General features: G+C 43.3%; 1 protein-coding gene and 1 non-coding gene across 2 annotated transcripts; both read left to right on the top strand.

Moving 5' to 3' along the window:
* The first annotated feature begins 16,100 nt into the window (after window positions 1–16,100).
* trnaa-agc (transfer RNA alanine (anticodon AGC)) lies at window positions 16,101–16,180 on the top strand. Its single transcript has one exon. It is a non-coding gene; the product is annotated as a tRNA-Ala (tRNA).
* A 36,729-nt stretch (window positions 16,181–52,909) lies between these two features.
* Window positions 52,910–116,688, top strand: LOC129863652 (pro-neuregulin-1, membrane-bound isoform-like). Its single transcript, XM_055935778.1, has 8 exons — window positions 52,910–54,525; window positions 81,324–81,462; window positions 85,691–85,749; window positions 93,741–93,843; window positions 94,080–94,206; window positions 99,217–99,314; window positions 111,165–111,353; window positions 112,625–116,688. The coding sequence occupies exons 1-8, from the start codon at window positions 53,799–53,801 to the stop codon at window positions 113,328–113,330; spliced, it is 2,148 nt and encodes a 715-aa protein (XP_055791753.1). The 5' UTR covers window positions 52,910–53,798; the 3' UTR covers window positions 113,331–116,688.
* Window positions 116,689–138,629: the final 21,941 nt, after the last annotated feature.

Here is a 138,629-nt window from a genome sequence, read left to right on the forward strand (position 1 = left end):
TCATTTTATTGTGGCATAAACACAACCAGTCGTGATGTTTTCATCTGATTGTCAAACAATCAAAGGGCTCCTTTACTAGGCTATCTGTATACGTTCATTCACTCACAACATATTCCCAGCCTCCAAACAGTGGTGAATGGAAAGAGACATCTGTTTAAAGAAAACACCAATAAAATGTAAGGACATTTGATGATTGTCATTAGGCAAGAATTTATGCGTCCACTGCTATCTGCGCTCGTTTCGGTGTCGGCCACTCATTTCTGCCATGGCAAAATATCCGTGTTTTTCTTGAACCGCATCTTGTTTTCAAGTGATAAGTCATTTTTAATGATAAAAAGTGGTCTAATTGTCAAGAAAACTGTAGGCTTTGTTTTAATTATTGTGATAGGCTCATGTTTTACAGGTACACTATTTATTTAGCTGGGTCGTACCGGACCACGTTACTTTCACCCCTGGAGGAGACGCACCCTTTATTCCCCCCCGAATGCCTCCCTCACTCGAATCTCCTGCCAACGCCTTCTCGGGTTTTCAGCCAGGGGCAAAAGTCAGCATGTCAGCATGTCAGCCCTCCCTCGGGTCTCACCAACACACTTTTTTTTGTTTCCTGTTTTGCATTAATACGTGTCACATATCAGTTTGCAAGCAATGCAAAAAAAAAAGTATATTCGAGTTAATAAAGCCGCATACAAACATGGTCTCTTTTTAGCTTTCTTGAGTTCGGCAGCTCGAAAAATGCAGGTATTGCAGTGCTTTCTGTGGTGGTGCGGCAGCCTGCGCAAAATACAGATTGTAAGGGTTGGTAATGTTCTCTAATTGCGCCACGATTGGCTCAGTGTTCTGTCACTCATGTGGACACTACGTCACTGCCAAATATACAGGGAGACCTTGACAATTCAAGCCCCTTGGGTGCCGACAGATTTACATTCGAATTACCCATCCAAGAAGGCTCAAGGTCATTGGCCACAGATAGAATGACGTCAAAACACGTTATATCTACCATAGCTTTGATTGGACTTATCATGTCAACATCATACTCAGCTAGCAAGCAGACAAAATCTCAGCTAGCAAGCAGTCATCTTCATGAATGAAGTCAACAATCTACTGGCAAATCCTTTTCAATCCTTGTCATATGAAGAGCACTTAAATATAAAACGTATCGGTGCTCATCGGCCATCAACATAATACAAGTTAGAAATCGCAAATTCAACAATAAGTGTTTTGTAAGGAATCAGTGGCTACTGCACGCGTTGCAAAGCAAATCACTAGCCTTCTAGTCAGTGGAGAGGGTGTGGTTTAAGGGTCTATTTTCCAAGCTTAAAAGGATAAACATTCACATGCAACACCATGGACCAGAAAAGGTTGAATACCATGCTGTCAATCCAGTTGAATGGTAATCCAACACGGAATTCCAAGTCGGGAATTCAGGCCTCTTTCTAGAGCTCCGACCTGAAAAATCCCTGACGTCATGACTTTATTTTTCAGAGTTCCCAGTTGTCTTGAAAGCACCATAAATCCAGAGAATACCAGACTTTGATGACAGAATTCACCCACAAGAACGACCGCCGCGCCACTTTCCTGTTCAGGTGAGCACAGCACACCAAAGTGAGTCCAAAAATCTATTGTATGCTGCTGCATAAATGATGTAATATGCCAGGGAGATATGTATACTGTAGCTAAGAAAGTAATACTAAGTGTATGTTGTGAACTAAGCTATTAGTAGCCCATGTGCCTCACCCTAATAATTTGGTCCCTTTCCTCCCTCATTAATTTGCCTACTGTTCTGACTTGGTGGTGCACATATAGCCTGTTTTAGAGAAATGTCATCATCAAAAGTTTTAAGAGCTTTTATTGTCTGCTTATACAGTGCATTCGAAAAGTATTCAGACCCCTTGACTTTTTCCACCTTTTGTTTCTTTACAACCTTATTCTAAAATGGATGACATTTCCCCTCATCAAGCATCACACAATACCCCATAATGACAAAGCAAAAAAACTGGTTTAAAAATTGTTGCAAATGTATCACAAAAATGACTCTAGGCTTCAAGCTCTGTTGGGGAATGATGAACCTCTGAAAGCTTGCATGAAATGGCATGATGACCGTGGCCTCATTTTTGAGGATGTGTCACGAATCCCGCTTCCTGAGTCTGTTTTTGCCTGTGTTCTGTCCTGGAGTGTTTTTTCCGGTGTCCTGGAACGCACCCTGTCTGGTTGCTGGGCGACGTAGTTGGTTGGGAGATCTCTGATTTACCGCACCTGTTTCCAATCCGCTATCTGCACACCTGGTCCTGATCATCATCCCTCCACTTCATAAGCACTGACCTGACATCCATTCCCTGCCGGATCGTTAGCCATGAACAGTATGTTTTGCCAGTGTATCAGCCTCCAGTTTGATAGAGTTTGTTTTGTTGTTTTGTACGTTTTGCTTGCCTTGAACTCACCTCTGTTTTTTCTGTCTACAGTCATTCACCCGGAACACTCATCTCATCCCTACCTGGTCGTCGGTGACTTCAGTTACTTCATTGGAACTGCCTATTCAATCCCATCAACTCACCTCCGCTGCCCGCTTCGTCACTTGGATTTTTCTATCTTTCTATCACTACATACACTCCTTGTCCTGGTCTGCTTCTGGGTTCAACTTTAGAAAACCCTGACAGAACGATCCGGCCAGGAATGAACCCAGCGGACCTGGAATCCGTTCGCCATGCCATTACCCATCAGGGGCATATATTGGGACAACACAGCACGGCGCTACAGGAGATAACGATTTCAGTCCGGAACTTCTCTGCTAGCTTGACGAGTATCCAGGATCAGCTCAGTTTGCCGACGGATCCTCCACCACCTGTTTCACCCCTCTCACCTGCCGCTTCTGGAGCGGTTTCCTTCCGTGAGCCCAATGTACCGACGCCTGATAAGTACGAAGGGGATTTGGGAAGATGCCGTTAATTTCTTATGCAGTGTGGTTTAGTGTTTGATCTGCAGCCCCACTCTTATGCCACAGACAAGGCTAGGATAGCTTTTGTTATTGAACTGCTACGTGGTAGAGCTTTGGAATGGGCTTCAGCTGTTTGGGAACAACAGGACACCTGCATGGCGTCATACCAGGAGTTCACGGCAGAGATGAGAAAGCTTTTTGACCATCCAGTCCGAGGTAAGGACGCAGCTAAGCGTTTGTTCTCTCTTCGCCAAGGAGCTCGTTACGTGGCAGATTTTGTGATTGAGTTCAGGACATTGGCTGTGGAGAGTGGGTGGAATGAGGAGGCACTACAAGCGACTTTTTACCATGGGTTGTCGGAGCAACTCAAGACTGAGTTGATCTCCTATCCGGAGCCTTGTGACCTGGAGAGTTTGGTCGCGTTAGCGATTAGGGTGGATAACAGAGTTTGAGAGAGGAGGGAGAAGCAGTGGGTCCCGTCAAATCAATCAGCTACTCGGTTACCATTCGGGTCAGGAGTCCTGCCGCCAGATCCTGAACCTATGCAAGTGGGGCGGCACAGGTTAACTAAGGATGAGCGCCAACGTAGACATGAGACCAACAGCCGCCTCTACTGTGGTAGCTCGGAACACTACATCTCCGTTTGTCCTCAGCGCCCGTTAAACTGCTCGGCTCGTTAAGTTTGGGAGGTTTGTTAGCGAGCCAGTTTCAACCTCTCAAGAGCCCTGTCAGACCTCATTTTCCTGCTACCCTCATAAATAAGGATCAGAGTTTAGCGATTAACGCTTTCATCGATTCAGGTGCCGATGACAGCTTCATTGATGCCGACTTAGTGGAACAGCTGGTGCTTTCCAAGGAGCAATTACCGGAAGCCATTGAAGCAACCACTCTGAACGGCAGTAGTCTGGCACGGATCACTATGAGGACTGAACCGGTTAAGATGTTGTTGTCAGGGATTCATTCAGAGGTTATTTCTTTTTTCATTTTGCCTTCCCCCCCCATGTTCCTCTGGTTCTTGGATACCCCTGGCTAAGAGAGCACAATCCCTCGTTCGATTGGGTGACTGGAAAGGTAACTAGTTGGAGCATTGAGTGCCATGCTAACTGCCTCAGGACTGCCTGTTCTCCGGCTGTCCCCAGTCGGGTCAGTGAGTCTGCTCCTCCTGATTTGTCCCTGGTTCCTGAAACATATCACGAGTTGGGTGAGGTGTTCAGTAAGCAGAAGGCTCAGTCACTTCCTCCCCACCGACCTTATGATTGTACGATTAATCTGTTCCCTGGAGCTGCCTTTCCCAAGGTACGGTTATACAGTATCTCTCGACCTGAGCGGGAAGCCCTGGAGACCTACATAAAGGAGTCTCTTGCTGCAGGTCTCATTCGTCCCTTGTCATCACCCCTGGGAGCTGGAATTTTTTTTTGTGAGTAAGAAGGATGGCTCTCTTCGACCGTGTATTGATTATCGGGGGTTGAATGATATTACGGTCAAGAACAAGTACCCCCTGCCCTTGATGAGCTCCGCTTTCGACTTTACAGGGTGCTACTGTGTTTACGAAGCTTGATCTACGCAATGCGTATCATCTGGTTCGGATCAAAGAGGGGGACGAGTGGTTGACTTGTTTCAATACACCTATGGGACATTTCGAGTACCAGGGGATGCCGTTTGGACTTTCCAACGCTCCAGCAGTGTTCCAAAGTTTGGTGAATGATGTGCTGAGGGATATGATCGGTCTGTTTGTGTTCGTTTACCTGGATGACATCCTTATTTTCTCCAAGGAGCTTTCCAGCCACATCCAGCATGTTAAGCAGGTCCTGCAGCGGTTATTGGAGAACCGCCTGTTCGTGAAGGCTGAAAAGTGTGATTTTCACGCCCACACTACGTCCTTCCTCGGGTACATCATCTCCAGGGGAGAGATCAAGATGGACCAAGAGAAGGTTCGGGATTGGGCCCAGCCCGGTACGAGATTGCAGCTCCAGAGATTCCTGGGGTTTGCGAACTTCTATCGGAGGTTTATCCGTGATTACAGCCGGGTGGCCGCCCCTTTAACTGCTGTGACGTCTTGCACCAGAACTTTCTGTTGGACTCCTGAGGCAGACCGAGCATGTCTGAACTTGAAGAGCCGATTCACCAACGCCCCGATTCTCTCTCAACCTGACACTTCCCGTCAGTTTGTTGTTGAGGTGGACGCGTCTGATGTGGGGGTGGGCGCCATCCTGTCCCAGCGCAGCTCCACTGACGGTAAACTCCATCCTTGCGCCTTCTACTCTTGTCGTCTTTCACCAGCTGAGAGAAAATACGATGTGGGTAACCGGGAGCTTCTCGCTGTGAAGCTTGCCTTGGAGTGGCGTCACTGGTTGGAGGGAGCGGAGCAACCGTTTGTGGTCTGGACTGACCACAAGAATCTGGCTTACGTGCAATCGGCTAAACGTCTCAACTCCCGTCAGGCCAGGTGGGCTTTGTTTTTTGGACGTTTCAATTTTTCCCTGACGTTCCGACCTGGGTCGAAGAACGGCAAGGCGGACGCCTTGTCCAGGATGTTCTCCAAGACGGAGGAGAGTGGGGCCAAGACTGAGACGATTCTTCCCCAGAACATTGTCGTGGGAGCCGTTACATGGAGGATTGAGGAGGATGTGATGGCGGCCCTTCGGACGCAGCCCGGCCCCGGTAACGGTCCACCCGGTCGGTTGTTCGTGCCTGAGTCGGTCCGTTCTGATGTCCTTCAGTGGTCCCACGCCAGCAAGATAGCTTGTCACCCTGGCGTTGCCCGGACTATGGCGCTACTGTGCAGACGTTTTTGGTGGCCTGCCATGGGAGAAGATACCCGGAGGTTTGTTGCCGCTTGTCCTGTTTGTGCGCAGAATAAGAGTACCAATCGTCCCAGCTCTGGGCTTCTTCACCCCCTACCTATTCCCCGGCGACCTTGGTCGCATCTGGCTCTGGACTTTGTCACGGGGTTGCCCTCTTCTGGTGGGAACACGGTCATTCTGACCATTGTGGACAGATTCAGCAAGTTCGCTCACTTTGTCCCCATTTTCAAGCTTCCATCTGCCACTGAGACGTCCGAGATCCTTGTTAGGGAGGTTTTCAGGGTCCACGGATTGCCCAGTGACATTGTTTCTGACCGTGGTCCTCAGTTTACCTCTGCTGTTTGGAGATCCTTCTGTTTGGCCATTGGAGCTACAGTCAGTCTCACATCGGGTTTTCACCCACAATCTAATGGTGAGGCGGACAGAGCCAACCAGAAGATGGAGTCCACGCTGCGCTGTCTTTTCTCCTCTGATCCCACCTCTTGGTCCTCTCAGTTACCCTGGGTCGAGTACGCCCATAATACTCTCCCTTCATCTGCCACTGGGATGTCTCCCTTCCAGTGCCTGTATGGTTACCAACCTCCCTTGTTTCCTTCTCAGGAGAGGGATCTCTCGGTTCCCTCTGTCCAGGCCCACATTCGTCGTTGCCACCGGATCTGGCATCGGGCCAGGAAGGCCCTCAGAGTTTCTGACCGGTATCAGATCCAGGCGAATCGTCGCCGTATTCCTGCCCCCGCTTATACCGTTGGAGATAAGGTTTGGTTGGCTACACAGGATCTTCCTCTACGGACTGAGTCGAGGAAACTGTCACAGAAGTTCATTGGTACGTTTGTGGTGGAGAGAATCATTAATCCTGTTGTGGTTCGACTCAAGTTGCCTGCAACACTTAGAGTACATCTCACCTTTCATGTTTCCTGCCTCAAGCCGGTTGTCCTCAGTCCTCTGTTGCCCCCTCCTCCTCGTCCTCCTCGGATGATTGGAGGTGGTCCTGTCTACACGGTGCGCCGCATCATGGACTCCAGACGGCGGGATAGAGGGTTCCAGTATCTCGTGGATTGGGAAGGATATGGTCCAGAGGAGAGGAGTTGGATTCCTCGGCGTCAGATCCTTGAGCCTGACCTGCTTCGTGACTTCTACTGCCTCCACCCTGGCGCTCCGGGTAGTACGCCCGGTGGCGTTCGTCGGAGGGGGGGTACTGTCACGAATCCTGCTTCCTGAGTCTGTTTTTGCCTGTGTTCTGTCCTGGAGTGTTTTTTCCGGTGTCCTGGAACGCACCCTGTCTGGTTGCTGGGCGACGTAGTTGGTTGGGAGATCTCTGATTTACCGCACCTGTTTCCAATCCGCTATCTGCACACCTGGTCCTGATCATCACCCCTTCACTTCATAAGCACTGACCTGACATCCATTCCCTGCCTGATCGTTAGCCATGAACAGTATGTTGTGCCAGTGTATCAGCCTCCAGTTTGATAGAGTTTGTTTTGTACGTTTTGCTTGCCTTGAACTCACCTCTGTTTTTTTCTGTCTACAGTCATTCACCCGGAACACTCATCTCATCCCTACCTGGTCGTCGGTGACTTCAGTTACTTCATTGGAACTGCCTATTCAATCCCATCAATCTCACCTCCGCTGCCTGCTCCGTCACTTGGATTTTTCCATCACTACATTCAAACTTGTAAATAAATACTCACCTTCGTCTTACTCTCCTTGTCCTGGTCTGCTTCTGGGTTCAACTTTAGAAAACCCTGACAGGATGAGAAATGGGGAAAGCTCTTTTTAGATGCTCAGCGTCTTTCATTTAACAAAGGCACAAGTTGATGCAATTCAATATTTTACATAGGGTCTACTTTACACCAGAGAGACTGTACAAGATCATTTCTAAATATTCCAAATTTTGCCCAAGGTGTAAAATGGGAGTGGGCACACTTAAGCATTTGTTTTTGTCTTGCCCTGAACTAAGCAATTATTGGAAAGACATTATTCAGAGTTTTTCACAGGTCACTAATATGACGGTACCACTAGATCCTTCTTGGAGATGTTTCTGTTCTACCAGTTAATATTTGTAGCAAAACCAGATTAATTAAATTGGAAGTCATTGTAGACAATAAATGCACAGCTACTATATGGAAGAGTGGCACTCCACCAAGCAAGCAGATGTGGCTAAAAGAACTTCCTATATTCCACCTGAAGGAATAACATACAATTTACGTAATAAACCCTTTGAATTTACTGATGTCTGGGGGGACTTTCAGCAGTTTCTAGAGACGTCACCTTAGCTGCCTCATTACTACTTTCTCCATTAATGTATTATTATTTGTTTTTGTGTTGAATCATTTATTTTCTTGCATGGAATGTGAAGGTCATTCTGTTTATTTTTTGTTGTAATTCAGAGAAGCTAATACCGGTAGAGGGAAGGGGGGGGTGTTCCTGTGTTGGGGAGGGAAGGGTTTTGCACGATGTGCCCCCATGTAGCACGGTATAGGTGTAGGGAGAAGGAATAACGGGGCATTATCTGTGTCATATTTTGATGATTGTTAAATTGTAAAAAAAAAAAAAAAGGGAATAAATATTGTACATTTTATAAAAATTACAAATAAAAAAACAAATACCTTTTTAACATGAGTATTCAGACCATTTGCTATAAGACTCGAAATTGAGCTCAGGTGCATGCTGTTCCATTGATCATCCTTGAGATGTTTCTACAACATGCTGTGGGGATGTATTTCAGCAGCAGGAATGAGGGAGAGATGAACGGAGCAAAGTACAGAGAGTTCCTGCTCCAGAGCGCTCGGGGACCACAGACAGGGCCGAAGGTTCACCTTCCAACAGGACAACGAACCTAAGCACACAACTAAGACAATGCAGGAGTGACTTCGGGACAAGTCTCTGAATGTCCTGGAGTGGCCTAGCCAGAGCCTGGATTTGAACCCGATCGAACATCTCTGGAGAGACCTGAAAATAGCTATGCAGTGAAGCTCCCCTTCAAACCTTACGTAGCTTGAGAGGATCTGGAGAGAAGAATGTGAGAAACTCCCAAAATATAGGTGTGCCAAGCTTGTAGCGTCATACACAAGAAGACTTGAGGCTGTAATCTCAGCCAAAGGTGTGTTAACAAAGTACTGAGTCAATGGTATGAATACTTATGTAAATGTGATTTCAGTTTTGAAAAATAAACCTGTTTTTGCTTTGTCATTATGGGCTAGTCTGTGTAGGTTGATGAGGGGGAAAAAACAATTTAATCAAATTTAGAGTAAGGCTGTAACGTAACAAAATGTGGAAGGAGTCAATACTGAATACTTTTCAGAATTAACTGTGTCATTTGACAAAGTGGATTGTCACATTTGACATTGGTGGTTATTACAGTTGTTACGTTCCCCAGTTTCTGTGTTCTGTTTTGTATTTTAGTGTGTGTGTTTCAAGAGATGGCTTCCTGAAGTACTCCCCAACCAGCTGATTGGTCGACCCCAGGCTAATTGATGATTGGAGCTGACCCCGCCCCCTCGTCAAGAAGCAGCTGACTCTAATCACCATTGCCACCTGAAGATAAAAGCCAGTGTTCTGCTCAGGAAGAGGAGGAGTAGAGATTTAGAGAGAGGAGGAGTAGAGATTTAGAGAGAGGAGGAGTAGAGATTTAGAGAGAGGAGGAGTAGAGATTTAGAGAGAGGAGGAGTAGAGATTTAGAGAGAGGAGAAGTAGAGATTTGGAGATCAGAGATTTTGGAGAAAAGATTAGAGAGAGAGAGATTGAATATTTTGGAGAATTAGATTGTGATATAGTGTTGGTTGTGTATCAGAAAGTGTTGTTATGTACCGTGTTAGTTGTTGTTGGTAGAAGCTTTGCTATGTCCTGTGTTTGTGAGAGTTTGTGAAATTGTTAATAATTATTCTGTTTCATTTGTTCCCAGGGGGGAAGGGGAAGGCACTTTGGGAGTGCTTAAGCAAGAGGCCCGCGGGCATACATATACCCGTAGTATATCTACTGTCTAGGCACACTAGGTAAGACCTGGGCGGACCACCCCCTGTATTTTGGTTAGGGCACCAGGGGGTGCTAAGTTAGGTAAGTAAGTGGGTAGGCAGGTTAGATAGGAGAGGGGGAGCTTTGATATTTACTTTCTTTGCTTTGGTTCCGTCTAGCCCCTTTTCCCCATATTACCGTGTAAGGAAATAAATCCTAGTAAACGGTAAATTCTGCTTTTGTGTCATCCTTACTCGCACCTACAGTCCATACCTCTTGCACTTCAGAGAGTTGAGTTGTAGCAGGGAGTTGCGTTCCCTCTTCTCAGAGGAGTGCATAACTATCCACCCCCCCAAAGTCAATACTTTGTAGAGTCACCTTTTGCAGAAATTACAGCTGAAAGTCTTTTAGGGTATGTCTCTATAAGCTTGGCACATCTAGCTACTGGGATTTTTGCCCATTCTTCAAGACAAAACTGCTCCGGCTCCTTCAAGTTGGATGGGTTCCGCTGGTGTACAGCAATCTTTAAGTCATACCACAGATACTCAATTGGATTGAGGTCTGGGCTTTGACTAGGCCATTCCAAAACATTTAAATGTTTCCCCTTAAACCACTCAAGTGTTGCTTTATCAGTATACTTAGGGTCATTGTTCTGCTGGAAGGTGAACCTCCATCCCAGTCTCAAATCTCCAGAAGACTGAAACAGGTTTCCCACAAGAATTTCCCTGTATTTAGTGCCATCCATCATTCCTTCAATTCTGACCAGTTTCCCAGTCCCTGACGATGAAAAACATTTACACAGCATGATGGTGTTGGTAGGATGGTGTTCTCGGGGTGATGGGAGGTGTTGGGTTTGCGCCAGACATAGCATTTTCCTTGATGGCCAAAAAGCTAAATTTTTGTCTCGTCTGACCAGAGTACCTTCTTCCATATGCTTGGCGAGTCTCCCACATGCCTTTTGGTGAACACCAAACGTGTTTGCTTATTGTTTTCTTTAAGCAATGGATTTTTTTCTGGACACTCTTCCGTAAAGCCCAGCTCTGTGAAGTGTGTGGCTTAAAGTGGTCCTATGTACAGATACTTCAATCTCCACTGTGGAGCTTTGCAGCTCCTTCAGGGTTAGCTTTGGTCTCCTAGTTGACTCTCTGATTAATGCCCTCCTTGCCTGGTCTGTAAGTTTTGGTGAGCGGCCCTCTCTTGGCAGGTTTGTTGTGGTGCCATATTCTTTCCATTTTTACTGGGTGACTTTTACTTCAGTCATTTTCTATTAAGGTATCATTACATCTGGACACTTTTTGTTTACCTGGAATTTTTCCTTATTGTTGTAACGGCCATTGTTGCATGAAGACATGGACCAAAGCGCAGCGTGGTAAGTGTTCATGATTTATTCATAAAACTGAACACTGAATAACAAAAACAACAAAGAGAACGAACGAAACCGAAACAGTTCTGTCTGGTGCAGACACAAAACGGAAAACACCTACCCACAAAACACAGGTGGGAAAAGGCTACCTGAGTATGGTTCTCAATCAGAGACAACGATAGACAGCTGCCTCTGATTGAGAACCACACCCAGCCAAACACACACAGAAATAGAAAACATAGAACACAAAACATAGAATGCCCACCCCAACTCACGCCCTGACCAAACCAAAATAGAGACATAAAAAAGGATCTCTAAAGGTCAGGGCGTGACAATTGTAGGCTACTACCACTTTTAGTCTTAATCTTTACTACACTACTCACTGTTTAGCACATGACCTCACATGTGAATCCTTAAAGAGATGGGTGGGGCTGGTTTAAGACTGTGTGAACAATGCTGAATGGATGTAGACAAAGTAGAGCCCTCCAAATCAAATCAAATTTATTTATATAGCCCTTCTTACATCAGCTGATATCTCAAAGTGCTATACAGAAACCCAACCTCAAACAGCAAGCAATGCAGGTGTAGAAGCACGGTGGCTAGGAAAAACTCCCTAGAAAGGCCAAAACCTAGGAAGAAACCTAGAGAGGAACCAGGCTATGATGGGTGGCCAGACCTCTTCTGGCTGTGCCGGGTGGAGATTATAACAGAACATGGCCAAGATGTTCAAATGTTCATAATGTTCCCTCCTAGGGACGGCATGGAAGAGCACCAGTAAGCCAGCCCCTGTAATAGGGTTAGAGGCAGAGAATCCCAGTGGAGAGAGGGGAACCGGCCAGGCAGAGACAGCAAGGGCGGTTCGTTGCTCCAGAGCCTTTCCGTTCACCTTCACACTCCTGGGCCATACTACACTCAATCATATGACCCACTGAAGGGATGAGTCTTCAGTAAAGACTTAAAGGTTGAGACCGAGTCTGCGTCTCTTACATGGGTAGACAGACCATTCCATAAAAATGGAGCTCTATAGGAGAAAGCCCTACCTCCAGCTGTTTGCTTAGAAATACTAGAGACAAATAGGAGCGTGCGTCTTACTGCGTCTTGTGACTGTAGTGTACGTGTAGGTATGTACGGCAGGACCAAATCGGAAAGATAGGTAGGAGCAAGCCCATGTAATGCTTTGTACGTTAGCAGTAAAACCTTGAAATCAGCCCTTGCCTTAACAGGAAGCCAGTGTAGGGAGGTTAGCACTGGAGTAATATGATCAAGTTTTTTGGTTCTAGTCAGGATTCTAGCAGCCGTATTTAGCACTAACTGAAGTTTATTTAGTCCTTTATCCGGGCAGCCGGAAAGTAGAGCATTGCAGTAGTCTAACCTAGACGTAACAAAAACATGGATACATTTTTCTGCATCATTCTTGGACAGAAAGTTTCAGATTTTTGCAATGTTACGTAGATGAAAAGAAGCTGTCCTTGAAACAGTCTTGATATGTTCGACAAAAGAGAGATCAGGGTCCAGAGTAACGACGAGGTCCTTCACAGTTTTATTTGAGACGACTGTACAACCATCAAGATTAATTGTCAGATTCAACAGAAGATCTCTTTGTTTCTTGGGACCTAGAACAAGCATCTATGTTTTGTCCGAGTTTAAAAGTAGAAAGTTTGCAGCCATACACTTCCTTATGTCTGAAACACAGGCTTCCAGCGAGGGCAATTTTGGGGCTTCACCATGTTTCATTGAAATGTACAGCTGTGTGTCATCCGCATAGCAGTGAAAGTTAACATTATGTTTTCGAATGACATCCCCAAGAGATAAAATATATAGTGAAAACAATAGTGGTCCTAAAACGGAACCTTGAGGAACACCAGCATTTACAGTTGATTTGTCAGAGGACAAACCCTTCACAGAGACAAACTGATATCTTTCCGACAGATAAGATCTAAACCAGGCCAGAACTTGTCCGTGTAGACCAATTTGGGTTTCCAATCTCTCCAAAAGAATGTGGTGATCGATGGTATCAAAAGCAGCCCTATGGTCTAGGAGCACGAGGACAGATGCAGAGCCTCGGTCTGACGCATTTACCACCTTCACAAGTGCAGTCTCAGTGCAATGATGGGGTCTAAAACCAGACTGAAGCATTTCGTATACATTGTTTGTCTTCAGGAAGGCAGTGAGTTGCTGCGCAACAGCTTTTTCAACATTTTTTGAGAGGAATGGAAGATTCGATATAGGCAATGTTTTTTTATATTTTCTGGGTCAAGGTTTGGCTTTTTCAAGAGAGGCTTTATTACTGCCACTTTTAGTGAGTTTGGTACACATCCGGTGGATAGAGAGCCATTTATTATGTTCAACATAGGAGGGCCAAGCACAGGAAGCAGCTCTTTCAGTAGTTTAGTTGGAATAGGGTCCAGTATGCATCTTGAAGGTTTAGAGGCCATGATTATTTCCGTCATTGTGTCAAGAGATATAGTACTAAAACACTTGAGTGTCTCTCTTGATCCTAGGTCCTGGCAGAGTTGTGCAGACTCAGGACAACTGAGCTTTGGAGGAATACGCAGATTTAAGTAGGTACCAGTAGATACCGAAACAGTCAAAGGCCCCTTTTTCAAAAGTGAGTTTACAAGTGTATCAACTTTCACAGCAGAATATCTTTCCCATTGTTCCTAAAAAATGCAGTGTATGATATATAATTTTGTAGCTCTGAGTCTCTACTTTTTACCAATATAAAAAAACGAATTTCAAATTGTGCTACATAAGACCTGAATCCAGGTGGTGAGTCACATTTTGTACAACAGCTGATGAAGCTAACACTGCAAAAGTGTGATTTAAAAAAAAAATCAATGTTATTTCATGATAGTTGCTGGTGGAAATTACAAACTAGCATTAGAATGTACCAGAGGTCACCAAAACAGAGCTTGTTCAACAAAAATGTCTTCACCAGGAAGCATGGCTGGCTACTTTTCCTATTTGGCTGTCTACTCCATGTGTTGTGGAAGAAAACTGGGTAAAAGTATTAGCCTACTGGCCCTTCTCCCTATTAAAGTCATCATAACTCACAGAGCTGTTCCCACAAGTAGCACCACTAAGAGGATTAGGCTGAAACGAGAAGCACTCAAATATGCAATTACAAAGCAACAGTATTGTTTTGTCTGAGGTCATATTTTCTTTAAGTAACGTGCTGTATGCCAAGTATCTCTTTAGACTTCCGTCTATTCTCACAGGTGTAACGTTATGAGAATGTTGTGAAGATGAAAAGTCCTCTGTCATTTTTAAGCTGTTAGGTTACCTGTGAGAATAGAGCTTTTCTCTTGAGGTTTTCAACGACTGGGAATGTTGAGAAGTTACTGTCAACACCTACACAGGAAAGGAGCTCATGTTTGTCTTGTAAGAGGGCTTGAATTACTTTTCATCCATTACTTTAAAACCTCTGTGGGATCGGTGTCGCTATACTAGAATGATGTTGTAAGTAACAGCAAACCTTCCAGGACATAGACATGTCTTATATGGGCAGAAAGCTTAAATTATTGTTAATCTAACTGCACTGTTCAATTTAGAGTAGCTTTTACAGTGAAAAAAACATGCTATTTTTTGAGGAGAGTGCACAACAACAAAAATACTTTTATCACGGCAACTGGTTTGATACATTCGCCTCTGAAGGTAAATAATGTACTTACATTCAGTAATCTTTCTCTGTTTGTCATCCTGAGGGTCCCAGATATAAAATGTAGCATAGTTTTGTTTGATAAAATCCATTTTTATATTCAAAGGTAGGAACTGGGTTCTACAGTTTGACCCCACTGCTGTCTCTAGCTCCACACCCACACTGCCTGGCCATCTAGATGTGTGGAAGTTAGCGTATATGCTATTGATCCATCATGTATGACATTCCTGGGAGTGTGTAAACTTACATTTTGTATTACCATATCATTTTTGCATGTTCTTTATAGTTATGTACTTGAAAATGTATCAATTGACCAATTCGGCACATTGGGCAGACTTGATGCAAAATACTGTGCAGTATTGCAATGCTTCACTGGATTAATATGAAACTTTGGACACACACTAAACTGCAATATTATATTATGTCCTTTCTCTTGCATTTCAAAGATGCTAAAAAAATATATGTTTTTTATTTGTATTATCTTTTACCAGATCTAATGTGTTATATTCTCCTACTTTCATTTCACATTTCCACAAACTTCAAAGTGGTTCCTTTCAATTGGTATCAAGAATGTGCATATCCTTGCTTCAGGTCCTGAGCTACAGGCAGTTAGATTTGGGTAAGTCATTTTAGGCTAAATAAAAAAAAGATTGATGAATTCCAGCTAATATCTTATCAGTTTCAATAATTTATTTTAAAGGAAAGGTTGTGGTTTGGGATGGCCATCTGATGAAAGAGATAGTAAAAGTATAGCTGCTCCGACAAAGGAAGTTTTTCCACAGCAAACAAAAGGGAGGCCATGAATGAAAACACACACATTCACACGTGTGTGCGCACGAACACACACTGATTTAGGTGGGAAACCCTTCGCTGATAGCCTTGAGCTTTGCCCCATTAACTACTGGCAAGCTAAGTTTCTTGAATAGTAAAGTACATTAGCATCCTCAACTATATACAAGCAACTTTTTTATTAAGGCCTCGCCCCTTGACTTCTTAAAATTGGTTTAAAGAGATTGGTTAGTAAAACGTTTCTCGGGTTTTTACTGTGGATTAAGAGTTCCTGCAGGAGCTGGTTAGCTATTTGTATAAGTGATTTTTCTACATCACTTACAATGAATCGCCTCAGAGACAATCCACTCTATCCATAGAGATTTAACCACAGGAGGTATCACTGAGCGTTTGTTCAGCAATGAGCAGAACCCAAAAATGTTTTACATTAACAATGCTTTCAACTTGCTCTGAGTGTCTAATTATCACTGTAGTGTGCATTAGACGTCGTTGAGGTGTGCAGAGTTACTTCAAGACTAAAGAATTGCTTGCCTAACAATATCAAATACTTTACACCTGCTCAAATATTGACATAGTCTCAGTGCAAACTAGTGGGCCCCGTGTGGCCCACCCCGTGTGGCTCAGTTGGTAGAGCATGGCGCTAGCAACGCCAGGGTTGTGGGTTCGATTCCCACGGGGGGCCAGTACAAAAAAAGTATGAATGTATGTACTTGTAAGTCGCTTTGGATAAGAGCGTCTGCTAAATGACGTAAATGTAATGTAAATGTAGTGTTGTAGGTTTGAACCAATACCTCTTCATTCATGCTCGATAGGAATATGAGCCTGACAGAGTTCATCGTTTGTGTATGTATTACATGATGGTGCACATAATGTAGTTAATGGTGTAAATGTGTGAATACCAACAAATCGTCGATTTAAAAATATGTATCCATAAAAAAAACGTATGTGATTTGGGTTACTTTCAAAACTTGGTTCACAGATTCACTCTGGCATCGAGCAATGGTATGGCATTTATTTTTTTAAAGATTTGGATGATGTGATGTCAAAGCTGTGGCATTGCTTTCAGGGATGATATTCTGGTTTCTTCGAACAAGGAAAGACCAACCTATACATGCACACACAACATTGACTGACAATGGGTTCCCAAGAGTAAACATTTTCTGTGAGAAAGAAAAACCACTAACTGCCAGTCTGTGGGTGGCGAGGCGTCTTTCCTTGCATTAGCCTAATTCCTTATTAACTACTCTCATCAACAGTTGCATTGACAAACCATGACACAGGTTTTTCACTGTATTTCACCTTTATTTAACCAGGAAAGACCCTTGAGGTTAGAAATCTCTTTTTCGAGGAGGTCAGCAGGAAGTAGTCAGCGTGGACATACAACACAATGTAATACAATGCGTTAAAAACAATCACAATAGTCAACAAAATGTTCCTCTGTCAGAGCTTTAAACTCAGCAAGCGATACCCTCTCCTCCAGTTTTAAAGTATTTTACAGCTCGTTCCAAGACCACGGAGCATTATAGGAGAATTATGTTTTTCCCATTTCAGTCCTGGCCTTAGAAACCGTGAAAGATAGTAGCAGCTGAGGCCGGAGACTATAAGTTTGTGATGACCTTATTAGTGAGGAGCACAGATAAGTAGGCAATAGTCCAAGCACGGCTTTGTACACAAAGAGATAGTAGTGTTTCAACCTTCTTGTAGGTGATGGGTGAGTGGTCTTGCGTTCGTTATAAATCTAAGCGCCCCGTGATACAGTGTCCAGCATCTAAAGGGTGCTGGCTGAGGCTTTCATGTAAACAATATCACCATAATCTAGCACAGATAGAAATGTATTGAACAAGGTCTTCCCTGACTGACATAAAGAAACACAATTTATTCCTGAAATAAAAACTCAACTTCAATTTCAGCTTTTTGCATAACATTTTAACGTGCTCATCTATCCACATACCAATACACTTATAAGAGGGCACATTTTAAATGTGTTGAACATTTACAGTTAAACTGTTCAAGTGACTCCATTTGTCTGCTTTGAGATTGGAAAAAAAACATTAACTGTGTCCTGCTGGCATTCAGCACAAGTTTCAGGTTGGTAAAGTTGTTTCTGAATGTTGTCAAATGTTTGTAAGTTCTGAAAAGCATCGTCAGTGTTAGAGGCACAGGAATAAACTACTGTGTCATCAGCATACAAATGTTGATTTGTAGATTTTACATGACTACCAATATACAGTTGAAGTCGGAAGTTTACGTACACCTTAGCCAAATACATTTAAACTCAGCTTTTCACAATTCCTGACATTTAATCCTAGTAAACATTCCCTGTCTTAGGTCAGTTAGGATCACCACTTTATTTAAGACTGTGAAATGCCAGAATAATAGTAGAAAGAATGATTTATTTCAGCTTTTATTTCTTTCATCACATTCCCAGTGGGTAAGAAGTTTACATACACTCAATTAGTATTTGGTAGCATTGCCTTTAAATTGTTTAACTTGGGTCAAATGTTTCGGGTAGCCTTCCACAAGCTTCCCACAATAAGTTGCCCTTTTGCTACAACTTTGGAAGTATGCTTGGGGTTGTTGTCCATTTGGAAGACCCATTTGCGACCAAGCTTTAACTTGCTGGACGTAGTGACGTCACACCAACAAAAACATGTTTTTCTTCTCGCAAAAACCTAAAGTGTCAAATAAAATGAAGTTCCTGAAGTGTTTCCATTACCCATTTAGGCAAAATGCGCATCAGTCCTAATAAATTGGTGACGGTCCGTGTCACAGTGAAACTTGCACTCCTGTAGATCTGAAATGCAGTAATTGGATGGTGAAACATGCCAGTCAACCAGAAAAGCAAGGTGAAGCAATTCACGTATTCTTGAAAGTCAGGACAATCCTTATCCTGCAAAGAAACATTTTCTTCTAGTTCAAAAAATCTATTTAGCAAGCAGTAGGCATTTAGATTTTAAGGAGCTTTAATAGTGACGTGTTGACAAAACTATTTGTCAATCGTCATTTATTTGAAAACACTTTCCATCATTATTTGTCGCAATAAAGAAAGTTTGAGAAAAGACAAATCCACCCCTGACGAACGGATAAAAATGTTGTTGATCATGTTGACAATGTATCTTATATTGTCAGTTTTCATTACACGTGGCAATGATCTTTTGTTGTTGCGGCATTGCTTTTGTCGAAAAAACCCGGGTCAATGAAAACCTACCTAGTGACAACTCAAATCGCTTTGAAAAAAAAAGAGCCTTCTAATTACCCTTCTTCTTACCTAATGAAACCCTGTAGCCGACATAACAAAACAATGTTTACATTCAATATTGTTTAGACAATCAAATAATATAATTGAAACTTAAATTAAACTATTTCTAGAATCGAATGCAAAAATAGCCTTCATTTATTTAGTAGGCTTTGAAACTTTATATGGCCTGATATAAATTAACAAAAGCCTGAAATAATGTAATATTTAACTGACAATTAACTGAATTATCGTAAATAAATATGCAACCTGTTTGCACTTTAGCAGGCTGTGTATCCATCTACCGGGTTGTTGTCCTCTTTGTCCACAATGACTCCAAAATCCTTCCAAACAGGGTATTTTACTCGCGCAGCACCTGTTTCTATGTTGGTGTATTTCACCATCATTACCTTTCTTTCTCCTGTTACTTGACCCATTTTCGCGTGAGCTAGCAGTCAGGGATACTAATTGACAGTTCTCTACTCCACTCTCGCTGCGTGGCTGGTAGCCTAGTGCCATAGGCCTAGGTTATGTCTGTCTCACCACTCACGTAGCCTAATGGTATTCAGAACACAATTCAATAGCTCCTGGGTTTGTCAAACAAAATGGTGGCATTTGGATATGGAATAAACAAGTCTGTCTGTTAATACTGAATGCTCACACTGGCAAATAATACCATTGTTCCACAGTATCAACAAATTAAACCAAGCAATGGTTTCAAATTTCAACTGATTTCATATCATGTGAGTTATTTTAAAAGAGCACATAATAGAATTGGCTTGCTCCGATCCCTCTATGTCCTGTTTGTAGATGGAAGGCTCTGGTCATGCTCATTGAAAAATGTTTAATTCCCTTTGTGTCTGTCTCCTACAGAGGGAAAGTCTCCAAGCTCCACTTCAGGAAAGCCACCATTACACACACTCCTACACATGCGAAGCCTTCAATAACTTGGGAAAAAACCAGCACCATCGGTAACATGACGGTCCTCCATGATAAGACCATTCATGTACAATGTTTTAACCTTAAACATGTCATGACAACTAACTGAAGAGGTAGTATGTGAGAATGGATGTGTTGTGTTCATGGGGGCTTTGTAACTGAATTAGTGGCATTGAGGTCTCCCTCATCAGAACCAGAGTGGAAATGATGTGTGTGAGGGTTAGGGTTAATGACCTCTAAGTGGCTTCGTCCACTCCTCATAGAGCCACTTATTAAAAGGCAATGACTTCGAGGCTATGGTTGCTCTGAGGGAAAGAGCTCTTCACCTTGTGTTTTTTTCAATCAATAGTGGACAGCTGTTTTACAGTTTCTAGCCTGACTTTGCTGCTTAGTGGTAATAGACACCACTTTCCATGGCACATCCCTTACCAATCCAAGATTAAAGGGCCTTTATTGTAAGCTGTTAACGGCTTCATTACCACAGGTACGTCTGTTTGATTTTACGACAAGTTTTACAAGTTGTGGTGTCCAGATAACTATCGCAGCATTTTATACAATTTTAAGTCATCGCAAGCTGTGGATGCAGGTATAAACGCTGACTGTGCAAACAATGTCACTTTCCAAAAGCACGCACAGTCATATTTTTTGTTCTGCCCCGGAGCACTTATTCATTATGCGCTCTGCCTTCTCTCGCTCCGCCAGTTTGGCGGTCTCGCCAAAAAACTGTGATGTTGATCAACTTCTGGCTGATAGAGAACAACCCTGGGGCCTTTAATATTGCAGACGGGTAATGCTCGGGCCCACGCTGGCTCCAAGTCTACATCCTCTCCTCTTTACTTCCGGCAATTTTGCAACATTGCAACAGTGATCAGTATGCGGGCCAGTTTAAAGCTGCCACTGAATCACTTTGTTCAATTAGCCAGTAGTACTTCTCTGAACAGCTGCCAAGGGAGAGAACAAAGCAATTTCATCCACCTCTTGTCTGAGGCATAAGCACAGCAAGGACAAGCGGCAGGAGCTCCGGGAAGCAGCCGATGCTAAACACGGCTAGGCTAGCCCTGCTCAATGTGGACAGCTAGATGCCTGAATCAGCATTCAGCACTCATTGTGTCTTTCTTTATTATGTTGCTGGCAGTGGCATATGATATGATATTACCCTGGACTGCAGTATCTTGTCATGTCAGGTTTTGGAGGGACGTCTCATTCTCTACTCACATTGGGCCTACTGACACAAACAGGTTTGACTGGGAGGCTAAGGGCTGGCAACACATGAGCACATCAGTGAGAACATACTGTGTCACATACTGTATCATCAGCTATTACAGGTATTCCCAAACTGGGGTACTAGGGGTACGCGCAATGCCGTCGGGGGTAAGCCAAATAAAATTTTGATTCTCACCTGAGAAGCCTCGTTTCACTGCCAAAAATAAAATTACATCTAGTGTTCAACGAAATAACAACACAATGTCAAATACATGTAGCCTTGTCAAATAATGAATATTAACTGTTACTCTACCGGTCCTTATGGAGCAAAACGTAGCTGCTGCTCATTCCGTTTGCTCGAAAATTAATGGTTAAAAACAAGTAAGGCCCGCATCCATAGAGACACGTACCAGCTCTACTGGTAGTACTGCTACTACCAGCAGTACTACACCTGCACCTGTCGACGACACAAGTTGTTCTGCTTCCACGAACACATCCAATGCTAGCATCAGTAATTCTACATTTGTTGTTAGCCCAGCTAGCATGGACAATGACAGTTGTGAATCTGATGCAGCCGAAGAGCTACTGCCCCCTTACCTGGGAAAGCAATGAACAACAGACAGGGACGTTGGACCATCGATGAAGCGCACATATGATGAGAACTACATTGATTTGGAGTTCACTTATATTTGCAGTAGTGCCTTTCCTCAGCCACAGTGTGTTATATGTGCTAAAGTACTATCTCACAACTCGATGAAACCTTCACTCTTGCTCAGACATTTAGAAACAAAACATGCCAAATTGAAAAATAAGCCACAGGAGTTTTTTGAGTGAGAATTAAGATGACTTTCGAGTAGTAAGACATGTATTAAAGCAACATATACCATTAATAAGAAAGGGCTAGAAGCGTCTTATATGGTGAGCTACTGAGCGGCTAGGACAGGCAAGCCCCCTGCTATTGTGGAGGACTTAATTCTATCTGCTGCCGCGGATATGACTGGGACAATGCTTAAATATGACTGGAACAATGCAAAAAACTATACAGACAACGTCTTTATCAAACAACGCTGTTTCACGACGCATCAGTGACATGGCAGGAAATGTTTTGAAACAATTACTGCTTCGCATACAAGCCAGTGAATTCTATGCATTACAGCTGGATGAGTCAACAGACGTGGCGGGCCTGGCACAGCTCCTGGTATATGTCTGTTACGTTTATGGTGGGTCAATTAAGGAAGACATCCTCTTCTGCAAACCACTGGAAACCAGGACAACAGGAGAGGATATTTCTAAAGTACTCGACAGCTTTGTGACATCTAATGTACTTTGGTGGTCAAGATGTGTTGGTATCTGTACTGATGGCGCAAAAGCCATGACAGGGAGACATAGTGGAGTGGTAATGCACGTGCAAGCAGTTGCTCCCTACGCCATTTGGGTACACTGCAGCATCCACCGAAAGGCTCTTGCTGCCAAGGGAATGCTTGAGAGACTGAAAGACGTTTTGGACACTACAATGAAAATGCTTAACTTTGTTAAAGCAAGGCCCCTTCCCTGAACTCCTGTGTATTTTCTGCACTATGCAATGAAATGGGCAGTGACCGTGTAACGCTCTTTAAAAAATACAGAAGTGTGCTGGTCATCAAGGGGCAAAGTATTGACCCGTTTTTAAAATTGAGAGACGAGCTTAAAGTTGTCTTTACTTACCAAAATGTTCACTTGTCTGACCGCTTGCATGATGACGAGTTATCTCACACGACTGGCCTATCTGGGTGATGTTTTTTCTCACCTGAATGATCTGAATCTAGGATTACAGGGACTCTCTGCAACTATATTCAATGTGGAGGACAAAATTCAGGCTAAGATTAAGAAGTTGGAGCTCTTCTCTGTCTGCATTAACAAGGACAACACAGGTCTTCCATCATTGTATTATTTTTTGTGTGCAAATGAACTCAAGCTTACGGGCAATGTCAAATGTGATATAGCCAAATGTGATATAGCGAAGCACCTGAGTGAGTTGGGTGCGCAATTACGCAGGTACATTCCCGAAACGGTTGACACAAACAACTGGATTCGTTATCCCTTTCATGCCCTGCCTCCAGTCCACTTTCCAATATCAGAACAAGAGAGCCTCTTTTGAAATTGCAACAAGCGGTTCTGTGAAAATTGAATTTAATCAGAAGCCACTGCTAGATTTCTGGATTTGGCTGCGCTCAGAGTATCCTGCCTTGGCAAATTGAGCTGTTAAGACACTGATGCCCTTTACAACCACTTACCTATGTGAGAGTGAATTCTCGGCCCTCACTAGCATGAAAACTAAATACAGGCATAGACTGTGTGTTGAAAATGATTTAAGACTGAGACTCTCCAATACAACCCAACATTGCAGAGTTATGTGCATCCTTTCAAGCACACCCTGCTCATTAACCTGTGGTGAGTTATTCACAATTTTTGATGAAAAAAATAAGGCTTTATATGTAAGATGGCTAAATAAAGAGCAAAATTATTGATTATTATTATATTATTATTTGTGCCCTGGTCCTAAAAGAGCTCTTTGTCACTTCCTACGAGCTGGGTTGTGACAAACTCCCACTCATTCTTATGTTGATAAAATGTATCGTATAGTGTGTGTGTGTGTCAGGCTTACAATGATGGCAAAAAACAACATTTGAGAGTGCGCTGACCCTGGTGCTAGAGGGGGTATGAGGCTGGAGGTTGAATGTTTGAAGGGGTACGAGACTATAAAAAGTTTTGGGAACCACTGACTGAGCTGTTACATGCTTCCTCTCTGGTGGCCATTTTTCCCTTGTTGTATATACCCAAGCTCTTTACTGTGCCACAGTACTCTTTCAGTCGACTCGGTTTGACATCGCACTATGGGACATGCCCCCTCGTGTCCTATTCACTGAAACCCTTCAATCACGCCTAACAGGCCAATCAGAGCTTTGTGGGCGTGAGCCTCGCGTATAGCACCTGCAATGCTCTGGTTTCCTCATTCAACTCCTCTTCACAAATCTAGTATTTGCTTATGAAACTGTTTTAACAGGTTTCTTTAGAAAACTTAGCTCTCAATTAAGTTGTTCCATTCGGTGTGGGTTACCACTGCACCATGGGGCGTTGGGTTGCTTCTTTTCTATCGACAGAAATTCTGATAACTTATGCTTCGCTTTACCAAGCGAAGTTACCTCAGTTAGCTCCCCACCATTGAGTTAACTAGCTGAACTGCAGAGTGCCTTAATTAGCTAGCTAGTTGGCTAACAGCGCCACACACAGTTCTGGCTAGCAACCAATGGGCTAACCTCCACTCGGTTTTCTTGGCTAAACTCGAGCGGTGCTGTTTATTCAAGTGTGTTACCCCACCATGAAGCACCATTCTTTATATTCCCCTGTAAAAGATAAACCTAACTGTGCTTTTTACCTCAAGCTGCTTTGTTTACGCACTGCTTGGTTTACGAGTCATCACTTGGTTTACGAGTCATCACTTGGTTTACGAGTCATCACTTGGTATTAACACTCGCTAGTTCAATTCGTGATCTCTAGCTTTCCTTCGGTCACCACCGTTTAGTTAGCTAGCTGAACTGCAGAGTGTCTTAGCTAGCTAGTTGGCTAACAGCGTCACACATGTTTTTTTAGCTAGCAACCGTTGTGCTAAAAGATAAAGCTAGCTTTGCGTTTTTTCCTAGAGTGGCTTGGTTTACAAAGCGAGTTGTCACTTCGTATTAACATACGCTTGGCTAGCTATCATCACTCTTGTGATAATAGCCTGCTAATTAGCTAGCATCCCTGTTAGCTCTACTTTCAATACCCTGAACATATTTAGCACTTATTTCCCACTCCCCTGGTAAATAAAGCTTCCTGTTGCGGATTACCTTGTTTCAAACTATCATCGAACATAAACAAAGTACATGGCAAGTACTGTCCATGCCTCATTTTCTTTTATTGTATTTTTGTTTCTAACATTTTGGGGGGCCCATCAATTAAACTTGTTTTTTACAGCTTTTTCTTTTGTTGATGCATGTACATTCTACACACATTTTACATACATGGCTTTTTCTCATTTTACATAGCAATGATATTTTGATATACATGACATTTCGTTCTTGCTTGAGGTAGATTTAGTTTACAACAAAGTCCCAGGCTTTCCCGCTGCTTGAGCCCCTGGCAAAATTATTTGCAGGGGGTGGACCTTACAGACAAATCCGGGAATTGAGGACGATGGCATGTCTCTTGCCGTATCAGGCAACGCCTTCTCTGACCAAGAGGTGGATTACACCCCTGAGGAGTTGCTCTGCTCTGTTCTACTCAACTTGTGTTGACCAGCCAAACTGCGGAGGTAGGGTAGTAGTCAATGACTGATCTCCCCTTCTTTGAGGTGATCAGACGCGCTGCCACCAAACTTGAGGTGGGGTATTCTACGCCTACTCCGCCTACCAAGAACAGTAGGATGGATGGAATTACCCCTCAGGATAATTCCACAAACGTCCTACAACGTATACAAGCCTTCCCAGACTGTGTTGTTTAAAAAAAAAAACATTCACCTTTATTTAACTAGGTAAGCTAGTTGAGAACAAGTTCTCATTTACAACTGCGACCTGGCCAAGATATAGCAAAGCAGTGCGACACAAACAACAACACAGAGTTACACATGGAATAAACAAGCGTACAGTTAATAACACAATAGAAAAAAAAGAAAGTGGCGTTAGGAGGTAAGGCAATAAATAGGCCATAGTAGTAATTACAATTTAGCAAATTAACACTGGAGTGATAGATGAGCAGATGGTGATGTGCAAGTAGAAATACTGGTGTGGAAAAGAGTAGAAAAGTAAATAAAAACAATATGGGGATGAGGTAGGTAGATTGGGTGGGCTATTTACAGATTGGGTGGGCTATTTACACCTGCAGCGATCGGTCAGCTGCTCAGATAGCTGATGTTTAAAGTTATTGAGGGAAATATAAGTCTCCAGCTTCAGTGATTTTTGCAATTCATTCCAGTCATTGGCAGCAGAGAACTGGAAGGAAAGGTGTTGGCTTTGGGTATGACCATTGAGATATACCTGCTGGAGCGCGTACTATGGATGGGTTGCTGTTATCGTGACCAGTGAGCTGAGATAAGGCGGAGCTTTACCTAGCACAGACTTATAGATAACCTGGAGCTAGTGGGTATGGCGACAAATATGTAGCGAGGGCCAGCCGACTAGAGCATACAGGTCGCAGTGGTGGGTGGTATAAGTGGCTTTGGTGACAAAACGGATGGCACTGTGATAGACTGCATCCAGTTTGCTGAGTAGAGTATTGGAAGCTATTTTGTAGATGACATCGCTGAAGTCGAGGATCGATAGGATGGTCAGTTTTATGAGAGTATGTTTGGCAGCATGAGTGAAGGATGCTTTGTTGCGAAATTGGAAGCCCGTTCTAAATTTAATTTTGGATTGGAGATGCTTAATGTGAGTCTGGAAGGAGCTTACAGTCTAGCCAGACAACTAGGTATTTGTAGTTGTCCACATATTCTAAGTCAGAACCGTCCAGAGTGGTGATGCTGGACGGGCGGGCATGTGCAGGCAGCGACCGGTTGAAGAGCATGCATTTAGTTTTACTTGCATTTAAGAGCAGTTGGAGGCCGAGGAAGGAGAGTTGTATGGCATTGAAGCTCGTCTGGAGGTTAGTTAATTAACACAGTGTCCAAAGAAGGGCCAGAAGTATACAGAATGGTGTCGTCTGCGTAGAGCTGGATCAGAGACTCACCAGCAGCAAGAGCGACATCATTGATATATACAGAGAAGAGAGTTGGCCCGAGAGTTGAACCCTGTGGCACCACCATAGAGACTGCCAGAGGTCCGGACAACAGGCCATCCGATTTGACACACTGAACTCTGTCAGAGAAGTAGTTGGTGAACCAGGCGAGGCAGTCATTTGAGATACCAAGGCTGTTGAGTCTGCCGATAAGAATGTGGTGATTGGCAGAGTCGAAAGCCTTGGCCAAGTCGATGAATACGGCTGCACAGTAATGTCTCTTATCATTGGCAGTTATGATATTGTTTAGGACCTTGAGCGTGGCTGAGATGCACCCATGACCAGCTCTGAAACCAGATTGCATAGCGGAGAAGGTACGGTGGGATTCGAAATGGTCAGTGATCTGTTTGTTAACGTGGCTTTTGAAGACCTTAGAAAGGCAGAGTAGGATAGATATAGGTCTGTAGCAGTTTGGGTCTAGAGAGTCACCCCCTTTGAAGAAGGGGATGATCGCGGCAGCTTTCCAATCTTTGGGAATCTCAGACGATACAAAAGAGAGGTTGAACAGGCTAGTAATAGGGGTTGCAACAATTTCGGAAGATAATTTTAGAAAGAGAGGATCCAGATTGTCTAGCCAGGCTGATTTGTGGGGGTCCAGATTTTGTAGCTCTTTCAGAACATCAGCTATCTGGATTTGGGTGAAGGAGAAATGGGGGAGGCTTGGGTGAGTTTCTGTGGGGGGTGCAGGGCAGTTGACCGGGGTTGATAGGCAATAGTAATATAGACAGGTTACCTTGGCGTTCTTGGGCAGGGGGACTATGTTGGTTTGCTTTAACCAAGTTCGTATAATAGACCGGGTCAGGGATATGTTGAAAATGTCAGTGAAGATATTTGTCAGCTGGTCAGCGCATGCTTTGAGCATGCGCCTGGCCCTGCAGTCTTGTGAATTTGAACCTGTTTATAGGTCTTACTCATATCGGCTACGGAGAGCAAGATTACACAGTCGTCTTGAACAGCTGGTGCTCTCATACATGGTTCAGTGGTTCTTGCCTCGACGTGAGCATAGAAAGCATTTAGCTTCTCTGGTAGGCTTGTGTTGCATGTCAACTCATGGCTGGGTTTCCCTGTGTAATCTGTGATAGTTTGCAAGCCCTGCCACATCTGTCGAGTGTCAGAGCCGGCATAGTAGAATTCGATCTTAGTCCTGTATTGATGCTTTGCCTGTTTTGATGGCTTGTCAGAGCAGTATTTCTTATAAGAGTCCGGCTAGTGTCCCGCACCTTGAAAGCAGCAACTCTAGCTTTTTGCTAAGTGAGGATGATGTCTGTAATCTATGGCTTCTGGTTGGGATATGTACTGTACTTACGTACGTATGGTCACTGTGGGGATGACGTCATCGTTGCACTTATTAATTAAGCAGATGATTGATGTGATAAACTCTTCAATGTTATCGGATAAATTGAGGAACATATTCCAGTCTGTGCTAGTGAAACAGTCCTGTAGTTAGCATCCACTTCACGGGAACAATTCCATATTGAGCGCATCACTGTACTTTCTATTTGAAGCAGGAGTATAGAGTTTTGGTATGATTTGCGAAAGGGGAGGGCCTTATATGCAATTTGTGTGTGGAGTAAAGGTTACCTAGAGTTTTGAGGCCATAGTTGCAAAGGTGACATGCGGGTAAAAATGAGGTAAAACAGATTTCAGATTTGCTGCATAAAAATCACCAGCCACAAGAAACGCCGCTTCTGGAATGTGCATTTTCTTGTTTGCCTATGACCCTATACAGCTTGCTGAGTGCAGTTTTAGTGCCAGCATCGGTGTGTGGTCATAAATAGACAGCTCTCTTGGTAAATAGAATAGTCTGCAGTTTATCATGAGGTATTCTAACACAGGCGAGCAAAAACTCTGGACTTTAACATTAGAGATTGCACACCAGCTGTTGTTAACAAAGAATCAAACCCCTCCTCCTTTCCTCTTACCCAAGTCTGCCATCCGGTCTTGGCAATGATTAGAAAAACCAGCGAGATGTACTCAGTGTACAAAACATTAGGAACACCTTGCTAATATTGAGTTGCACCCCATTTTCATCTCAGTACAGCCTCAATTCGTCAGGGCATGGACTCTGCAAGGTGTCAAACGTGTTCCACCGGGATGCTAGCCAATGTTGTTGACTCCAATGCTTCCCACAGTTGTGTCAAGTTGGCTGGATGTTCTTTGGGTGGTGGACCATTCTTGATACACACGGGAAACAGCTTAGCGTGAAAAACTCAGCAGTGTTGCAGTTCTTGACACACTCAAACCGGTGCTCCTGGTACCTACTACCATACCCCATTCAAAGGCACTTAAATATTTTGTGTTGTCCATTCACCCTCTGAATGGCACACATTCACAATCCATGTCTGTTGTCTCAAGGCTTAAAAATCCTTCTTTAACGTTTCTCCTATTGTTCATCTCCACTGATTTTAAGTGGATTTAACAGGTGACATCAGTAAAGGATCATAGCTTTCACCTGGTCAGTATATGTCATGGAAATGCTTTGCTGCTTATGTTTTGTACACTCAGTGTATATCCATGTCTTCGTTCAGTTCCGGCACCACGCACTAGGCCTAATGTGCGTGTCCCCAGCCCGGTAACACCAGTTCTGGCACCACGCACCATGCCTACAGTGCGCCTCAGCCGGCCGAAGTCTGCCGTCTGCACAGCCCTGCCTGAACTGCCCGTCTGCCAAGCGCCATCTGAGCCACTAGTCTGCCAAACGCCATCTGAGCCATCAGTCTACCCAGCGCCATCTGAGCCATCAGTCTGCTCAGCGCCATCTGAGCCATCCGTCTACCCAGCGCCATCTGAGCCATCCGTCTACCCAGCGCCATCTGAGCCATCCGTCTGCCCCGAGCCATTAGAGCCGCCCGTCTGTCCCGAGCCGTCAGAGCCGTTCGTCAGTCAGGAGCCGCTAGAGCCATTCGTCAGTCAGGATCTGCCAGAGCCGCCAACCAGACAGGATCTGCCAGAGCCGCCAACCAGACAGGATCTGCCAGAGCCGCCAACCAGACAGGATCTGCCAGAGCCGCCAACCAGACAGGATCTGCCAGAGCCGCCAACCAGACAGGATCTGCCAGAGCCGCCAACCAGACAGGATCTGCCAGAGCCGCCAACCAGACAGGATCTGCCAGAGCCGCCAACCAGACAGGATCTGCCAGAGCCGCCAACCAGACAGGATCAGCCAGAGCCGCCAACCAGACAGGATCAGCCAGAGCCGCCAACCAGACAGGAGCTGCCAGAGCCGCCAACCAGACAGGATCTGCCAGAGCCGCCAACCAGCCATGAGCAGCCAGATCCGTCAGCCAGCCATGAGCAGCCAGATCCGTCAGCCAGCCATGAGCAGCCAGATCCGTCAGCCAGCCATGAGCAGCCAGATCCGTCAGCCAGCCATGAGCCATCCAGCCAGGATCCGCCAGAGCCGTCATCCAGCCAGGATCCGCCAGAGTCGTCATCCAGCCAGGATCCGCCAGAGCCAGCCAGCCAGGATCCGCCAGAGCCAGCCAGCCAGGATCCGCCATCCAGCCAGGATCCGTCCCTCAGTCCGGAGCTGCCGTCCCTCAGTCCGGAGCTGCCCCTTATCCCGGTGCTGCCCCTTATCCCGGTGCTGCCCCTTATCCCGGTGCTGCCCCTTATCCCGGTGCTGCCCCTTATCCCGGTGCTGCCCCTTAGTCCGGTGCTGCCCCTTAGTCCGGCGCTGCCCCTTAGTCCGGCACTGCCCCTTAGTCCGGCGCTTCCCCTTAGTCCGGCGCTGCCCCTTAGTCCGGCGCTGCCCCTTAGTCCGGCGCTGCCCCTTAGTCCGGCGCTGCCCCTTAGTCCGGCGCTACCCCTTAGTCCGGCGCTGCCCCTTAGTCCGGTGCTGCCCCTTAATCCAGTGGGGTTAATGTGGAGGGTGGCTATTTGGAGGAGGCTACGAAAGCGGTTAGTGACTATGGTGGGGTGGGGACCACGACCAGTGCCAGAGCCGCCACCGTGGACAGACGCCCACCCAGACCCTCTCTAGACTTTATGCTGGTGCGCCCGGAGTTCGCACCTTAAGGGGGGGGTTATGTCACACCCTGGCCTTAGTTATCTTTGTTTTCATTATTATTTTAGTTAGGTCAGGGTGTGACATGGGGAAGTTTGTGTGTTTTTGTATTGTCTAGGGTGTTTGTAGGTTTAATGGGGTTATGTCTTGTCTATGTGTTTGTATGTCGATGGCTGCCTAGATTGGTTCTCAATTAGAGACAGCTGTGGTTTATTGTCTTTAATTGGGAGCCATATTTAAGGCAGCCATGGGCATCATGTGTTTGTGGGTAATTGTCTATGTTGTACGTTTGTTGCTTGTCTGTGCACTAACGTTTATAGCTTCACGGTCGTCAGTTTGTTATTTTTGTTAGTTTGTGTATAGTTGTTCGTTTCTTGTTTTGTTTTCTCTCTTCTAATAAAAGAAGATGTATTTTGCACATGCTGCGCCTTGGTCCAATCTCTCACAAGAAGAAGATCGTGACAAGTATGGTCAGGGCGTGAGTTGGGTGGGTTGTCTATGTGTTATTTTCTATGTTGGGATTTTGTGTTCGGCCTGGTATGATTCTCAATCAGAGGCAGCTGTCTATCGTTGTCCCTGATTGAGAATCATACTTAGGCAGCCTGGGTTTCACGTGTGTTTTGTGGGTGTTTGTCTACCGTGTTAGTGTTTTCACCATACGGTACTGTTTCGGTTTTCTGCACTTCGTTTATTGTTTTGTATTTCAGTGTTCAGTTTCGGTTTAAATAAATCATCATGAGCCCGAACCACTCTGCATATTGGTCCGATCCTTCTCGCCTTTCCTCGTCCGATGAGGAGGATGAAATAGACAATCGTTACAGAAACACCCACCAACAAAGGACCAAGCGGAGTGGAAAAGGGCAGCAACAGCAGCAGCAGCAGCGGAGAAAAAAACAGGACTCATGGACGTGGGAGGAGATTCTGGACGGCAAGGGACCCTGGGCTCAGCCAGGGGAATATCGCCGTCCTAAAGCCGAGTTGGAGGCAGCGAAGACAGAGAGGCGCTGGTATGAGGAGGCAGCGCGGCGACGCGGTTGGGAGCCCGAGAGTCAGACCCAAAAATTTCTTGGGGGCGGGAACACGCGGAGTGTGGCAAAGCCGGGTAGGATACCTGAGCCAACTCCCCGTGCTTACCGTGGAGTGAGAGGGCGTCGTACTGGTCAGACACCATGTTATGCGGTGGAGCGCACGGTGTCCCCAGTACGTGTGCTTAGCCCAGTGCGGGCTTTTCCACCTCGCCGCACTGGTAGGGCTAGGTTGGGCATCGAGCCGGGTGTCATGAAGCCGGCCCAACGCATCTGGTCTCCAGTGCGTCTCCTCGGGCCGGCGTACATGGCACCAGCCTTACAAATGGTGTCCCCGGTTCGCCAGCATAGCCCAGTGCGGGCTATTCCACCTCGCCGCACTGGCAGGGCTACGGGGACCATTCAACCAGGTAAGGTTGGGCAGGCTCGGTGCTCAAGAGCTCGTGTACTCCTTCACGGTCCGGTATATCCGGTGCCACCTCCACGTACCAGTCCTCCGGTGGCAGCCCCCCACACCAGGCTGTCTCTCCGTCTCCTCCCTACAGGTGTACCTGCCTGCCCAGCGCTGTCTGAGCTGCCTGCCTGCCCAGCGCTGTCTGAGCTGCCTGCCTGCCCAGCGCTGTCTGAGCTGCCTGCCTGCCCAGCGCTGTCTGAGCTGCCTGCCTGCCCAGCGCTGTCTGAGCTGTCTGCCTGCCCAGCGCTGTCTGAGCTGCCTGCCTGCCCAGAGCCAGTAGAGCCGTCCGCCTGTCCCGAGCCAGTAGAGCCATCCGTCAGTCAGGAGCCGCTAGAGCCGCCCGTCTGTCCCGAGCCGTCAGAGCTGCCCGTCTGTCCCGAGCCGTCAGAGCTGCCCGTCTGTCCCGAGCTGCTAGAGCCGTCCACCAGACAGGAGCAGCCAGAGCCGTCCGCCAGAACAGGAGCAGCCAGAGCCGTCCGCCAGACAGGAGCAGCCAGAGCCGTCCGCCAGCCATGACCAGCCAGAGCCGTCAGCCAGCCATGACCAGCCAAAGCCGTCAGCCAGCCATGACCAGCCAGAGCCGTCAGCCAGCCATGACCAGCCAGAACCGTCAGCCAGCCATGACCAGCCAGAGCCGTCAGCCAGCCATGACCAGCCAGAGCCGTCAGCCAGCCATGACCAGCCAGAGCCGTCAGCCAGCCAGGAGCTGCCAGAGCCGTCAGCCAGCCAGGAGCTGCCAGAGCCGTCAGCCAGCCAGGAGCTGCCAGCCAGCCAGCCAGGAGCTGCCAGCCAGCCAGCCAGGAGCTGCCAGAGCCAGCCAGCCAGGATCCGCCAGAGCCTGCAGTCAGCCAGGATCCGCCAGATGCTGCGATGCTAAAATCGCTCTTCACTCTGGAGCTGCCGGAGGCGTCCTTCACTCCAGCGCTGCCGGAGTCTCCCGCCTGTCCGGCGCTGCCGGAATTCCCCATGCGGTTGGGACCCATGGCTAGGGTCCCCAGGCCAAGGTCGGCGGCAAGGATTGCCGCTCATAAAAGGCCACGGGGGCGATTAAGGAGGCGGACAAAAACATTGTTTAAGTGGGGTCCACGTCCCGCGCCGCCACCGCGGACAGATGCCCACCCAGACCCTCCCCTAGAGTTTTAGGTGGTGCGCCCAGAGTTCACACCTTAAGGGGGGGGGTTCTGTCACGTTCCTGACCTGTTTTCCCTTGTTTTGTATTTATTTAGTATGGTCAGGGCGTGAGTTGGGTGGGTTGTCTATGTGTGATTTTCTATGTTGGGATTTTGTGTTCGGCCTGGTATGATTCTCAATCAGAGGCAGCTGTCTATCGTTGTCCCTGATTGAGAATCATACTTAGGCAGCCGGGGTTTCACGTGTGTTTTGTGGGTGTTTGTCTACCGTGTTAGTGTTTTCACCACACGGTACTGTTTCGGTTTTCTGCACTTCGTTTATTGTTTTGTATTTCAGTGTTCAGTTTCGGTTTTAATAAAAAATCATGAGCCCGAACCACTCTGCATATTGGTCCGATCCTTCTCGCCTCTACTCGTCCGATGAGAAGGACGAAATAGACAATCGTTACAGAATGAGAAAGAAGATGTACAGGCAGGAAGAGTAAACTGTTCTAAATTAGCAAGCCAAAGGGAATGATCCATCACGTTGCATCAGGAAACTCTAAGTACAGTACATGTTTTTTTTGCATAGACTATTTCATAAACTAACTCCTCTATTATTCTAAGCTCACCTTCACTGTATTGTTACCTGGTGATCTACATACTGTGCAGTGTGTGTGTGTGTGTGTAGTAATCACAGACGGTTACCATTGTTACAAGGGTACAATAATGCCAAGAACAAATGTCAGCTGATGTCGTAAGGAACCAAATAATGCAGTCAACTAGATACTCCATGGATTGGATCAGCTAGAGCTGTCATCTCCTTTCAATGAATAAACATCGTCATATGTTCTCCTCTATTACTTCATAATGAATATGCAGGCCTTGATTCAACACTCCATTGATTTGTGGTACTTATGTCTGAGTAGTTTCCCTTCAAGGTTTTCCATTTAAGTAGCCCTTTTCTTGCAACTTGAAACCACAGGCCATCATTAGCCCGTCCATGCAGACCCTCCTCTGCATTCGCCGGGGCTTTTCATTTGTTTACCCTGAAAGGAAGTCATTTCTCAGTATTTCCTGGGACATAATGACCTGCATTAGCCAATTGTAGCTGGGAATTGACGAGGTTTGATTATAGATGTCGGCATAGCATTGGAAAGTCACACAGTATGCATAATGCATGTTGGTCATTTCCTCAAATCGTTTAGACATTGTAATCAAATCTGTCATGTTCACCAAAACATTTCATGAGATTAGGTTGTGTCATTCGAGAATTATCTGTATTCTAAGGTACAGCTTTCAAAGTTCTTGACATTTTCCATATTGACTGACCTTCATGTCTTAAAGTAATGATATGAATGACTTTTCTCTTTGCTTATTTGAGCTGTTCTTTCAATAACATGAACTTGGTCATTTACCAAAAAGGGCTATCTTCTGTATAGCAACCCTACCTTGTCACAACACAACTGACTGGCTCAAACGCATTAAGAAGGAAAGAAATTCCACAGTTTAACTTTTAAGAAGGCACGCATGTTATTTGAAATGCATTCCATACCTCATGAAGCTGGTTGAGAGAATGACAAGAGAGTGTGCAAAGCTGTCATCAAGGCAAAGGGTGGCTACTTTGAATAATCTAAAACACTATTTTGTTTACTACATGATTCCATATGTGTTATTTCATAGTTTTGATGTCTTTACTATTATTCTACAATGTAGAAAATAGTCAAAATAAAGAAAAAAAAACTTGAATGAGTAGGTGTGTCCAAACTTTTGACAGGTACTGTGTGTGTGTCTGTGTATAAAATAGGGAATGGGTAAAACAGTAAGTTAACATTATTAAATCGATGTACATAGGGAAGCAGCCTCTAAGGTGCAGAGTTGAGTAACCGGGTGGTAGCCATCTAGTGACAGTGACTAAGTTCAGGGTAGGTTGTTGGGTGGAGGCCAGCTAGTGATGGCTATTTAACAGTCTAATGGCCTCGAGATATATAAGCTTTTTTCAGTCTCTCAGTCCCAGCTTTGTTGAACCTGCACTGACCTACTGGATGATAGTGGGGTGAACCGGTCCTTGATGATCTTCCTGGCCTTCCTGTGACACCGGGTGCTGTAGATGTCCTGGAAGAGAGGCAGTGTGCTCCCGGTGATGCATTGGGTAGACTGCACCACACTCTGGAGAGCCCTGCGGTTGTGGACGATGCAGTTGCCGTACCAGGCGTTACACAGCCGCCAGGATGCTCTCAACGATGCATCTGTAAAAGTTTGTGAGGGTCTTAGGGGTCAAGACAAATTTCTTCAGCTTCCTGAGTTTGAAGAGGCGAAGTTGCGCCTTCTTCACCACACTGTCTGTGTGGGTGATGCATTTCAGATTGTCAGTGATGTGTACGCCGTGGAACTTGAAGCTTTTCACCTTCTCCACTGCTTCCCCTTCGATGTGGATGGGGGGCATTTTTGATGTGGATGGGGGGCATTCAATCTTGATGATTGAGTTGGTGGTGTGCGTGGCCATGCAGTCATGGGTGAGCAGGGAGTACAGGACGAGGCTGAGCACACACCCTTGTGGGGCCCCTGTGTTGAGGATTCGTGTAGTGGAGGTGTCGATGTCTACCTTCACCACCTGGGGGTGGCCCGTGAGGAAGTCCAGGACCCAGTTGCACAGGGCAGGGTTCAGGCCCAGGGCCCCGAGCTTAATAATGAGCTTGGAGGGTATGGTGTTGAAGGCTGAGCTGTAGTCAATGAACAGCATTCTTACATAGGTATTCCTCTTGTCCAGATGGGATAGTGAAGTGTGCGGTGCGATGGCGGTTGCGTCATCCGTGGATCTATTGGGGCGGTAGGCAAATTGCAGTGGGTCTCGGGTGTCGGGTAAGATGGAGGTGATATGATCCTCAAAGTACTTCAGGATGACAGAAGTGAGTGCTTTGGGTCGATAATCATTTAGTTCAGTTACCTTCGCTTTCTTGGGTACAGGATCAATGGTGGACATCTTGAAGCATCTGGCGACAGCAAACTGTGTCACTCTGTCATGTCAGTCAACATCTTGTCTGGAACATTGACATTACTGCATTGTGATAGATATACGCCCATTGTTCATAAAGAGTGTTTCCACTGCCTTTTTCACACATCTCCATTCCAGCATCGTTGACAACACTTGCTACTCTTTTAAACTCATCTCAATATGGTGAGGGATTATTGTTTCTGAGATCAGGGCATCAGAATCTAAGCTTTGCTCCGTTAATGCTACAAGACAAGTCTGGAGCACATGGACCTCCACTAACCAGATGTTGCACTGTGTGGAGAGATAGTATGTCAAATGTGATTAATTTCAGGAAACTAGGTATATGTCGCAGATCAATACTTCACAGGAGAGCCATTTGAACGTAAACCTTTGGTAGAAGCCTACAATAAGGAAAAATTCCAGGTAAACAGAAAGTTGACAGATATAAATATTTTATAAATATAAGATGCTTACCCAGACACATTTGTCTAAATTGATGGGTCATGTGAAAGAAATGCTTTAACCCTCAGCCACATCTAGTGGTGAAAAAAATACTAAATTGTCATACTTGAGTAAAAGTATTAATCATTTCAAATTCCTTATATTTAAACCAGACAGCACAATTTATTTATCTTTTTTTTTTTTTTTTGACGGATAGCCAGGGACACACTCCAACACTCAGACATAATTTAAAAACATAGCATTTGTGTTTAGTGAGTCTGCCAGATCAGATGCAGTAGGGATGTTCTCTTGATAAGTGTGTGAATTGGACAATTGTCCTGTCAAAATGTACTTTTGGGTGTCAGGGAAAATGTATAGAGTAAAAAGTACATTATTTTCTTTCGGAATGTAGTGAAGTAAAAGTAAAAGTTGCTAAAAATATAAATTGTAAAGTAATGTACAGATACCCCCCAAAATTACTTAAGTGGTATGTTAAAGTATTTTTACTTAAGTACTTTTGACCACTGCCCAAATGCCTTTACAACAGTACATTAGCATACTGTATATACTGTTACACACGCACTTATCACATAGTATTCCATACATAAGTTAATGAAAATAATTTTCACCTTTAGTGCTGGTACTGCTTGATCTATGGCAGCGGGCTGAAGTACAGAGTCAGGTGTTGTTGCCAGCCATATCTTTCCACCTGCACCATACCATCCTCCAGTCCAACCAGCTGTGAGATGTTGACCTCTGTCACAGTGCTGTCCTTCACAACACCAGGAATCTCAGACAAAGTGCTCACTCTGGTCTTTCACTACACACACTTCATGCAAATAATGTTAGCTAGCTAGCCAGCCATCTAACATCAGCTGGTTAGCTAACAGCAAACTTTAACTAGCAATACAAACTGATTTTCATAGCTACCTAAAGTTAACCAAATAGGTTCAATGTTAGCTAGCTAACATTAGGCTATAACCAGCAATGCGAAATGGTATTCTGAGAAAACATCACTAACGTTAAACACAATTCATACATGTAAATTAATGTTAGCTAGCAAGCCAGCCATCTAACCTCAGCTAACGTTAGCTAGCTAACAGCAAGCTTTAACTTGGGGTATTTTGTTTAGACATGTCACGTTAACGTTAGCTAGATAAAAAATGAACTATAACCCCAATCCATAGAGTAACATTACTAGCAATACAAACCGATTGTCATAGCTAAATTTAACCAAATAAGTTAGGTTGAATGATAACATTAGCTAGCAAGCCAGCCATCGAAATCCAGCCGGCTAGCTACCAGCACGCCTTAACTTGCAATGAAAACAACGTTCTGACAAATTTACAAACGTATAATGTCTGATACTGTAGGTAGATTCTTCCTTGTGTACATGGATGAAAGCTTCACGGCAGACTGCAACCCCCTTTCATTGGACATCCTGTGTCGTTTCCGTTTAGTTTGCACAGCTTGTTTGGCCCGTTGGGTTCCACTGACTTCAAAACTCGGTAAACGTCTTCCGTGACAACAACACTGTTGATCGCCGTTTCTTTCCCATCACCGTCATCAGACGACTCTACAATGTCTTCTTCAATGAAAATGTTTTGACCTAAATCAGGGATTTCCTCGTCGTCTGATTCATTTTCAGAGTCAGAGAGAGTCAGCATGGCACAATCATCCTCCAGAAAGTAGTCCATTACAACTTTTTCCCAAAGACCTGATAAATTCAGGGCAGCGATGCTATTGAGGGCAGTAGCAACATATTTGCAGTTCTCCATGGCTAACGCTATATCTTTAGAAAAACTGCAGTAGAAAGGATTATCTACGCATAAAGAGCAGCTCATTTTATAGACACAAGATGCTACACCGCAGAATAATCTGAAACTCATCTCTCGGCATGTCCAGCCCACTCATTATCTCAACCAATCATGGCTAGCGGTAAGGTTCCTGTCTTTCTTTGGCTAAACCAACTAGGCTCTTAAAACTTCTTGTCAATACGGGGGCGCTGTTTTCACTTTGGGAAAAATCATGCCCAAATGAAACGGCCTCGTACTCTTTTCTAGATCATACAATATGCATATTATTATTACTATTGGATAGAAAACACTCAGCAGTTTCTAAAACAGTTTGAATTATATCTGTGAGTAAAACAGAACTCATTTTGCAGCAAACTTCCATACAGGAAGTGAAAAATCTGAAAACGAGGCTCTGTTTCAGGGCCTGCCTATTCAACTGGCTTTTATTTAGGGTTAATTTAACAACTTTTTTCGTATTTACAGATGGCATAAACGTTTGTTATTATTAAGGCACATGAAAGTTCACATGTTCGAGAAGGCATTTCTGCCAAAAAACGCATTTTGATAAAACAAGTTTTATGTTCAAACGGCTCTCCTGTGAAGTCGTGACTTGCGACATAAGCCTGGTTTCCTGAATCAAGTCACATTTTGTAATTGTCTCTGATTTTATCCAATGTAAAAAACACAATTTCCAATTTTGCTAAATAAGACCGAATCAGTGCGGTCGGTCACAAATAAACCCACATCAGTCGCCCCAGGATAAGGCCTTTCTGCAAAGCAAACAGACAATGTCATATCAATGTCATTTAGACATTACTCCATTCATGAAAAAACCATGGACATGTCATGTTTTCATAAGCTGCTAAAAACATCTAGACATCCATGACTGTTGGCTGGTGGATATTGAGTTCATCCCATTGGCCGGGTGTGGTCAGGGGAACTTCCTGGTGGCAGAATTAATTTCCTGTAATTCCACCTTGCTAGGACCATTGTAAATATTCCTCGGCGCGTTACGTTTGACAGGATATATAAGGTTAATCTCTTAAATGTGTAATCCATTCGATTACACTTAACAGGGCAAACTAATGTCTATGATTCAGAGTATGGTTTGAATAGGATGCTCTAGTGGGATCTCTACATAAGCACACTATTAGTCTTGTGTTTTTTCCTTGTGCCAAGTCCCTGTTCAGTGTTGTCAGAGGGGTTTGTCTGCTCTTGGGAATGTTATGTCTCTCTGCTGGTGCTTGGTTGTGCAGCATGGGAGCTGAAGAGGGAGATTGCTCCTTTAAGCCCATAGATCTAGATGGAACAAATGCGCTTAGTAGAATGTGTTTGGCTTTCTTGCTTTGATCTATTTTCTCCATCAGTGCCTGCATATTCACCATGGGTAAGAAGGCTTTGACGCTTCACAATCCCACTAGTACTCCTCTGCATCTCATACTATGTTAAATTGTTCTGAAGAGTTATATATAGCTGCTTTTCATCCGGGTTATCTTTCATTTTAATTTCTCTTTCTCACTTTTAACGTGACTACGATCCCTTTTCTCCCATTCACGCGCAATTGCGTAGTCAAAGTCGGTGAAGTTCTCTTTCTCTGCATGTCTCACTGAATCAGCAGTCTTTGTAAAATGTACACAAAGACTGAAATTAAATTGTGATTGGGTTTGTTTTGTCGCTGATGGGAGGGTTTTTCTTTGCCGCACTGAACCGCCTTCAAGACAGATTGTAGAATCTTTCATCAAGAATTCCATCATCTGTGTTGGGCCACTCATTTCTCATCTGTTCAGGTGATTGTTGCTTTGCTTCCGTTGCAAGATGTATACATATAGACACAGAGAAAGTACATGATGAAAGCAAAGGCAGCCACTTTTATAAGGAATGCCTGCTCCGTGACACTTCAGTATGGTGAACTAACTGTCACCAACCGACTCAATTCGGTTTTATGTACCAACATTTCTAATTGTGTTTAAAAAGTAGAGACTCAGAGCTAGAAAATGGTATATCATACACTACAGTTGAGGGACGATGAGAAAGTAATTCTGCTCAGAAAGTTGATAAACTTGTTACCCCACTTTTGAGAAAATGGCCCTTGAATGTTTTGGTACACATACTGGAGAGCTCGTCTTTGTCTACAGGTATTCCCAAACTGGTGTACTGGCAATGTTGTCGGGGGTACGCCCCCAAAAAATGTGAATCACTTTTTCTTTTTTTCTTCACATTTTCAAACAGTCCGTTTATATTTTTCAACGGGGCTATACATTTGGGTGAGTTTTTTCTCTCACCTGAGTAACCTCGTTTCACAGCCCAAAATAAAATTAAACCATCTAGTGTTCAGCAAAATAACAACACAATGTCAAATACCGGTAGCCTAGTCAAATAATTAACATCCAATCACATTAACCGTTACTCTCTCGCGGTAATTCCACTAACGGTCTGTATGTAGCCAAACGTAGCTGTGGCTCATTCCGTTTGCTCGAAAATGTATAAACAACACATGAGCACATCAGTGAGAACATACTGTGTCACATACTGTATCATCAGCTATTACAGGTATTCCCAAACTGGGGTACTGGGGGTACGCGCAATGCCGTCGGGGGTAAGCCAAATACAAATTTGATTCTCACCTGAGAAGCCTCGTTTCACTGCCAAAAATAAAATTACATCTAGTGTTCAACGAAATAACAACACAATGTCAAATACATGTAGCCTTGTCAAATAATGAATATTAACCGTTACTCTCTCACAGGAATTCCACTAACGGTCTTTATGGAGCAAAACGTAGCTGCTGCTCATTCCGTTTGCTCGGAAATGAATGGTTAAAAAAAAGTAAGGCCCGCATCCATAGAGACACGTACCAGCTCTACTGGTAGTACTGCTACTACCAGCAGTACTACACCTGCACCTGTCGACGACACAAGTTGTTCTGCTTCCACGAGCACATCCATTGCTAGCATCAGTAATTCTACATTTGTCGTTAGCCCAGCTAGCATGGACACTGACAGTTGTGAATCTGATGCAGCCGAAGAGCTACTGCCGCCTTACCTGGGAAAGCAATGAACAACAGACAGGGACGTTGGACTATCGAAGAGGCACAAATATGATGAGAACTACATTGATTTGGGGTTCATTTATATTGGCAGCAGTGCCTTTCCACAGCCACAGTGTGTTATATGTGCTAAAGTACTATCTCAAAACTCGATGAAACCTTCACTCTTAGAAACAAAACATGCCAATTTGAAAAATAAGCCACAGGAGTTTTTTGAACGAGAATTAAGACGACTTTCATTAATAAGAAGGGGCTAGAAGAGTCTTATATGGTGAGCTACTGAGTGGCTAGGACAGGGAATTGTGGAGGACTTAATTCTTCCTGCTGCCGCAGATATGGCTGGGACAATGTGTGGGGAAAAGGCCAAAAAAACAACACACACAACATCTTTATCAAACAACACTGTTTCACAACGCATCAGTGACATGGCAGGAGATGTCTTGAAACAATTACTGCTTCGCATACAAGCCAGTGAGTTCTATGCGTTACAGCTGGATGAGTCAACAGACGTGGCGGGCCTGGCACAGCTCCTAGTATATGTCCGTTACGTTTATGGTGGGTCAATTAAGGAAGACATCCTCTTCTGCAAACCACTGGAAACCAGAACAACAGGAGAGGATATTTCTAAAGTACTGGACAGCTTTGTGAAATCAAATGGACTTTGGTGGTCAAGATGTGTTGGTATCTGTACTGATGGTGCAAAAGCCATGACAGGGAGACATAGTGGAGTGGTAACGCGCGTGCAAGCAGTTGCTCCCGACACCACTTGGGTACACTGCAGCATCCACGAGAGGCTCTTGCTGCCAAAGGAATGCCTGGCAGCTTGAAATATGTATTGTACACTACAGTGAAAATGGTTAACTTTGTTCAAGCAAGAACCCTGAACTCTCGTGTATTTTCGGCACTATGCAAAGATATGGGCAGCGACCATGTAGCGCTTTTACAACATACAGAAGTGCGCTGGTTATCAATCAATCAATCAATCAATCAAATGTATTCATAAAGCCCTTCTTACATCAGCTGATGTCAAACTGCTGTACAGAAATCCAGCCTAAAACCCCAAACAGCAAGCAATGCAGATGTAGAAGCATGGTGGCTAGGAAGAACGCCCTAGAAAGGCCAAAACCTAGGAAGAAACCTAGAGAGGAACCAGGCTATGAGGGGTGACCAGTCCTCTTCTGGCTGGGTGGAGATTATAACAGAACATGGCAAAGATGTTCAAATGTTCATAGATGACCAGCAGGGTCAAATAATAATAATCAGAGTGGTTGAAGAGGGTGCAACATGTCAGCACCTCAGGAGTATATGTCAGTTTGGCTTTTCATAGCCGATCATTCAGAGTATGTCTATCACTCCTGCTGTCTCTGGAGAGTTGAAAGCAGCAGGTCTGGGACAGTGAACAAGTCAGGGTTCCATAGCCGCAGGCAGAACAGTTTAAACTGGAGCAGCAGCACGACCAGGTGGACTGGGGACAGCAAGGAGACATCAGGCCAGGTAGTCCTGAGGCATGGTCCTAGGGCTCAGGTCCTCTGAGAAAGAGAGAGAGAGAGAAAGAAAGATAGAACGAAAGAGAGAAATAGAGAGAAAAAGAAAGAGAGAATTAGAGAGAGCAGACTTAAATTCACAGAGGACACCGGATAAGACAGGAGAATTACTCCAGATATAACAGACTGACCCTAGCCCCTCGACACAAACTATTGCAGCAGAGAGCCAAACAGGCAGGAAGATCACGTCAGTGACTCAACCCACTCAAGTGACGCACCCCTCCTAGGGATGGCATGGAAGAGCACCAGTAAGCCAGTGACTCAGCCCCTGTAATATGGTTTGAGACAGAGAATCCCAGGGGAGAGAGGGGAACCGGCCAGGCAGAGACAGCAAGGGCGGTTCGTTGCTCCAGTGCCTTTCCGTTCACCTTCAAACTCCTGGGCCAGACCACGCTCAATCATAGGACCTACTGAAGAGATGAATCTTCAATAAAGACTTTAAGGTTGAGACCGAGTCTGCGTCTCTCACATGGATAGGCAGACCATTCCATAAAAATGGAGCTCAATCGGAGAAAGCACTGCCTCCCAAAAAATAAAGGGAACACTTAAACAACACAATGTAACTCCAAGTCAATCACACTTCTGTGAAATCAAACTGTCAACTTAGGAAGCAACACTGATTGACAATAAATTTCACATGCTGTTGTGCAAATGGAATAGACAAAAGGTGGAAATTATAGGCAATTAGCAAGACACCCCCAATAAAGGAGTGGTTCTGCAGGTGATGACCACAGACCACTTCTCAGTTCCTATGCTTCCTGGCTGATGTTTTGGTCACTTTTGAATGCTGGCGGTGCTTTCACTCTAGTGGTAGCATGAGACGGAGTCTACAACCCACACAAGTGGCTCAGGTAGTGCAGCTCATCCAGGATGGCACATCAATGCAAGCTGTGGCAAGAAGGTTTGCTGTGTCTGTCAGCGTAGTGTCCAGAGCATGGAGGCGCTACCAGGAGACAGGCCAGTACATCAGGAGACGTGGAGGAGGCCGTAGGAGGGCAACAACCCAGCAGCAGGACCGCTACCTCCGCCTTTGTGCAAGGAGGAGCACTGCCAGAGGCCTGCAAAATGACCTCCAACAGGCCACAAATGTGCATGTGTCAGCATATGGTCTCACATTGGAGCACTGCTTGCTGCAGTCTCAGTCACATGAACTCCTCAAGTATCTCCCACTCAATTTGGGAAAGGGGCTCTGAACGAGAATTACTTTACTGTACCTCCCAACACTGCATAATGAATGAAATACTGCTGCTCCAGTCCTGCAGTTCTCGTCGGCACACTTATCTCTACTTCTCTCATTTCGCAAAAGGTGACATTTGTAAGAATGGCAAACATTTTAAACAAAATTGCATTTCCTCACAGCGTTTGCTCAAAGTTTGTCTTTCATGATATGAGCGTTATTGATGGCACTATTGCTTTTCCCGTCCACGAAACGGCAGCTCACTCCCAAATTCTCTGTAGTTTTTTCCAAAAGGTTTATTTCCTCTCAAACTGTATAATGCAAAGTAATTCCTAGCTTGTTTCTGGGAGTAGAGATGGCTATTTCTGCAATTAATGCGTTCTGCATTAGCATCGAACAGCCCTCGTGAAATGCAACTTTCAGGGAAGTTAGAACCCAATATATACAGGCAGTTAGAAAAGCCAAGGCTAGCTTTTTCAAGCAGAAATTTGCTTCCTGCAACACAAACTCAAAAAAGTTCTGGGACATTGTAAAGTCCATGGAGAATAAGAGCACCTCCTCCCAGCTGCCCACTGCACTGAGGATAGGAAACTCTGTCACCACCGATAAATCCACTTTAATTGAGAATTTCAATAAGCATTTTTCTACGGCTGGCCATGCTTTCCACCTGGCTACCCCTACCCCGGTCAAATGCACTGCACCCCCCACAGCAACTCGCCCAAACAACTACAAATACCTAGGTGTCTGGTTAGACTGTAAACTCTCTTTCCAGACTCACATCAAACATCTCCAATCCAAAGTTAAATCTAGAATTGGCTTCCTATTTCGCAAAAAGGCATCCTTCACCCATGCTGCCAAACATACCCTCGTAAAACTGACCATCTTACCGATCCTCGACTTCGGCGATGTCATTTACAAAATAGCCTCCAACACCCTACGCAACAAATTGGATGCAGTCTATCACAGTAACATCCGTTTTGTCACCAAAGCCCCATATACTACCCACCACTGCGACCTGTACGCTCTCGTTGGCTGGCCCGCGCTTCATACTCGTCGCCAAACCCACTGGCTCCAGGTCATGTACAAGACCCTGCTAGGTAAAGTCCCGCCTTATCTCTGCTCGCTGGTCACGATAGCAGCACCCAGCCGTAGCACGCGTTCCAGCAGGTATATCTCACTTGTCACCCCCAAAGCCAACTCCTTCCAGTTCTCTGCTGCCATTGACTGGAACGAACTACAAAAATCTCTGAAACTGGAAACACTTATCTCCCTCACTAGCTTTAAACACCAGCTGTCAGAGCAGCTCACAGATCACTGCACCTGTACATAGCCGATCTATAAATAGCCCAAACAACTACCTCTTCCCCTACTGTATTTATTTATTTATTTGGCTCCTTTGCACCCCAGTATTTCTACTTTGCACACTCATCTCCTGTCAAATCTACCATTCCAGTGTTTTTATTGCTATATTGTATTTACTTCGCCACCATGGCCTATTTATTTCCTTTACCTCCCTTATCTCACCTCATTTGCTCACATTGTATGTAGACTTATTTTTCTACTGTATTATTGACTTGAGTTACACATGGAGTTTGTTTTACTCCATGTGTAACTCTGTGTTGTTATATGTGTCGAACTGCTGTGCTTTATCTTGGCCAGGTCGCAGTTGTAAATGAGAACTTGTTCTCAACTTGCCTACCTGGTTAAATAAAGGTGAAATAAAACATGTATTTTTTTAATGATTTTTATTTCAGAAAATTGGCAATTTAATTTGACGCGTTGCCTCTGGGTTGTCTTTTGTATTATGTATAATTTAGACGACAGTGTTTCTTCTGTCGCCACTATAGTTCATTTGAATTCTGATGTTTGAGGATCAGAAAGAAAAACAGAGCATTTTGCTATTTTCTCACAGATCAGTCAAGAAACTGTGTAAGCGAGAGAAAAAACCTTTGTGGCTTTCGAGTATCTCTTTGTTTGCTTCAGCTGTTGCTCTCAATCTACTCTCCCAGTCCTTAAGGACCACGGTAAATAATGATACGCCGTGCACGTAGCACTAATGATAATGGAGCTCCCTCCTTCTCCCTCTCCTCCATTGAATGACTGACTTCCTGCCCATAGCTCCATTACAGGCACTAGTGGGATGGGGCGGAGTGTGTGAATGTGTCAGACGGTTGCACACAGAGGTCTTTTAACTGAGAAACAAATGAGCCTTTACCACAGGCACCAGGCTGGCGGACAGGGGGAGGCGAGGACAGAGAGCCACGGCACTAACACACACCCAGGTTCTCCTTAATTCTTTCCCCTGTAATTGACTCAACTGCCCCTTTCTTGTCACATCAAAGCCAGAGCAAGGAGCCGAGGCTGGGACTATCCAGTGGTCATTCTTTACATTTATTAAGCCCCCTACATACAGTCGTGGCCAAAAGTTTTGAGAATGACACAAATATTAATTTCCACAAAGTTTGCTGCTTCAGTGTCTTTAGAAATTTTTGTCAGATGTTACTATGGAATACTGAAGTATAATTACAAGCATTTCATAAGTGTCAAAGGCTTTTATTGACAATTACATGAAGTTGATGCAAAGAGTCAATATTTGCAGTGTTGACCCTTCTTTTTCAAGACCTCTGCAATCCGCCCTGGCATGCTGTCAATTCACTTCTGGGTCACATCCTGACTGATGGCAGCCCATTCTTGCATAATCAATGCTTGGAGCTTGTCAGAATTTGTGTGTTTTTGTTTGTCCACCAGCCTCTTGAGGATTGACCACAAATTCTCAATGGGATTAAGGTCTGGGGAGTGTCCTGGCCATGGACCCAAAATATCGATGTTTTGTTCCCCGAGCCACTTAGTTATCACTTTTGTCTTATGGCAAGGTGCTCCATCATGCTGGAAAAGACATTGTTCGTCACCAAACTGTTCCTGGATGGTTGGGAGAAGTTGCTCTCAGAGGATGTGTTGGTACCATTCTTTATTCATGGCTGTGTTCTTATGCAAAATTGTGAGTGAACCCACTCCCTTGGCTGAGAAGCAACCCCACACATGAATGGTCTCAGGATGCTTTACTGTTGCCATGACACAGGACTGATGGTAGCGCTCACCTTGTCTTCTGAGGACAAGCTTTTTCCGGAAGCTCCAAACAATCGGAAAGGGAATTCATCAGAGGAAATTACTTTACCCCAGTCCTCAGCAGTCCAATCCCTGTACCTTTTGCAGAATACCAGTCTGTCCCTGATGTTTTTCCTGGAGGGAAGTGGCTTCTTTGCTGCCCTTCTTGACACCAGGCCATCCTCCAAAATTCTTCACCTCACTGTGCGTGCAGATGCACTCACACCTGCCTGCTGCCATTCCTGAGCAAGCTCTGTACTGGTGGTGCCCCGATCCCGCAGCTGAATCAACTTTAGGAGACGGTCCTGGCACTTGCTGGACTTTCTCGGGCGCCCTGAAGCCTTCTTCACAACAATTGAACCGCTCTCCTTGAAGTTCTTGATGATCCAATAAATGGTTGATTTAGGTGCAATCTTACTGGCAGCAATATCCTTGCCTGTGAAGCCCTTTTTGTGCAAAGCAATGATGATGGCACGTGTTTCCTTGCAGGTAACCATAGTTGACAGAGGAAGAACAATGATTCCAAGCACCACCCTCCTTTTGAAGCTTCCAGTCTGTTATTCAAACTCAATCAGCATGACAGAGTGATCTCCAGCCTTGTCCTCGTCAACACTCACACCTGTGTTAACGAGATAATCACTGACATGATGTCAGCTGGTCCTTTTGTGCCAGGGCTGAAATGCAGTGGAAATGTTTTTTGGGGATTCAGTTCATTTGCATGGCAAAGAGGGACTTTGCAATTCATTGCAATTCAATTCTGATCACTCTTCATAACATTCTGGAGCATATGCAAATTGCCATCATACAAACTGAGGCAGCAGACTTTGTGAAAATTTATATTTGTGTCATTCTCAAAACTTTTGGCCACGACTCTATATTCCACCATTAATGACTCGACAGGGAGCTTAGCTACAGCATGCCCTAAGTGCTGTCTCATCCGTGCCAATGATACAGCTCTCTGGCAGGATTAAAATCGGCCTCTATTTCTTTAAACCTCACTAGCTATGTTTTCATTAACTTTCCCAGTGATTTTTTTTTGGTCGACATTTAGAAGGTTCGCATAGAAAATAGAAGCAACAATTGCCTGCTCAGACGCGTTTCCATTGAACTATCTTGTGTCGATTAAAAACAGGTGGACGTAATGATGTCACACCTATTAAAAACATTTTGACAAATTGCACATTAATAAATTGGTGACAACCTGTACGCCCTCCCACCTACAATTTTCGTACTGTATCAGGTAGCCCGTGAAAGCATTATTGACTTCTAGCCTGCCTCCTCTTAGACCTTGTCCAGTATTTGTTCATAAAAGTTATGCTTGGCTGTTTTTGCCAAGAAAGCGCCTTATCATCTCCTAATGCACTCGCAACCTTCTTCCTGCCAATAGGCAAATAATCTGTCTCACTTTAAAATCTACGGTAGGATTTTTGTAGGCCAGGTCCTATCCTCTACCATAAATAATGGATTGAACTTCCTGTAAACGACTGCATGTATAAGGAAATAAATGTGTTTCCATTTAGCTGGAGGAATAATGACCACAACCGAGGGTGTCCTTTTTCATCTAATATTACAGAGGCGCATTGCCGATTTTCAGAATGAACATCTCGATAGTTGTAGCAGACACAATTACTTCTTGGATGAGAATTTTGGATCCAAGCGTTAGGTAAACCAATATTAACTAGGATACTTGAAAGTTTGGTGATGAAAGATTCCACAGGGTGTTAAATAATAAGCCTGATCAAAGATATAAATGCAACAATTTCAAAGATTTGACTAAGTTACAGTTCATATATCCGGAAATCAGTCAATTGAAATAAATAAATTAGGCCCTAATCTATGGATTTTACATCACTGGGAATACAGATATGCATCTATTGGTCACAGATACTGTACTTTAAAAAAAGGTAGGGGCGTGGATCAGAAAACCAGTCAGCATCTGGTGTGACCACCATTTGCCTCGTGCAGGGTGACACATCTTCACATAAAGTTGTCTGAGTATGCAGGACATGGAAGAACTGTGTCATTTTCAGTTTCCAGGACTTGTGTACAGATCTTTGCAACATGGGGCTGTGCATTATCATGCTGAAACATGAGGTGATGGCGGAAGATGAATGGCACGACAATGGGCCTCAGGATCTCATCACGGTATCTCTCTACATTCAAATTACCATCGATAAAATGCAATTGTGTTCGTTGTCCGTAGATTATGCCTGTCCATACCATAACCCCACCGGCACCATGGGGCACTCTGCTCACAACGTTGACAACAGCAAACCACTCGCCCACAAGACGCTATACACGCTGTCTAGGTAGAGCCAGGTACAGTTGAAACCAGGATTCATCCTTGAATCCTTCTGCAGCATGCCAGTGGCCATCAACGGTGAGCATTTTCCCACTGAAGTCGGTTACGACACCGAACTGCAGTCAGGTAAAGACCCTGGTGAGGATGATGAGCTTCCCTGAGACGTTTTCTGACAGAAATTCTAGAGTTGTGCAAACCCAAAGTTTCATCAGCTGTCCAGGTGGCTGGTCTCAGACAATCCCGTAGGTGAAGAAGCCGGATCTGGGCTGGCGTGGTCACATGCGGTCTGCGGTTGTGAGGCCGGTTAGATGTACTACCAAATTATCTAAAACGACAGTGTTCAATCAGCTTCTTGATATGCCACACCTGTCAGGTGGATGGATTATCTTGGCAAAGGATAAATGCTCACTAGCAGGGATGTGAACAAATTTGTGCACAACATTTGAGAGAAATACTCTTTTTGTGCATATGGAAAAATATTTTATTTCAGCTCACACTTTACATGTTGCGTTTAAGTTTTTGTTCAGTGTACCTTTGGCCTTTGATCAAGTTCAGAAACCACATTTTAATATTTATTACTTTCTGATCAACAGTGGATTATTAAAACATTTGTTGCCCGTAACATTGTTGGATAAGTCGACCATGACCAAACACTGTTGTACCCAATAATTTATATATACCCTAGTTGACTAACAGGGGGTGCTGTTTTGAAGCCACCACGCCTCCATCTTGGCCCTCCTCCACATTGTAAAAAAAATATTTGGGAAACTATAGAAATGCATGAATTAATGTCTACATTTGTTTTTGCCACGTTTATTCTATTACAGACACCTTAATGCATACTTTAATATTATATTATGTGAACTAAACATACAAATAATAAATAAACATTTTCCTTAAAGTATCATTTTTTGAAAGTACTAATATTCCACCCCCACTACAACTAAATACTTAAATACATGTAATTAAGTCCTTGAATCATTTAAATGAAATATTGTAGAATTCTATTCATTCCTATGGAGGACTGATTTCTGAGGAGTGCCAATATGGCTGACTGGTGGCTTTAAAGCCTCTCATTGGCCAATACATAGCATCAGCAATCCAGGGTTTACAGCATATACAGTACATCATTGGTTGTACCTTAAGTGTAGTATCTGGCAATCCAAGCACATTTGGCAACACCCATTTGGCTTAACCATTAGATATTGGCTAGGTTTAGGGTAACGTGACTCCATTCAATGAATTGATTTAACCTTAGAAGACTGGCAGCAGTTGCAGTCAGTCTTCTCTTAGGATTCAGTATGTCAAAGTAATTTCCTGGAATTTTCGTCTCTTTAGATATTCCTGAAGTTTTACCATGTCCTCAATTTATGTGACTACAGTTCACTACTACCCTTGAAATTGTACTCGTTTGATGTCAGATTAAAAATTCTCTCCTCTGGCGTCTTTCATCTCGCACGCTTTAATGCTTGTTCAGTGTCACACACATTAGCTTCCCCCTTCCTTCCTCTATCGTATGATCTGTATCATCTTGAAAGTCATTGAGCCCCGAGACAATTTGTGGTATTAGATGACGCAGTATCCCCGCCTGCCAAATTAAATGTATTTCATAACAGCACCTGTGATATGATTCCATAGACATCCATTGGTTTGCAGAGCTGTCCCCATACCAAATCTCTCTCCATTACTTGCAGTGGCTCATCATGCATAATTCAAATCACTGGGTCTTTACGACATGTGTTTGATCCGAGGCATGAGGTGCTATCAAATAAAAATATACCTCATTTGATCAAACCTCTCTTTTAAATGGCATAAATGTACTGTAAAGTTTAATATCAATATACAGACACCCAGATCCAGAGGATGAGAATAGCCACTTGACAGGAGGCCACTGTACTGACCCAAAGATACCATTACCGGTATTACTTCCTCTTGATGATTGAAAAGAGTCATGTGTGTGTCAATGGGAAGTGTGGCATTGGCTGGACCTTTTTGACTGTGGTCCTCCTCCTGGTTAAACCCCCTCACTTGCTCTCTCAGACCGCAGTCTTTGGATTGTCCTCCCAGCCTATTAGCACCAGGGGAAAGAGCTTAACAGCTCACCAGGGGGATGTCTTTGTTGTGCTGCTCAGGATCGTTAGGATATTGTGCTTAAAACCAGCCATGAAAAGTGTGGATTTTGTGACCAGTAATAATCCCGGCTCCTCTTGCATTGTGGCAGATGTGATTTGAGGGCCAAAGCAAATACGGATGGGCCGTGTGACAAACAAGACAGGGATTTTCTACGGAGGTGTAGTAAATAGCAGTGGAGGCTACTGAGGGGAGAACGGCTCATAATAATGGCTGGAACGGAGCGAATGGAATGGCGTCAAACACATGGAAACCATTTGATACCGTTTCACTGTTTCCGCTTGCCATTACCACAAGCCAGGTTCCCCAATTAAAGTGCCACTAACCTGCTGTGGTAAAGAGAGCATTCATTGTGCTGTGCATTTCTGAGCTATGCTTCTGAATGATGAGAAGTTGAGCTGGTTCTGTGTCCCATGAATTAGCAAGAAATCGTACTCGATATTACTATTCAGCCCGTCCAATACTGTTTCTTAACTTAAAGTAACGTCTATGAAGATATGGCCTTTGAATAACTTGGTGTAGTAATACATGTATGAAGTAAAGTAGTTCCCTAAAGAATAGTTTTATGGAAATTAGTTTTACCCATCTGAAGGTAAGGAGTCCCTGTGGGAAGAGACTCTTTTAGTGCTAATACATTTTGATTTAAGACTTTAAGACAGATTTAGTTAATTTATGTCCCAATCCCTTTTTTGTATTGACTGAATTGCCCAAATGTCAGAAGTCTAAGCTTTTATTTCCACACAGACACGCTAAAAACATGCATATGTGTCATATTGAAATTTGAGAAAAGAAGAACATCATGCCAGCTCTGAAATTTGCCTCTTTAGTATGAACAATTAAGCATGTTAAACTATGACAAAATTGTATTGTGTTTTGATAATGAGCGACTCCCTATTGGGTTATTTTAATGGAAAGTTCCCTATTTGGTTATTTTAATGGAAATATTACTTCACAGATTTTTCCTTTTATTGTCATTCACGCCAAATGAAGAACGATATCTGAGAAGAGCCATAAAACAATAGCTCAATCCCCTTGGGACGGATCATCTGTCTATTTCAATGGCTCCCACCCCTTGACAAAAAAAAACATACCCATTTTTGTATTAGCATAATCAATGGTCTAGTCAGAGGTTGAGAGAGAGAGCGAGGAAGAGAGAGGCCAGAGCCGTCTGCTTGCCTGTGATTTGTTGCTATTCCTCATAATTGGATCAAGTACGAACTTGTTCAGCTGTATGCTTTGTGTTCGGACTGGGAGCAGCCTGGGAAGAGTGCGTGGACATACCAAACAGAGCGAGACCGAGTGAGTGGGAGAGAGAGAAAAAGAGAGAGAGAGGCTAAAGGGGAGAGGAGGGGTGTGGAGAGGAAGAAAAGGGGAATATCCTGACTTGGCAATCCTTCCGCATTGTGCGTCTCTCTCTCTCTCTCTCCGCTAATGATCTGTTTCTCTGGACCTGCTGAGATGATTCCTCCCCTCTCGGCTGCTGCTTGAACACCACAGACAGACAGCATGTCACTCCTGCCACCGCAGTGCCTGCTTGATCTGTCCCAGCCGCTAGAGCCGCATCCTGCCCGTAGCGTTTACACAGCAGCTGGCTCCACTCTTCAAGTCCTCAGTTGAGTGAGCGCCTACTGATTCCACCCAGCGAACTGCACTGAACTCAACTGGATCATGTCTTCTGGGCTACTTTTGTTGTGCGTCTAAGCTGAGCTGAATCTGATGCTTCTATTTCGGGACTTGTTTTGTGAACACATTTCCCATGAGAATGCTGAGAGAGTGAACCTGTGAAGATATCTTTCTCCCTGTCACGTAAGTCTTATCGGTTTATCTACCAGACGTTAACAAGGTAAACCCCGCAAGGCTCTGAAAAGCATCCTCCTTCATCTCACCCAACCCCCACCATGGTGATCTGATAATGGACAACACACTTTACAGTACCCGCCGCAGCCAGCTGCTGTGTGCTTTGAGTTGAGTCCAGAGATCCTTCTGTCTGAGAGAGAGAGAGGGAGGATGGCGGAGAGTGTGGAGGCGGAGGACTCCTCCGCCGGGCTGGTTGTCCCTCTCGGATCAGCGTCCCTTACCCACTCCTGCACCGATCCTAGACGAGCCCCAGAGAAGGCGCCGGAGGGGGCTGCGGCAGGTGGAGAGGGCGGGGAAGAGGGCACCGAGGGAGGCGGTGACAATTGCGATGGAGGTCAAGCCGGGCCCCTGGGATTATTGGGCTTGGCAGGGACCTGCTGCGTGTGCATAGAGATGGAACAGGTGCGCAGTTGCCTGCGCTCGGAGAAGATCTGCATCCTCCCCATCCTGGCCTGCCTGCTCAGCCTGGCCCTCTGCACTGCCGGCCTCAAGTGGGTCTTTGTGGACAAAATCTTTGAGTATGAGCCGCCCACCCACCTGGACCCTGATCGCATGGAACAAAACCCCTTCATCATCATTTCTGACCCCACACAGGATCTGCCAGTGTCATTTCCCCACCCCTCCCTTGTCCCAATGCCGACGACCACCACCACAGGACAACCTGAGGTCATAGTAGAGGGGAAACCCACCAGAGGACCCTTTGTACCCCAGTCCCCCAGAGTGACTCAGTACACCCCTACTTCTGCATTGACGTACCGCACAGACCCGCCCACGCAACCTGGACCCCCTAACACCCCAAAACCAGTGAACAAGGGGACACCAAACCCCTACACCCAAACTACTGTGGAATCTAATGACGTTATTCTCCCTAAATTCTGTAAGTACGCCACACTTTGTATTTCCAATGAAACCATGTGGTATTTTCATTTCCTCTCAGTTTTAGTTTACTCTTATCTTCAGTAAATATGTTCAGTTATATTAGCCTTGGAGGTTTAGACAAGAAAGGATTCTGAAGTGTAATGTCGGATAAAGACAAATTCACAAAAATTAACTAGGGTAAGCATGTTTCTTTTAAGGAAACCAGATATTGTAGTCAGATGAAGGAAATCTACTGTCAGTTGATATTGAAATCAAACATCAGCATACTGGGTACAGACAGAAAGGAGATCTCCATGTGATACTATTCAGTGATAGTATACAATCCTCCAGTGTACAATACACAGCCTAAAAAGGCCATTACTTCTACATATAGTTTTTTTTTTAGCTTTTACAACCTTATTTCTTTCCTATTATGCAACTCTATAATGAGAATGATAAGGCCTGTTGCTGAGCACTCTGTCTGAAAGCAGACATGCTGTGACTTGCTGTGTAGCCCAAGTGGCCATGACTAAGCCTCAGAAGAATTACCAACCTACCTGGGTGTGCGCAAGAAACACAATCCCTTTCGAAACCACCACAGGCTATTACTACTAAACAACCGACTATAAACTAAACAACTAGCTACTACTGCCTAAACATGCCCCTTACAGTCCCACACACCACATGCGATACAGTTAATCACAAGCATGTTAATACCATGCTGTTATGTCAATTTCACCCAGCATTTCACCAAAACATGTTCTCATCTGCATATTTGAAAGCCGTGCATTATTTCCATTTCATATGAAAAATCATTAGCTGATGATGCACGACTTCCTAAAACTAAATGTTGTGGTGACGGAGAGGCTTCCTCCTGCCAGGCCGATGCTCCATTTCAATGTCAGAGCCTGCTGGAGGCTAATTGATTCACCCTCCACCTCTGAGCCACAGAGAAATACAATCCCAGTAATGCTATCTACCATGACTTTGAGAGCCGCCAGACTTAGAACTGCTGGGAAGCTGCTGAATCTACCAGCACTTTTGTCCTCTTGCATGTTTCCCCCCCCATTCCCTACGAGATTTCATATATGTTTTTCTCACCTGTCCTCATCTCAATTTGACTAGTATTGTCTCAGCAAAATAATCTTGCGGCAACAGGATTTTAACTTTTAGTCCAAAATGTGCTTAGCAACAAAAGAGTGATCAAATTAAAATCCTACATCTGTATTTGACTCTTGTGGTGTAGCTGTGAGTTTTTGTGGCTGCATGCCCTTGATGCATTTCCTCATGCAAATGAGACTTTCAGTGTAATTCATTCACACTTGACAATTGCCTGTGGGAGACGTGATGAGTAGACTAAAGATCTACATCTCTCCGAAAGGCAGGACATTTGGCTAAGAACGCCTGCACTCTGATGGCTGACGTGTGTGCGTTTCCTTATGTTTGACACACCCCTGACGAAACAAAAGCATTGGCATTGAAATCTGCCAATCATCGGCCCAGATGAACATTTAGTACTGTGTGCGCAGCTTCGCTCAGAAACTATGAATGCCTCACACCGATTGAGGTTTTTCATAACTCATGCATTGATGACGTTTATATCATTTATTGGCTTGTTCCACCACAGCAGAGGCACATTTTAGAAATGGAAAGAAACAGGTGGTGTGTCTGCTTCATATGCATTCATTAGTCAAATCGAGGGCTGCTGCGAGGCAAGACACTCACCCTTTTTTAAGCTGCACGATCAATGTTTGGGATTTAAATTTCGAAATGCGATCTGCTGCTTTGGTAATCCCAGACCAAATCAATACCCAGAGAGCAGGTCAGCTGTCCAACCAGGAAGCACAGTGAATGTGATAGTGATTTGTCGCATTATTTGACACATTGAGCAAATTAGAAAATGTGAAGGAAGCTAACGAATACGCCAATACGGATGCCATATCAATCTGTGTAGGGGTTTCAAAGTTGTGTCAGACATTCCTATGACTGCATGTGTGTATGAGACAGTTGGTGTTGTCGGCGACCGACAGCACACCTGTAATTGTTCTGCAAAAAAAGATATATACAACAATAACTCAATGTTGCAAGTACATGGCATGCTCGGGCTAGTTGACTGTAACATACATTAATACAAATGGTGCACCCTCTTAAATCACAAATTCTAATGCGCTTCCTTTTACCCTAATTGGTATTTCCTAATAGTAATCAACTTTGCATTTCATTACAGTTTGGGTTGAACTGAGAAATGTCTAATTCCATTGTCACAATTCCCTTGCCAATTTGGTTTACCCACATGAAAAAAATACTACAGTTTACTATAGAATATTATAGTACTTACTATACAATTCTGTAATAGACTGTAGTATACTGGGAGACCTCCGGTCGGTTGATCTAAGAAGACGTGTTTGAGAGAGGTCCCCATTTAAACGTTAATTTTACATGCCGCTGTTAGTTTTTATGTAATGTATCAGTTGGTTATATTCTTAAATTTAATTTAAAAAAGAACTGCTACAACCAACATATCGTTGAAGGTCGAACCAACTACTCGGATGCCGAAAATGGCTGCCGTGGCCAGTCCTGGTGCAGAGTTGGAGGCCTTTACTATGACCACACTTGTAGCTGAGCTAGCTAAACAAAGAAGTAGCCTAAAAGAGGATATGGCTTGTCTCCTCAGCACCTCACTGGCACCTCTCCAAACTTCCATTGACGCCTTTCGAGAAACGGTCAACACGTTTGGGCGACGCCTCACTACACTAGAAGGTTTCTCCACTGACAACACCGAGCGGATTGCTGAGCTAGAGGCAGCTGTCTCTCATATGAAAACGGCCAATACAGCTCTACTTTCCAAGGTACATTCGTTGGAGAATTATGCCAGAAGGGAATACATCTGGATCATTGGCATCATGGAGGGAATTTAGACTGGAGTCAATTTGTCTCTGACATGCGGGTGGGTAACAGGACAAACCGCCAGAGCTCGACCGAGCGCACAGATCCCTTACCCCCAAACCCAACTCAGGGGAGCGGCCTAGGGCGATCATAGCCTACTTTTATCATTACCAAAACAAAGAACGGTCAATGTGCTGGGCAAAGGAGCATCAACCAAAATTCTGTGGCCAAGATATACGATTCTACCCGGACCTGAGTGCCAATATCATTAAGAAAAGAGCTGAATCAAAGAACCTAAAAACCTGTCTCTACAAGAAGGGGATAACGTTTCAGTTCCTACACCCTGCCCATCTTCGTGTCTTTTTTGCAAGGGAGAGACCCTAATTTTTGACACAGTGGCCGAGGCTAAAGGATTCTATGTCCAGCGCGAAGAGTAAAGTTGATAGAAGAAGCGACCCGGCTGGCTAGCCATGGCGGGAGGGATATGTAGCTGGCTACTTTGCTAGCTGGCAATGGACTGATTTTCATGACATCCACTTGGATATTACTTTTCACATGAAAACAATGTTTATTTTTCTTGTTCCGGGATTTTGTTATTTTGTTTTATTTGACTGAGATTAGTGGCATCGTTAGCTATAATACATCACAATCAATTTGGCTGGCTAGCGGGAGCTGGCTGGACACACTTGACTGTTTACTATCTGACTAGCTAACGCCACATTTATATTGAAATGTAATTTTACAATGTAACAAGATGATTGCTTAACTCCAGGAGCACCCAGGGAAAACTTTATGACATCTATACTTGGCTGAGAAGATTTCAGACAACAGGGACATTTGGCTGACTTGCTAGCATGCACAACAAAAACTGGAGTGCTGACTGGGTTATTTGAATGTGGCAGTGGATTTATCTGAGCACTTCTCTACCATTTCTAGTGGCTAGCTAGCTGACATATAGCTTGACATATGGACACCTAGCTAGCTACATCTAGAATCGACTGAACAAAGACCTGTATCCGTGCTAGCTGACTAGCATAGCTGGCACTAGTAACACATTAAATAGCCAACGTGGGTTTGGTATGTTTTGTTTGAACTAAGTTGGCATTAGCTAGTCTGTATAGACTATTTAGTAATGCTACAATCTCAGGGTTTGACTCGGATTCATTTCTTATTTGCATTCGCTTTCATGTGACTAATGCATTTGTTTGATTGAGTGGGTGTTCGGATATATTTAGCTTTCGCCTCAACCGAGACTCACTGATGTTGGAATATTTTGGCCTTCGTGTTTGTGGACTGCGTTCCCTGCTGTAGTCTTTGTGGTCGCGCTGTGCCTGAGTATCATATTTTACTCCCTGTGGTCGTGGACAGTGTGGCTGTGGGAGCGTGGCATGGAGCGCGCCCATAACACAACCCATGGGCCCGAAGTCTTGGCCAACAGAAGCACTTTATTTGGCTATTTTTGTTTAAGCCAATGGAGGATGTAACTGATCAACTATTGAGTGCCACTGTTAATATTTGAGTTCAAATTATTTAAAACTGGCGTTGTAAATAATTCTGTTAAAATCCGATCTGAATGGGAAAAGGAACTTGGTGGAGAGATCACTGGTGAAGTCTGGAATAGTGCCTCTTGTGCCCGACTCAGCCTTATACAGGTAATATTTATGGTACATGTGACAGGTGTAAAAGGTTCTTGGCGGACTTGACCCACATGTTCTGGTCCTTTCTGGCAGACTATTGGTTCACTATATTTAAAAGCCTTTCTGAAGCATTTGATTTAAAGTTGCAGCCTAGTGCAGAAATTACTATTTTTGGAGTACCAAAAAACAATCATTCTCTGACCTTTGCCTCCCTGTTAGCCAGCAGAAGGATTTTAAAGGGTTGAAAATCTATAAATCCTCCCTTAGCCTCTCTTTGGCTTAAAGATCGATCTGATGCTGTTCCTAAAATTTAAAAAAATGATGTATACTATTCGAGGGTCAACCACCTAATTGTATTCCACCTGGGACTCGATGATATCCTATTAACATTGTTGTATACTTTTGTTTGGTTTTCTGACATGTAACTCAATGACTTTCCCTTTTTAAATGTGTTTGGAGGCATTATGAGGGGGGACGGGAGGAAGGAGGTCGAAGGGCAACAAAAAGGGGGAAAATGGGGGAAAATGTCTCTTTTTATCTTTAATTCATTGTGAATATAAAATTATATATACAAAAAAAACTGTAGAATACTATTCTACACACTGTAGTATCCCTCGAGCATGTGTTGTACCTACTATAGAATGTTGTAGTATACTATGTCTGAAAAAACACGACACTTTAACTATGGTAAATACTACAGTATCAAATTTGCATATACCCTGCCCATTCCCCTCCTCCATATCGGTGGCACAAATTGGGATAAGTGAGAAACCTACATTCCAAGTATAGACCATATTGTGTTTCATACAGGTTAGAGAAAACAGCAGAAGTTCTGAACTATCCGGTCAGACCCCAGTGCTACAGTACCTACAGGTTATGGAAAATGTGCTCTTTTAGTATTTCTCCAGTAGGTTTTCCTATGTCGAAGATACCATAGTAGCACCATAGTATACTATAGCATTTTGTTCATGTGGGTAGCCACATTAAGTTGAATCAACTTCTTCACTCGAGTTCTGTATCATTTAGAGTTCGATATTCCTATTAAATATTACCTCGCCTCAGCAAAACTGGGCTTTGGAGTGTATTCACAGAACAGAGGGGCCTCTGCCTCAGTTTGACAGATAGCACACACACACACCCAATGATCTTTCCCTGTTCTGTTTATAAAGCCATTACTTGGGTAAATAACCCCTTCAGCTATCTTCCCAACACGTTCTCTTCAGGAAACAGCGCATTTACAGCGGCACAGTAGAAAATGAATTTCAAGCCAAGCTAATGAGCTATTCCCCATAAAGGCCGGAACTCAATAAAGGCAGTAGGTATAGGAAGCCATCATGTTGTGATAGAGCCAAATATGGACATTTGCGGTAAGCATTTTCTGTTCCCATTTACACATATTAATCCCTGTGGCTCATAGAAAATACCTGATATAGCACAATGCGCCCTTCCATGATCACAATGCTTAGAGATTAAACAGGCTTCTATAGTGTTCACCCAGCAAACATGCCCACATTGGCACGATGTGGACTCAATGTGGACTAAAATATTGGCCCCATGTAGGCTGCCCACATTGGGCCAATGCACCTTTCCGCAGATTTTTATAATTTTTTCATTGCAATGCATAAATTGTATCACTTTAAGCTTGAAAGATATTCAGTGAATGTGTTATATTGTATCAGAAAGACAACCAAGTTGTTACTATCATACATATACAGTATGTTTTTCATATGTCACATGGACTTGTTAAGACTTCCTCATTGGCAAGATTCAAGAGTCAAAAGAATTGGCATCACACAACAGAAATTCCACACAGCCTTGTTTACAAGTTTGAACACTGGAATGTGAGATGCAATCCACACCTCAGTTAGGATTATAGAAAGCCTCATTATTTAGTTGAATTCTTTTTCATTTTGAGCGTAATTATTTATATTTAGCCTACACTTTCTCGTTTTGAACTTATAACACCAGTGGAGCTTCATGACAATGCTGCTCACCTTAGTTCCACCTCCGACACTGTCAAAATATCCGCTATGTGGGTGTCTGCTATCACAGGTTATGCTTGATCGGATTCAATCTATGCCTTAAATTGGAATGACACTTCTCAGTAACGTTTGCACAAAAGCCAGATGAGCAAACCCAAATTATTTTAATGAATTTCCGCCTCTACATTATGTAATAGCTGGGCTTGGTGTGGGCTAGCCCGTGTTGGGCTTGGTGTGGACTTTGTTCGGCTGGCTTGGGTTTGCCCGTGTTGGGCTGGTGTAGGCTAGCCCATGTTGGGTTAATGTGGGATTGGTGTAGGTTAGCCTGTGTTGGGCTGGTGTAGGCTAGCCCGTGTTGGGTTAATGTGGGATTGGTGTAGGTTAGCCTGTGCTGGGCTAGCCCGTATTGGGCTGGTGTAGGCTAGCCCATGTTGGGTTAATGTGGGATTGGTGTAGGTTAGCCTGTGTTGGGCTGGTGTAGGCTAGCCCGTGTTGGGTTAATGTGGGATTGGTGTAGGTTAGCCTGTGCTGGGCTAGCCCGTATTGGGCTGGTGTAGACTAGCCCATGTTGGGTTAATGTGGGATTGGTGTAGGTTAGCCTGTGTTGGGCTGGTGTAGGCTAGCCCGTGTTGGGTTAATGTGGGATTGGTGTAGGTTAGCCTGTGCTGGGCTAGCCCGTATTGGGCTGGTGTAGGCTAGCCCATGTTGGGTTAATGTGGGATTGGTGTAGGTTAGCCTGTGTTGGGCTGGTGTAGGCTAGCCCGTGTTGGGTTAATGTGGGATTGGTGTAGGTTAGCCTGTGCTGGGCTAGCCCGTATTGGGCTGGTGTAGGCTAGCCCATGTTGGGTTAATGTGGGCTTGGTGTGGGCTAGCCTGAGCCCCTGCCCACCTTGCCCACAGAATACTCACATTGTGCCAGTTTGTAAGTCATGATTGCTGGGCAGTTTTATATACACACTGTCCTTTGGGTTGTTGTATCCCACTGATGCTAAAAGGCATGGTTACATTAACATTAATAATACAACATATTGTAATGACAAGAAGCAGTAGTTGCTGAAGTGAAAGAACTGGAAGAGGGAAGGCTGAGAAGAAGTGGGTCTAATAAAATGGGATGGGATTTATTTTCCTTCAGTGAACTTTCCTTGACAAAGCACCAGGGCATTAGTTTGTTTCAACTGAGCTAGATCATAAATTGGCATAAGCCTAACTCTATAACAAGAAAGAAGCTTCTAAACCACTTAAAAATGATTGACTGCATTGGAAATTTGACCTAGATCAAGTTTCTCTCGATTTAAAATAGTGTTCTCTATGACCCTGAGATATGATTGTTTGTCTTGAATTGGTAGCATTCTTCTTCCTTAATCTAGGCTGTGATTTAATTGTACCTTTTCCTTGACTTAAAATTGGATATCAATAGCAAAATTTAGTTGAATAATTTCTCTCACATTGTCTTGTAAAGATCAGTAATAAACCAGTCAAGGTGACGTAGCTACCACCTGACAGCACCATAAATCAGTACACACATATTTGCCTTTGTGGTTTCATTTTGCGTAAGTATACAGCTTCACCAAATAATGCAGCATTTCCCAAACTCGGTCCTTGGGAACCCAAGGGATGCACGTTCTGGTTTTTGGCTTTAACAGGAGTATGATGATGGTGCCGCAGGGCTCTGAACCAACCGTGCTATTTTGTTTGTTTTTTCATATTTTTTGTAACTCATTTTGTACATAATGCTGCTGCTACCGTCTCTTATGACCGAAAAGAGCTTCTGGACACCAGAACAGCGATTACTCACCTGGAACTGGATGAATAATTTTTCTTTAATGAGTCAGACGAGAGGGATTTACCCAAGACACCCGAACAGGCCCCCATCCCCGTCATTCGCAGGAGAAAGAGACGGAGGTTTCACGGAAGGAGTTAAGGGTGCCTTGTGAGGATCCAGCGACGAGTGGCTAATCAGCCTTTGCCATCGGTACTATTGGCCAACGTGCAATCGCTCGATAATAAACTACAAGCACGTATATCCTACCAACGGAACATTAAAAACGGTAATATCTTATGTTTCAACGAGTTGTGGCTGAACGACGACATTAATAAAAAAATAAAAAAACTTTTATTTAACCAGGTAGGCAAGTTGAGAACACGTTCTCATTTACAATTGCGACCTGGCCAAGATAAAGCAAAGCAGTTCGACACATACAACAACACAGAGTTACACATGGAGTAAAACAAACATACAGTCAATAATGCAGTAGAAAAAAAAATCTAGATACAATGTGAGCAAATGAGGTGAGATAAGGGAGGTAAAGGCAAAGAAAGTCCATGGTGGCGAAGTAAATACAATATAGCAAGTAAAACACTGGAATGGTAGATTTGCAGTGGAAGAATGTGCAATGTAGAAATAGAAATAATGGGGTGCAAAGGAGTGTGATAAACCCTCCCATGTCATAACCTTTCTGGGACCTGAGGCAGTGTTGAGTCGTTTGGATGAATGAGGTGCCCAATGTAAACTGCCTTTTACTCAGAAGCTAGGATATGTATATAATTGTTAGATTTGGATAGAAAACTCTAAAGTTTCCAAAACTGTTAAAATAATGTCTGTGAGTATAACAGAACTGATATGGCAGGCGAAAACCTGAGGAAAATCCATCCAGGAAGTGCCATTATTTTGAAATGGGTATTTTTCCATTGAAAGCCTATCCACCATATAAAGGGACATGACCCAGATTGCATTCCCTATGGCTTCCACTGGATGTGAACAGTCTTTAGACATTGTTTCAGGCTTTTATTCTGAAAAATGAGGGAGAATGACCACTTTGAATGAGTGGACAGTGGAAAGTCCCAGAGCTGTTTGGTGCTCGCGACCTAGAGCACGCCTTTCGTTGTTTTTGCTTTATATTGACAACGCTATTGTCCGGTTGAAATATTATTGATGATTATTTAGACAAAAAACAGCCTGAGGATCGATTATAAACATTGTTTGACATGTTTTTACGAACTTTACTATTTGGATTTTTCGTCTGCCTGTTGTGAGCCAATGGATTACTGAACAAAACGCGCCAACAAAACTGAGGTTTTTGGACATAAAGATGGACTTTATCGAACAAAACAAACATTTATTGTGTAACATGGAGTCTTGTGAGTGCAACCATATGAAGATCATCAAAGGTAAGTGATTAATCTTATCGCTATTTCTGACTTTTGTGACTCCTCTACTTGGCTGGAAAATGTTTGTATGGTTTTGTGTGCTGGGCGCTGTCCTCAGATAATCGCATGGTTTGCTTTCGCCGTAAAGCCTTTTTGAAATCCCACACATTGGCTGGATTAACAAGAAGTTAAGCTTTATTTTGATGTATTACACTTGTGATTTCATGAAAGTTAAATATTTATAATACTGTAATTTGAATTTCGCGCTCTGCAATTTCACCGGATGTTGTCGAGGTGTCCCGCTAGCTGCACGCCTTTCCCAAACAGGTTTTAAGTGTGCTTTCACCCCCCCCCCTGACGAATAGCCTCGCCACCATTACAAAGTAATCCCTTTGACTATGCAACTTGCGATAATAGCCAACAAGCGGATTAAGACATCACTGGTTTACTTTGACTCAATCAGCTGGGTTTTAATCTATTGTGTTTGATGGTCCAGTGGTTGATTTTGACAAACGTTCCGAGACCGTAGGCCATCGTTTAATTTGGAAATCAATTAAGGAAGTTTTATTTTAATGAAACAAGGACCATAATGTTTACACTTCAACCGGTTAGCGATAAGGAGCATTTGAATGGGGCCAAAGGGTTCATTATCATTAAGACGAAAGGCCAGCTGAGGCGATAGTCTCTAATTTAATTAGGCTAAAATGTTTTGCCATTGATTAAGGTACCACCACTATTCTGTAATGGCTCTGTGTGCGTTCCTTTGTCCCCATTTAGTGACTCAGCAAATTCAAAAACAGTATGTGTTCCAAGTCCTCATTGAAAAGCCTCACCTATTCTGTGTCTGGCCATTTAGAGACCTTCAGGTTTGGCTGACGTCGGTACAAATCAAATGAGCACTCCCATTTCTGAATTACAGAATTCTACTTCAGAAAATGTGTAGATTATTTTTTACCTAACCTATTTAAGATCATTCATATGTGAACAGATGCCAGAGTATAGTGCAGAATTTGAGAATGATCCACTTAAAACATTGGTTCCTTTTGGTGATTAATACACTTAATTGCTGATGAAAGTGCATCAATTGTGCTGTTTATCAAACAAGGTCCATTACCTAATGGTGAGCCATCAGGTTGGCTCCAGCGCTGAACCCTAGGTAACCCCATAAATACATATCCTCAACCCTGAGTGACTTTTTAGCTCACAGATAAAAAAGGCTTTCTCGCTCTGAGGTGTTGTCTGCGGTTTGAAAAACATGCGGTGTCTCCCCTAAATAAATAATACAGAGAACAGCTAGAAGAGGATTTAAAACCAAATGTGTCTGGCAGGAAGAGAATGTATTTAGGACAGATCTGTTCAAAGTTCTCCCCTGGATATTTTTAGGTTTCACCTGTCATGTATCTGTAAAGATTAGCTTCTGGGCTTTCACCAAACCCTTTTTTCTCTCTGAGGTGAAGTTCATGATAAAGAAGCTGTTAAAGCTAATTAAATGGGTAAGAATTTGAGGTCCTTAGCCAATCCTTACTACTTATCTTACTACTTATCTCACCTGTCAATCATTATATGAACCAATGGTAAAACGAGGTCTTGGATCGGCATCCTAAATCAATTGTCTTCCAATGTACTCAAAGTCATAGCTCCTGAAGGAATTTTGTTTATCACAGAGTGGAACACGGTCCTGATATGTAACACCAAAGCCTTGGCCAGAAGATATAGGCTCTATCGGCGACTCAACAAGACAGAAATGGAAAAGCTACATCACTGTACCTTTGTCATAACCTTTGATTCAGACTACAGCACTTGTATTTCCACCTTCAGTGTTGCCAATAAGAGACAATGGCTCAGTTGTGGAGTGCCACCGTAAGAGATGGATTGAAATTGACAGAAATGGTACCTGGAGGGTCATGCTTTTTCAATTTCAGTCAAGGGGAGGGTTTAGTATTTGTTGATGTAAACCAGGGGAGTGTCATGTAATTTGTAATTGATGAAATGGCAATATTTCTCAGTGTTTCAGAATTAGTTGCTTATTAGGCTATATATCGATGTGTGCCCGACGCCGCCCCTCATCTCTGAGAGGCTACAAAGTGCAAGCACAAGTCATATTTCTACGAAAATGTACTTCCTAGTGTTTTGCGCTGCTGGGATGGTGTAAATAAAACTGGGCTGCAGTACATCAAATCCAATCAAATCTTATTAGTCACATGCGCCGAATACAATAGGTGTAGACCTTACAGTGAAATGCTTACTTACGAGCCCCTAACCGACAGTATTCAAAAAAATATAATATCTTGCGCAACGACTAGTCTATAGCCTATGTTCTGTTCAGTTTGAAGAGGAGAGCGGGATGATGAGGAGGACAGAGGTCAACTTTGATAGCTTGCTACTACTGTAATTGATTTTAATAAAACAATGTTTCTTGCCCATGATGTATTTATCAGAGTTATTGACCTCACAATAATTCAGATTTAAGTAATTTACATTGTGGTGCTGAAACTTGACGCAATCAAAAAATGGACAGTTCATGGTGCTGAAAGTAGGCCAATTTCACTAGGCATAATTCATTTCAACCGTAGACTTTACTAACATTTTGTGTTGGAATCTATTTCTTCCTATTTAAGAAATAAGAGGTTAGCCTACCTGTTTGACAGACGAAATTAGGCTATAGGCTGCTATATCCATAGATTTGTCGGCAATTCCTCCACCCACCACTCTTTAAATAGCCCACCTCCGTGCTAGTGAAGGGCTGTTAAGTTAAAACCAGGACTAAAATGTTATGGGTATGAGAGGGTATGCCACAGGACTACCGTCCACATATTCTAAGTCAGAACCGTCCAGAGTAGTGATGCTAGACAGGCGGGCAGGTGCGGGCAGCGAGCGGTTGAAGAGCATGCATTTAGTTTTACTTGCATTTAGAGCAGTTGGAGACCACGGAAGGAGAGTTGTATGGCATTGAAGCTTGTTTGGAGGTTAGTTAACACAGTGTTCAAAGAAGGGCCAGAAGTATACAGAATGGTGTGGTCGGCGTAGAGGTGGATCAGAGAATCACCAGCAGCAAGAGCGACATCATTAATATATACAGAGAAAATAATCAGCCCAAGAATTGAACCCTGTGGAATCCCCATAGAGACTGCCAGAGGTCCGGACAACAGGAACTCCAATTTGACACACTGAACTCTGTCTGAGAAGTAGTTGGTGAACCAGGCGAGGCAGTCTTTTGAGAAACCATGTCTGTTGAGTCTGCCGATGAGGATGTGGTGATTGACAGAGTCGAAAGTCTTGGCCAGGTCGATGAATACGTCTGCACAGTATTGTCTTTTATCGATGGCGGTTATAAACACCGCTTTGGTCAATGATGTTTTATGCTCAAAACACGACGTAAAATACCAGGGAAAGATGTGACTCCGACGCATAGTGGGATATAATTGTTTAGTTTCTTTGACATTCATAGGCTGAGCTACAACCTTCTATAGTCGATTATACAAAGAATGGACTTTGCGTGGGAACTAATCTAATTCTGTCACTATCAATTCATTAAGTTGTTCACTTTATGTACAATATTAGATGTTTAACCCAGACAGCCTTCAGGGAAATACTTGTGACCTTCCATCATTGGGTTAAGCCATGGAAGAAGAGAAGCCAGGAGTTAAAGCTCACCTTTTTCAGGCGTCAGTAGGCCTACTCTCTGTCTGGGGTGGAAAGGTAGGTCCAACTTTTGAAAGTACCATGCTCAGATTCCTAATGACGGCTCAGATTTAATTATTTGGGATAGTTTCGTTGCAATCAACAAAACACTGGTTTGGCGTCGGAGAAATATGATAAGATGAACACAGGCCTATGTCTCTGTCCAGCCTTAGCCTGTAATTTAGGTAATTTGTGTGGTATTAAAAAAAAATCTGATAATATGTAAAATGACGTAGAATTGCATGACATTTTATCTGGACCTGCAAATACGATGATAGATTCATGCAATGATTTTAATATAAAGGAGATGTTTCCAACCCTATTCTTGTCCACGGTGGTCTGTGAACCCGGCGGCAGGTAGCCTAGTTGTTAGAGCGTTGGGCTAGTAACCGAAAGGTTGCTAGATCGAATCCCCGAGCTGACAAGGTAAAAATCAGTCGTTCTGCTCCTGAACAAGGAAGTTAGCCTATGAACAGTGAGTTGTCATTGTAAACAAGAATGTGTTCTTAACTGACTTGCCTAGTTAAATAAAGGCATAATAATAATAATAATAATAATTCACCCACTCAGCTTCTCTGAGAGGGGGATAGATGGGGGGAGAGAGAGTGGAGGAAGCGTGTGAAAGATGTGTGTGAGAGATGTTTTAATTGATGGAGTTTCCATAATCGAATACCCTAGTGGTTTTTACCGTCCCACTATAATCACTGATAATGTTATTCCTCATGGCCGACCACATTTATCAACATTTTAATGTCTTATTCTTTATTATGGCACTGCAGTGGATGAAAACACATCGATATTGGGCATCTTTTTGTCAGAGAGGGCATTTCATACTGGCTCTCGGTGAGACTTTATGGTACCGTATAATATATAAATCTATTCCCTAGCTGGCTGTTTTATGATTGCCAAAACACTTCAATATTGTGTGGAGTAGTACAGCAGTCGTGTAAGAACTGTATCAAGGTACGGGATGTGCAGGGGGACTATGTGGGAAGGGACATGTTACAATTGGCATATGAGGCAGTAATGAAACTGACATGATGGCTGTTGGCCACACTGGCCATTAACACTATTTATAAAATAAGGGTTACACGGAGAAAATCAGACCTCTCTGAAATGAAAATGGATGGCCCTCCCTTCAGTAAAATATATGTAACCTAAACCCACCCTGAACACTTGAAAAAAAACAAGTGACCCTCCCCTATACCCAAAATAATTATTAAAACAGAGTGGAAAGCAGAGAACATGCTTACCATTTACTCTCACTTCTTGGACAGATATGCCGTTTTAAAAACTGTTCTTTGTCCTGTAAAAATGGCATGGCAACGCAGGAGGTTTGATAGGAGACAGGGCTGCGGGATAGAAGGTTGTGGTTTTTTACCTTTATTTAACTAGGCAAGTCAGTTAAGAACAAATTCTTATTTACAATGACAGCCTACACCGGCCCAACCCGGACGACGCTGGGCCAATTGTGCGACGCCCTATGGGACTCCCAATCACGGCCGGATGTGATACAGCCTGGATTTGAACCAGGGACTGTAGTGACGCCTCTTGCACTGAGATGCAGCGCCACTCGCGAGCCTGAATCACTCGGTCTGCTTGTTTGAAACGCAGATTCAAGGTTTATAATTGCGATTTAAATTTAAACTATCATTATATACGCTTGGTAGAACCTGTCGAGAAGTGATGTTTCTCCGGCAATTCTGACACACCTGTAAGTGGCATTCAACAACAGGCCCTTTCTGTGTAATAGCCCCCTGCTCACCATAATGGCTGGTGTGTCCTCTTATTTGTCATTACAGGATAGCTGTGTAGACAGAGCAGGACAAACAATCAAGGTTAATATCGTGTGTGACGCCCAGTCTTCCCACTTCTACTGTGCTCTGCTAGGCTCTTTCCCACCTTGTTGATTAGCCCCTCGCTAATTCCCCATACTGCAATTAAAAGTCTCCCCGATGCCATTAGTAACCATCTGAACACTCCTCTGGAGGACTCTCTCTATTCTCTTTGTTTACAGGCTTCCAGTTGACTCATTCATCCCCCTCCTCTCCCCTGTAACTATTCCCCAGGTCATTACTGGAAATGAGAATGTGTTCAGTCAACTTACCTGGTAAAATAAATGGGCCAAAATGGCACACGTTTCTTCTTAACTCTTCAAAGATCCTTGAAGTCCTTGTTTTGAAGTGTGGATGCCATTTCCACTGTGTACAAAACCAATATTCAGTCGCAACCCCCTTTGCCCTCAGAACAGCCTCAATTCGTCTGGGGGAAGGACTCTACAAGGTGTCGGAAGCGTTCCATAGGGATGCTGGCCCATGTAGAGTCCAATGCTTCCCACAGTTGTGTCAAGTTGGCTGGTAGTGTATCTTTTTTCCGACTAGCTCGTTCCATCTCATTGCACAGAAGCTCAATTGGATTGAGAGCTGGTGACTAGGCTGGCCACTGCAGTAAACTGAGTTCACTGTCATGCTCGTGGAACCATTCCTGGGCAATCCTAGCCTTGTGGCATCCTGTTTCCTGTTGGAAAAATCAATTCTCAGATGAATACACTTTATCAAGGAGCCCAGTGTGTGCCATGTAAACACACCCCACATCACACCACCACAACCAGCCTGCAATGTTGACAAGCGACATTACGGATGCATGTACTCATGTGGTTTTCTCCATACCCATCAGTGTGAAACAACAGGAACCGGGACTCATCAGACCAGGCAATGTTTTACCAATTCTCCAGTGTCCAGTGTTTTCGTTCCTTAGCCCACTGCAATCGCAGTTTTTTGCTGAAGTGGATCTCTGCATGCAAAGCATGGCTTTCTGTCATACCTTGTCCATAGACTGCTTACAGGGTTGTCATTTGGGTGAACTATCCCTTTAACCAAGTCATTAAACCGGGGTGCTGACTGGAATAGGATTCTCATTATTCTACATGAGGAAATAGCAAGAGCAGTTGTTAAATTAGTATGGTTGTGTTTTTACAATTTCTCCATATACTTCATTCAAATCAAATAATATGTAATTTTATTGGTCACATATTCAGCAGAAGTTAATGCGGGTGTAGCGGATAGAGTGCAGTAGTGTCTAACAATTCACAACAGTAGTATCTAGCAATTCACAACAGTAGTATCTAACAATTCACAACAGTAGTGTCTAACAATTCACAACAGTAGTATCTAACAATTCACAACAGTAGTATCTAGCAATTCACAACAATACACACAATTAAAAAGTAGAAAAATGGAAGTAAGAAATATTTAAATATTAGCATGAGCAATTTCAGAGTGACATTGACTAAAATACAGTAAAATAGAATACAGTATATACATATGAAATGAGTAAAGCAGTATGTAAACATTATTAAAGTGACTAGTGTTCCATTGTTAAAGTGACCAGTGATTCCATGTCTATGTATATAGGGCAGCAGCCTCTAAGGTGCAGTTGATAGCGGTGATAGAGGTGGTAGCCGGCTAGTGATGAATATTTAACAGTCTGATAGCCTTGAGATAGAAGTTGTTTTTCAGTCTCTAGGTCCCAGACAAATCATTCACCAAACCCTAAACCTCAACTACATCTCGTAACTAATAATGTAAAAATTGAGCAAGTTGAGGTGACTAAACTGCTTGGAGTAATCCTGGATTGTAAACTGTCATGGTCAAAACATTCGATACAACAGTAGCTAAGATGGGGAGAAGTCTGTCCATAACAAAGTGCTGCTCTACCTTCTTAACACTATCAACAAGGCAGATCCTACAGGCCCTGGTTTTGTCACACCTGGACCACTGTTCGTGTGGTCAGGTGCCACAAAGAGGGACTTGAGAAAATTGTAGTTGGCTCAGAACAGAGCAGCACAGCTGGCCCTTAAAAGTACACGGAGAGCTAACATTAATGACATACATGTCAATCTCTCATGGTTCAAAGTGGAAGAGAGATTGACTTCCTCATTACTTGTTTTTGTAAGAGGTGTTGACAAGCTGAAGGTACTAGCACACAGCTCGGACACCCATGCATACCCCACAAGACATGCCACCAGAGGTCTCTTCACAGTCCCCAAGTCCAGAACAGACTATGGGAGGTGCACAGTACTACATAGAGCCATGACTACATGGAACTCTATTCCACATTAGGTAACGGATGCAAGCAGTAGACTCAGATTTAAAAAGCAGGTAAATAATACACCCTATGCACCTAGCGGGGACTGCGAAGTAACACAATAACACAAACATAGGCACAGACACATGCATACACACACATGATAACATACGCACTATACACACACGTACACGTGGATTTAATATACACACACGTACACGTGGGCTAATAATGTAAGAAATAACACACACAGAAAAAGATATATTGCAAAGTTGCTTAGGAACTAGAAGCAGAGGTGCCATGTCTGTTTGCACCATCTAGTCATTAACTTCTTTGATATAGGGGGCAGCATTTTCACTTTGGATGAATTGCGTGTTGCATTAAGAACAAGTGTATCTTTAATTCTGTGTAAAACATGTATCTTTCATCAAAGTTTATGATGAGTATTTCTGTTATTTGACGTGGCTCTCTGCAATTACTCCAGATATTTTAGAGGCATTTCTGAACATGGCGCCAATGTAAACAGAGATTTGTGGATATAAATATGCACATTAGCGAACAAAACATAAATGTATTGTGTAACATGATGTCCTATGAGTGTCATCTGATGAATATCATCAAAGGTTAATGATTAATTGTATCTCTATTTCTGCTTTTTGATACTACTATCTTTTGCTAGGAAAATGGCTGTGTTTTTCTGTGGCTATGTACTAAGCTAACATAATTGTTTGGTGTGCTTTCCCCGTATATCCTTTTTGAAATCAGGAATGGATTCACAACATGTGTAGCTTTAATTTGGTGTCTTTCATGTGTGATTTCATGAAAGATTGATTTTTATAGTAATATATTTGAATTTGGCGCGCTACATTTTTTCTGGATTTTGGTCAAGTGGGACGCTACCGTCCCACATTTCCCAGAGAAGTTAAGTTGCTATTACGAATGGGTAAGGGAACTGTACAAAGGTAAGAAGAGTAACCTTTAACTTGATCACCAGAAATGAAAGTATGAATATCGCTTTTAGTTTTCTAGGAGAATAATAATAATAATCTTTAACCTTTAGTTAACCTCTCTAACGTATGTGGGATGTTAGCGTCTCACCTCGTCAACAGCCAGTGAAACTGCAGGGTGCCAAATTCAAAACAGAAATCCCATAATTAATATTCCTCAAACATACATGTATTTTACACCATTTTAGAGATACACTTGTTGTAAATCCAGCCACAGTGTCCGATTTCAAAAATGCTTTACGACAAAAGCAAACCAAACGATTATGTTAGGTCAGAGCCAAGTCACAGAAAAACACTTTTCCAGCCAAAGAGAGGAGTAACAAAAAGCAGAAATATAAATAAAATGAATCACTAACATTTGATGATCTTCATCAGATGACACTCATAGGACTTCATGTTACACAATACATGTATGTTTTGTTCGGTAAAGTTCATATTTATATCCAAAAATCTGAGTTTACATTGGTGCGTTATGTTCAGTAGTTCCAAAACATCCGGTGATTTTGCAGAGAGCCACATCAACTTACAGAAATAGTCATCATAAATGTTGATGAAAATACAAGTGTTATACATGGAATTTTAGATCCACTCATTAATGCAACCGCTGTCAGATTTAAAAAAAAACTTTATGGAAAAAGCAAACCATGCAATAATCTGAGTATGGCGCTCAGACGACAAATCAACCCAGAGATATCCGTCATGTTGGAGTCAACAGAAGTCAGAAATAGCATTATAAATATTCACTTACCTTTGATGATCTTCATCGGAATGCACTCCCAGGAATCCCAGTTCCACAATAAATGTTTGTTTTGTTCGATAATGTCCATCATTTATGTCCAAATTCCTCCTTGTTGTTCGCGCGTTCAGTACACAATCTAAACTCACGAAGCGCGGGCAGGTCAAGGCAAAAGTTCAGACAAAAAGTCATATTACAGTCTGTAGAAGCATGTCAAATGAAGTATAGAATCAATCTTTAGGATGTTTAACATAAATCTTCAATAATGTTCCAACCGGAGAATTCCTTTGTCTTCAGAAATGAGATGGAACTCAAGCTAACTCTCACATGAACGCGCATGGTCAGCGCATGGTCAGCTCATGGCAGACCTTACTCAATCCCCTCTCATTCGCCCCCACCTCACAGTAGAAGCATCATATAAGGTTCTAAAGACTGTTGACATCTAGTGGAAGCCTTAGGAAGTGCATCATGACCCAATTTCCACTGTATCTTGGATAAGCAAAGAGTTGAAAAACTAAAAACCTCAGATTTCCCACTTCCTGGTTGGATTTTTTCTCAGGTTTTGGCCTGCCATATGAGTTCTGTTATATTAACAGACATCATTCAAACTATTTTAGAAACTGCAGTGTTTTCTATCCAAATCTACTAATTATATGCCTATTCTAGCTTTTATGGCTTTGTAGCAGGTCGTTTACTCTGGGCATGCTTTTCATCCGGACGTGAAAATACTGCCCCCTACCACAAAGAAGTTTTAACATCTGCTAACCATGTGTATGTGACCAATAAAATTTGATTTGATTTGTCTCTTATCAGGACGTTTTTTGATCATCAGGTGAGGCAAAAGTACAATGTTTCTGAGGTGTGGGAGAAAACAAACACATTTCTTGTCAACAGCTGTGATATAAGGCACCTCATCTCCGTGCACAAAACCCTGACCTGAAAATTAACAGAAGACACCATGAGAGTAATTAGCTGATCATATGACACAGCTGACTAAAACAGATGCTCCCTATGTCTGGTAGCCCTAGGAACTGTTAACCTATAGCCTGGAGTAGCCTCGCACACACAGGAAGTGGTCAGAGATAATGGGCTTCCTCTCTACTCTTTAACAGATCATTTGGTGTTCAGGCCCCCAAGGGATGTGGGTTGTGGATAGGATACTCTATCTGCAAGCATGTCAGTCGAATTAGCAACGAATGTTGCCCCTAACTGCACAGTTACTGGAATTCAAAGTGACTGTAATTTACAGTTACATTAACAATGCAAGCCAGTCCAGCGATTTAAACACAACGCTTAGTAGTATTTCATTGAAATGGAAGATGTTCGCCTCACCCCCTACAGGAAGCGTTTCCTTATAAGAATATGAATCTACCCTCCCCATCAACAAGCCAATGTGGTGCCCTCAGCTCAGTTACGAGGTGATCTTATATTCCTGCAGTCACTGCACATATGTATGCCATTTAGCAGATGCTTTTATCCCAAGTGACTTACAGTAGTGAGTGCATACGGGTGTCCCCAGCGGGAATCAAACCCATGATCCTGATATTTCTAACGCCATGCTCTACCAGCTGAGCCACATAAGACCACATCCAAATGTTGGTTCTGGTGATGTTTAGGTTGTAGAGTAGCATCAATCATCATCAGTGATGTAGAGGTAAAGAAATAAGTGGATAAACTATAAACACCAGTGGGCGATCGAGATAAGATGAACAATCACCGATATAAACCAAAACATATTACATTTTTGGAACTATGTTGTTTGATTCCCTTTTCAGGTAGTTAAAAATGACAGAAAACGCACATCAGGTCATGCCTCCCAAAATAGTTCATTTGGACTGGACACTAGAAATGTCCAGATTCTCTCAGGGGACCCCGTTTAACAAACAGATCACTGACCATTTCGAATCCCACCATACCTTCTCCGCTGTGCAATCCAGCTTTCGAGCTGGTCACAGGTGCACCTCAGCTATGCTCAAGGTACTAGACGATATCATAACCGCCATCGATAAAAGACAGTACTGTGCAGCCATCTTCATCGACCTGGCCAAGGCTTTCGACTCTGTCAATCACTGTATTCTTATCGGCAGACTCAAAAGCTTTGGTTTCTCAAATGACTGCCTCGCCTGGTTCACCAACTACTTCTCAGACAGAGTTCATTGCGTCAAATTGGAGGGCCTGTTGTCCGGACTTCTGGCAGTCTCTATGGGGGTGCCACAGGGTTCAAATCTCGGGCCAACTCTCTTCTCTGTATATATCAATGATGTCGCTCTTGCTGCTGGTGATTCCCTGATCCACCTCCACGTAGACCACATCATTCTGTATACATCTGGCCCTTCTTTGGACACTGTGTTAATTAACTAACTTCCAAACGAGCTTCAATGCCATACAACACTCCTTCCGTGGCCTCCAACTGCTCTTAAATGCTAGTAAAACCAAATGCTTGCTTTTCAACCGTTCGCTGCCCGCACCCACCCGACTAGCATCACTACTCTGGATGGTTCTGACTTTGAATATGTGGACAATTACAAATACCTAGGTGTCTGGTTAGACTGTAAACTCTCCTTCCAGACTCATATTAAACATCTACAATCCAAAATTAAATCTAGAATCGGCTTCCTATTTCGCAACAAAGCCTCCTTCACTCATTCCGCAAAACATACCCTCGTAAAACTGACTATCCTACCGATCCTCGACTTCGGCGATGTCATTTACAAAATAGCTTCCAATACTCTACTCAGCAAACTGGATGCAATCTATCAGTGCCATCCGTTTTGTCACCAAAGCCCCTTATACCACCCACCACTGCGACCTGTATGCTCTAGTCGGCTGGCCCTTGCTACATATTTGTCGCCAGACCCACTGGCTCCAGGTCATCTATAAGTCTTTGCTAGGTAAAGCTCTGCCTTCTCTCAGCTCACTGGTCACGATAACAACACCCACCCGTAGAACGAACTCCAGCAGGTATATCTCACTGGTCATCCCCAAAGCCAACACCTCCTTTGGCCGCCTTTCCTTCCAGTTCTCTGCTGCCAATGACTGGAAGGAATTGCAAAAATCGCTGAAGCTGGAGAGTTATATTTCCCTCACTAACTTTAAACTTCAGCTATCCGAGCAGCTAACTGATCTCTGCAGCTGTACACAGCCCATCCAATCTACCTACCTCATCCCCATATTGTTTTTATTTACTTTTCTGATCTATCACTCCCGTGTTAATTTGCTAAATTGTAATTACTACTATGGCCTATTTATTGCCTTACCTCCTCACGCCGTTTGCACACACTGTATATAGACTTTCTTTTTTTCTATTGTGTTATTGACTGTACGCTTGTTTATTCCATGTGTAACTGTGTTGTTGTTTGTGTCGCACTGCTTTATCTTGGCCAGGTCGCAGTTGTAAATGAGAACTTGTTCTCAACTAGCCCACCTGGTTAAATAAAGGTTAAATTTAAAAGAAAATTAGCTGGTTGTGCCACCTTTAGCTGCAATGATTGCAATCAAATGCTTCCTGTAGTTGTTGATCAGTCTCTCACATCGCTGTGGGGGAATTTTGGCCCACTCTTGCATGCAGAACTGCTTTAACTCAGCGACATTTGTGGGTTTTAAAGCATGAACTGCCTGTTTCAAGTCCTGCCACACCATCTCAATTGGGATTAGGTCTGGACTTTGACTAGGCCAGAGAACAATCTATGACTAGGGTGGCTGGAGTCTTTGACAATTTTTAGGGCCTTCTTCTGACACCGCCTGGTATAGAGGTCCTCGATGCTAGGAAGCTTGGGCCCAGTGATGTACTGGGCCATGCACACTACCCTCTGTGGTGCCTTGCGGTCGGAGGCCGAGCAATTGCCATACCAGGCAGTGATGCAACCGGTCAGGATGTTCTCGATGTTGCACCTGTGTAGGACCCATGCCAAATCTTTGCAGTCTCCTGAGGGGGAATAGGCTTTGTATTGCTCTCTTCACGACTGTCTTGGTGTGTTTCGACCATGATAGTTTGTTGGTGATGTCGACACCAAGGAACTTGAAGCTTTCAACCTGCTCCACTACAGCCCCGTTGATAAGAATGGGGGCATGCTCTGTCCTCCTTTTCCTGTAGTCCACAATCATCTCCTTTGTCTTCATCATGTTGAGGGAGAGCTTGTTATCCTGGCACCACATGGCCAGGTCTCTGACCTCCTCCCTACGAGGCTGTCTCATCGTTGTCGGTGATCAGGCCTACTACTGTTGTGTCGTCTGCAAACTTAATGATGGTGTTGGAGTCATGCCTGGCCTTACAGTCATGAGTGGGAGTACAGGGAGTACAGATGGAGTACGCACCCCTGAGGGGCCCCAGTGTTGAGGATCAGCTTGGCAGATGTGTTGTTACCTACCTTTTGCCACTTGGGGTGGGCCGTTAGGAAGTCCAGGATCCAGTTGCAGAGGGAGGTGTTTAGTCCCACGGTCCTTAGCTTAGTGATGAGCTTTGAGGGCACTATGGTGTTGAACGCTGAGCTGTAGTCAATGAATAGCATTCTATTCAGGCATTTGAAAATCGCTCCCAAGGATGAACCAGACTTGTGGAGGTCTACAATTTTTTTGAGGTCTTGGCTGATTTCTTTTCCTTTTCTCATGATGTCAAGCAAAGAGGCACTGAATTTGAAGGTAGGCCTTGAAATACATCTCCAGGTACACCTCCAATTGACTCAAATGATGTCAATTAGCCTATCAGAAGCTTCTAATGCCATGACATCATTTTCTGGTATTTTACAAGCCGTTTAAAGGCACGGTCAACTTAGTGCCTGTAAACTTCTGACCCACTGGAATTGTGACAGTTAATTTTAAGTGAAATAATATGTCTGTCAACAATTGTTTGGAAAAAAACTTGTCATGCACAAAGTAGATGTCCTATCCGACTTGCCAATATAGTATAGTTTGTTAACGATACATTTGTGGAGTGGTTGAAAAACGTTTTAATGACTCCAACCTAAGTGTATGTAAACTTCTGACTTAAACTGTACATATCGTGTATATGCGTGAACTGTTTTGTCTGGGAAGGATACGGTAAGCTGCAATGGGCTGTTGGGTCGGCAAAAATCCACCACCAGCCCACCATTGGTTCAAGGAGCTGATGCAGGAGAAGGACGAGACACTCCATCAAGCAGTGTCTCCGCTCCCCAGTTTTGGGTTTCTTATTCACCACCCACCTTTTTTGTTGTTGATTGAACTGTATCTTTCTCTTCCACTGCATGATTCCATCAAACACGGTGGGTAAAAATGTGCAGCTTAAGCTCTGCAGCATTGTTAAATCTAGCCCTCATGACCTCCTCTCTCTCTCTCTCTCTTCTCTCATTAAGCCTCTGCTGTAAAACTAACAATATTTCAAACCATATTTCTCCCTGTTTTGATACTGGATTAAGAACTAGACTGTACAAGGGAGTAAGGTGTGTAGTGACTGATTTGGTACTGATCGCTTACAAGTTCTAATGCATACAGTATGTGCTGATGCATATCAGATAACAATGCTGACTTCTGCTGATTGAACCAATGTCAGTAATAGGGTTTGTATCAATAGCTGGTTGACATTTTGAAAGGTCCCAAACAAAAGCTGAAAACGTCAGTAATGGCAATCAGATGTGTTTTTTTTTTCCTCACTGGGCAATTACCCTTATCTAACAGAGCAATCTTAGGTAGGCCAGTTTCCTGTCTTGTAGTTGCAGTGCTGAAAAGGCTCACCATTTCTAATAGATAAACCGCCCTGCAATTTAGCCCCTGAAAGTTGGTGGATTTGAAAAAAGTGAAGAAGGCTGTCAGGGTCATATCGTTGGAATGGTTGGTATTCATGATTTGTTGAGTGTGTCATTACTTAAACTTGTCGCTTATTTAAGCCCTAATGTAATTGCATTGGTGTCTGTGAGGAGAGATTATTTCCCATATATTAGCTACAGTCTATCTGTATGCAGAGGGGAGCATACATTTGTTTTTTTAGAATGAAGAGTAGGATGCAGACTTGATTGATTTAATGGTGGCATAGCAAGTAATTCGATTTGGGGGAGATAAGCAATCTGTTGCATTGTCAATTAGTGTTGGCTGTTTACTGGGAAACAACAGTATGGCCCCTGGAGATTGAATTGCATTTAGTCAAAAGGTAATGTCTCTCAGTACAAAATGTAACCTGATGGTGTCTGTGACCTATGAAATCATTGCGTCATCTCAACAATAATCTATGAGTTAACTCGATTGTCTGTCAGGAAAGAGACACAGGCACGGGCACTACGTCGGAATCGAACGGAATCGTCAATGAGGCCTTAACCAGTCACATTGCCATCCGGGTCACGATCCTCGTACCATTGCAAATGGGGAATGAGGGAGTAAAAGACATCAGGTTGGGGGGGATAGGTTTTTAAAAAGGAGGAAGAGATGCAGCAATGCTCACCTCGTCCAGCTGGAATTAGCTAGGACCAAAATGTGGTCTTAAGCCAAAATGTTGTATGTGAAAGTATATTCCTCCTGCCCTTGTGGTGCTCTGAGCCTGAGATGGCCCGGTGGGTGGTTCACGGCCCAAGACAGGATTTTTTTTTGCCTTAATCACTGTCAAACCGACTAGAGCGTTCATCCATGCCAGGAAGTATGCCTGTTTGATTTAAACACAATCTCGCTCTGGCAGGTGTCTTGATTACTCTTTGCATATTTGTTTTGCAAGATAACTCATTCAACGCCCTAGTCATCGATCTCTGAAGTCTTTTCGACTGGTAGTTGCATCCATTGTATTTCCGATGCGCAAAGACTTCTGATGCCAGAAGTGACGTCTGGGTGAGATAGAGGGTTAGGGGGGGAAAAGTGCTTATTTGAAATGTTTATGGGCTTTCACACAGTGCAGACTGGGGAGGACAGGCTGTGGGGAGAGGCTGTAGAGACCTCCAGCAGACAGAGTGCTTAGAGCTCCAGCCTATTGATTCACTGGACGGCACTGGCCTGAGCTGCTCCAATGGGCAGAAAAGGAGAAATGCGTCTCCACGTCTTGAGACTGGTCCAATGCTGCATTGGACATCACTGGTCCAATGCTGGTTCATTGAAGATAAGAGAACCATTCTGAATTGATTTGAGGTTTGAAGTAATTATTTAGACAGTAAGTAGTTGTACATGTTTTATTTCTTATTTGAGTTATATCACTGCTCTTAATGTCTCTCCGTGCTATTTTATTGTAGCACTTTTCTATTTTAAAGCAAGTTTAGGCTAGTAGGAGGGAATGTCTTTCATCATCGTTTCAGGACTTCTCTCACAATTGAGCTCTGGAATAGCACATTCATATTTGAGTTGAAATGATCGCTCTACCGCAAGAGGTGTCTTTTCTTTCTTGTAAATATGTATGTACATCTTTATGTTGTAAAGGCGTATGTGCGATAAAGCATTTTATTGATACATTTACTGTCAAGGATAGCAGTAATCAATAGGCAAATCCTTGCTTTGTGGGTTTGGTTTACTATATCTCTTGCCATTCATTGTGTGTTCCGCTGTAACAAAGGGCACGGGTATAAATCATGGATGTACACTGAGCGCACAGAGAGGCCACAGTAGCTTTCTCTAAGCACTAGCGTTCAGCTGAACACTCCCCCAGGGGCCAATGGGATGACTGGATCCATTTCCTGCATTTAGTGCTAATCCCTGGTATCTTCCTGCAGCTGCCACCAGCACCACCGCTGTGGTGAAGACCTCCAGCCACATGACGCGCTGTCGTGACAGCCAGAAAAACTACTGCGTAAATGGCGGGGAGTGCTTCACCCTGGACATCACCCCTGGCAGGTCCAAGTTCCTCTGCAGGTAGGACATGATGAAACACAACACCATCCACACCACACACTGGATACTATGCAAACTATGTTTGACTTGATGTTTAATACAGTTCCTGATGGCTTATGACTGCTATTTCTAAATATTTAATTGTGCTCCCACATGATGTATCATTATAGAATTTTGCCAGTGCCGACTTCAGAACACTACTTTGCTATTTTGTACATGTCAAAAGGTAGCACATGCTGATACAGTAGATGCAGTCATAACATTTACTATCTATCACGTCTGAAGTCATGATCTTTTAGAATGCTGTATTGTCTCGACCCATTCATGCCTGCTGAATTAGGCACCAGAGCTTTTTAGGCCCAAACTGCCAAGTTTAGAGGAAAGTGCAAAGTCTTTTTACAGTAAAGCAAAGGTGTCAGCTGAATTTTTGGGGGAGTAAATCGTTAAACAATCCAAAGACCTGAGCAGAGATTTAAAGAAGGAATGCACAAGACATCATAGCGGTGTACAAATGTACTGCCTCTGCACTGTGAAACGTCTTTTTGGGGCAGACGTAGGGGGGCTGGATGGATGTTCTAATGGATGCTGTGCATGACACTAACTGGGCTAAGAAACAGGGAGAGCATGCAGAGCGGAGCAGGTGGAGGTCCCTATCCACATGCTCCTCTGCCCTCCTACATTATTAATGCCGGCTCCTTTCATCGCCACAGCCCAACCGCTGCGCTCCATTTCAGAAAAACAAACCCCAAATCTGGGGCGATGTTGTATTTATGAGGTTTTTCTTTCTGTCTTCTTACCCATTTCATTGTTTACTTTGGAACCTTAGAGCTGGGTCATGTTCATTAGGCACCAAATGTGACTAAACAGACTGTAATAGGGAGGGACTACCTAAACGTTGCGAAACGTTTTAAATAGTTTTCCGTCACATGCCCTACTGAACATGACTCTGTGCTGGTGTCAGGATCAGCCGTGTTCTTACAGCAGGACATTGATTCATGCTCCAGCATCGCACTCTGTTGTCAAGAGTGTTCAGCCCTGATCCAAGCGATAGAGCCGATGAGAGAACGAGGCAGGACGGGGCTTGATGTGCTTTCCCGGTGCCCCCTGTGGCTTGAATCTCTGTGACTTTCCTTCTCTGAGAGTTTGAGTTCTCAGCTCAAGGCACATGAGTAGCGAATCATCCCCAGCAGCAAACAAGCTGGCATGCACTTCACACGCTTCGTATGAGAAGCAACAGCATACATCGCTGACATCTGTATTTGACAAGATAATCACCTCTCTGCGGTCCTGTCCCCATTCTCCATCATTGTCATTCACATGAAATCCATCTGAGTTAAAATCATGTATTATCCAGACCAATTGACCACTAAGGCATTGAAGTACACTGTGGTCTGTATAGCAAAGTGGATTGACCCGTTAGAAACATTCAGAGGTTGTAAACTCTGCCTAATTACCTACAGCATCTCCCAATTTGTATATTACATCATTACATCTGTGGTTAGAACATCCAGTAGTTTTCAAAAGACATGGTGAGGTGGTGATACCTCATGGTATTATTGCTTCCATTGCAGCAGCAAATGCCTGACAAGAAAGATCACTGCAGCTCACTGCAGCCCCACCCTCTTTGTGCCTGACACAAGACTTGACATTGCCAAGGATACACTTTGGGTCTGGGCCATCCAATACATACATAAGACAGACTCTTAACGTCCACCGACAGATTGAGTTTCGTATTAAATACTTCAGTGACTAAGCGCAAAAATGCTGCTGTCTCCGGGAAATTTTGTTTTGTTTCAGTAAATGATGCAGCATGCCGTCACTGGAAGGGAGGGAGGGGAGAAAAATAACCTGTCGGTCTCCCTCAGAAATAACTCTATCTACAAAAATAACCTGTCTGCCAGGGGTCCCTGTGGAGCCCGATTCACTGAAGCCTGAACAGTCGGAGCACGGATTCTGTAACAGGCACACAGAACATCATGGAAGCAACGCTTTACATCCTGACCCCCTCAATTTATTTATAGCAAATTATGTTCTATTTTATTTATTTTCTTTAATCTTTATTTAACTATTCATATTTACATTTAAATATTCATAGCCAATATGAATGTCTTTCTTTAGCCATGCGGTTATTTGAAACGGCAGTACATTCGAATTACGACCTACTGTACTGTACCTGACAATGGTCACTGACCTCTGGGTAAACCAGCATAAATACCAGCAACACCTACCAGTTTCCTGCTATTTTCTATCACACTCCCATGTTCCCCTCTCTCTATCCCCCTTTTCTTTCTCTGCCTCAGAGAATGGGCTTGCCCAGCAGACCCTGTCAGAACTGAATCACAGCTGGACTGGCTTGTTGGATTCTTTCTCTGCATCTCACTCCACAATCTCTTCCTTAGCAAGGCTTTACTCAGCCTCCTGCTTTGTCATCAGACACCAGATGACCTGTCAGTCTTCGCCCCTAACCCACACGTTAATTCCCGCTTCAGTACACAAACAACTTACAAAACGAAGAAACGTCAAAAAGGGCAGATTTTTCAAAAAAAACTGAGCATTGGTCAGTAGGTTGCCCTTTTTTAATTAGCCTTTAGTCATTTAGATTTTAATGAAGGGCTTAATTTGTTAATGTGCCGCTACTTGGTAGACTGGTAGATGTTACATCAGGCCACCCCCAGGTGCTTAGCGGAATACATTGGGAAGCGAAATCAAGCCACTGTGCCTGTGAGAGTCATAAACCCCAAATATTTGTGCATTCAAGTGAAGCCAGCCATTAGTGTCCTCTGGTGTTTCATACCTGTTCAAAGTTCCAATCACGCTCTCTTCCAGAGCCAGACGGCCAATACATCCAGACAATTTGTTGTGTGTGTATGGAGTGGAGTAGAACGGCATACAAATAACTAATAGACACACATACACACTCATCCTTACTCATTTCTTTTCTCGATAGATCAAAAGAGGTTGATAATCAGACAATTATTCAGGCATGGTGTCCACAGCTAAGGCGTCACGCTAGCGGGACAACTTCCGGTGATACTGAAGGGCGCACATTTCAAATAAATAATTGTAAAATTATGGATATTAAACATTTAGGTACATACAAGTGTCTAATATCGGTTGAAAGCTTAAATTCTTGTTAATCTAACTGCACTGTCCAATTTACAGTAGCCATTACAGCGAAAGCATGCCATGGGATTGTTTGAGGACGGCGCTCCACATCAAAATATTTTTCCACCGCCACAGGTTTCATAAATTCACAAATAGCGTTTAAATATTCACTTACTTTTCGAAAATCTTCCTCTGATTTGTCATCCAAAGTGTCCCAGCTATAACATGTAGTGTCGTTTTGTTAGATTAAATCCTTCTTTATACCCCAAAAAAGTCTGTTTAGTTGGCGCCATCGATTTCAGTAATCCACTCATTCAACATGCAGAGATAGGAATCTGAAAGTCTACCCCTAAACTTTGTTTCAACAAGTCAAAATACATTTCTATTGACTCCGCAGATACCCTAAAATGTCAAACTATAATATTTCATACGGAAAGTAGTATGTTCAATAGGAAACCGATTTTAGCAGGTGAGTTCTGTCTTTATCTTGCGTGCATACACAAATGTCCAAGACTGTGTCCCTGTACTAAAACTGTTATTTCTCATTCGTTTTGGAAGTTACAAGCCTGAAACCTTGAACAGACTGCTGACACCCTGTGGAAGCCATAGAAATAGCATCCTGGGAGCTAGAATCATTATGCCCCTATACTTTCCATTGAAAGAGCATGGGCTCTCAAAAAAACTAAATTCTGGTTGGTTTTTCTTATACCATATCTATTGTGTTATAGTCTCCTACATTATTTTAACATTTCTACAAACGTCAACGTGTTTTCTTTCCAATGGTACCAATTATATGCATATCCTGGCTTCAGGGCCTGAGTAACAGGCAGTTTACTTTGGACACGTCAGTCAGACGGAAATTTTGAAAAAAGGACCCTAGCCCTAAGAAGTTTTAATTATATCTCCCTGGAATCAGAATGCATGAGCCAAACATTTGCTGAAATTCGAGGCCTGTTGAATAAGACATTGTTTTAGACTTCTCTCAAGTACATATGTTTTCGCAAACAGAACTGGCAATGGTTGCAAGACATATCAGTCTCCTTGACAACAACAGCGATGCATGTGGGTCTTCTGTAGATCTGGTGTAAACTCATCTTCTCTTCTTCCTTGTCTTCTGTTTGTGACTTTTTTTGTTCCCTCTCAGGTGTCCAAATGAATTTACTGGTGATCGCTGTCAAAACTACGTAATGGCCAGCTTCTACAGTACGTCTATTTTCTCCTCCTGTCTGTGCTTGTGTTTGGAGCATGCTCAATCAGCGCTACTTCCTGTTGCTTCATTTTTTAAATGTTGTATGTATCCCATAACGGTAGCTAACACACTTTTGTACGTTGCGAGGTTCCATACATTTGACCTTAATTTAGCACCCCAAAAACGTAATACTTCCAGGTCAACTGTAATATGAATACCATTGTAAAGCACAATTTCTCCCCTTTCCAGCAAAATCAATGACGAGACCTTCATGCTACCCGTCTCTGCATGATCGTCTTTAAAGAAATGGTGGGTGGGGAAGCAAAAGCTACTGCGTCATAGTGAAAGGGGGGATATGTCGTGTGGGGAAATGGCATTTTTCACCCGATTTGTCCAACTTATCAACTCTAAAATGAAAATATAACACTATAATGAGTTTATATAATGTGTCATTACATACCTATTTAAAGGTTCGTGTCGAATTAGAATATGGTTTTTAAGGCAGCGCTAAATTTATCTTCACAATTAAACTGTGGCTGTCGCAGTTTTTTTTAGAGTCATGATGGCTCGCAGTGATTACGCAAAAATGAACAATTGATTGAATTAACTATTGATGAACTCACGAGGAATTCACTTTACACTCACCATTGATCATTTCTTGTTTTTAATCTGTGAGAGAAGCTCTACACATGGTGGAAAGCGGCTGTGCGGCACAGAATAAGTTGAATAATGCGTGCAGTACGTTACGTTGTGACACGTCATACTTTAAAGTACAGCGTCAGCGGGGTCAGTTTCTCAACTTTTCTCCAGTACTATGGGCCCATTACCATGTCAATCGACACTGAATCGAGGCTTAGTTCACAACCCGGGCTTTGATGCCAACAGTCGCTACAGTCCCATTCAGTTCTCATTGCAGCCTCATTTAAATGCTGCAGTAACGCAAATGTGTACGGATCGTGGTTAGTCACCGTTACCTGGTTCTCGCATGTACATTTGTTTTGCCTTGTTTTGTTGAGTTGGATGAAATTTAAAGCAGTTCATTATAGTTTACTGATATTGTGTTAGTTATGTCATGATTGAATGGAACAATAATAGAAGAAAGATGGGGGAAATGAACACTCAAACTTATGTATATTCAACTTTCCAAACTTGAACCTTCAAATAGGAAGCAGGGGACAGTGTAGTTTGTAGTACTAAAAAAGCTCTATATTGCTACTTACTGCCTTTGAAAGGAAACAACTTAAGCCTGCAATGTATTTTATAATCTGAAGAGCAATAACACTTATGGGAGGTGGGTGGGGGTCATTGTGGATCATGGAGGCACTGTAAAAACCTGAACAGAGACCTCTTTGATGTCATGGAAAGACAAGAGACGGAGAGAGGCAGCCGCCCAGGCAACGGGCCCCAGTGCACTTTATCACTATGACTTACCCACTCACCTTACAGTCCAATTACCATAGGTTACCTGGCAACAGTTGCGGTGCGTGGGTAAAATCACTGAGGAAGCCAAGCCAAGCCAGTTAAAAAGCCATATTACAACCTGTGTTTTGATAATTTAATTGTTTGCTCTATAAATGGTGATTTATACTTCGTCTATTGACATGTCTGTAGACAGTTGGCGCAGTGACATCATGAACATTCTATTGTCGTCCGACATTATGAAAAAGTATAAACACAAAAACGACAGGCTGCACGACATCAGCACCCTGGTGGTCCAAAATAGCATAACTGGTGTATTTTGACACCAATAAACCCATCCATTTACAATTGTATTTAGTATATGTCAATCTAGCAAACCAGGCAACTAAAGCAACTCTCTAAATAATGTCTTGGTTTGCTTCCAGCTTGTTAGCTAGCTAACTAACATTAGCTGGCTAGCCAGTTAAAATAATGACCATATCATAGCTGACAACATCTTAACTTTAGCACATTTTTATTGATTATTACAGGAAAATAAACTGACAAAAATGTTATTATTTACAAGTTAATGGTGAGCAAATTAAAGAAAATAGCTTGTGACGAAATAAAAGTAGGGCATTCTACATGAGGATTTTAGAACTTGAGCATTGTCTCGTTGCTGACTCGGTCAGGTAACCATGACAACGGACACAGCGACAGGGTCAAAGTTGAACTTTTTTTCGTCTGTCTGCAACAAGGAAACGGACAGTCGCAGCGACGGTCTACAGACATTCCACCGGAGTATAAATTAAATATAATTTTAACCAGCGACACTTGTCACATTCTAATTGTCTAGAGACATGTCGATAGACAAAGTATTAACCAGCTTTAACCCATTCGTTCATACACAACCATGATATACAATGATGCTGTGACAACAAAAAGACAACAGTCACACATAGGCCTGTAACGGTGACCGTATTACCGCCACACCGGTGGTCATGAAGGCAGTCAAATTCCATGTGACCATTTAGTCACGGTAATTAGGCTTCTCCAAGCTCTGATGCCGCTGATGGTCATTAGTATTAGCATGTTGCGCAACATTACTATAAGCTATGCAATTGCGTGAGAAAACAGAGTGATGGCTTCTATTAAAAAGAGGAGGATCCCATCAGCTTTCTATAGGCTTAGGCTACTACATTGATTTCTCAACTTTCCTAATATTAAACACATTGCTTCTCTTTACAACAGGAGTATAGCCTACCTGGCTGGCATGAAAATGAGCCACGGGAAAGCGTCCTCCATTCGCTATTTAAGTGCTTAGTTGACATGCATTTTAACCCCTGCCCCGGTTTCGAGACAGGCGCATGATAACGGTCCATTCTAAATCAAATTTCACACATACATAATTTAGTATATGTAAAGACAAGATTAAATCAAGAATAATCAGATGGGTGACAATATTAGCCTATCACTTGTGAATTATATATTATCACTTGTGAATGACGCCCAGTGTAAGGCAAGAAACAATGCCTTTTTTCTAATCATAGTCGCACACCTTAAGTAGGCCCAGCAATAAACAGCTGTCTGATTGGAAACAACATAAACCATTAAACACCTAGATGACCCACCCTAGTCACTATCATGCCCCAACCAACAGAGAATAAACAGCTCTCTATGGTCAGGGCGTGACAATGTCTTTCAAGGTCTGCCTTCAAAACGCAGTGCCTCTTTGCTTGACATCATGGAAAAATCAAAAGAAATCAGCCAAGACCTCAGAAAAAAAATTGTAGACCTCCACAAGTCTGGTTAATCTTTGGAAGCAAACGCCTGAAGGTACCACGTTCATCTGTACAAGCAATAGTACGCAAGTATAAACACCATGGGACCACGCAGCCGCCATACCGCTCAGGAAGGAGACGCGTTCTGTCTCCTAGAGATGAACGTACTTTGGTGCGAAAAGTGCAAATCAATCCCAGAACAACAGCAAAGGACCTTGTGAAGATGCTGGAGGAAATAGGTACAAAAGTATCTATATCCACTGTAAAATGAGTCATATATCAACATAAACTGAAAGGCCGCTCAGCAAGGAAGAAGCCACTGCTCCAAAACCACCATAAAAAAGCCACACTACGGTTTGCAACTGCACATGGGGACAAAGATAGTACAATTTCGGAGATATTTCCTCTGGTCTGATGAAACAAAAATGGAACTGTTTGGCCATAATGACCATTGTTATTTTTGGAGGAAAAAGGGGGATGCTTGCAAGCCGAAGAACACCAGCCCAACCGTGAAGCACGGGGGTGGCAGCATAATGTTGTGGGGGTGCTTTGCTGCAGGAGGGACTGGTGCACTTCACAAAAATAGATGGCATGAGGATGGAAAATTGTGGATATATTGAAGCAACATCTCAAGACATCAGTCAGGAAGTTAAAGCTTGGTTGCAAATGTGTCTTCCAAATGGACAATGACCCCAAGCATACTTCCAACGTGGTGGCAAAATGGCTTAAGGACAACAAAGTCAAGGTATTGGAGTGGGCATCACAATGCCCTCCTATTAACAATGTGGGCTGAACTGAAAAAGCGTGTGCGAGCAAGGAGACCTACAAACCTGACTCAGTTACACCAGCTGTCAGGAGGAATGGGCCAAAATTCACCCAACTTAGGTGAATTAAAACATAAGTTAGTTGAAATCAAATAAAATTAAAATACAGTAAGACATTGTTAGTTTGGCAAAAAAGTCCTAAGCCAACATATTTGTGGGTTACATCTTTCGTCCAATGGAAAATAATAGCAAAAAAGGCAGATGACATATGTAGCAAATTAGGCTAAAGTATCATTTGAGGGCTCACTAATGCAAGAAAGTGATCAGAAAGTAAACAAAATGTACACAAAAGCTGCTTACCTATTGCAGATTCAGTCTTCCCAGCCTGGTGCAGGTCTACAATTTTGTTTCTGGTGTCCTTTGACAGCTCTTTGGTCTTGGCCATAATGGAGTTTGAAGTGTGACTGTTTGAGGTTGTGGACAGGTGTCTTTTATACTGATAACAAGTTCAAACAGGTGCCATTAATACAGGTAACGAGTGGAGGACAGAGGAGCCTCTTAAAGAATAAGTTACAGGTCTGTGAGAGCCAGAAATCTTGCTTGTTTGTAAGTGACCAAATACTTATTTTCCACCATAATTTGCAAATAAATTCATAAAAAATCCTACAATGTGATTTTCTGGATTTTCTTCCCTCATTTTGTCTGTCATAGTTGAAGTGTACCTATGATGAAAATTACAGGCCTCTCACATCTTTTTAAGTGGGAGAACTTGCACAATTGGTGGCTGACTAAATACTTGTTTGCCCCACTGTATGTTAGGGTCTGTTCAGAGTAGTATTCAGGAAAGAGTCCTTTGCTTCTGATTGGACTTGTCCTTGTTTGACCCAGCGAGAGTAGTTGAAGATGTTGTTGATATTGATAGTACTCTGTACTCTCCTGAGGCGTGACAGTTGCCCGTGACCATGTAGGGAAAGTTGCAAACCCTTTGAAACTCAGTCAGCGGTCATATGACACACGGTGAAAGCAGGACTTTGATATTTGTTAACAATGAGATGAGTCATAGAATTTGACCAAGAACAGAGTGGCTGTTATTGTTGTCACCAAGCATATTTTGAGTAGAGAACATGTATAGGTTACAAAAACATTTTTTGTTCACATTGGCATAATGGGACTAAATCTAATCCCATTTATAAAGTATTGGCTGAATTTCTATACATTTTCCAGAGCAGCGTTACTGGGGCAGTCATATGAAAGGTGCCTTGTAAGCTAAGGGTTCACAAGTGCAGAACAGCCATGTGTTTATGTTTTGCATTGTTTTTAAGGACCAACAAGATGTTTGAATATTAGTCAGATTTATTCAGGGAAAAATAGGCCTTCTGTTCCTATACTACCTCATTGCGTCAGTTTATACACAACTTTATAATCACGTCACAGCTCCTTCGATAACACAGCTATTAACCAAAATAACAGTATGATAATTGTAGCCTATTGTCAAAGAAAGAATAGGAAGTACATCACAGTACATAAGTGGCATTGGAATTTTATCCATTTTAGAATAAGGCTGTAAGGTAACAAAATATGTCAAAAGTGAAGGGGTCTTCCAACTTTCCGAATGCACTGTATATATACTGTACATATCATTTTTGTATTCCTCTAAACATATTTAACAGGCATGGCTGTTGATCGGCGTAATGGCAAATGAGAATTTGGTATGACGGCAAAGTTGACTTTGTAGATCTGCATTAGTGTGTGTTGGGAATAGAAATAGTACATGATCATCACACATCGTAATGCCCTACCAAGTGCCCGTAAACCTGCCTGATGGACCGTGTAGTGACATTACCATTGGTAATGCAAGCAAAGTGATGTTTGCATGTGCATGCCACTGCACCGGGAAAGTTCCTCTCACGGTAGCGATTATTAGATGGATACATTTTAATGCATTTTTTGACTAACTCATGTATTCGATGGGTTTAGGTGTTTGATCACTTTTCCTAATTGTGGTAACATCATCTTAGTTACTTAGTTAGCTGTTAGACTATAATAGAGTGGATATTCTAGAACAGGGTTTCCCAAACTTGGTCCTGGGGCCTCCCATGGGTGCATGTTTTGTTCAGCTGTGTAGTGCTAGGGCAAACAACAAAACATGCACCTATGGGAGGCCCCAGGTCCAAGTTTGGGAAACCCTCTTCTAGAATAATTATAGAATTATTCTATAAGGTGAAATAGTCGGTTATAATGCATTATTCCATTCTCTGTCGAAACAATTTGTGAGCAATATAGTTCTGAATAACACGTCATCTGAAAAAGATCTCTCTTTTCTTTTTGTCACGTGTCTGCATTGGCAGAACATCTTGGGATTGAATTTATGGGTATGGATAGTTCCTTTCTCGTCAGTTTGCAGACGTAGGACTCGAAGCTTGAGCCTGCCCCCCTCAACTCCAGTCAGTTTCCTTGTGCCAATGAAGGGATCATCCAGCCATAACATACAATATTTGTTATAGAATAATAAACATACATGCACGCTATATATGTAGCTCAAATATGCTGCCCATCTATCAAGCCTTTATGCTGTTATTCTGGCAGCATGCCCAAAAATGGCAATGTGATTAACGTCATATAGTTCCACTCAAGTTTCGAAGCCGCATGGTGTAGCCAGCATCTACAACGCTTGGGCATGACACCTTCAATTATACATTTCTGTAAAACCTCGATGTGTTAGCGTATAGTCTAATTAATCTGCACACATACAAATACCACCACACACATTAGGTTCTAAAATGTCCACCATAAACTCACATTAGACTCATTCAAACGTTTGACCTACAGTAGACTATCTCGTTGTTGTGTCCGACACACATTAGATAGTGTAGGTGCCCGGAGAGACTGCAGTGTGTTTATGCTGTATGTTCAGATCCCTTCAGCTCTTGCTTTTGCCTCTTCCTTGCGTCTCCCCTGATCCCTCCTCTGTTCCAACCAGTATTTCGCATGTCATGCCAGCTATGCTGATAGCGTCCTCCCTCGCTACCCATTCATTTCATCTCCTTCTTTCCTGTCTTCCTATTTCCTACTGTACCGTGTGGATGTACTGTATGTGTCCAACAGTATCCCATTTTGTTTTCCTGTCATCTCATGCTACCTCCCCTTGTCTCATCAGTGATGTCCGTTTTTGCTGTAGGTCTTTTAAGTGATCTTGATGTTGAAAAATTGACCAAATATGGTGTTCTTGACATCATGGAAAAATCAAAAGAAATCAGCCAAGACCTCAGAAAAGACCTCAGTTCTTCATTTTAAAAAGTGATTGTTTCTAGCATCATTTGTTCACAGGACACCTAATACTGAGGCAAAGTGACCAATTTTTTTTAAACGGAGTAGAGTACAAACTAGGTGCGATTACTGAACAGTTCATATAATTACACATTTCACTTGATCCCCTAATCTGGTGACTTGTAACCTATAAATATTTTGAAAGACAAATATTCCATAATTCCAAGCGCTGGGTCCTGTGAACAAACAATGTTGCACTGTTTGCAGTATTAGAATATTAACATTACACAAAGGAGTGATTTTAATTTTCTTGATGCATAACAATGTCTTATATACAGTATGCATCTGTTGTATTAGTAACACCTGGTCTGGTTAGAATGCATTGTGGAAAATGCATTTTCTGTGGTTTGCCTAGTCATGATTACTGAGCCCGACCTTGAACTAACACTTCCTCGCTTCCCGACTGGATTTAACAGAACTGCCTCCTCAGATCAATGTGTTCGATTTCCTCCGTCTCGGTCAACAGCCAACACCCACTAACACAATGTTATATCTGGGCCACGTTCAGTAGCCAAACATTGTTTAACATTGCAGAAAGAAATGCCATGAATAAAGCCAACGTGATTCCTCTAAAACGTTGTGCCCCGGTTTGTTTCTGTGAACGTATAACCCTATAATACATCACCTAACACACGTTTGTTCATTTCCCTTGCGATTTCCAAGTAGAGCTTGGTTTGTGTAACAGTAAGGCCTGCATGTTGTGGAGTTTTAAGAATGCATTGTCCTCTTTTCCAGAAGCTGAGGAGCTGTATCAGAAACGTGTATTAACAATAACAGGAATCTGCATTGCACTCCTAGTGGTTGGAATCATGTGTGTGGTTGCCTACTGCAAAACAAAGTAATTCACGTCACATTTTTACGCTAAACTCAAAATCATTATTTACTAGTATCCTTATTACGTAACTTGTAGTTTTCTCTGAGGTAATAGCCTGCACATTTGAACATTTAAATATTTTTTGGGGTCGATTCACAACCTCTGATGTCAACCTTTGACAAAATCTGTCATCCCTCTGATTTTTGGATTGGCTAAATGGCTGGTCATTCTCACAATTCAGTTTGTCTTTACGTGCACAGAAAGCAGAGGAAAAAGCTCCATCATCTTCTGAGGCAGAGCCTACGAAATGAGAGAAACACCATGGCTAGTATGGCTAATGGACCTCCGATTTATAACCCTTCCCTTGAAAACGTCCAGTTTGTCAATGTAAGTCACTCACGTAGCTTACACCTTATATGGTGACTAAGCAACTCTCACGCTAACTTTCAAATGTTCATTGATTTCAGAAAGTATTCACACCCCTTGACTTTTTCCACATTTGTTGTGTTACAAGATGGGATTAAAATGGGTTTAATTGTATTTTATTGTCAATGAGCTATACAAAGCACTCTGTCAAAGTCTAAGAATTTTTTAAACATTTGTAAAAAAAAGAATAAAAGAATAATAATACATTAATATATATTGATTAGATAAGTATTCAACCCCCTGAGTCAATTCATGTTAGAAACACCTTTTGGAAGCAATTACAGCGTTGAGACTTTCTGGGGAGTATCTAAGAGATTTTCAAATCAAATCAAATCAAATGTATTTATATAGCCCTTCTTACATCAGCTGATATATCAAAGTGCTGTACAGAAACCCAGCCTAAAACCCCAAACAGCAAGCAATGCAGGTGTAGAAGCACAGTGGCTAGGAAAAACTCCCTAGAAAGGCCAGAACCTAGGAAGAAACCTAGAGAGGAACCAGGCTATGAGGGGTGGCCAGTCCTCTTCTGGCTGTGCCGGGTGTAGATTATAACAGAACATGACCAAGATGTTCAAATGGTCATAAATAACCAGCATGGTCAAATAATAATAATCACAGTAGTTGTCGAGGGTGCAACAGGTCAGCACCTCAGGAGTGCTCACGTCCCTCACGACGCCAGGTCAGCGTAGTCAATCACCACCTTCCGGAGACACCTGAAACCCCACCTCTTTAAGGAATACCTAGGATAGGATAAAGTAATCCTTCTAACCCCCCCCCTTAAAAGAGTTAGATGCACTATTGTAAAGTGGTTGTTCCACTGGATATCATAAGGTGAATGTACCAATTTGTAAGTCGCTCTGGATAAGAGCGTCTGCTAAATGACTTAAATGTAAATGTAAATGTAATGAGTAAATGTCAATTGGCTTTTCATAGCCAATCATTGAGAGTATCTCTACCGCTCCTGCTGTCTCTAGAGAGTTGAAAACAGCAGGTCTGGGACAGGAAGCACGTCCGGTGAACAGGTCAGGGTTCCATAGCCGCAGGCAGAACAGTTGAAACTGGAGTAGCAGCACGGCCAGGTGGACTGGGGACAGCAAGGAGTCATCATGCCAGGTAGTCCTGAGGCATGGTCCTAGGGCTCAGGTCCACCGAGAGAGAGAAAGGAAGAAATTGAGAAAGAGAGAGCATACTTAAATTCACACAGGACACCGGATAAGACAGGAGAAATACTCCAGATATAACAGACTGACCCTAGCCCCCCGACACAAACTACTGCAGCATAAATACTGGAGGCTGAGACAGGAGGGATTAGGAGACACTGTGGCCCCATCCGATGATACCCCCGGACAGGGCCAAACAGGAAGGATATAACCCCACCCACTTTGCCAAGCACAGCCCCCACACCACTAGAGGGATATCTTCAATCACCAACTGAGACCAGGCCGAGTATAGCCCACAAAGAACTCCGCCACGGCACAACCCAAGGGGGGGCGCCAACCCAGACAGGAAGACCACGTCATTGACGCAACCCACTCAAGTGATGCACCCCTCCTAGGGACGGCATGGAAGAGCACCAGTAAGCCAGTGACTCAGCCCCTGTAATAGGGTTAGAGGCAGAGAATCCCAGTGGAGAGAGGGGAACTGGTTAGGCAGAGACAGCAAGGGCGGTTCGTTGCTCCAGTGCCTTTCCATTCACCTTCACACTCCTAGGCCAGACTACACTCAATCATAGGTCCTACAGAAGAGATGAGTCTTCAATAAAGACTTAAAGGTTGAGACCGAGTGTGCGTCTCTCACATGGGTAGGCAGACCATTCCATAAAAATGGAGCTCCATAGGAGAAAGCCCTGCCTCCAGCTGTTTGCTTAGAAATTATAGGGACAATTTGGAGACCTGCGTCTTGTGACCGTAGCGTACGTGTAGGTATGTACGGCAGGACCAAATCGAAAAGATAGGTAGGAGCAAGCCCATGTAATGCTTTGTAGGTTAGCAGTAAAACCTTGAAATCAGCCCTTGCCTTAACAGGAAGCCAGTGTAGGGAGGTTAGTACTGGAGTAATATGATCAAATTTTGGGGTTCTAGTCAGGATTCTAGCAGCTGTATTTAGCACTAACTGAAGTTTATTTAGTGCTTTATCCGGGTAGCCGGAAAGTAGAGCATTGCAGTAGTCTAACCTAGAAGTGACAAAAGCATGGCTACATTTTTCTACATGGATGAATTTTTGGACAGAAAATTTCAGATTTTTGCAATGTTACGTAGATGGAAAAAAGCTGTCCTTGAAACAGTCTTGATATGTTCGTCAAAAGAGAGATCAGGGTCCAGAGTAACGCAGAGGTCGTTCACAGTTTTATTTGAGACGATTGTACAACCATCAAGATTCATTGTCAGATTCAAGAGAAGATCTCTTTGTTTCTTGGGACCTAGAACAAGCATCTCTGTTTTGTCCGAGTTTAAAAGTAGAAAGTTTGCAGCCATCCACTTCCTTATGTCTGAAACACAGGCTTCCAGTGAGGGCAATTTTGCGGCTTCACCATATTTCATCGAAATGTACAGCTGTGTCATCCGCAAGGCAGTGAAAGTTAACATTATGTTTTTGAATGACATCCCCAAGAGGTAAAATATATAGTGAAAACAATAGTGCTCCTAAAATGGAATCTTGAGGAACACCGAAATTTACATTTACATATAAGTCATTTAGCAGACGCTCTTATCCAGAGCGACTTGATTTGTCAGAGGACAAACCATCCAAAGAGACAAACTGATATCTTTCCGACAGATAAGATCTAAACCAGGCCAGAACTTGTCCGTGTAGACCAATTTGGGTTTCCAATCTCTCCAAAAGAATGTGGTGATTGATGGTATCAAAAGCAGCACTAAGGTCTAGGAGCATGAGGACAGATGCAGAGCCTCGGTCTGACACCATTAAAAGGTCATTTACCACCTTCACAAGTGCAGTCTCAGTGCTATGATGGGGTCTAAAACCAGACTGAAGCATTTCATATACATTGTTTGTCTTCAGGAAGGTGCTATGACTACAAGGTCCGATAGGAATTCAGGGAAATCAGTGAGGAACGCTGTATATGGCCCAGGAGGCCTGTAAACAGTAGCTAGAAAAAGTGATTGAGTAGGCTGCATAGATTTCATGACTAGGAACTCAAAAGACGAAAACGTCGGGGGTTTTTTGTAAATTGAAATTTGCTATCGTAAATGTTAGCAACACCTCCGTCTTTGCGGGATGCGCGGGGGATATGGTAAGGTGAGGTGGGGCCTCATTTAGCACAGTAAATTCATCAGGCTTAAGTCATGTTTCAGTCAGGCCAATCACATCAAGATTATGATCAGTGATTAGTTCATTGACTATAACTGCCTTGGAAGTGAGTGATCTAACATTAAGTAGCCCTATTTTGAGATGTGAGTTATCCCAATCTCTTTCAATAATGGCAGAAATGGAGGAGGACTTTATTCTAGTGAGATTGCTAAGGCGAACACCGCCATGTTTAGTTTTGCCCAACCTAGGTTGAGGCACAGACACGGTCTCAATGGGGATAGCTGAGCTGACTACACTGACTGTGCTAGTGGCAGACTCCACTAAGCTGGCTAACAGCCTGCTGCCTGGCCTGCACCCTATTTCATTGTGGAGCTAGGGGAGTTAGAGCCCTGTCTATGTTCGTAGACGAGAGCACCCCTCCAGCTAGGGGGGTCACTCCTCAACAGGCCAGGCTTGGTCCTGTTTGTGGTTGAGTCCCCCTAATTATCTACTAATTCTATCTTTTGGGAATGGCAGAAAACAGTTTTCAACCAGCGATTGAGTTGTGAGACTCTGCTGTAGAGCTCATCACTCCCCCTAACTGGGAATGGGCCAGAGACAATTACTCAATGCCAACACATCTTTCTAGCTGATTTACACACTGAAGCTATGTTGCGCTTGGTGACATCTGACTGTTTCATCCTAACATCGTTGGTGCCGACGTGGATAACAATATTTGATCACCTGGATTGCACAGTATTGGTACATTATTATTTTTTTAATTCTTCAAGCTCTGTCAAGTTGGTTGTTGATTATGTCTAGACAGCCATTTTCAAGTCTTGCGATAGATTTAAGTCAAAATTGTAACTAGGCCACTCAGGAACATTCAATGTTATCTTGGTTAGCTACTCCAGTGTACATTTGGCCTTGTGTTTTAGGTTATTGTCCTGCTGAAAGGTGAATTTGTCTCCCAGTGTCTGTTGGAAAGCAGACTGAACCAGGGTTTCCACTAGAATTGTGCCTGTGCTTAGCCCTATTCCGTTTCGTTTTATCCTGGAAAAACTCCCTAGTCCTTGCCGATGACAAGCATACCCATAACATGATGCAGTGATGTTTTGTGTTGGATTTGCCCTAAACATAACGCTTTGTATTCAGGACATAAAGTTAATTTCTAAGCTCAATTTTTTGCAGTTTTACTTTAGTGCCTTATTGCAAACAGGATGCATGTTTTGGAATATTTTTATTCTGTACAGGCTTCCTTTTCATCCTGTCATTTAGGTTAGTATTGTGGAGTAACTACAATGTTGTTGATCCATCCTCAGTTTTCTCCTATCACAGCCATTAAACTCTGTAACTGTTTTAAAGTCACCATTGACCTCATGGTGAAATCCCTGAGCGGTTTCCTTCCTTTCGAAAAAACGTTATTCAACGTTGACATTATGGGCTGTTGTGTGTGTGTGTAGGGCAGTGACACAATCTCAATTTAATCCATTTTAAATTCAGGCTATAAAACAACAAAATGTGGAAAAAGTCAAGGGGTTTGAATACTTTCTTAAGGCACTGTATATATTTTTGTTGACTTGTTTCAGAGTACATAGAGCTACAGTATCTGCACATTTCATATTGTGAACGTGATTTCATGACCTTATTATTGACGCTTCTTTTGATTGTTTCCCGTTTCCCTTCTTATAGCAATTTGTGTCTAAAAATGCATTGCCCACACAGCATCTACTCGTGAAGGAAACGGAAATGCCTTTCTCCACGAGCCAGTACACATCATCAGTGCATCAATCCACAACGGTCACCCACACCTCCAGTCAAAGGTAACCCTATACAATCCGACACGACAGCTTTCCTTTTTCCTTTCCTTCCTCTCCTCCCATCTGTAAAAGTCGTCCGCTTTTAAAAAGAGATGAGCAATAGCGCTTGCTCTAAGAAGACACCGTAATAATGTGTCTAAGATAAAGTGCTTTTATATAATGTTCTTTTCATCTCCTTCAATCTGTCACAACTGTCAAGATGCATTACAGCCTCTCTACGCTATCTTAATCGAAGTCCTTCTCATTTCACCCCAGCCGACCTCCGCTTTTCCTCCTTTCCTCTTTCCCCTCCGTTTATGTCAGGGGTTTGAAAAGCAATGAATTGACATTGGGGTTGAATTCCGACCCCAGTTAAGGCACGTCAATTGAACGTAATGATCTTTTTAGGATCTTTTCTCTCCATGCGTATTCGGACCTTGAACTTAAGCATGAGAATAGTGTGTTTTTTCACCTGCTCTCCGTTTGGGGTGGAGACCGAATAGAGGAAGTGTATCTACAGATACGCCGTATTCTGACCTTCAACTTAATGCCCTTATAATTCCACCACCTTTACACGCGAGGAAACCATGAATAACATCTAGTGCAGGGGTGTCAAACATACGGCCCGCGGGCCGGAACCGGCCCCCAAGGAGGTTCGATCAGGCCCGCAGGATAATTTGAAAGTGGAAAAAATGCATAAAAGACATGGAATTAATATTTTTAATTCACTGCAATTCATGGATTATCCGCTAAGGGGCGCACTCTTTCCATCAGAGTAGAAGACAAGCCACATCACTGAGACAGACTGAAAACAGCAGACGGTATCAATGCGCCATCTGCTGCTTGTTACGACGTTGTTAATACCTTGGTCTCTACCTCTCCGCTACACCCTCATTAGCCAAAATGTCGTTATCCAAACGGAGAAAAGTAGATAAGGAGTGTAGAATTTTCAAAGAAAAATGGACCACGTCCTATTTATTTACAGAGATGCACGGAAAACCTTCGTGCTTGGTGTGTTTGCAACAAGTTTCGGTATTGAAGGAATATAATATTCGACGCCACTACGAGACTCATCACAGCGAAAAATATGACGGCTTGCAAGGACAACTGAGAAGAGATAAGCAAAAATGCGTTCAAGGCTCACAAACAAGCACTTAAATGACATTCTGAAAGTGACAGCTAGTCAGGACATGACACCTGGTGTTGATGCACTTGTACAGGCCAAAAGATGCCAAGTTTCAGGAACAAATACAAGTCCAGACTAGACTAACACCTTTAAAATGCTGCCTTAGATACTGTTTGCATTGAAAGAATACAGCTCTGTGAAGATGAATCCTTACTGTGGTGATTTAAAAAATGTGCACTTTAATGTTAGTCAGCAGCTTCAAAACAAAAGTTGTGTGATGGAATTCTACTGTTCATACAACTCCATAAATTTTCAGTATGTATTGTATGTGTATGTATGTTTCATGTATGAAGTTTACAGATTTACAGGACAGGCGAACACTTTCTTCATTACACATTTGAAATCACTCTCCTTAGTTTGTAAGGTGTACGCAGGGATTACATTTAGATTTTATATGCGTATGTGTAAGTGGTTTAAAAATTCCTTTCTTTAAAAGTCTCATTTAATCTTAAAGTGCATTACTATATTTTTCAGTACCAATTAAAGTTTTGTGCCTTTGTACAATCAGTGGGATCAGTTGCAATGCATATTTGTGAATGATAAAAGTAAATTGCACATTTGTCTAAGGAAATATGAGGTGTTTCATGAAATGTTTTGTAAAAGGATAGTTCATTAAATTTCAATATTTTCCTAATGTTCTTGTGCTTCTTTACACCAAAACAAAGGAAAGACATGATATTTTGGTTATTTATAGCAGAGTATGGTATAATTTTAATGGTCCGGCCCACTTGACATCTCCCTAGGCCGTATGTGGCCCACGATGCGAAATGAGTTTGACACCCCTGATCTAGTGAATCTACCGGTTCCAAGTAGAAATAGCATCTACTTTATGCTTTCCGATAGAAATAACATCATTCTCCATGCACTGTAATTTACAACTTGATAAGAGCTAGGTAAATGAGTAATCCGTTTTCGATAAGGGAGTTGTGTATATATAAATGACACTTGTTTTAGATTTATATTACCTTATAATCGATGGAGATGTGAAACCAGTCATATTGTAGCATACTGAAGCATGTCAACATATCCATTTCCCACAGTACAGCTTATGAAATGCTGTGCCATTATGCAGAATTGAAACTGTACAGCCTTTTAACTTATGTAGCCTGAGAATCAAGGTTCATGAAGTCAATAACTTGCTTGTGACAGATGACATTCATATTCTGACTATCTCTGAAACTCACTTAGATAATAGCTTTGATGATACAGTGGTAGGCAAACATGGTTATAACATCTACCGAAAAGAAAGAAATGCCAAAGGAGGCGGTGTTGCGGTCTATATTCAGAACCACATTCCTGTAAAGCTTAGAGACAATCTAATGTTGAATATTGTTGAAGTAATATGGCTACAGGTTTATCTGCCTCCCCTAAAGCCCATTATTGTGGGAAGCTACTATAGACCACCAAGTGCTAACAGTCACTATCTGGATAATATGTGTGAAATGTTTGATAATGTATATGATATCAACAGAGAAGTATATTTTCTGGGTGATTTAAATACTGACTGGCTCTCATCAAGCAGCCCACTCATGAATAAACTTCATACTGTAACCAGTGCCTGCAACCTGGATCAGGTTGTCAGTCAACCTACCAGGGTAGTTACAACCGCACAGGAATTAAATCATCAACATGTATTGATCACATTTTTACTAACGCTTCAGATGTTTGCTCTAAAGCAGTATCCAAATCCAATAGGATGTAGTGATCACAATATAAATAGCCATATCTAGGAAAACCAAAGTTCCAAAGGCTGGGCCTAATATAGTGTATAAGAGGTCATAAAATAAGTTTTTTAGTGATTCATATGTTGATGATGTAAAGAATATTTGCTGGTCCGTGGTGTGTAATGAGGAGCAACCAGACGCTGCACTTGACGCATTTATGAAACTACTTATTCCAGTTACTAATAAGCACGCACCCATTAAGAAAATTACTATAAAAACTGACTATAAAAATCCCCTTGAATTGATGAGGAATTGAAACATTTTATGGTTGAGAGGGATGAGGCAAAAGGTATGACAATTAAGTCTGGCAGCCCAAAAGATTGGCACTTGTCACGATCGTCATAATAAGTTGTCACGATCGTCATAATAAGTGGGTGAGAGAGAGGACCAATGCGCAGCGGGAAATGAAGACATCTTCTTTTATTGGAGATGAAGACAAAACGAAACGAACACTATACATAAACAGAAACAAAACAACAAACGACCGTGAAGCTACAAACGTTAGTGCACACACAAGCTACAAACGTTCAACATAGACAATTACCCACAAACAGCTAAAGCCTATGGCTGCCTTAAATATGGCTCCCAATCAGAGACAACAATAACCAGCTGTCTCTGATTGAGAACCAATTCAGGCAACCATAGACTCTTCTAGACACCTACACTGAACACTAACCCATCTACTCTATTTAACCCCCTAAACCATACAACACCCTAGACAATACAAAAACACACAAACTTCCCCATGTCACACCCTGACCTACCTAAAATAATAATGAAAACAAAGTTAACTAAGGCCAGGGTGTGACAAAACTAAATAAAAATAAACTACACCATGAAACAATATCAAGAATGATAGTAAAAAGCTTTGGGGCACCTTAAATTACATTTTGGGGAACAAAGCCAGCTCTGCTCCTTCATTTATTGAATCAGATGGCTCATTCATCACACAGCCCACTGATACTGCAAACTACTTTAATGACTTCTTTACAGGCAAGATAAGCGAACTTAGGGATGACATGCCAGCAACAAACACTGACACTACACATCCAAGTATATCGGACCAAATTATGAAAGACAATAATTGTACTTATGAATTCTGTAAAGTCAGTGTGGAAGAGGTGAAACAACTATGGTGTCTATCAACAATGACAAGCCACCAGGGTCTAACAATCAGGATGGAAAATTACTGAGGATAATATCAGACGATAATGCCACTCCTATTTGCCACATCTTCAATTTAAGCCCACTAGAGAGCGTGTGCCCTCAGGCCTGGATGGAAGCTAAAGTCATTCCGCTACCCAAGAATAGTAAAGTCCCCTTTACTAGCTCAAATAGCTGACCAATCAGCCTGTTACCAACCCTTAGTAAACTTCTGGAAAAAATTATGTTTGACCAGATACAATGCTATTTTACAGTAAACAAATTGACAACAGACTTTCAGCATGCTTATAGGAAAGTACTCTCAACAAGCACAGCACTTACACAAATGACTGATGATTGATGATAAAATGATTGTGGGGGCTGTCTTGTTAGACTGCAGCTTTTGACATTATCGATCATAGTCTGCTGCTGGAAAAACATCTGTGTTATGACTTTACACCCCTTGCTATAATGTGGATAAAGAGTTACTTGTCTAACAGAACACAGAGGGTGTTCTTTAATGGAAGCCTATCAAATATAATCCAGTTAGAATCAGGAATTCCCCAGGGTAGCTGTTTAGGACCCTTGCTTTTTTCAATTTTTACTAACGACATGCCACTGACTGAGTTAAGCCAGAGTTTCTATGTATGCGGATGACTCAACACTATACATGTCAGCTACTACAGTGACTGAAATGACTGCAACACTCAACAAAGAGCTGCAGTTAGTTTCAGAGTGGGTGGCAAGGAATAAGTTAGCCCTAAATATTTCTAAAACTAAAAGCATTGCATTTGGAACAAAACACTCACTAAACGCTAAACCTCAACTAAATCTTGTAATAAATCATGTGGAAATTGAGCAAGTTGAGATGACTAAACTGCTTGGAGTAACACTATATTGTAAACTGTCATGGTCAAAACATATTGATGCAGTAGTAGCTTAGACGGCGAGAAGTCAACATTATCAACCAGGCAGTCCCTAGTTTTGTCGCACCTTGACTACTGTTCAGTTGTGTGGTCAGGTGCCACAAAAATGAAAATTGCAGTTGGCTCAGAACAGGGCAGCACTGCTAGCCCTTAGATGTGCACAGTTAGCTAATATTAATAATATGCATGTCCATCTCTCCTGGCTGAAAGTGGAGGAGAGATTGACTTCATCACTGCTTGTATTTATGAGAGGTAGTGACATGTTGCAGGCACCGAGCTGTCTGTCTAAACTACTGGCACACAGCTCAGACACCCATGCATACCACACAAGACATGCCACAAGAGGTCTCTTCACAGTCCCCAAGTCCAGAACAGACTATGGGAAGCGCACAGTACTACATAGAGCAATGACTACATGGAACTCTATTCCACATCAAGTAACTGATGCAAGCAGTAAAATTAGATTTAAAAACACCTTATGGAACAGCGGGGACTGTGAAGCAACACAAACATTGGCACAGACACATGCACACACACACACGATAACATACGCACTATACATACACATCTATTTAGTACTGTAGATATGTTGTAGTGGTGGAGTAGGGGCCTGAGGGCACACAGTGTGTTGTGAAATCTGTGAATGCATTATAATGTTTTTAAAATGGTATAAACTGCCATAATTTTGCTGGACCGCAGGAAGAGTAGCTGCTGCCTTGGCAGCACCTATTAGGGATCCATAATAAATAAAAAAACAAAAAATTATTTTATGTTTTTTTTTTCTCTGTAAATGTCCATGAATACATCTGAGATATATGAGAAATAGCTTATCCTGTAATTATTATTTGGTTTCTATGGTATAACTCTCCACAATTCTAACCTAATTGTCTAAACTACTGGCACACAGCTCGGACACCCATGCATACCCCACAAGACATGCCACAAGAGGTCTCTTCACAGTCCCCAAGTCCAGAATACACTATGGGAGGTACACAGTACTACATAGAGCCATGACTACATGGAACTCTATTCCACATGGAGATAACACTCCCTCAAGTAACTGATGCAAGCAGTAAATTAGATTTAAAAAACAGGTAAAATGGAACACATGGATCAGCGGGGACTGTAAGCAACACAAACATTGTCACACACACACACACACACACACACACACACACACACACACACACACACACACACACACACACACACACACACACACACACACACACACACACACACACACACACACACACAATAACATATGCACTATACATACACATGGATTTAGTATTGTAGATATGTGGTAGTGGTGGAGTAGGGGCCTGAGGGCACACAGTCTGTTTTGAAATCTGTGAATGTATTGTAATGTTTTAAATTTTATAAACTGCCTTAATTTAGCTGGACCCCAGAAAGAGTAGCTGCTGCTTTGGAATCAGCTAATGGGGATCCATAATAAATACAAAAACAAATGCAAACTTACAGGGATGGGCACTCTCGAATGTCGTAATCATAAGCTACCCCAATTTTCTCTGTTTCCTATTTCTTTCATGTTAAATGTTAGCCACTATCAGCAGACCCGGCGCCAGGGGGCAGTTGAAATCGATGAGGGGGCTACATTTATTGGGGTTCTTGCATTGGAATTATATTGAATTCTGCTTATATCACGCTATATCACAATAAACACAAGTTCAAATGCAGAGACTCTTGAGATCATTGCGTGCTTTTGAAGTGACAGGCTACAGATTTCACAACAACCTATCTCCCTTGCGCTGCATCAGCGTAAAATAAGGGCCTTCTGGCAGTGTTTGCCCCCCCCCCCCTATTCTGGTCTCGACATTTTCAATTATGTTCGAGACACATTCCTCACACATAAGCAGTAACCTCAAACATTGCCAGGACATAGCTTTGGTCATTTTCCCTTCAAATGAAATCATTACGGTTCGGTATATTCTGACCACCCCTCTTAAACGGACACACTACCCAAACTTGTGACAGCAAGGCAGAATGGTACATTCCAAACGAGCACTGGGTACATGATTCATATTGACCAATATGGTATGTCCATTTGGTGAATGTAGATAAGTGGAGCAAAAAATGAACATCATAGCAGTTGCCCCGAGGCAGATGAACTCCTTCCCCAGGCCCTAAACACTGTCCACTACCCTTTTGGCAATGCGAGGGCACAAACTTCCCCACATGGGCTTTTGTTGAAGCAGGTAAGGGAGTGTTCTCTACAAAACGATACACGGCGAATCCTTGGGTTGTCTCCAGACCCCCCAACACAACGTCCGTTCCAAACCAAGGAACATTTTTTGCAGTGCAGTCATTTTCTCTCCAAGCTTGGGGAAAGGGTCAGAGCACACCCTCTCCTCTCTAGGCTCTGGAGAGAGCTTGTTCACAATCAATTCAGTATCCGTCAATGTCGGGATGAAAACCTCACACGCCCTATCATAGGGCCCCCTATAAGAACAGCAGAGGAGCAGGAAAGAGACAGCTTGGCCTCCAACACGGCGTCCTCACCAGGGCCTGACTGGTAAACCTGACTCCGCCCTTATAAACATAATTCAAATATTACAAGCGGAGGCGTATCACATTACTCACTTAGCCTACCGTGTTTTTTCCTTCTTTTTATGGAAACGCAAAAGGAGTCATACCTAACCACCCCAGTGGCTTTCCATAGCCCCCATACACACACCAAGGCGCGCTCTGTCCATTGTGCTGACAGCGCAGCAGAGTATACCGATTTATTTAGCACCAACCTGTCACTCAATCATTTAAAGTTTTTTTGTTGCTATTTTTATATAGGGACATAAAACTAAAACTGAGGGGGCACAAGTTGGAACTGAGGGTGCTAAGCCACCTTTAACCCACTCGTGGAGCCCTGTATGACTATCAATATCTACCATCATTAGGCCTAATAACCACACAACTATTGTTAGTGCCCTTCAGCTGGTACTGTATAGCCAACATTATCATTCCATCTAATTCCATTGTTTCGTTTACATGAATTTGCTTCCTCTGTAAACACTGTCGTGGCCATGTGGTTGTTGCTGAGGATCATTAGTTACAGTTGATAATATAAAAAAAGCCATGTTGGCTAATTCAATTGTTATGGAGCAGTTGTTGAACAGTTTGAACCCGACGCATTGCGCAATACTTGGCCGTGTCATCACACAGTTCCATGGTTAGTGCAAGCGATAGTGTCACGTTCCTGACCTTATTTCTTTTGTTTAGTCTTTGTTTAGTTGGTCAGGACGTGAGCTGTTTCAAAAAAATCAAATCAAATTTTATTAGTCACATACACATGGTTAGCAGATGTTAATGCGAGTGTAGCGAAATGCTTGTGCTTCTAGTTCCGACAATGCAGTAATAACAACAAGTAATCTAACCTAACAATTCCGCAACTACTACCTTATACACGCAAGTGTAAAGGGATAAAGAATATGTACATAAAGATATATGAATGAGTGATGGTACAGAACGGCATAGGCAATGGTGCAGTACATGGTATAGAGTACGGTATATACCTATGAGATGAGTACTGTAGGGTATGTAAACATAAAGTGGCATAGTTTAAAGTGGCTAGTGGTCCATGTATTACATAAGATGGCAAGATGCAGTAGATGATATAGAGTACAGTATATACATATACATAAGAGATGTGTAATGTAGGGTATGTAAACATTATATTAGGTGGCATTGTTTAAAGTGGCTGGTGGTACATTTTTACATAATTTCCATCAATTCCCATTTTTAAAGTGGCTGGAGTTGAGTCAGTATGTTGGCAGCGGCCGCTAAATGTTAGTGGTGGCTGTTTAACAGTCTGATGGCCTTGAGATAGAAGCTGTTTTTCAGTCTCTCGGTCCCTGCTTGGATGCACCTGTACTGACCTCGCCTTCTGGATGATAGCGGGGTGAACAGGCAGTGGCTTGGGTGGTTGTTGTCCTTGATGATCTTTATGGCCTTCCTGTGACATCGGGTGGTGTAGGTGTCCTGGATGGCAGGTAGTTTGCCCCGGGTGATGCGTTCTGCCGACCTCACTACCCTCTGGAGAGCCTTATGGTTGTGTGCGGAGCAGTTGCCGTACCAGGCGGTGATACAGCCCGACAGGATGCTCTCGATTGTGCATCTGTAGAAGTTTGTGAGTGCTTTTGGTGACAAGCCGAATTTCTTCAGCCTCCTGAGGTTGAAGAGGCGCTGCTGCGCCTTCTTCACAACGCTGTCTGTGTGGGTGGACCAATTCAGTTTGTCCGTGATGTGTACACCGAGGAACTTAAAACTTTCCACCTTCTCCACTACTGACCCGTCGATGTGGATAGGGGGGTGCTCCCTCTGCTGTTCCCTGAAGTCCACAATCATCTCCTTTGTTTTGTTGACGTTGAGTGTGAGGTTATTTTCCTGACACCACACTCCGAGGGCCCTCACCTCCTCCCTGTAGGCCGTCTCGTCGTTGTTGGTAATCAAGCCTACCACTGTAGTGTCGTCCGCAAACTTGATGATTGAGTTGGAGGCGTGCATGGCCACGCAGTCGTGGGTGAACAGGGAGTACAGGAGAGGGCTCAGAACGCACCCTTGTGGGGCCCCAGTGTTGAGGATCAGCGGGGTGGAGATGTTGTTACCTACCCTCACCACCTGGGGGCGGCCCGTCAGGAAGTCCAGGACCCAGTTGCACAGGGCGGGGTCGAGACCCAGGGTCTCGAGCTTGATGACGAGTTTGGAGGGTACTATGGTGTTAAATGCTGAGCTGTAGTCGATGAACAGCATTCTCACATAGGTATTCCTCTTGTCCAGATGGGTTAGGGCAGTGTGCAGTGTGGTTGCGATTGCGTCGTCTGTGGACCTATTGGGTCGGTAAGCAAATTGGAGTGGGTCTAGGGTGTCCGTTAGGGTGGAGGTGATATGGTCCTTGACTAGTCTCTCAAAGCACTTCATGATGACGGAAGTGAGTGCTACGGGGCGGTAGTCGTTTAGCTCAGTTACCTTAGCTTTCTTGGGAACAGGAACAATGGTGGCCCTCTTGAAGCATGTGGGAACAGCAGACTGGGATAAGGATTGATTGAATATGTCCGTAAACACACCAGCCAGCTGGTCTGCGCATGCTCTGAGGACGCGGCTGGGAATGCCGTCTGGGCCTGCAGCCTTGCGAGGGTTAACACGTTTAAATGTTTTACTCACCTCGGCTGCAGTGAAGGAGAGCCCGCAGGTTTTGGTAGCGGGCCGTGTCAGTGGCACTGTATTGTCCTCAAAGCGGGCAAAAAAGGTATTTAGCCTGTCTGGGAGCAAGACATCCTGGTCCGCGACGGGGCTGGTTTTCTTTTTGTAATCCGTGATAGACTGTAGACCCTGCCACATACCTCTTGTGTCTGAGCTGTTGAATTGCGATTCAATTTTGTCTCTGTACTGGGACTTAGCCTGTTTGATAGCCTTGCGGAGAGAATAGCTACACTGTGTGTATTCGGTCATGTTTCCGGTCACCTTGCCCTGGTTAAAAGCAGTGGTTCGCGCTTTCAGTTTCACGCGAATGCTGCCGTCAATCCACGGTTTCTGGTTTGGGAATGTTTTAATCGTTGCTGTGGGTACGACATCGTCAATGCACTTCCTAATGAACTCGCTCACCGAATCAGCATATTCTTCAATGTTGTTGTTGGACGCGGTGCGGAAACATATTCCAATCCGCGTGATCGAAGCTGGGTGGGCATTCTATGTTTTGTGTTTCTATCTTGGGTTTGTTGTTTGGCCTAATATGGTTCTCAATCAGAGGCAGGTGTTTGTCATTGTCTCTGATTGGGAACCATATTAAGGTAGCCTGTTTTCACTGTTTGTTTGTGGGTGATTGTTCCTGTTCGTGCGTTCATGTGTTTTATGTTCTCTAGTTCAGGACTGTAGCTTCGTCGGTTTTCGTCTGTTTATTGTTTTTTGTTCATATTGAAAAGTGTTCCAATAAATATGGAAATGTACCACGCTGCGCTTTGGTCCTCCTCTCTTTCCACCGACAGAAGCCGTTACAGATAGACAAGTGTATAGCCTACTATTGAACACAATTTTCCCTACTATAATTCTATGTACACTAATCTTCCAACATTACCATGGGTTGAAGAACTGAATGTGGCAATTTTCAGAATGAATAAAAAACACCATTTGCGTAAAGGCTCTCCAAACCAGTTTTTTATGACACATTAATACTTTCCTGAACTTAAATAATCTACAAAATCGAAGTATTTTCTAATATACCAATTGGTGCTGAAACAGAGATGCATATATAATATAAAATAATATAATATAATATGCATATATTTAGATGGCTTTCTTTCATTGATCATTGATCCCTAATATTCTGAATATATTCTTGTGAGCCTGTCAACAAAATTTGAACTAAAAGGTACACCGTATTTTAAGAGATGGCTTGTTACATGATTGCCTGCGAATCACCTCGCTCACTGAATGATTGACGCTGGATTCAACAAGGAAAGCGGTTCTGTGATCTTGAACCGTAAAACAGCAGTGGACAATGTATTCTAGTGCAACATTAACTACTATGGGACAACTGAGGCTCAGGTTGACCATGTAGAGCAACCTGGGTTTAAGTGCTATTTTAATCCTTTAAATACTTTGTGGTTTTATGCCAGCCTGCTTGGAGTGTAAGATAGGCAGTTTTAGCAGATTTGGGACTATTCTGTTGGTCCATTAAGCCAGGCAAGCTCAATCAAGCCCAGCGGAAGTATTTGAAATTATTTCTAAAAGTATTTGAACCCATGTTGGCAATAGACATGTTTTAACATGTTTACAGCTTACGTCAGTGTCTGAAGCAGCCAGTGTTTTTGCCGTCATTTAAGAGAAGCAATTAATTCCCCTCTTCTGTCTACCCTCTACCTTCTCCTCTGTCTCCCCTCAGCTGGAGCAACTGCCGCAGCGAGTGTGCCTTCTCTCACAGCTGCTCTGTCTTGGTGATGTCATCAACGGAGAACAGCCGGCACGCCACGCCCATCCACCGGGGTCGTTTGGACGCCACGGGCGGCGCCAGAGACCTGAAGAACACCCGAGACACGCCAGACTCCTCCAGGGACTCACCGTTCAGAGACAGGTAGGAGGAAGATGCCTTAATGTAGCTGATGGTGCTCCGTGCTGCTTTACACACAATAACCTCCCTTCAGCCCATACAACTAATGGAGGGTTTGTGACTAATGATAGTGTCTGCCACTTCTTAATGACCTGAGTTAAATAGAGATATCCATTTAAGAATAATGTATATTTTAGAGATTATACTTGATATCATTTTTAGGGAATAACATAAATGTTATATATCAGGGCATTTTTTTATAAATATACAGTAAATCAAAATTTTATCCAAGATTTGTGGTATTTCCATTGCCACGCTATCATTTTCTTTCTTCTGAATGAAATAGTTATTTGTTAATTATTAGAGGTTTCCTATGAGCTGTCCTTTTGTAACGGTGTGCACTGAGAGTCAGGAAGCAAGTTCAGGGAGTGTTTTAATAAATAAACACAACATAATGTAAAACAAGAAACACGAACAACGCACAGACAGGAAACAGAAACAATAACGCCTGGGGAGGGAACCAAAGGGAGTGACATATATAGGGAAGGTAATCAGGAAGGTGATGGAGTCCAGGTGAGTCTGATGATGTGCAGGTGCGCGTAACGCTGGTGACAGGTGTGCGCCATAATGAGCAGCCTGGTGACCCAGAGGCCGGAGAGGGAGCACACATGACACCTATATTTAGACTTCACAAACAGTCCCTCCTAGATCAAACCTAATGGACAATGATGACTTCATAAATCCTCATTAGTAAACCAATGTGGTGCTGATGAGCGCAGGTGTAACCGTGTTGTCAGAGTCGAGCTGTGCAGCAAAGATCACAGGCCACACTGAGTCAGAGAGGACCCATCTGTGCACATAACTCCAATGACTGGCTAGGGCACACGGAGACAAATGCTCCAGTGTTCTTCACATCAGTGTCTCTGTACTCCCCACACATACAAAGAGAAGGGCCTATACAGTCCTACACCTGATTGATGAAATGGATCGGGAATGGATGTGTATCCTGAACGAGAGTAGAGGAATGTAAAAAATAAAGTATTTGAGTGGAGACTGGTGAATTGCACTGCACTTTAGTAAAGGAGCCTACGCTCATCGGACGTGCACTTGAGGATTTGACTGTACCTATAGGGAACAAAATATAATGCTATGGATTTAGTTAATTTAGCTAAAAAGCATGTGTTAACCGTATGTGTCCCTAATAAGGATTCAAGTGTTGTCCATACATACAGTTGTGTTTTCTGACTTTTCTGTTCCTAATCGATAGTGGCTTCTCTTTTGGTCCTGTCTGTCAGGTATGTATCAGCAATGACCACCCCAACACGCCTGTCTCCTGTGGAGTTGCTCTCTCCCGTGACCCCGGCCTCCCCTCCTTCTGAGATCTCGGCCCCACTGTCCAGCTTGGCCACCTCAGTCCCCTCGGTGGCAGTCAGCCCCTCTGGCGAAGAGGAGCACCCCCTGCTGTTCACCACCACGCTGTGGCCCCGTGACAAGCCGCCGCGCCCCGACCACCACCACAGCCAGTCCAAAAGGAACTCTGCCCACTACAATTATGGCCACAAGGCCCACAGCCCCCCGCCCAGCCCGCTGAGGATTGTCGAGAACGACAAATGCGAGACCACGCAGGAGTACGAGGCAGTCGCCGCCACGGTTGTGGTACCAACCTTCCCCCCGCAAAGCCTACCGAAAAAACTCACAAACAGCAACAATGGCCGCCGTGCCAATAGCACAAAGCTCAACGGCCACACAACGGGCCACGAAACGGAGTCCAACGAGCGAGTCAGCAGTACGGCGAGGAGCAGCTCGGAGAGCGACATGGAGGAGTCCTATTGCGTGGGAGAGGACACGCCCTTCCTGAGCTTACAGGATTCCATGGCTGCGGGTGTGGAGCCGCTCACAGACATTTGCAGAACTTACCCAGCACTCCGACTCTCCCCGCAGGATGACCTGCAAGCCAGGTTATCCAGCATCATCGCCAACCAAGATCCAATTGCTGTATAATGTCAAAAATTTAAAATATCGCTTAGAAAAATACTTATGTCAGATTCAAAAATAAATAAGTCACTACTCAACTTTTATTTTCTATAAATTAAATATTTGCACAAAAAAAAAGAAAACATTTATTTTAGCGAAGTAGTGAATAAAGTATTTTATAAATAAATAGAAATGTGTACAAACATGCTCATGTCATGAAAGAAAGTGCCATACAATACTATATACCAATGGTTCAGAGTATTTCAATGGAGAAAGATATCAATGGTGCCTTTAATTTCCATTTGGTGTGCTTAAGGGAACTGCATCACGACTCTGGTCCATATATTCATCATTTCCATCTCGCTGTTGGCATTTCTACCTGACCCTTAAAACAAAAGAAACCACCAGCACTATGCATTACCTAAAATGACCTGTATGAACTACTCACTGTAAGCTCAATACACTGGTGTTCTACTGAATCTGCGGTGTTGCTTATGTGTTCAAGTGCATGTCATTTCTCCTCATTCACAGTAATGCAGTCATAGCCTACTAAACAAGGTGCATACAACAAAGTATTTAGTGTTTACCTAACACAGCACCAAAATATTATACAGGATTTCAAGATTTCCCCCCACTCACTTTTGGTTGACTCAAATGGTCAAATAAAATTGGATTTGTATTTTTTTATGCTTTTCTTGGCCCGTTAGCTAATAACACATTCATTACCAAGTCAATCACCTAGGAAGAATGTTGAATGTGTAATCTGACTAACATGATGAAATATTTGTATGAACATAACAAGATTCAACAACTGAGACACAAACTGAACAAGTTCTACAGACATGTGACTAACAGAAATGGAATAATGTGTCCCTGAACAAAGGGGGGGGGGGGGGGGATCAAAAGCTGCATTAAGTACTGCAGTGGATCTCCTCCTCATGGACTGCACCAGATTTGCCAGTTCTTGCTGTGAGATGTTACCAACACTCTTCCACCAAGGCACCTGCAAGTTCCTGGACAATTCTGGGGGGAATGGCCCTAGCCCTCACCCTCCGATCCAACAGGTCCCAGACGTGCTCAATGGGATTGAGGAGGGTCATGTCAGGGTGAGCCTGCAGGAAGGGTACCACATGAGGGAGGAGGATGTCTTCCCTGTAACGCACAGCATTGAGATTGCCTGCAATGACAACTTCTCAGTCCGATGGTGCTGTGACACACCGGCCCAGACCATGACGGACCCTCCACCTCCAAATCTATCCCGCTCCAGTGTACAGGTCTCGGTGTAACGCTCATTCCTTTGACGATAAACGCAAATCCAACCATCACCCTTGGTGAGACAAAACCGCGACTCGTCAGTGAAGAGCACTTTTGGCAGTCCTGTCTGGTCCAGCGACGGTGGGTTTGTGCCCATAGGCGACGTTGTTGCCGGTGATGTCTGGTGAGGACCTGCCTTACAACAGGCCTACAAGCTCTCAGTCCAGCCTCTCTCAGCCTATTGTGGACAGTCTGAGCACTGATGGGGGGATTGTGCATTCCTGGTGTAATTTGGGCAGTTGTTGTTGCCATCCTGTACCTGTCCCGCAGGTGTGATGTTCGGATGTACCGATCCTGTGCAGGTGTTGTTACACGTGGTCTGCCACTGCAAGGACGATCAGCTGTCCATCCTGTCTCCCTGTAGCGCTGTCTTAGGCGTCTCACAGTACGGACATTGCAATTTATTGCCCTGGCCACATCTGCAGTCCTCATGCCTCCTTGCAGCATGCTTAAGGCACGTTCATGCAGATGAGCAGGGACCCTGGGCATCTTTCTTTTGGTGTTTTTCAGAGTCAGTAGAAAGGCCTCTTTAGTGTCCTAAGTTTTCATAACTGTGACCTTAATTGCCTACCATCTGTAAGCTGCTTGTGTCTTAACAACCGTTCCACAGGTGCATGTTCATTCACTGTTTATGGTTCATTGAACAAGCATGGGAAACAGTGTTTAAACCCTTTACAATGAAGATCTGTGAAGTTATTTGGAGTTTTACGAATTATCTTTGAAAGACAGGGTCCTGAAAAAGGGACATTTATTTTTTTGCTGAGTTTAGAAGAATTCATAAAATGGGTAACGGTTAGTATCTTGGGATATTTACTGAATGCACTATGTATATCCTTGCCATTATTCTGTGTGTTGCGTTCTTTATAATAGATGTATTTAGTAATCTCTGGTTAAGCAATACTAGCAGTACGATTCTTGCTCTCACTATAGTCACATCTCATGACTTGCAAGTCCAAATTGTAGAGATATGTACTGAATGAATGATTGAATATATGACTCAGTCTTTCAAAAACACATCTGTGGGTAGTGCATTCTGGGGATCAAAGATAAAGCACCAATATGAAAAAAGGTACATAGCGAAAGCTTTTTCATATGTTTCAATTGTGTTTTAGTATGCTCGTCAATTTCTGCATTTTTGTCCTTCTAAACATTGTTGATAATGTAAACATTTTAGATGTTACATTATCCAATCTGTTCTTTTGTGTGAATACAGTACATATTTGTTTTCAACTGTCCGCCTTTGTGTTATCTCTGTGTAATATCATCGACTTTAACATATTTTATTACATCATATTTATGATATATCGCAAGGATACATTTAGGAGTCATGCTAGACAGGAACCACATGAGATATGGGTCGAATGAGTATGCATGGCCTGCCGAAGACAGAATAATTTATCACTATAATGAATAGGTAACTAGACAAATTTTCTTTACTACATGATCACTTTTGGGACTTCATAACCAACCCGTAAAGATTCATAGTTTCCAAATGGTAATTTCCTCTTAACAATCGACAGTCTTCAATCTGCTTGTCGCCAGCATTAGCATGACACTATGGTTTGAAGGCTTCCCCTCCCCCTTAATTATATGTTTGTAATGATGATGATACATTTCAGATTGGGCCAACAGATTTCTATTTATTTATATTATTTATTTAGTTTTTATTTATTTAGTGGTTCTTATTCTATCTTTTAATTACAGATTACATATTTTAATCAGTGTTTTATATATTTAGTTGGTATATATTTGAAAAGTGTGGAAATGTTATATTTTGAAACCATTGTGTTTCTCTGTCCCCATTATATATGTTGTCTTCAATATAGGGTCAAACGTCTGTTTGCCTTTAAGCATTGATACCGCTATGTTATTCAACATAAATGAATTCAAATTAAAAAAGGCACAAGTACTTTGAGTGTACATACACACTGATGATTAGCTACGTGGCTAGAAACCAGAACAAAGTCTCCCGTCAATCACATCTTGATATACCCCTTGATGAATTGCTTTCAATTTATGTAAACACCATGAAAATCTTAAGTACTTTTTCAAAATAAAAATATTAAACCAATGTTTTGTGTTTGAGAACCAAAGCCTTTGTCTCTGTCTTAAATATTTTCCAAAACCAGCGGCTTAAAGTACTTAAGTAGTACTGCGTGCATATGTATTCACCCCCTTGGCTATGAAGCCCCTAAATAAGATATGTTGTAACCAATTACCTTCAGAAGTCACATAATTAGTTAAATAAAGTTCACCTGTGTGCAATCTAAGTGTCACATGATCTGTCACATGATCTCAGGATATATACACCTGTTCTGAAAGGCCCCAGAGTCTGCAACACCACAAAGCAAGGGGCACCACCAAGCAAGCAGCACCATGAAGACCAAGGAGCTCTCCAAACAAGTCAGGGACAAAGTTGTGGAGAAGTACAGATCAGGGTTGGGTTATAAAAAAATATCCGAAACTTTGAACATCCCACGGAGAACCACAACAAACCTGCCAAGAGAGGGCTGCCCACCAACACTCATGGACCAGGCAAGTAGGGCATTAATCAGAGAGGCAACAAAGAGACCAAAAATAACCCTGAAGGAGCTGCAAAGCTCCACAGCGGAGATTGGGGTATCTGTCCAAAGGACCACTTTAAGCCGTACACTCCACAGAGCTAGGCTTTACGGACGAGTGGCCAGAAAAAAGCCATTGCTTAAAGAAAAAAATGAGCAAAAACATTTCATGTTTGCCAAAAGGCATGTGGGAGACTCCCCAAACATGTGGAAGAATGTACTCTGGTCAGATGAGATTAGAATTGAGCTTTTTGGCCATCAAGGAAAACACTATGTCTGGCGCAAAACCAACACCTCTCATCATCCTCATCACCTCTCATTTTTCATCGGCAGGGACTGAGAAACTAGTATGAATTAAAGGATGGCGTTGAATACAGGGAAATTCTTGTGGGAAACTTGTTTCAGTCTTCCAGAGATTTGAGACTGGGACGGAGGTTCACCTTTCAGCAGGACAATGACCCGAAGCATACTGCTAAAGCAACACTCCAGTGGTTTAAGGAGAAATATTTAAATGTCTTAGGATGGCCTAGTCAAAGCCCAGACCTCAATCAAATTGAGAATCTGTGGTATGACTTAAAGAGTTCTGTACACCAGCGGAACCCATCCAACTTGAAGGAGCTGGATGAGTTCTGCCTTGAAGAATGGGCAAAAATCCCAGTGGCTAGATGTGCCAAGCTTATAGAGACAAACCCCAAGAGATTTGCAGCTGTAATTGCTGCAAAACGTGGCTCTACAAAGTATTTACTTGGGGGGGGGGGGGGGGATGAATAGGTATGCATGCTCAAGTTTTCTGTTTTTTGTTTTATTTCTTGTTTGTTTCACAATAAAAAATATTTTGCATCGTCAAAGTTGTAGGCATGTTGTGTAAATCAAATGATACAACCCCCCCCAAAAAAATCTATTTTAATTCGAAGTTGTAAGGCAACAAAATAGGAAAAATGCCAAGGGGGTTGAATACTTTCGCAAACCACTGTAAACCTGTAGATGTCCACTGTCTGTTTGAAGGTCTTGTAAGAAGGAGCTGGCATTTTTCCACTCTACCTCTGTTCAACTTAGTCACACGGTCTAGACAAAGAGCCTCTGAGAGTGACCACAGTTTTTCAGTCCATCCTGTCTTTTACTATCTTCCAAGGGCACAGTTGTGTAGAGATATGAAGAGAACAGAGGCTGGCTTGAACCGAGAGGAGTAACGGAACTATGGAGCACCACATCTTTACTAATGCTGCAGAAATTTTCTTTAAAGCAGTTTCCAAATCCATAGGATGTAGTGATCACAATAGAATAGCCATATCAGTTGTTTGTGCGCTATGACCCGATACACATGGCCACAAGAAGGAAACAAGGTGGCTTATGATGTCCTGATCTGCTGGGGAGGGGTGGAACCAGCCATGACTAAGCATTTCTAGATCCACTGTATAAGACCTCAGCACTTCCTGTATTGTCAGGCTCTCATACGGGTGGTCGTTGACCAGCTCCATTATTACAATAATTCATCGATATTAAAGTATGATTGCTTGAATAATTATCCAAGTCTCTCCTGATTCTTTAGAACTTGCACGACACTCACTAAGCACACATGCTACATTTGTAAATTATGTCTGAGTTTTGGGGTGTGCCCGTGGCTATCTGTAAATAAAACAATGTTGCCATCTTGTTTGCTTAATATTAGAAATTTGAAATGATGTATGCTTTTACTTTCGATACTTATTGTATCGACTTATCGTATCGACGTATATTTTAACAATTACATTTACTTTTGATACTTAAGTATATTTAAAAATAAATACTTTTAGACTTATTATTTTACTGGGTGACTTTTACTTTTACTTGATTCATTTTCTATCTTTACTTTTACTGTTACGTCCATTGTTGGAATGAGACCAAGGTGCAGTGTGGTAGGCGTACATTTTCATGGTTAGAAATGACACCGAAAAACAACAAAATACAAAAACGAACGTAAAGCTATATGCAGTGCCGAAAGCAACTACACACAAACAAGATCTGACAAACTAAGGTGGAAAACAGGCTGCCTAAGTATGATCCCCAATCAGTGACAACGATAGACAGCTGCCTTTGATTGAGAACCATACCCGGCCAACAAAGAAATAGACAAACTAGTATGCCCACCCAAATCACACCCTGACCTAACCAAATAGAGAAATAAAAAGTCTCTCTAAGGTCAGGGCGTGACATTTACTCAAATATGACAATTGCATACTTTTTCCACCACTGTCCAAAACCATACATATTATGCAAAACTTTTTTGTAGTGATTGTCTCAATAACATATCTTGTGTTAGAACAGCAGACCCTAATTTAGTTGTTAAAACCTGTCTAGGACAGACATTCCGCTAGCGGAACCCCCCAACATTCCGCTGACAGTCATATGACATCATGTTACACAATACATTTATGTTTTGTTCGATAATGTGCATATTTATAGCCACAAATCTTGGTTTACATTGGCGCCATGTTCAGAAATGCTAATAATTAATTACAGAGAGCCACGTGAAATAAAAGAAATACTCATCATAAAACTTTGATGAAAGATACACGTTTTACATATAATTAAAGATACACTGGTTCCTAATGCAACCGCTGTCAGATTTTTTTTTTTTTACTTTAGTAAAAAAGCACACCATGCAACAATCTGAGACGGCGCTCAGCCATTCTCCACCATGTTGGAGTCAACAGAAATACGAAATTACATCATAAATATTCCCTTACCTTTGATGATCTTTCATCAGAATGCAGTGCCAGGAATCCTAGTTCCACAAGAAATCGTTGTTTTGTTTTATAATGTCCATTACTTATGTCGAATTAGCAACTTTGGCTAGCATGTGTAGTACACGTGTCCAAACACTTGCGCATTTGAACGAAAACGTTGAACGAAAACTTCAAAAAGTGATATTACAAGTCGAATAAACTGGTCAAACTCAGTTGAAAATCAATCTTCAGGATGTTTTTATCATATATATATCCAATAACATCCCAACCGGAACATTTCTTCATGTCTATATAACTCATGGCAAACATGGACATCACATGCCTAGCGTGCGTGGCCAGGAACAGTCTGCCAGACCAGTCACTCCAATAGCTCCCATCCGGCCCCACATCATGCTATAGGCTTCATTCGACGTTCTACTGACTGTTGACATCTAGTGGAAGGCGTATGAAGTGCATACAGATCCATAAATGACAGAGATTTGAATAGGCGATGACTTTCCCATCGACCCATTTCAGATTTTTCACTTCCTGTTTGGAAGTTTGCCTGCCAAATTAGTTCTGTTATACTCTCAGACATAATTCAAACGGTTCAGAGTGTTTTCTATCCAATAGTAATAATAATATGCATATATTATCATCTGGAACAGAGTAGGAGGCCGTTTAATTTGGGCACCAATTCATCCAAAGTGAAAATGCTGCCCCCTATCCCAAACAAGTTAAAATGAAGGCCAATACTGATATTCTGATTTCTGATTGAGACTACATACTGTGTGCAGGGCTTACTGTGAATGAAGTCTCCGCGAATGTGGCAACATTGCCTTTAAATTTAAATCGAGCTGTAACACGGATCTTCTGTGACACTTCTGCAATAAGTATTGAATCCAGCCCCAAATTACTGCTACTGGAATAAAAGTGCGCTTGTTTACTCTACTCTGCTCTCCTGCACCTGACTTCGCCTCCCTTACACAGCCTTAACACCCTGGTTTCAAAAGCAAAACATCCACCAGCTATCTAGGAAGCAAAACAATGGAAGGTGCACAATCCATGGCTACAAAGCTAGCTGGCTAGGTAGCTACCTACTCTGTAAGTTAACTTGACGTGCTAACTTAGAAACAAGTTGAGAAAAAAAGTAACTCAAAGAAACATGTTTTTATTAACTTCTGAATCAATTTGTTTCTCCTGTCTTGAATGTAGAAGTTATATTTTGCGATCTCCCAAAATAAATGTGATCTCCTTGACCAGATGTTTATTCATTGAATCAGGTCTCCATAGTAACCAGACTCTTTTTGTCCTACATGCCTTCAAACTACCATAACATCCTTAAATGGTGCCTTTACCTAAGGAAATGTTTGAGGGGCTCTATGCAACACCCTTAAACAATTTCCATAGGTAACAGGAAATGATTCTTTAAGGTAAACCCTTAAGGGAAATACTTAACATGTTTTATGCAACCGGGCCCTGTACTTTACTTTACTCTTTATATATATATTTTTTTTACTTCACTACATTACTTTTAACTTTTTACACCATACATTTTCCCTGACACCCAAAATAACTTGTTACATTTTGAATACTCAGCAGCACTTATCAAGTGAACATCCCTGGTCATCCATACTGCCTCTGATCTGGCAGACTCACTAAACACACATGATTAGTTTGTAAGTTATATCTGAGTGTTGGTGTGTGCCACTGGCTATCCATACATTTAAAAAACAAGAAAATGGTAATAAGAATTTTTTTATAATTTTTTGATACTTAAGTATATTTTATCAAATACATTTACTTTTGGAACTGAAATATATTTAAAACCAAATACTTTTAGACTTACTCAAGTAGTATTTTACTGGGTGACTTTCACTTTTACTTTAGTAATTTTATATTAAGGTATCTTTACTTTTACTCAAGTATGACAATGGGTACATTTTCCACCACTAGTGAGAAGGTTGATTCTGAAAATCTTTGAATAATTACGCAACCTTTCCTAAAGCATTGGTCAAGATTTTGCCTTGAAGATTTCCTTGGAATTTCATATTCCCATATAGTCATGTTTGTAAAAATGATATTGTATGATCGTCTTTACATAATTAGAGAGACTAGACAGGTACAGATTAGACAGCAGTGGTATAACCCATTTTACGACATGTACTTTATCATCCCACAAAACCGATTCTCCTGAAATCAGAATTTAATAGCCCAAAACATTTCAGCTTGAATTGTTAAATTTCTCATAAAAGAATTGACAAAACAAGAAACATTGAACTCTCCAATCCTACATTATGATGAGGGTGCATTTTAGTGCTGCAGTGTGAAAAACAATGGCCCGGGTTAGGCTACATGCTTATAGGCTTATATTTAGGCTTATATTTTTAATATTGAATTATAAAAATATCCTACCCCTCTAATTTCCAGCCACTGAAACAGAACAGTGTGTGGGACTATTTGGGATGCATGTGTGTGTGTGTTTCTGTGTCTTGTGCTGTGTGTGTGTTGGACGGGTTGGTTTGGGATAAGGGTGCAGCAAAACAAAGCTTCATATACAATAGAGATAGCACCTCAGTAATTGTGAAATACCAAAGTGGATTAATTCACTCGGTGCCTGGATGGTGATGCAGCCTGAAATTAACCCTGGGTGGAGTGAAAGCACAGAGGGCACACACTAGACATCAAACACTGTGTTCCTGGAAGATAATTACCTTTCTGAGTACAGTATGGTGGGACTGTCTCACCCTTTTCACAATATCATGCCGACCCGGTGCTAGACTGCACGGTGCACAGCAGACTCACGTTCAGTCCTAACTTTCAGAGTAGGTCTATATGGCTTTATGAACATACTTGGCACTGTGTCATGTGCAACCAATGCTAGTTCCAATTGTGTGTCACATTGCAGGGCAAAGTGAACCCTCTTAGGATGAGCAGTCGGTGAATAACTTGAATGGGCCAAATTGCTTTTCTGTCATGTTAGAGAGCTCACTTGAATATACTGATGAACGTTTGGAGATGACTTCACAAAATAGTAAGTAAAACCATTTGTGTAAGTAAGATTAGGATAAACTAAAATCCTCAATAATAAACAATACAATTCTAGTATTATTATAAGCCTGAGCTTATCATACAAAGTTCATACAAAAAGTTGTGTAGGTGTATTCTGTTAGATTATCTGCTGTGCGGTACTCCTGTGCACCTGATCTACATGAGTATGAAATAGCCTACCTCCTTGTCCCTCGGTCCAGTGAAGCCATGGAGCCTCTGTTTTTGTAGCTCTTCTGCCCACTGAGCCCAGCAGTGCTTTATAGACCTCTCTATGATGCGCTGTGCTATAGATCAGTGTCTTGCAGTCATTACCCGAGTGGAGAAGAACAAATATTCATCAACAACAAAAAAGAATTATACTCCCATCCACCCATTTATCTCAACTGTAAGATCTAGATCCATCTATAGTGCAGTTAACGTGATTTTCCTGTTTTTTTAATGATAATTACGCACTACGAGGTCAAAGAAAAACTCTGAAATTGTGAAAATTATAATAAATCCCTTTGTGTGTAAGAACTGTTTACAAACAATCTTGGAATTTCAGCCTGTTAAAAGTGGGATGAAACTTAGGGAATAAAATGATATAAAATATATTTTGGAGTTATTTTCATTAAATAAACACACACAGTGATTTTATTATAAATACAGTTATAATATAGAAATACAATTAGAAAGACTGCATGGGGGCTGAAGTAATGTGATGACAGTAAATAGAACGATGCGTTAACAACAATCTGCCTGTAGCTCAGGACCTTGTAACGGCTGTCTATCTCTTCCTCCTCATCTGACGAGGAGAGGCGAGAAGGATCGGAGGACCAATACGCAGAGTGGTAAGTGTCCATGTTTTAATAATATAAACTGAACACTGAACACACCGAAACAGTACCGTGTGGCGACAAACACTGACACGGAAGACAAACACCCACAAACCAACAGTGCAAACAGGCAAACCAAATATGGCTCCCAATCAGAAACAATGCAAAACACCTGCCTCTGATTGAGAACCATATCAGGCTAAATGAACAAACCTAAACATAGAAACAAATAACATAGACTGACCACCCCAACTCAGGCCCTGACCATACTAACTAAAGACAAAACAAGGGAAAATAAAGGTCAGAACGTGACAGACCTGAAGCAAGGATATGCATATTCTTGATTCCATTTGAAAGGAAACACTTTGTTTGTGGAAATGTTAAACTAATGTAGGACAATATAGCACATTAATCAGGTAAAATATAATACAAAGAAAAAAAACATGTTTTTTAGTATGTTTTTTATTCCATCAGCTTTGAAATGCAAGAGAAAGGCCTCTTTCTAATATTCCAGGTTAGGGGCAATTTAGATTTTGGCCACTAGATGGCAGCAGTGTATCTGCAAAGTTATAGATTGATTAAATGAGCAATTGCATTTCTGTTCAAAATGTTGTCTAATTGGTATATTAATCAATTTAAGTTCATAACTGTGCACTCTCCTCAAACAATAGCATGGTATTCTTTCACTGTAATAGCTACTGTAAATTGGACAGTGCAGTTAGATTATAATTTAAGCTTTCTGCCCATATCAGATACAGTTGAAGTTGGAAGTTTACATACACCTTAGCCAAATACATTTAAACTCAGTTTTTCACAATTCCTGACATTTATTACTAGTAAAAATGCACAGTCTTAGGTCAGTTAGGATCACCACTTAATTTTAAGAATGTAAAATGTCAGAATAAGATAATGATTTATTTCAGCTTTTATTTCTTTCATCACATTCACTGGGTCAGAAGTTTACATACATTCAATTAGTATTTCGTAGCATTGCCTTTAAATTGTTTAACTTGGGTCAAACGTTTTGGGTAGCCTTCCACAAAATTCCTCCTGACATAGCTGGTGTAACTGAGTCAGGTTTGTAGGCCTCCTTGCCTGCACACACTTTTTCAGTTCTGCCCACAACTGTTCTATGGGATTGAGGTCAGGGCTTTGTGATGGCCACTCCGATACCTTGACTTTGTTGTCCTTAAGCTGTTGTCCTGTTGTCCTGCCACAACTTTGGAAGTATGCTTGGGGTCATTGTCCATTTAGAAGACCCATTTGCGACCAAGCTTTAACTTCCTGACTGATGTCTTTAGATGTTGCTTCAATATATCCACATAATTTTCCTCCCTCATGATGCCATCTATTTTGTGAAGTGCACCAGTCCCTCCTGCAGCAAAGCACCCCCACAATCTGATGCTGCCACCCCCGTGCTTCACGGTTGGGATGGTGTTCTTCAGGCTTGCAAGCCACCCCCTTTTTCCTCCAAACATAACAATGGTCATTATGGCCAAAACGTTCCATTTTTGTTTCATCAGACCAGAGGATATTTCTCCAAAAGGTACGATCTTTGTCCCCATGTGCAGTTGCAAACTGTAGTCTGGCTTTTTTATGGCGGTTTTGGAGCAGTGGCTTCTTCCTTGCTGAGCGGCCTTTCATGTTATGTCGAGATAGGACTCGTTTTACTGTGCATTCAACATGTCAATACCTCTCATAAATACATGCAGTGATGAAGTCAATCTCTCCTCCACTTTGAGCCAGGAGAGATTGACATTAATATTATTAATATTATCTCTCTGTGTACATCCAAGGGCCAGCCGTGCAGCCATGTTCTGAACCAATTGCAATTAAAGTCCTTTTTTTGTGGCACCTGACCACACGACTGAACAGTAGTCCGGGTGCGACAAAACTAGGGCCTGTAGGACCTGCCTTGTTGACAGTGCTGTCAAGAAGGTAGATCAGCACCTTATCATGGACATACTTCTCCCCATCTTAGCTACTGCTGTATCAATATGTTTTGACTATGACAGTTTACAATCCAGGGTAACTCCAAGCAGTTTAGTCACCTCAACTTGATCAATTTACAAATGATTTTTACAAGATTTAGTTGAGGTTTAGGGTTCAGTGAATGATTAGTCCCAAATACAATGCTTTACTTTTTTTATAAATATTTTGGACTAACTTGTTCCTTGCCACCCACTCTGAAACTAACTGCAACTCTTTGTTAAGTGTTGCAGTCATTTCAGTCGCTGTAGTAGCTGACATGTATAGTGTTGAGTCATCCACATACATAGACACGCTGGCTTTCCTCAAAACCAGTGGCAATTCATTAGTAAAGATTTTAAAAAGTAAAAGAGCTTAGACAGCTGCCTTGGGGAATTCCTGATTCTACCTGGATTATGTTTGAGAGGCTTCCATACGCCGGTGGCTTGTCATTGTAAACAGACAACAACAACAAAAAATTCACCTCTTCCAAACTAACTTCCCAAAATGTCAAATTACAATGCTTGTCTTTCATAATTTGGTCAGTTATACTTGAATGTGTAGTGTCAGCATTTGTTGCTGGCATGGTATGCCCAAGTTTGCTAATCTTGCCAATTAAAAAATCATTAAAGTAGTTGGCAATGTCAGTTGTTTTTTTGATGAATGAGGCATCTGTTTCAATGAATGATGGAGCTGAGTTTGCCTTTTCTCCCAGAATTTCATTTAAGGTGCTCCAAAGCTTTTTACTATCATTCTTAATTTCATTTTTCTTTGTTTCATAGTGTAGTTTCTTCTTCTTTTTATTCAGTTTTGTCACATCATTTCTCAATTAGCAATACGTTTGCCAATCGGTTGTGCAGCCAGACTTATTTGCCATTGCTTTTGCCTCATCCCTCTCAACCATACACTTTTTCAATTCCTTATCAATCCACGGGGATTTAACCGTTTTAACAGGGATTTAACTTATTATATGACCTCTTATACACTATATTAGGCCCAGCATTTGGAACTTTGGTTTTCCTAGATATTGCTACTATATTGTGATCATTACATCCGATGGATCTGGATACTGCTTTCAAGCTAATTTCTGCAGCATTAGTAAAGACGTGGTCAATACATGTTGATGATTTCATTCCTGTGCTGTTTGTAACTACCCTGTTCGGTTGACTGATAACCTGAACAAGGTTGCAGGCCCTGCTTACAGTTTGAAACCTTGACCCGTCCCGTCAGTACTGGTGAGCCTGGTATTTTAGTGGACAGGAGGACACGAAATGACCAGTAGTCCCGCAATACAGGCAACTCTTCTTGTGAAGCCAGTGTAGACGTTCGGATGGGGACAGCCTAGCTCTGCCTAGTTGCATCGGCTCGGGAAGAGGTGAACCGGCAGACTTAGGAGACTCTCAGGGGAACTCGGGTAGCCTTGGGTCCTCTCGGCCACGGAGGCGTCAACAAAAGTAATGTATTCCTGGCCTGGTAAAGTCATATGTGATAGTACTGCTGCATTAAGGACAGAATGTACAGTCATTTTCTATGGCGTGGTTAGATGGCCGGGAGTTTGGGGGTCATCGCTCATTCTCTATTTGTAATGTTTTTCTGTTGTATTAATGTTGATCTTATTGCAGGGGTGGCCAACTCCCATCGGCTGTGCTAACACAGGCAAGACAATTCTGATCTTTTTTTCACTAATTGCTCTTTTGACCAATCACATCAGATCTTTTCCAGACCTGATTTGATTGCTCAAAAGAGCAATTAGTGGAAAAAAAGATCAGAATTGCGCTGCTTGTGTAAAAGAAGCCTTAGAGAACTATAGAAGTACATGGGATGAGGGAGAGGCTGAAAGCTGTGGCTAGCGATCAATCGTTGATAAACAAACAATCAAACTTAACTCGGTGTGGCGGCGTTTCGGCATGGCTGTGCTGTGACTGGGTCAGAGATGGTAGGAGATAGTGATGGAGAAGAAACTGGAGCAAGTACGGAGCATAGTGGGACAAATAAAGGGGGGAGTAAGAAGGATAAAAAGAAAGCGGGAGAGAAAGGGAGTAGGGGTTTGAAGGGAAGCGAGAGGTCTATGGAGGCAAAAAAGGAAAAGGTTTGAGGAGAGCAACATAGTTTCCAACGCTCGCGGCAGTTCGGAGGTAGAGAACGCAGAGGAAGGGCAAGATAAGTTGAGGGGAGCATGGAGGTGAGGCGGAGCATAAAGTGATTCTGAAGTTTAGGGAGAAAGGGGGAGTTGGGGCAATGAGTCCGATAAAGTTGACGGCTGTGATAAAAGAGTTGATTGGGGAAGTTGTCAAAGTGTTAAGATGGGAGCTCTCAGAAAGTGTAAGGTAGTGTCGAGCAGCTAGACTGATCAAGCAGAGAAGCAGTGGATTAATTAAAGGGGTGATAGCAGGAGTGCCTGTGAGTGTTAGCACTAAAGAGGTAAGCGACAACTTGAGAGGAGGCGTTCTAAATCAAATCAAAGTTTATTTGTCACGTGCGCCGAATACAACTGTAACGGCTTTCTTCCTGGGATGAAGGAGAGGACCAAAATGCAGCGCGGTTATTGTTCAACATGTTTAATAGGACGATAAACGATGAACATTAACAAATAACAAAATAACAAACGTGAAAGCCGAGACAGTCCTATCTGGTGCAGAACACAAACACAGAGACAGGAAACAACCACCCACCCAGATGTGCTGCTCAGAATGAATAAATTAAATGTGAGTCCTGTGTGTGTTATATAATACTACTTACTCTATTTTATTAAGCACTTAATTTAACATGTTATTTTTTTTCGATGGCCGTGAGGTGTTTTTGGATTTTGAGTTCCTCCTGTGTGCATTTTTGTTTTTAGACTTTTTGTCTCAGAGAAAACACAAAATTCACCTATTTAAATCAGTTTTTAAAGAATAAAAATTACACTACCTACCCCAACTATTTTTTAAATATATACACTATAGCAGGTACATCTTCATTTTCTAACTTAAAGAATTAGCCTACTGTCCAATTCACAGGACCAAAAAAAAGGTACTCCAATCCGTGTTGTTCATTATGAAAACACTTCCTCAGAGAAAGGGTTTTATGGTGTGGTTTTAGTAGTGGTCTACAGAGCCTGACGGAGGTCTGTTTAGATGACTAAAGGGGCTGGAATTCCAGGAACCTACAGTTGGCTTCCAAATGTTCTAGAAGGTGTTCTAATGATTGTAGATGTAACAGTTAGCAGATGTAACTTAAAACATAAGTTAGTTGAAATCAAATAAAATAATTTAAATACAGTAAGACATTGTTAGTTTGGCAAAAAAACCTAAGCAAACATTTGTGGGTTACATCTTTTGTCCAATGGAAAATAATTGCAAAAAAGGCAGATGACCTGTGTAGCAAATTAGGCTAAAGTATCATTTGAAGGCTCACTACTGCAATAAAGTGAGCAGAAAGTAAACAATTTACACTCAATTGTTTGTCTTTCACAGATACCATTTAAAACAATCTCAAACACGTAATAAATTAACACAATTAAGTTGAATTATTTTTTTTAAATACATTTTTAACAAGCCACCTATATATGATTCTCAATCAGGGACAACGATTGACAGCTGTCTCTGATTGAGGACCATATTAGGCTGAACACAGAAACAGACGAACTAGACACACAACATAGAATTTGCACCCAGCTCACGTCCTGACCAACACTAAACAAGCAAAACACATAAGAACTCTGGTCAGGACGTTACAGTACCCCCCTCCTGAGGTGCGGACTCCGAACGCACCCCTAAAACTCAAGAGGAGGGCCTGAGTGGGCATCTGTTCGTGGTGGCGGCTCCGGCACAGGACGAGGACACCACTCCACCACTGCCTTTGTCCCCCTCCTTAGCGTCCTTTGAGTGGCGACCCTCGCCCACGACCTCGGCCTAAGAATCCTCCCCAAGGCCCCCACATGATTTAGGAGGTAGCTCAGGACAGAGAGGTAGCTCAGGACAGAGAGGTAGCTCAGGACAGAGAGGTAGCTCAGGACAGAGAGGTAGCTCAAGACAGAGAGGTAGCTCAAGACAGAGGGGCAACTCCGGACAGAGAGGCAGCTCTGGACTAATGGCAGCTCCGGACTGAATGGCAGCTCAAGACAGCGCTGGGCAGACGAGCAGTGCAGGCAGCTCATGACTGGAAGGCAGCTCATGACTGGAAGGCAGCTCATGACTGGAGCGCAGCTCATGACTGGAAGGCAGCTCATGACTGGAGGGCAGCTCATGACTGGAGGGCAGCTCATGACTGGAGGGCAGCTCATGACTGGAGGGCAGCTCATGACTAGAAGGCGGCTCTGGCAGCTCCTGACTGGCTGGTGGCTCTGGCGGCTCCTGACTGGCTGGCGGCTCTGGTGGCTCCTGACTGGCTGGCGGCTCTGGCGGCTCCTGACTGGCTGGCGGCTCTGGCGGCTCCTGACTGGCTGGCGGCTCTGGCGGCTCATGACTGGCTGGAAGCTCTGGCGGCTCCTGACTGGCTGGCGGCTCTGGCGGCTCCTGTCTGACGGACGGCTCTAGCGGCTCCTGACTGACGGGCGGCTCTAATGGCTCGGGAGAGACGGGCGGCTCTAATGGCTCGGGACAGACGGGCGGCTCTGAAGGCTCGTGGCAGACGGATGGCTCAGATGGCGCTGGGCAGATGGATGGCTCAGATGGCGCTGGGCAGACAGATGGCTCAGATGGCGCTGGGCAGACAGATGGCTCAGATGGCGCTGGGCAGACGGATGGCTCAGACGGCGCTGGGCAGACGGATAGCTCAGACCGCGCTGGGCAGACGGATGGCTCAGACGGCGCTGGGCAGACGGATGGCTCAGACGGCGCTGGGCAGACGAGCAGTACAGGCGGCGTTGGGCAGACGGCCGACTCTGACCTACTGAGGCGCACAGTAGGCCTGGTGCGTGGTGCCGGAACTGGTGTTACCGGACTGGAGACACGCACCTTAAGGCTAGTGCAGGGAGCAGGAACAGGGCACACTGGACTCTCAAAGCGCACTATAGGCCTGGTGCGTGGTACCGGCACTGGTGGTACCGGGCTGAGGGCACGCACCTCAGGGCGAGTGCGGGGAGAAGGAACAGTGCGTACAGGGCTCTGGAGACGCACAGGAGGCTTGATGCGTGGTGCCGGAACTGGAGGTACTGGGCTGGAGACACGCACCACAGGGAAAGTGCGTGGAGGAGGAACACAGTTCTAGAGACGCACTGGAAGCCTGGTGCATGGTGTAGGCACTGGTGGTACTGGGCTGGGGCGGGAAGGAGGCACCGGATATACCGGACCGTGCAGGCGTACTGGCTCCCTTGAGCACCGAGCCTGCCCAACCTTACCTGGTTGAATGCTCCCCGTAGCCCGTCCAGTGTGGGGAGGTGGAATAACCCGCACTGGGCTGTGTTGGCGAACCGGGGACACCATGCGTAAGGTTGGTGCCATGTACACCGGCCCGAGGAGACGTACTGGAGGCCAGATATGTAGAGCCGGCTTAATGGCACTTGGCTCAATGCTCAATCTAGCCTGGCCAGTGCGGGAAGGTGGAATAACCCGCACCGGGCTATGCACACGTACAGGAGACACCGTGCGCTCTTCCGCATAACACGTGTCTGCCCGTACTCCCACTCTCCACGGTAAGCATGGGAAGTGGGCGCAGGTCTCCTACCTGACTTCGCCACACTATCCTTTACCCTCCCCCCAAGAAATGTTTGGGGTTTCTTCACGGGCTTCTTACCGCGTCGTTGTGCTAACCTCATTCGCCGGTATCCCTCTGCACATTGCTCCATCGAATCCCAGGCGGGCTCCGGCACTCTCCCTGGGTCAACCGACCACCTGTCTATTTCCTCCCAAGTGGTGTAACCCAGATCCGGCTCCTGCTGCCAAGCTAGCTCCTCGAAACGCCGCCTCTCTGCTTTTGCTGCCTCCAGCTCTGCTTTGGGGCGGCGATACTCCTCTGGCTCTGCCCAGGGTCCTTTTCCGTCCAGCTCGTCCTCCCATGTTCATTTCTCCTGGTCCCGCTGCTGCTGCTGCCGCTGCTGCCCGTTGCTACGCTGCTCGGTCCTAGTTTGGTGGGTGGTTATGTAACGGCTTTCTTCCTGGGATGAAGGAGAGGACCAAAATGCAGCGCGGTTATTGTTCAACATGTTTAATAGGACGATAAACGATGAACATTAACAAATAACAAAATAACAAACGTGAAAGCAGAGACAGTCCTATCTGGTGCAGAACACAAACACAGAGACAAGAAACAACCACCCACAATCCCCAACACAAAACAAGCCACCTATATATGATTCTCAATCAGGGACAACGATTGACAGCTGTCTCTGATTGAGAACCATATTAGGCTGAACACAGAAACAGACGAACTAGACACACAACATAGAATTCCCACCCAGCTCATGTCCTGACCAACAATAAACAAGCAAAACACATAAGAACTCTGGTCAGGACGTTACAACAACAGGTGTAGAACTTACAGTGAAATGCTTACTTACAGGCTCTAACCAATAGAGCAAAAAAGGTATTAGGTGAACAATAGGTAAGTAAATAAATAAAGGCTATATACAGTAAAAAAGACAGGCTATATACAGTAGCGAGGCTATAAAAGTAGCGAGGCTACATATAGACACCGGCTGTCAGGCTGATTGAGGTAGTATGTACATGTAGATATGGTTAAAGTGACTATGCATATATGATGAACAGAGAGTAGCAGTAGCGTAAGAGAGGGGTTGGCGGGTGGTGGGTGGCGGGACACAATGCAGATAGCCCGGTTAGCCAATGTGCGGGAGCACTGGTTGGTCGGCCCAATTGAGGTAGTATGTACATGAATGTATAGTTAAAGTGACTATGCATATATGATAAACAGAGAGTAGCATCAGCGTAAAAGAGGGGTGGGGGGCTCACAATGCAAATAGTCTGGGTAGCCATTTGATTACTTGTTCAGGAGTCTTGTGGCTTGGGGGTAAAAACTGTTTAGAAGTACTTTTTGACCTAGACTTGGCACTACGGTACCGCTTGCCATGTGATAGTAGAGAGAACAGTTTATGACTAGGGTGGCTGGGGTCTTTGACAAATTTTAGGGCCTTCCTCTGATACCGCCTGGTGTAGAGGTACTGGATGGCAGGCAGCTTAGCCCCAGTGATGTACTGGGCCGTACGCACTACCCTCTGTAGTGCCTTGCTGTCAGAGACCGAGCAAATGCCGTACCAGGCAGTGATGCAACCAGTCAGGATGCCCTCGATGTTGCAGCTGTAGAACCTTTTGAGGATCTCAGGACCCATGCCAAATCTTTTTAGTTTCCTGTGGGGGAATAGGCTTTGTTGTGCCCTCTTCACGACTGTCTTGGTGGTCTTGGACCATTCTAGTTTGTTGTTGATGTGGACACCAAGGAACTTGAAGCTCTCAACCTGCTCTACTACAGCCCCGTCGATAAGAATGGGGGCATGCTCGGTCCTCCTTTTCCTGTAGTACACAATCATCTCCTTAGTCTTGGTTACATTGAGGGAAAGGTTGTTATTCTGGCACCACCCTGTGGCACCACTCTGACCTCCTCCCTATAGGCTGTCTTGTCGTTGTCGGTGATCAGGCCTACCACTGTTGTGTCGTCTGCAAACTTAATGATGGTGTTGGGGTCGGGCCTGGCCATGCAATTGTGTGTGAACAGGGAGTACAGGAGGGGACTGAGCACACACCCCTGGGGAGCCAGGATCCAGTTGCAGAGGGATGTGTTTAGTCCCAGGATCCTTAGCTTAGTGATGAGCTTTGATGGTACTATGGTGTTGAACGCTGAGCTGTAGTCAATGAATAGCATTCTCACATAAGTGTTCCCTTTGTCCAGGTGGGAAAGGGCAATGTGGAGTACAATAGAGATTGCATCATCTGTGGATCTTTTTGAGTGGTATGCAAATTGGAGTGGGTCTAGGGTTTCTGGGATAATGGTGTTGATGTGAGCCATTACCAACCTTTCAAAGCACTTCATGGCTTCGGTCGTGAGTGCTACGGGTCTGTAGTCATTTAGGCAGGTTGCCTTTGTGTTCTTGGGCACAGGGACTATGGTGGTCTGCTTGAAACATGTTGGTATTACAGACTCAATCAGGGACATGTTGAAAATGTCAGTGAAGACACCTGCCAGTTGGTCAGCACATGCTCGCAGCACACGTCCTGGTAATCCGTCTGGCCCCGCAGCCTTGTGTATGTTGACTTATTTAAAGGTCTTACGTCGGCTACGGAGAGCGTGTTCACACAGTCGTCCAGAACAGCTGATGCTCTCATGCATGTTTCAGTGTTATTTGCCTCAAAGCGAGCATAGAAGTAGTATAGCTTGTCTGGTAGGCTCGTGTCACTGGGCAGCTCTTGGCTGCGCTTCCCTTTGTAGTCTGTAATAGTTTGCAAGCCCTGCCACATCCAATGAGCGTCAGAGCTGGTGTAGTACCATTTGATCTTAGTCCTGTATTGACGCTTTGCCTATTTGATGGTTTGTCGGAGGACATAGCGGGATTTCTTATAAGCTCCTGGGTTAGAGTCCCGCTCCTTGAATGCAGCAGCTCTAGCCTTTAGCTCAATGCGGATGTTGACTGTAATCCATGGCTGCTGGTTGGAGTATGTACGTACGGTCACCGTGGGGACGATATCATCGATGCACTTATTGATGAAGCCAATGACTGATGTGGTGTACTCCTCAATGCCATCGTAGGAATTCCGGAACATAAAACCGTCCTCTAGATTAGCATCTGCTTAATCTGGCCACTTCTTTATTGATCGAGTCACTGGTACTTCAGGCTTTATTTTTGTTTGTAAGCCGGAATCAGGAGGATATAAGTATGGTCAGATTTGCCAAATGAAGGGTGATGGAGAGCTTTGTATGCGTCTCTGTGTGTGTGTAAAGGTGGTCCAGAGTATTTTCCCCTCTGGTTGCATATTTAACATGCTGATAGAAATGTGGTAAGATGGATGTAAGTTTCCCTGCATTAAAGTCCCCGGCCAGTAGGAGCGCAGCATCTGGTTTGCTTATGGTGGAATACAGCTCATTGAGTGCGATCTTAGCGCCAGCAACAGTCAGTGGTGGTATGCAGACAGCTACAAAAAATACAGATAAACTCTCTAGGTGAATAGTGTGGTCTACAGCTTATCATGAGATACTCTACCTCCGGCGAGCAAAACCTTGAGACTTCCTTCGATATCGTGCACCAGCTGTTATTTACAAAATGCATCGTTTGCCGCCTCTTGTCTTACTAGATGCCGCTGTTCTGTCCTGCCGATACAGCGCATAACCAGCCAGCTGTATGTCGATAATGTCGTCGTTCAGCCACGACTCCGGGTTTTGAATGTCCCGTTGGTAGTTTAATCTTCCGCGTAGGTCATACATTTTGTTTTCCAAAGATTGCACGTTTGCTAGCAGAATGGAAGGAAATGGGAGTTAATTCGATCGCCTACGAATTCTCAGAAGGCAGCCCGCACTCGGGCCCATTTTTCTCCGCCTTCTCTTCACGCAAATGATGGGGATCTGGGCCTGTTCCTGCGAAAGCATTATATCGTTCATGTCGGGCTCGTTAAACTCGCTAAAAGACTAAAAGGATTCTGCCAGTCTGTGGTGATTAATTGCAGTTCTGATGCAGTTCTGATGCCCAACAGTATGTAAAAAAGTAAAAAACAGCAAGGAGTCATCATGCCCGGTAGTCCTGACGCATGGTCCTTGGGCTCAGGTCCTCCGAGAGAGAGAAAGAAAGAGAGAAGGAGAGAATTAGAGAGAGCATACTTTAATTCACACAGGACACCGGATAAGACAGGAGAAGTACTCCAGATATAACCAACTGACCCTAGCCCTCCGACACATAAACTACTGCAGCATAAATACTGGAGGCTGAGACAGGAGGGGTCAGGAGACACTGTGGCCCCATCCGATGATACCCCCAGACAGGGCCAAACAGGAAGGATATAACCCCACCCACTTTGCCAAAGCACAGCCCCCACACCACTAGAGGGATATCTTCAACCACCAATTTACCATCCTCAGACAAGGCCGAGTATAGCCCACAAAGATCTCCACCACAGCACAAACCAAGGGGGGGCGCCAACCCAGACAGGAAGATCACGTCAGTAACTCAACCCACTCAAGTGACGCACCCCTCCTAGGGACGGCATGAAAGAGCACCAGTAAGCCAGTGACTCAGCCCCTGTAATAGGGTTAGAGGCAGAGAATCCCAGTGGAGAGAGGGGAACCGGCCAGGCAGAGACAGCAAGGGCGGTTCGTTGCTCCAGAGCTTTTCTGTTCACCTTCACACTCCTGGGCCAGACTACACTCAATCATATGACCTACTGAAGAGATAAGTCTTCAATAAAGACTTAAAGGTTGAGACCGAGTCTGCGTCTCTCACATGGGTAGGCAGACTATTCCATAAAAATGTAGATCTATAGGAGAAAGCCCTGCCTCCAGCTGTTTGCTTAGAAATTATAGGGACAATTAGGAGGCCTGCGTCTTGTGACCGTAGCGTACGTGTAGGTATGTACGGCAGGACCAACTCGGAAAGATAGGTAGGAGCAAGCCCATGTAACGCTTTATAGGTTAACAGTAAAACTTTGAAATCAGCCCTTGCCTTAACAGGAAGCCAGTGTAGGGAAGCTAGCACTGGAGTAATATGATCAAATTTCTTGGTTCTAGTCAGGATTCTAGTAGCCGTATTTAGCACTAACTGAAGTTTATTTAGTGCTTTATCTGGGTAGCCGGAAAGTAGAGCATTGCAGTAGTCTATCCTAGAAGTAACAAAAGCATGGATAAATTTTTCTGCATCATTTTTGGACAGAAAATGTCGGATTTTTGCAATGTTACGTAGATGGAAAAAAGCTGTCCTTGAAACAGTCTTGATACGTTCGTCAAAAGAGAGATCAGGGTCCAGAGTAACGCCGAGGTCCTTCACAGTTTTATTTGAGACGACTGTACAACCATCAAGATTAATTGTCAGATTTAACAGAATATCTCTTTGTTTCTTGAGACCTAGAACAAGCATCTCTGTTTTGTCCGAGCTTAATAGTAGAAAGTTTGCAGCCATCCACTTCCTTATGTCTGAAACACAGGCTTCTAGCGAGGGCAATTTTGGGGCTTTACCATGTTTCATTGAAATGCACAGCTGTGTGTCATCTGCATAGCAGTGAAAGTTAACATTATGTTTTCGAATGACATCCCCAAGAGGTAAAATATATAGTGAAAACAATAGTGGTCCTAAAACGGAACCTTGAGGAACACCGAAATGTACAGTTGATTTGTCAGAGGACAAACCATTCACAGAGACAAACTGATATCTTCCCGACAGATAAGATCTAAACCAGGCCAGAACTTGTCCGTGTAGACCAATTTGGGTTTCCAGTCTCTCCAAAAGAATGATCGATGGTATCAAAGGCAGCACTAAGGTCTACTAGCACGAGGACAGATACAGAGCCTCGGTCTGACGCCATTAAAAGGTAATTTACCACCTTCACAAGTGCAGTCTCAGTGCTATTATGGGGTCTAAAACCATACTGAAGCATTTCGTATACATTGTTTGTCTTCAGGAAGGCAGTGAGTTGCTGCGCAACAGTTTTTTCGAAAATGTTTGAGAGGAATGGAAGATTCAATATAGGCCGATAGTTTTTTATATTTTCTGGGTCAAGGTTTGGCTTTTTCAAGAGAGGCTTTATTACTGCCACTTTTAGTGAGTTTGGTACACATCCGGTGGATAGAGAGCCGTTTATTATGTTCAACATAGGAGGGCAAAGCACATCAAGCAGCTCTTTCAGTACTTTAGTTGGAATAGGATCCAGTATGCAGCTTGAAGGTTTAGAGGCCATGATTATTTTCATCATTGTGTCAAGAGATATAGTACTAAAACACTTAAGTGTCTCTCTTGATCCTAGGTCCTGGCAGAGTTGTGCAGACTCAGGACAGCTAAGCTTTGGAAGAATACGCAGATTTAAAGAGGGGTCCGTAATTTGCTTTCTAATGATCATGATCTTTTCCTCAAAGAAGTTCATGAATGTATTACTGCTGAAGTGAAAGCCATCCTCTCTTGGGGAATGCTGCTTTTTAGTTTGCTTTGCTACAGTATCAAAAATACATTTTGGATTGTTCTTATTTTCCTCAATGAAGTTGGAAAAATAGGATGATCAAGCAGCAGTGAGGGCTCTTCGATACTGCACGGTACTGTCTTTCCAAGCTAGTCGGAAGACTTCCAGTTTGATGTGGCGTCATTTCCGTTCCAATTTTCTGGAAGCTTGCTTCAGAGCTCGGGTATTTTCTGTATACCAGGGAGCTAGTTTCTTATGACAAAAGTTTTTAGTTTTTAGGGGTGCAACTGCATCTAGGGTATTGCGCAATGTTAAATTGAGTTCATCAGTTAGGTGGTTAACTGATTTTTGTCCTCTGACGTCCTTGGGTAGGCAGAGGGAGTCTGGAAGGGCATCAAGAAATCTTTGTGCTGTCTGAGAATTTATAGCACAACTTTTGATGCTCCTTGGTGGGGGTCTGAGCAGATTATTTGTTGCAATTGCAAACGTAATAAAATGGCGGTCCGATAGTCCAGGATTATGAGGAAAAACATTAAGATCCACAACATTTATTCCATGGGACAAAACTAGGTCCAGAGTATGACTGTGGCAGTGTGTAGGTCCAGAGACATGTTGGACAAAACCCACTGAGTCGATGATGGCTCCAAAAGCCTTTTGGAGTGGGTCTGTGGACTTTTCCATATGAATATTAAAATCACCCAAAATTTGAATATTATCTGCTATGACTACAAGGTCCGATAGGAATTCAGGGAACTCAGTGAGGAACGCTGTATATGGCCCAGGAGGCCTGTAAACAGTAGCTGTAAAAAGTGATTGAGTAGGCTGCATAGATTTCATGACTAGAACCTCAAAAGACGAAAACGTCATTTTTTTTTTTGTAAATTGAAATTTG

This window comes from Salvelinus fontinalis, chromosome 10, assembly GCF_029448725.1.
Source record: "Salvelinus fontinalis isolate EN_2023a chromosome 10, ASM2944872v1, whole genome shotgun sequence".
Lineage (NCBI taxonomy): Eukaryota > Metazoa > Chordata > Actinopteri > Salmoniformes > Salmonidae > Salvelinus > Salvelinus fontinalis.

Coding starts and splice junctions, on each gene's coding strand:
- LOC129863652 (XM_055935778.1), top strand. CDS start 53,799: ATGGCGGAGAGTGTGGAGGCGGAGGACTCCTCCGCCGGGCTGGTTGTC. Junction 94,207..99,216: donor AAAACGTCCAGTTTGTCAAT/GTAAGTCACTCA, acceptor TTGCCCACACAG/CATCTACTCGTGAAGGAAAC. Junction 99,315..111,164: donor ACCCACACCTCCAGTCAAAG/GTAACCCTATAC, acceptor GTCTCCCCTCAG/CTGGAGCAACTGCCGCAGCG.